The 109504-nt window shown below is 41.8% G+C and overlaps 6 protein-coding genes and 1 long non-coding RNA gene across 11 annotated transcripts; 2 read left to right on the top strand and 5 right to left on the bottom strand.

Moving 5' to 3' along the window:
* Positions 1 to 13666: 13666 nt before the first annotated feature.
* Positions 13667 to 75399, top strand: kat6b (K(lysine) acetyltransferase 6B). 3 transcript variants are annotated; one of them, XM_072455624.1, is made up of 17 exons: positions 13667 to 13844; positions 17270 to 18111; positions 38411 to 38519; positions 41130 to 41245; positions 42455 to 42536; positions 43936 to 44065; positions 45186 to 46093; positions 50988 to 51103; positions 52642 to 52751; positions 53626 to 53767; positions 54935 to 55096; positions 56301 to 56394; positions 61024 to 61255; positions 62331 to 62550; positions 65533 to 65811; positions 69230 to 69530; positions 69836 to 75399. In XM_072455624.1, exons 2-17 carry the CDS (start codon positions 17476 to 17478, stop codon positions 72676 to 72678), a joined length of 6480 nt encoding a protein of 2159 aa, XP_072311725.1. In that variant the 5' UTR covers positions 13667 to 13844; positions 17270 to 17475; the 3' UTR covers positions 72679 to 75399. The 3 variants fall into 3 exon arrangements, with proteins under 3 accessions (XP_072311725.1, XP_072311723.1, XP_072311726.1); XM_072455622.1 differs by lacking the exon at positions 13667 to 13844 and adding an exon at positions 15615 to 15825; XM_072455625.1 differs by lacking the exon at positions 13667 to 13844 and adding an exon at positions 15634 to 15825 and having other exon boundaries at positions 45186 to 45241.
* Positions 75400 to 78563: 3164 nt separating this feature from the next.
* dusp29 (dual specificity phosphatase 29) lies at positions 78564 to 85350 on the bottom strand. Its single transcript, XM_072455629.1, has 4 exons — positions 85265 to 85350; positions 84031 to 84232; positions 82934 to 83157; positions 78564 to 78840 (listed from the first exon to the last, which is right to left on the bottom strand). Exons 2-4 carry the CDS (start codon positions 84192 to 84194, stop codon positions 78611 to 78613), a joined length of 618 nt encoding a protein of 205 aa, XP_072311730.1. The 5' UTR covers positions 84195 to 84232; positions 85265 to 85350; the 3' UTR covers positions 78564 to 78610.
* Positions 81757 to 82712, top strand: LOC140368638 (uncharacterized). Of its 3 annotated transcripts, none has more exons than XR_011928185.1 (4): positions 81757 to 81928; positions 82073 to 82192; positions 82271 to 82357; positions 82436 to 82712. It is a non-coding gene; the product is annotated as an uncharacterized lncRNA (long non-coding RNA). The 3 variants fall into 3 exon arrangements; XR_011928184.1 differs by having other exon boundaries at positions 82403 to 82712; XR_011928186.1 differs by lacking the exon at positions 82271 to 82357 and having other exon boundaries at positions 81759 to 81928.
* Positions 85351 to 86377: 1027 nt separating the features above from the next.
* Positions 86378 to 90919, bottom strand: LOC140369019 (dual specificity protein phosphatase 13B-like). The gene is made up of 3 exons (XM_072456220.1): positions 90471 to 90919; positions 89072 to 89289; positions 86378 to 87859 (listed from the first exon to the last, which is right to left on the bottom strand). The coding sequence occupies exons 1-3, from the start codon at positions 90599 to 90601 to the stop codon at positions 87612 to 87614; spliced, it is 597 nt and encodes a 198-aa protein (XP_072312321.1). The 5' UTR covers positions 90602 to 90919; the 3' UTR covers positions 86378 to 87611.
* Positions 90920 to 91694: 775 nt separating this feature from the next.
* On the bottom strand, positions 91695 to 96023 carry LOC140369482 (dual specificity protein phosphatase 13B-like). The gene is made up of 3 exons (XM_072456827.1): positions 95872 to 96023; positions 94739 to 94959; positions 91695 to 92092 (listed from the first exon to the last, which is right to left on the bottom strand). The coding sequence occupies exons 1-3, from the start codon at positions 96021 to 96023 to the stop codon at positions 91695 to 91697; spliced, it is 771 nt and encodes a 256-aa protein (XP_072312928.1).
* A 995-nt stretch (positions 96024 to 97018) lies between these two features.
* LOC140368958 (dual specificity protein phosphatase 13A-like) lies at positions 97019 to 106343 on the bottom strand. The gene is made up of 3 exons (XM_072456131.1): positions 106007 to 106343; positions 103556 to 103773; positions 97019 to 99482 (listed from the first exon to the last, which is right to left on the bottom strand). The coding sequence occupies exons 1-3, from the start codon at positions 106129 to 106131 to the stop codon at positions 99262 to 99264; spliced, it is 564 nt and encodes a 187-aa protein (XP_072312232.1). The 5' UTR covers positions 106132 to 106343; the 3' UTR covers positions 97019 to 99261.
* Positions 106344 to 106563: 220 nt separating this feature from the next.
* LOC140368957 (dual specificity protein phosphatase 13A-like) lies at positions 106564 to 108827 on the bottom strand. The gene is made up of 3 exons (XM_072456129.1): positions 108680 to 108827; positions 107938 to 108155; positions 106564 to 107134 (listed from the first exon to the last, which is right to left on the bottom strand). The coding sequence occupies exons 1-3, from the start codon at positions 108802 to 108804 to the stop codon at positions 106908 to 106910; spliced, it is 570 nt and encodes a 189-aa protein (XP_072312230.1). The 5' UTR covers positions 108805 to 108827; the 3' UTR covers positions 106564 to 106907.
* Between the last annotated feature and the right edge of the window lie 677 nt (positions 108828 to 109504).

Raw genomic sequence — 109504 nt, 5'->3', positions numbered from 1 at the left:
ACTACTACTACTACTACTACTACTACTATTACTACTTCTACTACTACTACTACTACTACTTCTACTACTACTTCTACTACTACTACTACTTCTACTACTACTACTACTACTACTACTACTTCTACTACTAATGCTACTTCTACTACTAATGCTACTTCTACTACTACTTCTACTACTACTACTACTACTACTACTACTACTACTACTACTACTACTACTTCTACTACTACTACTACTACTACTACTACTACTTCTACTTCTACTACTTCTACTTCTACTTCTACTACTTCTACTACTTCTACTACTACTTCTACTACTACTACTACTACTACTACTATTACTACTTCTACTACTACTACTACTACTACTTCTACTACTACTTCTACTACTACTACTACTACTACTTCTACTACTACTACTACTACTACTACTACTACTACTACATACATTTCGAGATATTAGACCCTATATCTTCTATATCCTGTTCTACTTGTATAACCATGTTTCCAAAATTGAATATTATTATTATTTTTACTGTTAATTAGTGCATGTTCATAATCCAGCTTTAGTTTCATACTTTGTCCCAGTTCAGTGCTGTTTGTTTCTATAGTTGTAGAATCTAATTTACTTTGTCCGTTGTCCATCAACTGAGGTCATATAAAAGTCCAATACAGCCAAGAGTTGAAAATAGCAACTGCTAACTTATTTTTTGTATAAATAGTGGCATTAACAAGTGTTTGACCCTTGATTTATTTTCTTTTTTGGGCTTTTTTTTTTTGCATGTTCATCAGATCATCAAACTAATTTAAATATTAGGGTTAGAAGCACTGTAACCAAAGGACAACACAAGGAAACACAAAATGGAAGTGTTTATTTTGAAGGGGAAACCAAATCCAAAGCTACATGGCCCTGTGTGAATATTGTCTGCTCCTTCTGTTCAAACGTAACATAACTGTGGTTTATCGCACCTAAATTCAATGTCTGTAGCCACACCTAGGCCACACCTCTTCTCAATCAAGAAACCGCTTAAATAGGACCTAAAAGTGACCAAACCTTTTTCTAAAGCTTGTTCTCGCGCTGAGATCCAAAGAAATTCAGGAAGAAACTGAGAAAGAAAATAATCGAGAGCTGTCAGTCTGGAAAAGGTTATGAAGCTGTTTCTAAAGTGTTGGGAGTCCAGAGAACCACAGTGAGAACCACAGAGAGAACCACAGAGAGAACCACAGAGAGAACCACAGAGAGAACCACAGAGAGAACCACAGAGAGAACCACAGAGAGAACCACAGAGAGAACCACAGAGAGAATCACAGAGAGAACCACAGAGAGAACCACAGAGAGAACCACAGAGAGAATCACAGAGAGAACCACAGAGAGAACCACAGAGAGAACCACAGAGAGAACCACAGTGAGAACCACAGAGAGAACCACAGAGAGAACCACAGAGAGAACCACAGTGAGAACCACAGTGAGAACAACAGAGAGAACCACAGAGAGAACCACAGTGAGAACCACAGAGAGAACCACAGTGAGAACCACAGAGAGAACCACAGAGAGAACCACAGTGAGAACAACAGAGAGAACCACAGAGAGAACCACAGTGAGAACCACAGAGAGAACCACAGAGAGAACCACAGTGAGAACCACAGTGAGAACCACAGAGAGAATCACAGAGAGAACCACAGAGAGAACCACAGTGAGAACCACAGAGAGAACCACAGTGAGAACCACAGAGAGAACCACAGTGAGAACAACAGTGAGAACCACAGTGAGAACCACAGAGAGAACCACAGAGAGAACCACAGTGAGAACCACAGAGAGAACCACAGTGAGAACCACAGAGAGAACCACAGAGAGAACCACAGTGAGAACAACAGTGAGAACCACAGAGAGAACCACAGTGAGAACCACAGAGAGAACCACAGTGAGAACCACAGTGAGAACAACAGAGAGAACCACAGAGAGAACCACAGTGAGAACCACAGAGAGAACCACAGTGAGAACCACAGAGAGAACCACAGAGAGAACCACAGTGAGAACAACAGTGAGAACCACAGTGAGAACAACAGTGAGAACAACAGAGAGAACCACAGTGAGAACCACAGAGAGAACAACAGTGAGAACCACAGAGAGAACCACAGTGAGAACCACAGTGAGAACCACAGTGAGAACCACAGAGAGAACCACAGAGAGAACCACAGTGAGAACCACAGTGAGAACCACAGTGAGAACAACAGTGAGAACCACAGAGAGAACCACAGTGAGAACCACAGAGAGAACCACAGTGAGAACCACAGAGAGAACCACAGAGAGAACCACAGTGAGAACAACAGTGAGAACCACAGTGAGAACAACAGTGAGAACCACAGAGAGAACCACAGTGAGAACCACAGTGAGAACCACAGTGAGAACCACAGAGAGAACCACAGAGAGAACCACAGTGAGAACAACAGTGAGAACCACAGTGAGAACAACAGTGAGAACAACAGAGAGAACCACAGTGAGAACCACAGAGAGAACAACAGTGAGAACCACAGAGAGAACCACAGTGAGAACCACAGAGAGAACCACAGTGAGAACCACAGTGAGAACCACAGTGAGAACAACAGTGAGAACCACAGAGAGAACCACAGTGAGAACCACAGAGAGAACCACAGTGAGAACCACAGTGAGAACAACAGAGAGAACCACAGAGAGAACCACAGTGAGAACCACAGAGAGAACCACAGTGAGAACCACAGAGAGAACCACAGAGAGAACCACAGTGAGAACCACAGTGAGAACAACAGAGAGAACCACAGAGAGAACCACAGTGAGAACCACAGAGAGAACCACAGTGAGAACCACAGAGAGAACCACAGAGAGAACCACAGTGAGAACAACAGTGAGAACCACAGTGAGAACAACAGTGAGAACCACAGAGAGAACCACAGTGAGAACCACAGAGAGAACCAGTTCTGGGACTGTGATGATCTGGGACTGTGATGATCTGGGACTGTGATGATCTGGGACTGTGATGATCTGGGACTGTGATGATCTGGGACTGTGATGTTCTGGGACTGTGATGATCTGGGACTGTGATGTTCTGGGACTGTGATGATCTGGGACTGTGATGATCTGGGACTGTGATGATCTGGGACTGTGATGTTCTGGGACTGTGATGTTCTGGGACTGTTTTGCTGCTTCAGGACCTGGAAGACTCGCTGCGGTAAATGGAACTATGAATTCTGCTGTCCACCAAAAACACCTGAAGAAGAAGAATGTCCGGCCATCTGTTCGTGACCTCGAGCTGAAGCGAACTACTTGGGTTCTGCAGCAGGACAAAGACAATTAAGACTTTAGAGTGGTCTATGGTCTAAGTCCTGACCTGAGTCCTTTTGAGAAGCAGTGGCTTGACCTTAAAAAGGCGACTCTAATGCTCCAAAACCCTCCAATGTGATTACAAACGCTTGACTGCAGTTGTTGCTGCTAAGCGTGGCCCAAAGAGATACAGTATCACGTTTAGGGGGCCATTACTTTTTTAAAAACAGGGCCATGTAGGTTTGGATTTCCCTTTTAATAATAAAAAAAATCTTCATTTAAAAACTACATTTTGTGTTTCCTGGTGTTTAAATGTGTTTGATCTGAAACATTTAAATATGACAAACATGTAAAAACTCAGAAAAGTAGCTAAAACCTTTTCATTCCACTGTATACTGCACCATAAGTTCACCCCGTTGTAGTATTTCATTGATAAAATAGAAAACTGTAGTTCTTTAATGTTTGAATAAGGCAAAATTGTTATATTGAATAATATAGAAAGTATTTTGTTGTTTTTTGTCAAGGATTTTTGACATCAGCATCATCAAAGCAAGAAAGTATAACAGTAAAATTTGACAATATTTAACTTTTCAGCAGAATATTTGTCCAAATCCCGAGTAAGATGAAACAAAAGAGTGTGGGACAAACTTTAGTTGTTACTTTAGACAAATAATGTTCAGAACTCACTGATTTAGTTTGCAATCGCTAAGTTCTTAAGTTGAGTTTTGCGTCTGCCTCAGGATTAAACCCACATCACGCTCATCAGACGTGATTTGAGACACAAGATTGGGCTCCACGAGAATGAGAAAGATGAGATTTTGACATGATTAATAACAACTTCTCCGCAACTTTATTTTTCTATTCTATTACTTTGCTGTCATCGTAGAATCGCTGCTTTTTGAATCGTGAATCACCAGCGCTCTTCTTCCCATAGTGTGTTTTTGAGGCTCCGACAGTGGGGTCCACAGATGGGCAGCAGGGATGGGGTGAACTTGGCAGCGTTTTTTTTTTTGGGGGGGGGGGAGTTGTCTCGGCGAGGGTGAGGACGGGGGATGGGGCCGGGCAGATTGCAGGCAGTGGCTCCAATTCAAACCAACCCCGGACTAACTGGACACGAGCCGTAATTGACTGGACGACAAGACGGAAGGGACGGTATCAATTTGTAGAGCGAAATCCCACGGTCCAGACTGTGAGGTGCTGTATCCAGTGTTTAGAACCCCCAAATCCTCCAAAACATTCTTCAGGATGTAAATTCAGACACAAAGTACATGTTTTTCGATTCAAATTTGATTAAATGTCACCTTCTTTTGCAGGTTTTGTTCACACTGGCACACAAACCACGTCAGAACTGGAACTAAACTGAGTCTGAACGGGACCAAACCAGGACTAAATCGTACTGCTTAGCCTGGACTGTACCATCCGAATGGCATTAAAGTCATATCATTCATAAAAACATCAGTTTGAATAAATGCAAGGAGGATACATTTAATGCCCCACCATGGAACATGACAGGCAAAGCGTTTCTAATTCATAGGAAATCTCTTCCCAAAATCTGACTCTCTCTCTCTCTCTCTCCTTTTTTGTCTCTCTCTCCTCTCTCCCTCTCTCTCTCGCTCTGCTTTCTCTCTTTGCTTTCGCTCCCTCTCTCCCCCTCTTTCCCTCTTTCTCTCTCTCCTTTCTCTCACCCTCTTTCGCTCTCTTTGCTTTTGCCCCCTTTCTCTCTCCCCCTTTTTCCCTCTTTGTCGCTCTTGCTGTGCTTTCTCTCTTTGCTTTCGCTCCCTCTCTCCCCCTCTTTCCCTCTTTCTCTCTCTCCTTTCTCTCACCCTCTTTCGCTCTCTTTGCTTTTGCCCCCTTTCTCTCTCCCCCTTTTTCCCTCTTTGTCGCTCTTGCTGTGCTTTCTCTCTTTGCTTTCGCTCCCTCTCTCCCCCTCTTTCTCTCTCTCTTTCTCCCCCCTCTTTCTCTCTCTCTCTCTTTCTCTCTCACCCTCTAAAAAAGTGATATAATTTATTTCCAGAACAGGTGGAAATCCACTTTTTCCTCCAGAAAAGTGAAATAGTCTGAAGGTTTTTGGATGCATTTCTCTCCTGGAGGTCTGAAAGCTTCATCAAACACCCTTTTTAAGCAAAACAACATTCATATCATCTACAAAATGTGCTTGTTCTCCTCGTTCTACGTGTTTTTCTTTTGGGTTTTGTTGATTGTTGAAACCTAGAAATATGTGTTCCAGCTCTGTTCTCTGCTCTAGTCCTACTGACGGCCCCTGGACTCTCCATTCCCCCCTCCACAGGTTATACAGCATCTCTGCTCATAAAACACGGGTCAAATGCAGAGGACGGGTGCGTTTGTGTGTTTAATACGACAAAAACTCGACTCACATTTAAAGGAGACATATTATGCTTTTGTACATGTACTTAGTATTGGACTAAAACATAAGTAGATCGTCATGTTGTTCATGGTAAACTGCAATATTCATCTAAAATGGCTTAGTAATAGAAGTAAGCAGAACTGATAAGCCCCACCTCTTTATAGTAGTTTATACACATGTCACTGTAACAAGCAGCGGACTGTCATTTTTGTGTTGAGTACGTTTACATGCGCTCAAATAACCTGTTTATTACCTGTTTATTAGCAGTGTTCCAGTTATGACAGTATTCTGGATATGGTGACACAGGATACTCATCTCCCTGTATACATGCGGCATCTGAATATTCTGAATATCTGGAGTGGTGACTATGGCAACAATGGCACCGATATGGCAAAGAGCGAAACATATTAGCTTAACTCTTGTGGCTTTTTAGCACACGTTTTTAGCTCACATGGACGAGATACATTCAAATAAGAGCACGGTCCCAACTTCAGGTCACAGTCTCTAACAGTGTGAGAGCAACGCAGGCCGCCACAGAAGTTAATTTGCCGTTAAAGGATTTATGATGATAAAATAATACAAATAAAAAAGCCGTGGTTGAAGTTAGATGCTCCTGCCAAATGTGTGTGTTGAGTTTGCACATGCTCAGTACACCAGCGTTGGTGAGAAGTGAGGATACGGTGTTTACGTGCAATACTGACTTAACCATGTGCAATACCGTCATATTCATGTGCAATACTGACTTAACCATGTGCAATACCGTCATATTCATGCACAATACTGACTTAACCATGTGCAATACCGTCATATTCATGCGCAATACTGACTTAACCATGTGCAATACCGTCATATTCATGTGCAATACTGACTTAACCATGTGCAATACCGTCATATTCATGTGCAATACTGACTTAACAATGTGCAATACCGTCATATTCATGTGCAATACTGACTTAACCATGTGCAATACCGTCATATTCATGCGCAATACTGACTTAACCATGTGCAATACCGTCATATTCATGTGCAATACTGACTTAACCATGTGCAATACCGTCATATTCATGTGCAATACTGACTTAACCATGTGCAATACCGTCATATTCATGCGCAATACTAAGATAAGATAAGATAATCCTTTATTGTCCACACATGGGGAAATACTGACTTAACCATGTGCAATACCGTCATATTCATGTGCAATACTGACTTAACCATGTGCAATACCGTCATATTCATGTGCAATACTGACTTAACCATGTGCAATACCGTCATATTCATGTGCAATACTGACTTAACCATGTGCAATACCGTCATATTCATGTGCAATTACTGTCGTACTCACACACAATAATGTCACATTCATGTGCATATAACTGATGTAAATAGAGTGCTTATTTTATCATTATTATTAGTATTATCTTGTCTTACGCTAGCTGTTTTTATTTTATTTTATCTTTATTTATTTTTCCCCTCCATTCCTTATTAAGAAATCAGAGGTTTTGTCAATAGGAGTTTTGTTTATAAGAGTTTTTGTTTATAACAGTTCTCCTATTAAGTCCTTTTCCTCTATATCTACCTGTGTTGCAACAATGAAATTTCCCCTTGTGTGGACAATAAAGGCATAGCTTATCTTATCTTACATGCCACAGTATTCTGGAGTATCGGAATATCCCTGTGAGACTTACGGTACTCGGTTTCTCATGAACAGGATACAGTCGTCTCTAATCGGGATACGGTGTTTACATGGACACGCACAAAACCAGGATACTGAAAAACCCTGATCATAAACGGGTTAATCGTGCGCCTGTGACATTCTAGATCCTGTATCACTCAGCGTCTTCATTCTTCATTCAATCATAACGATGAACCGGGATGTGAGCGCACTTGAGCCTCAGTTACAGTTGTGGGTTTCCTCCGGGTGCTCTGGTTTCCCCTCCCGCTAAAAACATGTGCAATAGTGTGAAAGTGTCCGTGAATGCAGGACAACGGCGTCTTTCCATAATGTATTTCACGTCTGTTCATTAACGTGCACCGTCCCGATCAGTCTAAAGATGCTAAAAGATCATTAAAGTTGGTCGTGCATAGTATGTCTCCTTTAATTCTCTCTTTTTGTCATCTTTACATATTATTTGTATATAATTGTATGTACATATGTAACTTTTCTACCTGCTACTCCATGGAAATGATTCAGTGTTTCCCCAATACAACATTAAACTTGTGTATTGTATATGTTTTTATCGCTCGAAAACACCCTGGAAAACTTACATTCTTACAAAGTGGGGTCGCCTCTCCGCAGATCTGAGTCGTAACATCACCCGCTCGTCTCCATTGTGACGCATACTGTACGTTTAACGCCGCGATGGAAACAAACGAGTGGCTGCTCCGCCATTCAAACGAGAACGCACCTTTTAAACCGAATTCCTCACGACATCAGTGGCAATAAAGTAAGTATTTTACATCTGTATTTCCATAATTTGTGGTAATGAGCCAAGTAATCACAACTTTCATGCATTATAGATTAGTTGTTTGTCTAAAGTCGCGCGCGCTTAATGCCATGATTGATCGCTAATTGGTAAATCGTTACGGCGCAATCACACGGGAATTAGCCCCGATTTAAACGTTAAAAACAGTGGATCCGATTCTTCCATTTCCCATTCCTCCCGTGCATAAGTTCATAATCTGCCCCAATTATCTCTCTAATTACATCTGAGTTGGTGCATGAAAAATGAGGTTTCCAACGCGGCTAAAGACTTCAAATCTGCGAGCGCTCATGATCGACATAAGTAACACTGCTAACAATATGTTCTTCCTCCAGCGCGTTAATTAGCAGATTATGGAGTTAGTGTTCCTCGGCGCCCGGGGTGATCGGCCGATGCGAAGAGACCTGCCCTATTTTATTCAAATGTCAAAGTGAATCGCGTAGATACTGAGCTGAAATGTCCACAGGGAATCAATAGGACTTACAGTAAGAGCTTAAAATATCTGTAAATGCAGTATAAAGAGTGTCTTCTTGGAATTTATGGAGTAAGAATTGCGTTTTGGGCGTTTTTGTCCGGAACGCGACACTATTTTGAAGTATAAATAAGCATAAGCTGTGACATAATGACGCATAAAACCGTATTGTTTCTTTATCGTAAGCCGACAGGTAAGTTATGGTGTGTGTATGGGATGCTAATAAAGGCCTGGTGATAATATAGCAAGTAGCATTATAGCATTTTTTATTGCACTTTGCACCTGGTTTAATGTTCTAACGATGTTTTTTTTTACACGGCCATAAAAGGGCTTGGCGATGTGGCGGGAAAAAATAAATGGATTTCCCTGTTGATTTCACGCACATAAACAATACAGACTTTAAATCACGTCAGTACAACACAAAAAAATAGTCGTATTTATTCCGTATTTAGTCCAAATTCCACTCTGAAAAACAACCGACAGACGTTTAGCTTTAGCCCTCTCGCTTTGACAGTTGAAAATGACAAAAACCTTGATTAAAATGCTATTAATTGTCAAGCCCTTTGTGACGCAGGCGCCATTTTTAGACAATAATATCACATGCAAACGCCACTCGGAGACGCTCAAACCAGGACCTCCAGGCCGTGCGGCGAGAGCTTTGGGCTGCGGTCACTCTTGTTCTTTGCTTGGTCCAGTTAGGTCCAAATTTAGTTTAGTTTTAGTGTAGAGTCCATGCAAAAGTGTGAACGCGCCTCTAACCACTGCTCCAAGCAGTGTCATCCACATCTACATTATTTACATTGCACATTTTATAAACAGGCGGTTTCCAAAGTGCAGCAAGAACATAAAACAATTGAAAATGACAACAAAAGGTATAAAAAGTGCTGATTTTGAGCTAAATAGCTTTGTTTGTTCTGACAATAAGCAGGTGAAATGTGTTCTGTAAACTGTTGGTGCTGGTCATTATGTTATGGCTCATCAGGTTCTGTTACTGTTGAATTGTGACTATGATATATGTGGCGTGATCATAATAAAAGTGCTGTAGTAATGTACTTTGACAAATTAATGAATCTGCCCAATTAGCAAAAGCAGTGTCATTATTTTCGACCGCCAAAACAATACATCAGGTGCATTCATTTACAATATGAATGTGTTATAATTAATGAGGGACTGCTTCAGCACCACTGTCTGGACTGAGCTTTATGACCCACATGGGGAGGACATCAACACCATCACAGAGTGCATCACGGACTACATCAACTTCTGTTTTGAGAACATTGTTCCCTCCCGGACGGTGCGGTGTTTTCCAAACAACAAGCCATGGATTAACCGTGAACTGAAGGCTCTGCTGAAGGAGAAGAAGAGAGCCTTCAGGTCAGGGAACAAGGAGGAGCTGAGGACTGTGCAGAAGGAGCTGAGGAGGAAGATCAGGCAGGCTGAGGCCGGCTACAAGAGGAGGATGGAGGAGCAGCTGCAGCAAAAGAACATTCAGGGAGTGTGGAGGAGCCTGAAAACCATCTCGGGCTTCAAAATCCCCCCTGCCCAGACAGAGGGGGCTCTACAGTGGGTGAATGATTTAAATGCTCACTTCTTGAGGTTTGATCGGTCACCCGCCCCTCCCCCTGCACAGCTGCATGCTCCCTCTTCCACAGCTGGACAATGCCCTGCATCTGTTCCTCTTCGCTTATCTGCCCCGGACCATCAGCTCCCCACTTCACCTGGACTCACCCATCCCCCCAGCACACGGTCCCTCTGCCAACCACTGACTGTCACAGCAGCACAGGTGAGGAGTGAGCTGAAGAGGATTAAAGTGAGGAAGGCAGCAGGACCTGATGGCATCAGCCCCAGGCTCCTTAAGTCCTGCGCAGATGAACTGTGTGGAGTTGTGGAGCATGTCTTCAACATGAGCCTGAAGCTGAGGGTGGTACCACAGGTCTGGAAGACCTCCTGTCTGGTACCTGTGCCTAAGACACCGCGCCCCAAAGACCTCAACAGCTTCAGGCCAGTGGCTCTCACGTCCCACCTGATGAAGACACTGGAGCGGCTGGTCCTGGACCACCTCCGCTCCACCGTGAGCTCAGCCATGGACCCGCTGCAGTTTGCATATCGGTCTGGCATCGGAGTGGAGGACGCCGTCATCTCCCTGCTGCACCGCTCTCTCTCTCACCTGGAAAAGCCTGGCAGCTCTGTGAGGATCCTGTTCTTCGATCTTTCCAGCGCCTTCAACACCATCCAGCCGCTGCTCCTGAGGGACAAGCTGGAGACGGCTGGTGTGGAGTATGACCTGGCAGAGTGGATCCTGGACTACCTCACAGACCGACCCCAGTTTGTGAGAGCCCGGAACTGTGTGTCTGACACTCGGATCTGCAGTGTGGGGGCGCCCCAGGGCACTGTCCTCGTGCCCTTTCTCTTCACCCTTTACACTGCAGACTTCAGACATGACACGGACAGCTGTGTCCTGCAGAAGTTCTCTGACGACTCTGCCATCATCGGACTCATCACGGACGACGATGACGCGGAGTACAGAGGACTGGCGCAGGACTTTGTGGACTGGTGTCAGCGGAACCACCTCCTCATCAACGCGGGGAAGACCAAGGAGATGGTGGTGGATTTCTGCAGATGCCACCCCACTGCCCCCTCACCAGTGAACATCCAGGGACGGGACATTGAGAGAGTGGACTCTCCTACCTGGGTGTTCATCTGAACCACAAACTGGACTGGACTCATAACACAGACACACTGGAAGAGCCAGAGTCGGCTCTACCTCCTGAGGAGACTCAGGTCTTTTGGAGTGACAGGGCCACTCCTGAAGACCTTCTACGACTCTGTGGTGGCATCAGCCCTCCTGTAGGTGTGGCCTGCTGGAGCAGCAGCATCACAGAGAGGGAGAGGAGGAAGCTGGACAAAGCTCCGTCCTGGGCTGTGCTCTGGACTCGGTGCAGGAGGTGGGGGACAGGAGGGTCCTGGCTAGATTCACATCTATGCTGGACCATGAGTGTCACCCCCTGCAGGACACTCTGTCCGCTCTGGAGAGTAGCTTCAGTGAGAGACTGATCCACCCTCGATGTGTGAAGGAAAGGTTCCGTAGGTCTTTCCTTCCTGCTGCTGTCAGACTTTATAACAAAAACTGTTAGTACTGAACACTCGCAATACTGACCTAACCATGTGCAATTCTGTCATATGTGCAATTGCTGTTGGAATTCATGTGCAATTCATGTGCAATTACTATGAAATTCATGTGCAATCTATGTGCTGTCGTGATCACATGCAATGGTATTTATGTATTTATTTATTTATTTGTCTATGGGAGTTTTTATTTATTTATAGGAGATCTTCTACTGAAAGTGTTTTTCAGACTTCCTATAAGTGATCTGTTCTTCTGTATCTATCTCTGTATCTACCTGCGTTGCACCAATGAAATTTCCCCATGTGGGACAATAAAAGAATATCTTATCTTATCTTAATGCCATTTTAAATAGATAAGCCTATTAATGTCCAAATGGTGTGCTTTACGGATCGACAAACATAATTAAGTGGAAAAAATATGACATAATGCGTTAAGTCACGATATTATTTTTAAATGAAAAGGCAATTAAATATTCTTTACAATATGTGTACTTAGACAAACTTTATTGACCCACAGTAGCTCACACATTACAATACAATAATGACAAAGAGCAAAGAGATCGCAAAGATATTAAAAAAACACAATTAAACTAGAACAACAGACAACGCTACAACCAGGAAGCTGCTTTAGGGTTGAGTTTAATTCTTTTTTTGGACTTAATTGTTTGCCTGGATGTTTCAAAATCTTCACCGATTAATTAAAAATGCATGGTAATACGATTCAAAACACTTAAAGTAGTAGAATAAATGACCAAATACAGACTCGTGCATGTACCGGTATAAAATAAGACAATATATCTTGGTGATACAAGAGTTACAGTGCACAATAAGATAAACTTTATTTGTCCCACAATGGGGAAATTCTAATGTTGCAACACAGATTAGGCACATAAGTGTAATAATAAAAAACAGATAACTTATAAAAAAAAAGAAAAAAAACTCATATATTAAAAAAACTATATATATCATATATTTTTGATATATATTTGATATATATGATATATATATCAAAAAACTTATAAAACTCATAAATAAAAACTTTATAAAAAATGTATAAAAAACTTATTTAAAAAAAATATATATATATATATAAACGTCTTATAAAAAACTCTTATTATTAAAAAAAACTCTTATAAAAAAAACAACAACCTCTTGTCATTAAAAAAAAAACTTATAAAAACCCTCTCATCATAAAAAAAACCCCTCTTATAAATAAACCTCTTATACTCTTCATAAAAACAACACTCTTATTCACAGCTGTTACATGGACATTCCATCCAATAAGAACAGCTTCAACATGACACGAGCTCATCTCAACACCACAACAGTCAAAACCTTCTATTTTGACTCATTTCTTCCATTGGCCCAAAAAACGCCCTCAAAAACCCACCACGCGGCGCCCCAATCACAACCAACAATGATTCTGCCACAAAACCAACCACCAAATAATAACGTGTGTGTGTGAAACTCTGGGAGCCGTTAGCCCTCCCGGAGTACGTCCCGCCGCGCGTGTACAGTAATGCCAGGAGGAGAAGAAGAAGAGGAGGAGGTGAGGGGGGGAGAAACAGCACCGCCACCAAGCTCATCACCACCACCAGGCAGACTCGACTGCTGCTGGGCGCGCTGACGGAGGCGGGCGGGGAGCAACAAAAAAGTGAAATTGACAGCGGGAAAAGGGGGCGACGATCGGTCCGCTGCGCCCGCGCCTCAAGTACATGTCTGCGGCGCGCGCGAGCCGGGGCGACGGCGAAGGGGGAGGGTCCCACTTTGTCACAGGCTGCTATGTAGATTAACCTTTCAATTAGTAGTGATCGGTGCTCCGCGGCGCGTCCTCCCGTGCGTGTGCAAGGAAAACAGCGCCGCGTGCGAGGGACTCAACGCGATCGGGATACGCGTAAGAAGAGGAAGAAGAAGAAGAAGAAGAAGAAGAAGAAGAAGAAGAAGAAGAAGAAGAAGAAGAAGAAGAAGAAGAAGAAGAAAACACAGACACACGCGCGCACACATCCCCGGGAAGCGTTAAATCTACGCGGTGACGCTCCTTCTCTCTCCATCGACCATGATTACGACGAGCGGGGATCCGACGTGGGCAAACTTGAAGAAGGTAAACTACATATTTGCACTTGTCTTTTTCACGCCGCGTCGCTCGCATCCGACGCGGCGCACGTACACGGAGCGGTTTTATTTTTTATTGGGGGGGGGGGGGGGGGGGGGAGAACCGTCTGTCCGGTGCATGTGTGCGGGGGTGAAAAGCGTTCCGTTTGTGTGTGTGTGTGTGTGTGTCGTTTTGAGAGATTTCTGAGCAGCAAACTTGTATTCCCCCCTGAATCGCGTTTTCTTCGCCTCCGGGGGGGCTCGCCGTTTCACCCCTCCCCGCGCGCGCTGCCGCCGCCGCCGCCGTCACGGGAGATATTTGATAGTTAACGGTGATAAAGAGGTCATGCCATCGTTACGCGCGGAACATGACGTTAATAATGGACGCTGGTAAACACGCGCAGCCCACTTTTCATCGCTAACGCGGCTTTAATCGCTTTCGCGTACGACGAGTGCGTTTCGCGAGACAAGAGCGGACATGGAGGGGGGGAAATAAGGTGTTTTTTTTCCCCTTCTCCCCCCGTCCAGCTTGTGTTAAAACGCGCAACACCAAAAAAAAAAAAAGACGTGCGTGCAAAAAAAGACATAACGGCACGTCATTAATACACGGGGTGCACTTTGAAGTTGAGCCCCTCTTTGCAGGTTGCGCCGCACAAACCCCGACGATAGATTGAACAAACAGCCAATTAAAGTCTTAAAATGATCTAAATCACTTTCAAGTGTAACCAACTGTTTCGAGGAGGAATATGGATTAAGGTGGGACGGCGCTAAACGAGCCGCTGATGGGGGGTCATAAATTAGCGAGTGTAATTAATTCCGCGTTTGGTGTTTTTTAACGCGGTAATAAAGTGCCGTGGACGCGGGTTTAGGCGGTGTTTTGAGGGGACGCGATGTGGTTACGTACTGTCCCCCCCTCACCACACACACACACACACACACACACACACACACACACACACACACACACACACACACACACACGCACACGCGCGCGCGCTCACCCCCGCCCGCTCCCGAGCTAAGCGGTGTCAATTCATCTCCGTCGCCACCTTAAGAGGAGGGTCAATTGAGTGAAGTGACGGATGATACAGCCAATGGCGCGCCTCTCAGGGTGAGCTCATACATAAAGATTGACACGCGCTTTATCAAACCAGAAATCGGATCCTCGTCCCCGCAGCCAATATTGACGTAGCGGGGGAGGGCGCGCGGGCCGTCGGTGCCGCTTTAATGACACTCCATTGGATTGTAATAAGCGTCATGTCGGATTCGCGTAAACTGCAACATTGTTACAAAATGGCGACTGTTTAGGGTGACATCGGTAAAACGCGGGGCCGCCACCGCCGCCGCCGCTGCTGCTGCTGCTGGCAACGCTGTCACTTCACACACACACGCGCGCGCGCCGCGGCGGAAGGAGCGGAGAGAGCGCGCGCGGCAGGGGAAAAAAAGCAGGACGAAGGCGAGAAGAGGCTCCACTCGCGCGCGGGGTTAGTTGCGCAGTTATTACACGCGCTGTTGTCGTGGCGTTTGTTTCCCCCTCAAGAAGAAGAAGAAGAAGTAGACGCGTCACGTTGTTGGGCATTTTGTGTCGAGGGACCGGGAGCTGTCAAGAAAGAGAAAAAAGTGCGCACTGCCGCCGCGGGGGCCAAAGTTAAACGCGGCACCAGCAGGAGCATCTTTCACTTATTTAGCATTATTAGCTCGCGACTGCGCAGCCGGCGTGACACGCGATATTTCGGACAACTTCGCCGCGTGCGTGTGTGTCCCCCCCCCCCCAGATACAGGCTGAATTATTTAGCACGCACTGTCACTTTTTGTGTACACGCGGAGTCTGGAAGTTTCCACGCGTCTGCTAAAGCGACCTCTTTCCGGAGGAGAAGGAGAAGGAGAAGGAGAAGAAGAAGAAGAAGAAGAAGAAGAAGAAGAAGAAGAAGAAGAAGAAGAAGAAGAAGAAGAAGAAGAAGAAGAAGAAGAAGATCTGCGGGGTTTGGCCGGTACGAGCGCGCGGATTCATAAGTCGCTTTGATTTCTTTTTGCAGCCCCCCCTTTTTGACAGCCTCGCGCGTCTGTTTCAGGATCCGTGCCGCTTTTTCTGCGTCTTTTTTGCACGTCTTGTCTATTTTTTTTTTTTTCAACAGTCATAACTCCCGGCTCCTCCCACGGGCCAGAGCGCGTTCAAAGTGGGCCACGGGACGGAGGCATTCCTAGACTACCGTGGAATGCGCGGTGCAAAAACACTCGGTAGCTATATTACAAGTGTGTGCACGAGTCATTTGACCGTGATGTTGTGTCCAGGCCGGTGGAGAAATGGCTGCTGCAGGCAACACAAACGCCAGAAGTGCAATTATAGACTTGCTTTATATAGAGTTGTGGGTAATAGACTGGTTATTTATGTCTAATAAGAGTGACAGACGCTGTGTTTACTATCAACAACTTGACAGACACTGTGTTTACCTTCGCCAACTGCATTTGACATCCGCATTTCCTCTTTTTAAGTTACAATTGGCTTCTTAAAGTGTCAACAACACTTGTATCTTACAGGCATCCACTTCCACGCTCTCCATTATTGTCCTTTTTATCACTGGCTGTATCATGTCTGTCGTTGTCGCACTGACTGATGCTGTTTCCTCGGCGATGATGTGATATAACATTGTTCATTATTGCGTGTTATTGCTCGTGACCTAGAGACGACCCGAGCGTACCGGGAAGTGATGTGCTCAGGCCTTTGTCCACGCACTTCTGTGTTTGACTGCGTTCTGGCGACAGCACGAGCAGGAAATGGTCCATGTTGAGCTTTACTGTACTTAGCCAGTGTTACGTTTGACAGGTTTTTGATTCAGGACGGGGAACATATACAAACATATGCAAATTTGACATCCGAAATAGCCTCGACTGACCTCCTGTGAAGGGACTAGCCCAGTGTATTGCGATGTAAAGATGTCAAGATGCCAAGATGCACAATCAGGTTAAAGATAGTTCAGGGGTTGAATTATGTTTATGCTGAGTCACAAATCCACATTGTGTTTTTAAAAAAGAAACAAAGCAAAACCTAATAATGTTCATAGTTAAGAAGGTTTATAAATGGCTTTGAAAATGAGACAGTACTTCTAGAATTTGGTGTTTTGTATGTTTTTTTTGGATAATGTGGATATTATGGTCAGACAATATTTAAAAATGTATCATTATGTGCTTAAATGTCTTGGTTGAGGTTTAAGTATCGCTCAAAACATGACTGACTGCATTTAATGTTTTCAATCGTAGTCAATATACTTCTAATTTAGAGCAACAAAGTGATATTATACATTTTTTGTATGCTTTCTGACTATAATGTACCAATTCAATGTCATTTATGCGCCCATATTAAATAAATAAATGCTTGAAAATGTGTATTATCACCTTTATTATCTAACTTTTTTCAAATATTCTGTTTCTCCTCAGATTTGACCCCCTCAGCACCACCTTCAAACGACTTTAGTGGATTTTACCAGTGCCAACAGCTAAAGCGAACCCCCTGGATCGAGGTCATTGTGTGGACGTCACTTTGGAACCGTACCCTTTTGACCTTTCCGAAGGATGTGGATATATTCCCTGTTCTCTAGCTGTATGGATTACTTATCGTTATTATCGTTTGCAATCGTCTAACCATGGTCAAACTCGCCAACCCTCTGTACACGGAGTGGATTCTCGAGGCCATACAGAAAATCAAGCGGCAGAAGCAAAGGCCGTCGGAGGAGAGGATATGCCACGCCGTCGGCACGTCGCACGGACTCGACAAGAAAATCATCCTCGAGCAGTTGGGATTAAGCGTTCACGACGGGTGTATTCTCAAGGTCACCAATAAGGGGAGCACTTCCTACAAAGACCCCGGGAACGCCGGCAGAGTTGGGGCGCTCGCGCAGCCGGCCATCGCGGCCGCCGCGCCGGCAAAGGAATTTAAGTGGGATTCCCGAGACCTGCGCCACGTCGATTGGAATAAAATACTGAAGCGTGCGATCGAAGGGTTGGATGATACGCACGGTTCATCTCTGAAAAACATCGAGAGGTACCTGAGAAACCAGAGGGAATTGGGCAAGGTGGCCGTCAACCCCGCTTTCGGGCAGAGGTTGCGGCTCGCGGCCAAGCGTTCGGTGAGTAACGGGAGGCTGTTGAAAAACGGCCCGCGCTACAAGCTCGGCCCGCACGGGGGCGGCGTGGAGCAAGGCCGGGTGCACCCGCGCGGCACCAGCGCGTCCACGTTGCTGCTGACGACGGTGACGCTCCTCCCGCACGAACGTGACCAGGTAAGGGCGCGGTGTCATGGTAATAGGAACATGTTTTGTTGTAACTCAAAGAGGCCATTTTGACCACTCTGCTCTTATTGGTCGGTTTTTAAAAGCTGAAGTTCTTAAATTGTTTTGTCAATGGCGTCTTAGTTGACGAAGTTTTTTATTTGTCAAATCATTGTTTTATACGTTATAAGCACAACAACAGAAGGGAGTGAGCATGGCGTGAGTTAGCCAGCGTTTTGAGAGTGAATTGTGGGTTTATTCTGCCTTTTTACACATGAAGATGAAGTTCATTTGTACTACTCTATCTACAAAGTTGTTTTTGTGCGATATCCTAATGAATTGTGAGTTTTTCTCTGTTTAACTAGATTAATCCGTCTTGAATTGAACTAGATTAATCTGTCTTGAATTGATCTACAAGAAGCCACTTTCTAAACTAAAGATTTCCAGAAAGATGATGGCACAAGGTCTGAACCACAGAAAGTAAATGTTTTGTCCAGACCTTTCAGGTGTTAGAAGCTCGAAAATGTACAAAAATGAGCTTCACCAGTGACAACTAGCCAAATGTGTCTGCAGTGGGATTCAAACTTCCAACTGGTGGAATCCCGGTTCCTCCTGCGGGTACCGAGGGCCTTTTCAGAATCAGAACACGTCAAATTGTCAGAAGTTGCTGACGAGGAACTTGTTTTCGGCGATTGGCGCAACCTCCGTTTTGGTCCTGTGTCTTGGGTTACACACTTGTTTGCCACTCTATTCCAGTCCGTTTCTGAGTCCAGATTTAGTCTCGGCGATACCTGGAAGCCCGACGGTTTAATGAGGTGTTACTCGGTGTGGAAAGTCTGAGAACGTTCCGTGTGGCTGTTGCACGTTCTCCTCGAGTGTTTCTTGTTGAACGCTCCGGTTTCCACATCAATCTGACTCGAGAAGTGGAGATGGGTCTTTAAGTTCCTTCAGTTTGGCTCCTGACAGGTTTTCCCACACTGGCATTGAAGGTTGGGTCAAAAATAGAAGATAAATGTCCCCATGGAGATAAAGAAAGAACAGCCCAGTGTTTCCCATCAATAGAGGAGATCCTGAAGGGCCCATGAAGTCTAAAAACAACCTGGATTATACAAAACCACAACAAAATCACACTTTCTTCCTCTTTGTATTGTCTTTATGTAGAAATGTAGGTAATACTGTGAATGTTGTATTGAAGATGAGGCAAATTTGAATACCAAGTACGTCTTTAATCATAAAAAATAAATAAAAAAGCTACAAAAAGTGCTGATTATGTATGAAAATGAAGAAGAGTTATGTTGTAAACTTTCAAATAATTGTATACGGTAATGTTCCTGCACTTTTTTTGATTCATTTTACAGACATTCCACATTAGTCTGATAATTAAAGAGATGTTTTAGCACGTTTCTGTTGTCATAAAGATACTAGAAAGTATCTGTACTGTTAAAAAAAGACTGCTTGTATATGAAGTCTACGCAATATTTATGCTCCACAAACTGTTTTAGGGAAAATTATTGATATAAAAAATATGATGAATTGAATAATGCCTGAAGGAAATGTATGTGAAACACTTCAAAAACTCATATGTCGTGAATTAATCAGAGTCAGAATCAGAATTAGAAGTGTATTTCACAAACATAGGAACTTTCTTTGGTGATTAGGCGCAACATAAAACAATGATCAATGATAAAACAACCTATATAAAGTCAAAAATGGCACGCATTAAGGAAAAGCAATGTGCAGATGTAATAATTGTCCATGAGTTTGTTGTCAGATGATGAGATGGCACAACGCGACACGACCCGGGCCTCTATTTAACCACGTCACTGTTGGCAATGAAGCGGCTTCGCATCCGACTCCGTAGCACCCACTGGGAGACAAACGAGGAAACACATTTATCTCTTCGTTTGGAGATTTTCGCTCAAAAATTCCCAGTGTCGAACGTGGCAATCGCTTCTTTTCGAGTCGACATCGGATCCTTTCGTGAGGCCGTCTCTTCAGATGATCTAGTAGCAAAAACAAGAAATACTATAATTAAAACCATTGCTTTTCGTTTACTTGTCAATGGTAAACGATACTTGGACTAGGAATAATATGTATTTTCCATTAGTCTTGTTTGCTTTGTGGCACATGGACGGCGTTCATGACTAAGCAGAAGCACAAATACAGAACATGTTTCAGTATTTGTTCAAAGGGATGGTCCGGTTACACTGGTTCGCCGTTTAGTACAATGCGCCGTGTTTTTCCCCCTCGCCCAGGACCTAATGGGTGACACGGTCAACAGAGTCATAAGATCCAATTTGCAACGTCTTTGAATAGACCGTTATATTTTAGAAGTACTGCTTCAGGGCTTGTGTTGTACAAAATGTTCGCTCCAGACGTGGGTACATGTACTTTTCAAGCGATTGTACTTCCTGGAGTGACTTTTTGACACTGCACTTTTAGTCCCACTAGTGTAATATGTTGTAATGAAGTAATAGTACGCATATCTGAGTCAAGGTTTTGGTTCTACAAGTGACAAAAGCTTTAGTAAATTATTGTTTTTTTAAATTACGTTTGGGTTTCTTGCACCGCTTCTTCGGATATGATATCGTTTTTGTCTCTTTTGGCGTGGATCGTTTGAAAATGCCTGATTTTGAGCATTAATTGTATTTTGTTGCGTCCTTCCTGTCACATAAACGTTGAATTATAAACAAATATATATCAGATGTTCAGACGTCCAGACACCAACTCTTAAAGTTACTGTGTCTTAATAGTTTCCCCAAATACTTTTGTAACTCTTACTTCATTACGCCATTTCTTGGACCACTACTTTGTACTTTTACTTGAGCAATATTACTTTACAATTGTTGGATACCAGCTACTTTTGAGCGCCAGTTTTGTCCAGTTTTAGATTCAGTTTAGATCTCGACAGAAATGTCCTTGTACAACTTTTATGGGTTTATATTTCCGTCTTCTCTCGACGTTAAAGCTCCTGGAGTCGTTTATAATGCGTGCGCTCTACAGAATCACACTATTTATGCATGTAGTACAAATCTACGAGCAATCCTTCACAGTAAAATCACAATTCTTTATAAAATGATGCGTCTAAAGATGACGGAGGTGTTGCTGCGTCACGATACTGAAAGGAAACGGCTCAATACTGTTTTTTCGATGCCACAGTAAACGACAGAAACAACACAAAAGTACCGGTAGTACTTTCTTTATTATGCTTGTCTTGTACTAGTTCTAATAAAGCTCAAGATCGTTACAAAACTGTTGAAAGGTCACGTTTAGTCCTGCGCATGTGATTCTTTTTTGTATTGTAAAGCTGCACTGTATTGGAAAAGATAGCGATATGCATAGTTAGCGCTTTCCTTACGTTAGCGAAATATGAGATATGACTGTTAAATATCGCAACATTGACATATTTGGTACAATATTTTCAGTTGGATTGAAACTGAATTTTGACGTTACCAGTAATAAAACAGGAACAACCAGAATCCACTCTTTAACAGCGTTTAATAGAGCTAACCAGTACGTTTCTTTCAAAAACATTTTTCAACTCGCTAAAACATTTTTCAACTCGCTAAAACATTTTTCAACTCGCTAAAACATTTTTCCCAAGAACCACATGAACACAGCATTAATCAAGGCTTATTTGGGAACTAGCAAGGTAAAATCTGCCTTTTTCATCCCAAAAACAAAACAAAAAACAGTAAATTTATGGCAAATGGAGAACCTCTGTGTAACTGTGATGTGTTTGGTTTGTTATATAATATTGATCAGTGTATTATGTGGGTTATGTGGCATCACTTCTACGATGTATTGTGCAGTTTTAGCATTGATTGGTCTCTGTTTTTTGACCCTAGACCGAAGCCATTAGTTGGCGTTTGTTTAGATAAAGATATATTTCTCAGTTTTGCTTTGTCTGCATTATTTTAATCACATGTATTGAGACGGTAACTTACGCAAACAAACACAGATTTGCAGATTTACTTTAATTGCGAGGTGTTTATTTGTGATTCATGAACGTAGCACGAGTAGCTGAAGCCCTAAACGTCACTATTGCGAGACGGGGCCAGTTCCTTTTGCTCTTCTTGTGATTTTCGCTTACATTCTTCACCTTTTTACAATGTTTAAGCGAGTACAATGAATAATAAATCACTGTTTTGGACCACAGTGTTCGCCAAGGCTACGTGCATGGCTCTGTTTGTCTTTTGACCCATCGTGTACAAGCTATTGCAAGTTCAAAGCAACTTAAAATTCACCGGAATAAAAGATTTGATCAGATTAGACGTTTCCCAGAAGACACGTCCACTTTGTTTACATGAATAACTGTGGTTAAGAGACAAACACACACGTTATACACTATTTACACTACATACTTATACATAATTTGTCTAAAAATCAGTATAAAGACACTAACCAATACCAAAACTAACACTGAAACTAGATACTTAATTGGACAAATTAAATAATTGTAGATAATTTGCTCAAAAACTGATCTTTTCTGAATTGTTTTTAAAGACTACATGCTAATATTGAAGAAACTGCTTTTATTTTGTGTTGGAAATTATATTCTAGAGTTTTTTTTCTGTTTTGTTTTTGTTTTTTAACAAATTGAATGCAACTTTTCATTGTAAATATTAAACTACTATATTTTAGAATACAAAAAGGTGTAAAAAATTATTTAAAAAAATGTAATATTTGTATGATATTAAAACCGTAATTATTTGTTTTTAATATCATACAGGATACCCTTTCCTTAAGTATCGAAATCAAATTTGAATTTTTCATTTCATGACAACACCACTTTGCATCTCTGTCCTCTGGAGAAGTAGTTTTACATATATTAGCAGAACAAAAATGTAATCATTCAAATAGTTTAAGTCATTATTCATACGACATCGACTCAAAGCAAAGAGGGAGAGATAAAGGACTTCGGGGAATAGTGAGAAACAAGCGTAATTGTAGCTTTAGCGCGGGACGATTTCCGTGATTCTGGACCAAATCTGAGCTGAAAAACGATGAGGAAAGATGCATCTATTTGTTGGGCCGTATGAATAATTTAGTTTCAGCGCTCGCAGTCAGAAAGTCGATCCATTGATGCTACTTTTTCTCACAGAGATTGTGCGATGAAAACTGCGCTGCGAGCCACGAATACTTCACATTTCTAGCAATATCTGCCTTTGTTATTTTGGATAATTCACTTCTTTTGTGTTGTGTCGGGTTGAGTTACAGGCTAAATTCGCTGTTTCGACATATTTTAAATCCATTTGTCGGTGTCAATGTTGGGACTGAAAACATGTAACTGCAATTGTTAAAAAGCAGCAATTTTGTGCAAAGAAACGTCACAATTTAGCGATTATTTATGATTATTGGAAATCTTCCATTTTCTTTAATTCTAATACATCATCATTGTTCCATTAATACTATATGAAATCAGACTTTCTGAACGCAAAAGTAAGGTTATTGTGATATAAACTGCAAAATAAAACTCTCTTTTTGGGGTCCAGATTGAAATGACCTAATTTTTGCTTCTAAAATGGTCACGATTGTTAGTTTTCAGTTCTCACGATTATATTGTGGCCTGAAAAATCGCGATTATCGATTAACCGGTGATTCTCGACGTCCCCACTCGACTCGAAGTCGCCCGAAAACCTGAAGGTTCTATTCCTACTCGTCAATGTCAAAACTACACATTAATATGAATAATGCAAAATAAATACTAGAAACAGGACACAACTGGACCTTGTGTCAGAACTAGTCTTAAGACCGTATGGTAATAATAAAGAAACAACTGATATTTTGAGTTGAACTTGACATTGTATAGTCTAAAATGATCATTGTGTTGTGTTTGCATTATCAGGTATTCAGCCTTTGCCTTGGAATCAAAAGTTAAATAAAGAATGAATAATGTCCTATGAGAAGTAGTGAAAGATTTGAAGTATTAAAATGGCGACTTATTGACCAAAAATGTAGTTTAGATAAATATATTTTGAATTTTGCTTGAAATTTTATAAATGTTATCACAGAATAGCAAATTTATTTGATTTATACTTTCACTTCCTGTTTGTAATTGATGACATCACATTAGGAAATTACCCAGCAAACACTGGGCCAAATCTCCTCTAATGTCACACTCATTTTTATTTGATGAATAAAAATATATGAGAGCGACTTTATTTTGTTGAATTAATGTTTAAAGAGTCAAAAAAAGTTGTCTCTTTGTCTAAATCATATATTAACTTTGACTGGAGTGAGTGTCCCTGGTGGTGTGATGTCACTTCCTGTCATTTTCTACAGATTTTTTGTTGTTGTTTTCTCCACAAATACCTGCTCGATTGAAGTAAAACTATAATTTATATGTACAACAGGGACAAACACACCAAATAAAGTCAAAAATAGAAATTCATAAAAACTTGTCATAGGCACTTTAAGTAGTAGTAGTTCCTGTTGTTTCTTTTTGACAATTGTTTACTCCATCTTCTTTTTATGACATCCGGTACAAACTAAATATAGAGCAGAGTTGCAGACTTATACATTTATGACTAGATTCTTGCAGCTCTGTCTTATTTCAGCCGCGTTTCGAGCTAATTTCTCCCACGTTTCTTGCCACTCGCATCTAAAATCCCCAACGCCGTCAACGACCTCTGTTGAACGACGAGTCGACGGCCACCGTGCCAGGGCCCCCGGGTTTTTTGACCGCGAACAGGCACAACCGGTCCAGATCTTAGAAACTCTCCTTGATCCCGCCGGAGCCCGCCCTCTGCTCCCGGGCCGCTGGCCTCCCGAATATGAGCTGGGATAATCACAAAGTCATGCTGACGGCGCGCGGCGAGGCAGTGCGCTCGCCGGCTCCCCATCGCTTATGTAACTCAACCCTAACGACCTTAAAGGATCTGACTGGCCCCGTCTTGTGAGCCGCGCCGCGCTTCACCCAACAGAATAGCGATGTGCTGCTGCTAAGTTACTGTGCGAGGACAAAAAGTACCACTTTGTTTTGTGTGTCTGTGTGTGTTTATGTACTTGTGTGTGTGTCTGTGTGTGTGTCTGTGTGTCTGTGTGTGTGTCTGTGCGTGTGTGTTCGCTCATGTGCTGCGAGAAAAACAAGGAGGTGCAATATTTGCGGTTTCGAGCTCGGTTTTGGTGACCTTTTAAAAGAGGAAATAAAACGCCAGTGCACAGACGCGCTGCCAGTTCTGTCCTGTTCTGCCCTGGCGTCTCGGCAGGTTTTTTTTTGGGTACATTTAAGCCCCGGTGTGCGCGTCGAAACAGAGGGGCGTTTCAAAAGAGGTTTACGGCGGAGAAAGGGAGAATTATTAAGTGTGAGGAAGTGTGAATGTAGAACAGGGTTGAGTTTAGGTTTTCCAAGTCGCAGGGCTGTAAAAGTGTCTTTGTCGTTAGGTCGATTAATCGGTCGGTGGGGATTTTGACAACCACGTTTTTTATCAGTCAGTACGTTTTATTGGTATTATAAAGGATTTAAATGAGCAGAAGGAGAAAAGAGCAGGTTTAGAGTGAGTTAGCTGGAGTTTCATCTAAACAAATATTCAGTTTACTATCATACTTCTCATATTTCACAGGGATAATTCATGCTTTTGAGAGATTTTACCAGCGCCACGTGCCCTTTAGAGTATCCTGAGTCGACTACAGCCCTACAGAATATAAAAGTGCTCTCTTTGTGCTAGTCCCAAGCTCAGATATCGTGTCATCCGTCCGTACCATTGATGGAGTTTTACAAATAAAGTTTTACACCTGTCAGTGAGTACGTGCAGAATAGATAAGTTTAATGCCATACTGTGATGCATTGTAGGTGTCTCCATGGTGACGAGCAGGAGGTGGAGTCCCACAGGAAGTGCAATGATAGGGTTCGCTCAGGAAGGAAACCAATGTCCTTCTGTTTCTAGTCATTTCTAGTAAGAACTTTGTCATAACCAAATGTGATATCAAGTCACATTTACAGATCATATCATTTTATACAATTCACTCTGTACAATATTGACAAAAGGACAAGGTGAGACTCTGTTTTTGCCTTCTGCTTCCAATAGTCTGGGCCTGCTGCCACTATTGTCCAATCCAGAAACATTTATTCTGAGAAAATAAATGCTCTAAAGATTGGCTTTTCAGTGTTTTCTTAAACTGGGAGTGGACTTCCGTGCGGGCCATTGTGCTAAGCACTGGTTTGTTAGCGCTGTAAAAGGCCACTCTGTACAGGCCGTACATTAGCCCGGGGCAGTGTGTAACATTTCATGGCATTTTAAAGAGGAGTCTGTGGGAACTAGGTTGTTTAGACTCTGCACAGTCGGAGCAAAGTGAGCGGTCATTCTTCTAATGTTTGGCATATTTAGTTACTTCAGATGCCCTTCCTTCACCAGCTGCCCAGACCTGGTTTCGGTGCAAACTGATATTTAGAACAGTGAAAGTTTAGCGTTTATTTTAGGTGTTTAGTTTGCACATTCTAACTTTCTCATCTGGTGCAATAAAACAAGCAGAACCTTTGTGTGGTCGTGTGAACTCTGTGTCAGGTGTCGACCCATGTTCATTGTGACATCCGGATGATTTATTTTGACTCCATTCACAGTGCCATAGTAGATCGCTCTAGATTGTGGATCAACCTGACCATTCGAAGGCCTTTCTGCGTCGAGTTTGCGTGTTCTATCCGTGTTTCCGAGTACACAGAGGTTCAAATAAAATCTGAATTGATGCCAAGATTCCCCTGGCACTGGCAGATCATTTTGTGCACAAGGCCATAAAGACACGTCAGTCAGTTTGTGCAATTGTACTTGACACGGTGCGTATGTCAATAAGCCATATCTGCATTCCATTGTGTCGACATTACACCCACATTTATATTTGAAATTACAGCATTTATTGTAGTAATATTTTGAATTTATTTGCACAGGCGTCGGTCTAACAGTCAGTGCTCGGGCTGCACAGTAAATCGAACACTTTGACTGTCCTACCTGTAGTTTAGACCTTTACAAACATGTTCTTTTAATAGTTCATCAGTTCATATTTCAGTTTTCTCACTCTGAACGCGATCCTACTTTCCAGCAACAGAACATGGCAAATCTGATTGCTGCTTCGCTCTTCCGAAGCCGTGCAGCTCTAGTGCGTGAAAGTGTCCACACGGAGCCGTCGCCTCGCTCCCTCCAGTTTCATGGTGAATAATCAGGAAGTGACACCGCACCGTCACGCTGCAAGAAGAGGAAGAGAGACGCCAGGTCGTGGCTGCAGGAGGTCACGGCAAAGCTCAGTTCACCGCAGTTTGTCTGGTTTAAAGCTGCACACTTGCCTGCGCTGACTGTAATGTTCCACAGTATGGCGTTAAATACGTCTACACGTTCAGCCTACTTTGATAATGATCATTTTTGGATTACTACTACCTGTGTTTCTCCTTTTTTTCAAAGGCTTTCTAATGATATCGGTCTAATAAACGAAGGATTATTTTAGTAGTTGATATCGACTGGTCAAAACGATTATTTCTAATGAACATTGAGGCTTTTGAGATGCATTATTAACAAAATAAAAGTAGACATTTGTTAACTGAAGGCTTCTAGATTGATAAGATTTACGACTAAAGTGTAATGTGTAATATTGAGGAAAATCTGAATAATCTTTTTGACGTTTTGATTTAATAATGCCTCCGTCTTGGTTATAAAAAGCTCTTTTCGTGCATGTTTTAGAGTCTGTTTAGTCCAGATAACAGTCACGATGATCAAAATACAACTACAATCGCTTTTTATAGTCGACCAGCCACTATTTTAGTCAATTAATTGTTACAGCCTGGCTTTCTCGACCATCAAACATCACATTTTGCAGCACATTTGCCCCAAATCACATCTCTTGTAGATATTCTTTGTTTGCAGCAATCTGTATTTATCAAATGTCGCCCAATCAAGAAGATCCTCTAGCTTTACGTTGCTGTTTTGTGTATATAACAGTATGGAGCTGCATTTTAAGCTAGTGGTCGTAATGTTTTGGTCGATTTTTGTACATGGGAGAGAGTTTGACTGCTTCTATTTTAAGAGGAGAAATGCAGCGTTTTGAATAAACAAACTGACTTTATCTCTGTGTCATTGAGTACACAAGTTAATACTACACTCCTGTTCTGTTTATAGGATCGAATTGCCTTTCCCCCACTCGCAAGATTGGTTTGCGATAAATTTAGCTGTAGTTATTGATAGATGTGATAATCCGCCGTGGGAACGCGCCAACACGCCTGCACTTCCCCCTGGCGGCTGCGCTGCGTTCATGTATCACAATATTTTCAACAGCAATCAGTTGGGTCGTATCATTTATATATTTAATTTGCTTATTTTAAATGCACATTGCGTGTTTTTTGCATTGGAAGTTGTGTGAAATGTTTTCAGCTTTCCAGTTGTGCTATCATCGGTTGACATTGATTTGCGTGATCATAGCGTCACCTGCTTGTCTAAATATAATGCTACATCTCCATGGAGACGAGCGGGTGGCGTACCGTCCATTGGTAAAATGCAGCTTAAAACACACCAGTGGAAGACATTATTAGGATATTGTTTGAGTATAAATCTGTGGTTGTTTAGTCGATTAATCGGTTACTTATGCTGCGTTCCATTGGAGGTCGAAACTCAGACTTTAGAGCGACATTTTTCTTAGAATTTCAGAGTTTATGTACATTAACAACTCGACACAAGTAATACAAACCAGGAACGTTGGTACAGATATAAAGTAAAAGCAGCTCTCTGGGTCGGATTGAGACCGCTATGTGCTGATGGCGAAAGTGTTTTATTGTCCAAGAACCAGAAAGTGCGCTGTTAGAATGCTGTTGTTGCATTAGCACGACGGGCAAAACTCTGCTCTGGTGTCTGAACGTGGTGAAAAATGCTTTTAAACTCATGGCAGCGAATAATTAGGATACTTGGAATGAGTTAGGAAAGTGGGGAATAAGTTTATACCACAGCAAACAGTTTTTCATCATGTTTTAAGGCTACAGCGCCTTATTCACACTTATTCACACTTGCAGACGCATTCTTAGGGCCCTCTGCTGTTAAGTTTAGCATATTGATTTGTTGTCGGACCCTTTTTTGACTAGCTTATGTCATATTCACCTTAAGTAAGATCATTGTTTTCGCACCGTTAGCTCGGACGCATCGATAAAACCTTCTCGCTCGAAACCTTGATGTTACAATTTCTCAGTTTTAGCTCAATCCTACGAGCCTCTGAAGACCCTGGGAACGAACAAAGACTAAATTAAAAAGGAGGGATTTTTTTCCCCCTTCCCTTTCTGTCTCTGGTGTTATGCAACCACTTGAGCTGTGTCTGTAGCAGCAGCTAATGGGACCCCGCCCCCTCGCCGAGGACAGCGTGCTCTTTTGAAGCTGCATAATTTCCTGTAATGTACTTAATTTAGCCCTCCCCGAGTGCGCCGCCGACATCAGCGCTGTTTGTTTCTCCATTTCGCTCCTTTTGGGCTTTTTAATCACAGCCAGCGAGCGAATCAATGTTGGAGATTCATTTTCCTGGAGTCGGCGGAGACATTTGAGAAAAGGCCGGGATGAAAGAATTGCATTTCAAATAGTGTGCGAACCAGCGGAAAATAAATAATCTTTCAAATGCAATAAAGCTAACATTAAAAACACCGTGACTTGAAAAGCTAGTCAGTTAGCTTTCTTACTCTTGGTTTGGACCCACATTTGTTGCGATTTAGTCAGTAGTGCCACAACCTACAATTATTTACATTGAATTATTTATTTCTTTTAGTCGACTTGTCAAATGTTTATTTCTCTTGTACATGGAGACTTTTAAACGATTATTTCTAACGAACATTGAGGCTGTTGAGATACATTACATTACATTATTTCTGATTAAAATCAGAAATATTTTTGACATTTTGATTTAATAATGCCTCCTACAATTATTTTCATAGTCGACTGATGAATTTTTCTTTTAGTCGACTAGTCCAATGTTTATTTTGATTGTACATGGAGACTTTTTCAGATCTTATCAACCGAATAAAGGCTTCTAGAGAATATGTATATGAATAAAGTTGTTGAAAAGGTGCATTTACCGCCACCTACTGTAGTTGTACGTCTTCAAAGTATGTGTTTTACTCTATAAAAAGGAGAACGAGGGAGAAATCGAAACTGCCCTCCTTTATGAATAAAGTGTATTATTATGAAAATCTGTTTTATTTCCCTGCTTTTTTTTGTCATTTTCACTTAATAATCCAGCTGTCTCTGTTATAAAAATGACTTTTCGTATGTGTTTTAGATTCAGTCTAGTCCAAATACAGTATGTGACACCACCAGGTCAAGTTGGAAGAATGTAATGAGCTCCTTGTTGACCACTTGAAAGGGTACACGGTGCACCTTTAGGACCTTTAATTTGCTTTTGATAGTAGTAATATTCAAATCGATCAAGTCTGAGGCAAATCCGGACAGCAGCATTTGTTTTTCACAAATCTCATAAATCTTTTTTAAATTATTTGGTTTGGTCTTTTGTTTTGTGACATAATATTACAAAAACAACGTTGTTCCTTTGTTTCCCCCCCAGTTATTACAATCGCTGCTCTATATGTCTTGTATATGTATCTGTTGGGTCTGTATTTGTGTTTTAGACTTACTCATACTCCTTCAAGAGCCAGGAAATCTTCAAATGTTAAACTATGGGCCAATTCATTCGCTATTTCCATTTACATCAGTCATTTTACCCGCCCCGTTCCGTTAAATATTGTAGGGTTATATATTGTTGTGATGACAAGCTTACGTTAAGATTTGACGGAACACGACATAACCTTTACATGTTCCCGACAGACCACACACACAGGCCCTGAAAATCACCTCCGAGATATGTTTACCTTCATTTGGGAGATCAAACGGCCTTTCAGCTCGGGTCCAGGAAGTCGTAACTCAGGCCAAAATGAGAACATCGAGCACCCGACGTCTGTGAACCAGGACCAAACCTTAAAACGATTTCTTCAGTACTAATTCAAATCGGGTCTTGGTCTGACCATTTGTTTAGTCTGATTAATAAAACACTGGGGTTGTTCACGGGGCATTTCTACACTTTGTACAAATATGGTTCGGTTAGAGAGCCTTTATTCTGGTTTATTCCTGGTTTAGGTCCTGTTTTGACTTTATTCATTGGCCTTATTATTGGAATCTTATCTGGCAATTAATTACATCTGGTCTGGTAGATTTACTGTGCTTTCCTGGGTCTGATTCTAGTCTGTGTCCCTTTACTGTAGTCCTGCTTTATTCCTGATTTAGTCCTGCTTTAGTCCTTTACTGTAGTCCTGCTTTACTCCTGATTTAGTCCTGCTTTAGTCCTTTACTGTAGTCCTGCTTTACTCCTGATTTAGTCCTGCTTTAGTCCTTTACTGTAATCCTGGTTTAGTCCTGCTTTAGTCCTGGTTTAGTTCTGCTTTAGGCCTGCTTTAGTCCTGCTTTATTTAGTCCTTTCCTGTAGTCCGGTTTTATTCCTAATTTAGTCTTGCTTTAGTTCAGCTTTAGTAATTCTTTAGTCCTGCTTTAGTCCTGTTTTAGTCCTGCTTTAGACCTGCTTTAGTCCTGTTTTAGTCCTGCTTTAGACCTGCTTTAGTCCTGTTTTAGACCTGCTTTAGAACTGGCTTGGACCTTCTTTAGTCCTACTTTAGTCCTGCTTTACTCCTGCTTTAATCCTGTTTTAATCCTCCATGTTGCACTCACCAGCCTCTTGTATTTTTTGCCTAATGACTGGACACTGAGGTCACTCTCGGGACTCGACTCATGTTGTTTACACTTGGACAGATTATTTGACTACTTTATTTGTGTATGAACAATGTACTTTATTGTATGAACTATGTACTTTATATATTGTATAAACTATGCTCATGAAAAGACGCAAGTTTATAACATATACATGAATAAAAGTCTATTACAATTATTTTAAAAGCTCAACTTAAAAAACGTAATTGGTATGTGGATTTAGCATTTTTTATTTTCTGCCCGTTGTATTTTGTTGTTGTTGTTTGTGTTTGCTTTTGTGTGTGTGTTTTCTAAAGTGCCCTAAAAACCTGAAACTCTGAAATGTAGGACTTGGACACATTATTAAGTGCGACATATTCAATTAAGAATATTACAATAAATTATAATATTGCAGGTACGTGATGTCCATGTCACAATAACTTTAAATATACAATAGCATAAAAAACAAACATGAGCAATGAATAAAAAGCAGAAGGAAACACTTGGCATCTACAGTGTTACAACAACAAGCATAACAACACTTTCCCACACCATAAATACTGAGCCCCAAAAAATATGTTATTGATTGAAAGTAGTAGTACCGTATTTTCTGGACTATAAGTCGCACTGGAGTATAAGTCGCGCCAGCCCAAAAATGCATGATAGAGAAAGCTTCAGTTGTAGTCATCTGGACTCAACTGAAGCTTTTTCTACTATGGAACACGCCTGGACGAATGAGGGATTACACCGACGCATGATAGAGAAGAAAAAAACATATATAAGTCGCACTGGAGTATGAAACGCGGTTGCAAGTGTAAAAATATCAAATAATATCACATATAAGTCACTCCGGAGTATAAGTCCATCCATCCATCCATCCATTTTCTACCGCTTGTTCCCTTTCGGGGTCGCGGGTGACTGGAGCCTATCCCAGTGACTTTGGGCCTTAGGCAGGGTACACCCTGGACAGTGGCATAAGTATAAGTCGCACCCCGGCCAAAACTATGAAAAATAGTCCGTAAAATATGGTATACACACCGGAATACGATGAAGAATATTGTCCCAACGGTTATTTATTGAAAACCGATGTAGTATTTATTGTGACGTGCCAACGACCTTTGAATCTAAGGTCGTGATGCAGTCGTTTATAAGCCGGCGTTTTGGTCGCCGGCGCTCACGAAGCGGCCGATGCTCTCGGTGAGGCGGAGGCGAGCCCGGATTTGTGCGCCGTGTTGTGGACGCGCGTTTAAATTGGACCGAGGACGCGTCGCCAAAGTGCGTCAGAGAAAGAGTGGGGAAAGAAAACACACAAGACAAAACCAGGAGCTAATTACGGTCGTCCCTCGAGTCCCTTCAGCGCTCGGGTCGATGGCGGAGGCCGCGCTCCCTAAACTCATCATGAAGCCGTTAATTTACGCCGTATGGTTTTTGTTTTGGGTGTTGCGTGTCAAAAAAAATCGATGGCCAGATACAAAATTGTTTCTAAAATGAGTACGGACACTGGATCCACTCGTTTGAACGGGTGTTGATGCTGAAAAGGAACATTTAAATGCTTTAAAGATCACACAATTCCAATTAGTGTAAGACTGCGTAGCATTATTAAAGAAACTACTATTATTTTGTGTTGAAAATGATGTTCTTTTGTCTAAAAAAATGTTGCTCTTGAGTACTTTTTAGAACTTAACCAAGCACGCATGACTCTATACCTGCGAGCGCGGTCAGATTTTTTGTTAATACTCCATCATCAAAGGGACTAAGTAGCATGGGGAAGTAAACAAAAGCTAGCTTATCCCCGGCATTGAGTTGATCAGATGGCAGAAATGCTCAAAACGAGTCTGTTGATGATTTGTGGACTTCAAAACTGCTCGAATGATCTCGGAGTTCGACCTGTGACGTTTTAAAATTGTGAAATTTTGAATTTTTTGTGATTCGTGAGGCTCAGGAGACGATTTACCAAACAAGAGTCATCGAACAAGCGTCAATGAAGCGAAATATGACTCAAGATGAGGAACAATGTTGTTTCCTGTGTGCAATTTCCTTGATATTTATATGAAGTTTGGAAATAAATAGACCAGAATGTTTCACAATATGGCATTACACGCGTAACTGTCACCATAGAAACAAGACGGCGGTCAGATCCGTAGAGAGGTGACCCTGTTCTCACAGTAAAAATGTTTTCCAAGGTTTTTATTTTCACAGTAAAACAGTTTTAAAGTCACACAATGCACATTTTGAAACTGCTGCATATTTAAATACAAACGCTACTATTGAGTCTCGACCCCTTATTTTGAAAGGACCTCATCCCTTTTTGTACCCGGGCGTCGGGAACAGTAAACACGCAAACGTAACCCTTGTAGTCACGCGTCGTACAACTTCAGAGCCGCGCGTCGTGATAACATCTCCCAAGGATAAAAATAATTGTCCCTGCAGTTATTTTTACCCTCAGCGCCGCGTGTTTCTTTCCATCTCGTCGAGTTTCCGTAAAAAATAATGAAACTCGTGTGTCATCTGGTGAAACCGTGACATTTGGCCGTGCGTTTCTCAGAAGCCGATCCTAATCTCAGAGGTACTTTTCTTATTGAGTCAAAAACAAAACGGGCGGCGTGAAAAAGAGCATTCACCCACACGGCACTATTATTTTTCAGATGTTGCGTAACGTTGATATATGTACACAGCGTGGAAAGGAGGAAGCGTCGACTTGATTCAACCAGAAAAGACTGAAGTTGAGGTATAGACTGAAAGTATGTTTTCACAACACTTGTTTTGTCAGACGACCCATAGACGTGGCTAATTAACGTGTGCACGCGTGAATTAATAACACCTCGTTTCACAGCTCGTTCACAGTCCAGTAAACACGACGACCGTCGCTTTACAGTAGGCTTATGTCACAGCCACGTTTACCATGTTGTGGCAGCGTTTTCGTGGAAAAGTAATGTCAAAACAAGCACATTTACAACAGCGACCGCTCTGATACGACACAAATCTTCACAAATGCGACTGTTTTTAATCCAAACGATGGTCCGTGGTGAGAGTATAATCCAGCGTGTTGACGGCAGCGGTGCGTTTGTGTGCTCAAGGCGAGACGTTCACGCATCAATTTGAAACTTCTCCCGTAGTTTACTCAAATACATGTAAGGGACAAAAAGCGTTGCATGTTTTCATTTAGAAATAAGAAAATGTATGTAAAAAAAACGTCCAAAATTGCTCAGATTTGGAAGATTTAAATCAGAAAAAATGGATGGAGCCAGGTTTAAATACAAAGACACAAAAAGAGTCTTATTTACTTTTTGAGTAAACTAGATCTGACTTTGATTGACTTGGAATTGAAAAGATAGGTTTGTTTTGCAGTGTCTCGTATGTGTCAATAACTGCGTCGACGAGCGCGTTTAGATCCAGCGCACGAACAGCAGCGTCACATCTCAGACACACAAACTATGCGCAGATAAATATTGCGTAACATAAATCTGATCAAACTGATGTATTCCAGAGAGTCTGAGCTTTTATATCGGCCGTGGATGCAAGATTTGGGCCCTTATCAGTCAGTATCGGCCATCTGATACTGTATATTGGCGAGTATAAAGTAAATCGTGTCCTTTTGCAGCCAGCCGTCTATCTTTATTTACACTAATATCATGACGTGTACATGGAAAGGAAAAGGTCAGATCCTCGTATTTAGACTGTAGAATTGTATTTTCAACCCAAATAATATGGTTTATTTAGAAGCCCATTCTAGAACTATTCAGGAAAAGGCTCAATTTGGTCCTTTTTATGTGTTCTTCTTCTGTATCGACACCTGAGTTTCTTTTTATATGTTTTTTGACAAAGCTTTTAGGGCTGCACGCTATTGGAATTGATTGCAATAGGGCTGTAAAGCTGTCAATATTATGCTTTTTGACACGTTCATTTCAGTTGTATTAAAACACAAATGTCATGCGTGAATACATTAGTCACAACTGCCAAATAAAAAAGGACAAAACCAATACAAATTTAGATGGAATGAGGACAATTGTGAAGAAAAATCTGCCCTTTTTCCAACATATGAATTTTAAAAACTGTACATTTCTGTAAGAACGTGTTATAGTGACATGTTTCATTTGTTGCTGTATTGATTTTTGCCTGTATTGCAATATTGACACTTTTGCTGGTATATTTTGTACTGCCCTAAAACCTGTAGCATAATGTCCGTATATTCTCATCTCATATTCTCATAGTTGATTTATAACTACAACTCTCTTGCTTAAAGCGCCCCCTACAGGTCGGACGACTCATTGAACTAAAATGCAGTTAAAGATAAATATATTTAGAATTTTGCTAAAAAATTATAAAAATGTTATTACAGAATAGCACATTTTTTAGGTTTATAATTTCACTTCCTATTTGTAATTGATGACATAACACTCAGAAATTACCCAGCAAACACTGGGCAAAAACCCATCTAATGTAAAAAAAAAATATATTTGTCAAATTTAAAAATATATATATATACAACAAATATATGAAAACGACTTTGTTTTGTTGAATTCATGTTTAAAGAGTCAAAAAAGTTGTTTCGTTTGTGTAATTTATGCATTGACTGGAACGAGTGTCCCTAGTGTGATGTCACTTCCTGTAATTTTCTACAGATTTTTCAACGTTTTATCCACAAATACCTACTCGATTGTTGCAAAACTATAATTTATATGTACAACAGGTACAAATACACCAAATAAAGTCAAAATTACAAAATCTTAAAAACCTGTCATACGTCACTTTAAGTATAGTAAGACTTGTCCTCTTTTTGGGCACTCTTTCCATCCACAAGGGGTCAGTACTGATCACATTTTCACTGTTTGGAGACAGATTGCTCCTGGTTTAAGCACAGATTTGGCCTCTACATCTTCCAACGCTGCAAGATTGGCCTATTACCGCACCAAATGAGTCAGCTCAGTAATGTCTCTGGTCTCTTTGTAGCTCCTGGTTTGCTGCCTCCGTCGATGTTGAAATCCCGTTATCCCCGATCGTGAATTTTCCCCCCCGCGAACATCTAACACTAAGCGTTTCATTATTAATACAGAGGTGGCTTGATTACACGCCGCTTAATCCTTTCAGATGTGGACCCTCGCTGTAAGAATTGGATTAAACCGCGATTAACTAAGATCACTTACCCAGTCAGATCTATTGGACGTGAACGCCAGATTTGCACATTTAGCGCAACCGGGATCAGCCTTAACATTATGACCACGCAGACGGGTGAAGTGACCAACAGATGATGCCGTTTTTACTCACGATACTACATTACGGTGTCGACTTATCGGGGAAAGAAAGCGCTGTGTTTATCGTCAAAACATTTACAGTATTATTCGCAGTTAATCAGCATTTCAGCTGAGGAGGATCAAACTAAATAACATCTGCAGCTTATAAATGATAACTGTTTACCGTATTTTCCGGACTATATGGCGCACTGGATTATGAGGCGCACTGTCAATGAATGGTCTATTTTTGATAATTTTTCATATACAGTATAAGGCGCACTGGACGTTTTTTGAGAAAATTAAAGGCTTTTAAGTGCTTTTAAGTTCATACTATGTTATTTGTTGCAGCTAATGGTTTCATTCTTGTGTTAAAAAGTGGTTTACTGGGAATATCCTGCTTTATTGGGATTGTTTCTGTGGCATAAAGTAGCTTCGGTGTCACAGATTGTCTTCAAATCAAATCAAATCAATTTATTTTTGTAAGGCCCAAAATATTTTCTGTAGCAATATCACACTTCAAAAATACTTCAAAGTCCGTTATCGTGACGGACGTGCTTATCCCCACGGCGTTGTTACTGCTTTGCCTGTGACGTCCAAACTATGGAATTACACTTGTCTTATCTGGTTATTCATGGATTGGAGGCGTTTTTATGACAGAAATATCTGTAATGACGTACAGTCTTACTGTGAGCGGACGCGCCTCTTCACAGAGCAGAACAGGTTACACACTGCACCTTTTCATGGGTAAATGCTCTACGTTATTGTGCGTGTGAGGAAATCAGCCCTCTGCACTTGTTTTCGCTCTATAATTCAGTGCTGCTGGGGAAGAAACCGACACAGATACGGAAAGAACATGCAAATACTTGAAATACAAGGGGGAGGGAAACTACTGCGATAGTCGTGTCTCCTTTCGATATTATAATAGCGATGTAAATTTAGACATTTTTCGGTTTTAGCTATAAACATCAGAGTGATTATAAAGCTTCAGGACAGAGCCAATATTGTCCTTTATTGTTTCTTGCAGATTTTGTAGATTTAGTGTTGAGGTTTAAGTATTGAGATGTGGACTATAAATGTCTTTAAAATTAATTAAAAGTGTTGAATATCACTTTATGCACTTATTTGAAACGTTACAACACAAATAGATTTTTTTTTTTTTAATCAGCTCTTTTTGAGGCACCTTGAGACATTGTTTCATAATAAACTATATGTTTCCAATTTGATTCTAGTAGGCTAAATCCTCAAAATAACATTAACACTATCACAATACGCTCTTGTCTAGTTTTCGACCAATCAGAGCAGGGTCTGTGCCCGACAAAATGCACTTTAAGTATGTGTTATTAATTCACGGTGTATTTATGTAAATCTTTCTTTCTTTCTTGTTTCTTCCAGACGCGGGTCGACCCCATCCCAATATGCAGTTTCTGTCTCGGGACGAAGGAGTCGAACCGGGACAAGCGGCCGGAGGAATTGTTGTCCTGCGCAGACTGTGGCAGCAGCGGTGAGTCACTGATGCTGCTTTTGATTCACTTCAAGACACGAACATTAGCCTCAAGCTGTACCTGCAAATGAACTGTGTGGCCGTTACGTGGGCCTGGTTATGACGTGCTCTGGGCCTGGTTTTGACCTGGTTTTGACCTGGTTTTGACTTGGTCTGGGCCTGGTTTTGACCTGGGTTTGACCTGGGTTTGACCTGGTCTGGGCCTGGGTTTGACCTGAGTTTGACCTGGTTTAGTTCCAGTTTAGCCCTGGTTTAGACCCAGTTTAGACCTGCTTTTGTTCTGGTTTTGTTCTGGTTTTGTCCTTGTTATTTCCTAGTTTAGATCTGCTTTAGTCCCAGTTTAGCCCTGCTTTTGTTCTGGTTTTGTCCCAGTTTAGACCTGCTTTTGTTCTGGTTTTGTCCCAGTTTAGACTGCTTTAGCCCCAGTTTAGACCTGCTTTAGCCCCAGTTTAGACCTGCTTTGGCCCCAGTTTAGACCCGCTTTAGCCCCAGCTTAAACGTGCTTTAGCTCTAGTTTAGACCTGCTTTAGCCCCAGTTTAGACCTGCTTTAGCTCCAATTTAGCCCATGTTTTGTCCTAGTTGTGACCTGGTTTGGGCATGGTTTGGTTCTGGTTTTGTTGAGGTTTACTCCTTTTTTTTCCTGATTTAGACCTGCTGTAGACCCAGTTTAGAGCTGCTTTTGTCCCAGTTTAGTCCTGGTTTGGGAATGGTTTTGTTCTGGTTTTGTCCTGCTTTCGTCCTAGTTTAATCCTGGTTTAGTCCTGGTTTTGAACTGATCTTGACTTGGTTTATTGCAGACTGCGTCCTTGTTTAGAGTAGAACATGTTTATTCCTAGCTTTTTACCTTTTTATTGAATTGTTCGATTATCAAGTTGATTTTCCAATACTACCGAGTCGAGTATGTTTCATAAGCAACATTTTAAGCAAGACCATGGACTCTATACTTAGGACTCATTTAAATAAGCTGTAAATAAACCTTGACATTCTTGTTAGTTACGTAATATAGACCAGTTCTAGTCCATGTTGAGATATGTTCAGTCTCGATGTGGCGCGTTAATGCGACAGTATATTCAAAGCGTTTAGAATTCCTTGAGGATTTGTTCTGGCCGACATTTTTCCTCTCATATTTGACTAAAGCGTCGTCGCGGTGGTGGGTTTTATTAGCGTTGGGTGGCGCGCAGCTGTTTTACACGCGGGGTCCGTTGGGTGACGACTTCCAAACATAGAGCTGCTGTTTCTGCCTCATTAGCATCAAATTATCTGCAATTAGCGGCTCACGTGTTTGATCACTCTGCTCCTAGAGTCGGTGAAAACGGGTGGACACGAGTCTGTTTAGTTCAGGACGCTGCTTATTACAATAACGACAGAATTAAATGTTAATGTTTATGCCTTTTCCCACACTTTGTATTAAAATATGTTAAGCTGTAATACATGACATAAGGTTAAGCGTCTCAAAACGTAGAGAAAAAGCCCAAATAATCCATGATTATGTAATGCACTGGATTTTATTATTCGCGATTATTAACGTTACGACCAAATCTACAATAAAATCATATAAATTGTCTTTCCGTCTTGTTTTCTTAACACATTAGCGCTCCTCAGTATTTTACCTGCTTTAGGAAATCAAACTTTCTGAACGATCAATTTGACATAAACTGGAATATTAAAAAGGCACTTTAAATTTAGGTTTATTTTTGAGGAAAGGCTTAATTTGGTATTTTCACATTACTTTTATTTAAACCAAAAAATATATATTTTTTTTTAGTTGTTTATACATTTAACTAAACATAAATAGTCTTGTAAAAATGTCACAATTATAATTTTTCAGTCTTTATGATTATATTGCGAACATAAATAATCTCGATTATCGATTAACCTCATAATCGTGACATCCCTAGACCCGTATTTGCATTTCTATTGGTCATTTTTATTGTTTAAAGTTTGAATTAAAGCTTGTGATCTGTCTTTTTCGTGGCTAATGAGCTCTCTTGATATATGGGTCAAGGTTTGTTGGGCCGATTCTGATTATTTTACCATAAGAACGTTAGTACACTGTTCTGCGTGAGAAATAAATCGAGCAAAAAACAGCAATATTCAGTTTAGTCTTTGTAAGTGCTGCAGCTAATGATTATTTCATTTGTCGACTTGTCAAAGGATTATTTCTACTACACATTGAGACTTTTAGAATACAATATCAAACAATTAAAGGTCAAAATATGGTGACTGAAGCCATCTAGCTAGAGAATATCTATGAATAATGATGAAAATCTGTTTTATTCTTCTTTTTCTTCTTTGTTTTTCATTGATTTAATAACATTGATTGAAGTCTTTGCTATAAAAAGGTCATTAGACATGTGTTTTAGAGTCTGTATAGTTCAGATAACAATCACTATTAGTCGATTAGCCCTGGTCTCCACGGCACCAGCTGAACTCAAGCAAATTCTATAAACCAAATATAAACCTGCAACATTAAAGGTGCACTGTGCAACATTTTGGTGGAGGCTTGAGCAGTATCTGCTCCCCGTTGTTTGCGGCTCCATCCTTTCCACTCTGCTGTTGTTACGTATCAAAGCTGTTTCGCTAACGCTACATGCCTTCCTCCTCCTCAGGGCATCCGTCATGTCTGAAGTTCTCCCCGGATTTAACATGCAACGTGAAGCGACTCCGGTGGCAGTGTATCGAATGCAAAACGTGCAGCTCCTGCCGGATCCAGGGCAAAAACGCGGTGAGTTTCATGTTCCGCTGATGGTTTGGATGCCTCGGTGGGTTTCCCCGCTCGTTTTTTTTCTCCCCCCCTAACGGCTCTCCAGTGAACAATCGGGGTTTACTTTTCCTAAAGACTCGGGCCCCGTGGGGTTTGAGACGGCGTTCCTCCTTTCATATAAAGCGCACGCGTAAAAGCGGAGCTCTCGGGCACAATTTTCAGCAAGCTGCACATCAGAGAGTCGGCTCCCCCACGCGCCTGTTTGAATATGTAGGCTGAGGGGCTGCCCACCGAACCTCATTTAAGCAGGTCAGAAACACTGCCACTGCTATTAAAGGCTTTAACAAGTTAATTTAGCTCCCGCGCACACTGCATACGCTCGTTTACATTGCTGTGAAATTAAAATTAGCCGCCGCGGTTAAGTGGGTTGCGTTGGCTCGACTCGATGTTGACTTTTCTTGGATTTACGTCGAGCGCGCATGGGGAGTTGTAGTTTTAGTTGTGGTTGATACAGACCTTTCCGGTGTTTGCAAACCGAAAGCTTACGCAGTCAACTTAAAACCCAAAGGCGTGCCCTGCCGATCGATTAGTCAACTAAAGGGGACGTTGGCTGTGAAACTGGCAAAAGCTCTATGATCTGACCCAAACTGCGCCCACGAGACCGCGACAGCACATGGGATAGTACAAAAAATAAAAGCATTTATGTGTAAAAAAAGATCAATTAAACGTATTCTTTACTCCCTAAACTTCACTCGCGGTATTTCAAACTGCCGTCCCATGTAAATCCTTATAATCTGAATAATGTACTTGGTCGACTAGTATAAAATGCTGCCAACTATTGACCGATTAATCACCTAAACGACTTAAGTCCGACAGCTGTAACAAGCAAATAACACCAGAGCCTCTTTCATCAACATTGCCACGTTTTTGTGTACATTACTAATGGTGCACCAGAAATATAGCCACAGAAGTTTGACAATTGATTTTCAGTTTTATTTCATCGAGCGCCACGAATCCTGCAAACAGTGATCTTTAGAAGGTGGAGATGGAAATTAGATATTGATTGTTATTAGGCCACTTGTTGCTGGAATCTAAAGAACGACCACTTGTCTGCGCTGTCTACAAACGTCAACATTTATGTCTTTATTTCGACTTTCTCTGCCTTTTGTTCTCTGCGCTGTGTGTACATGACAAACAAAGTGACACCGACGTTTGCGTTGTTCGTTTCAGGACGAGATGCTTTTCTGCGATTCGTGCGACCGAGGTTTCCACATGGAGTGCTGCGACCCTCCTCTGTCTCGAATGCCAAAAGGTGAGCCGCCTTGGTTTTTAAATTCACTCGGATTGGGCAGCCTGACTCGCATTTTGTTTTCCCATCTGTGTGAATGAATTGCCTTGTGTATGAATTGTGCTCTACAAATAAACTTGCCTTGCCTTGGTTTTATACTTAATTAGAAGATGACATAAGACTTAAGACTGCACAATATATCATAGAATTAACACGAGTTGCGAGTTATCCATGTCATTAACATCAACTTTATATGTGTTCAATGCATATTATGTGTAGAAAAAGGCAAATTTTTGCACAGTTTGAATACTTAATTGTACTTTAAGTCTGTTGAAATTGCCGTGGTTAAATACATCCACAGTGTTTTCGCCACAATAAGAAACTTTAGTCATCAAATACTGTATTTTTCTCATGTTGCGCAACCCAATCGTTTACCATGTTGTCACGTGCCCGTGATGAAAACATTACAGTATTGCCATGACAACTGAGCATTTAAATGGACAGAAGTGCTCACAAACGGCATCCATAAATAGTAGAACGTATATTACACTCAAAACACAATGCTTCGCTCTGGGTTTGACCCGCTGGGGCCTCATTAGGGCCCGTTTCTGTGCATCGGACGACCCCGTGTCTCACTACCCATGTATCGCCCTGGTGGCCACAGAGGGGATTGCACGGCTCATACCCCGACGCCATGAAAGTCACATTGCGTCGCTCGACAAGTCCATCGAGCCCGTGTTTTTCTTATAGATTTTCACTTTGCGCCATGTAATTGATTGTCATTGTGAAGCGGCTACATGTCTCTTTCTCTTTCCCTCCTCTCCTCCCTAATCTGGACCTATTTAATTCCCTCTCTCCCTTCTCTTTCTTTCTCTTTTTACATCTATTACTTTCTCTCCTCTACCTCTTTCCTTCTCTCTCGTTGTCTCTCTGCTTCCCTCTCTCTTGCCCTCTTTTTTCTTTCTCTCTCTCCTCTGTCCTCTCCCCTCCCTTCTTCCTCTCTCTTCCTCTTTCCCCTCTCGCCTCCCTTCCGTTTCTCTCTTCCTCTTTCCTATCTTTCCCTTCGGTTTCTTCCTGTCTCTCCTCTGTCTTCCCCTCCCTTCATTTTCTCTCTTCCTCTTTCCCCTCTCGCCTCCCTGCCGTTTCTCTCTTCCTCTTTCCTCTCTTTCCTCTCTGTTTCTTTCTCACATCCTCTCTCTCCTCTCCCCCCTCACTGTCTCCTTCTCTCTGTTTCTATGTGGCTCTCTCTCCTCCCTCTTTACACACTTTCTCCCCCATTGTCTGTCTTTCCCCTTCTCCATTTTTCATCTCTCTCTCTCTCTCTCTCTCCCTCTCCCTCCTCCTCTGCACCTCTCTCTCTCCTCCTCCCTCCTCCTCGGTGTCCTCCTCTTCACTGTGTGTTGTGTTTCTGGCTGCCCTTCAGGGACATGGATCTGCCAAGTGTGCAGGCCCAAGGAGAACGGCAAGAAGCTGCTCCACCAGAAAGCCCACCAGATCAAGCGGCGGTATGCAAAGCCACTCGGACGTCCCAGGAACAAGCTGAAACAAAGATTGTGAGTCACACACGCCGTTTCTGCAATTTCAGTGACAGTTATTGTTTAAAGATAATGAGCACCAACATTCAGATGACGCTTTGTTCTGAAGGGATCAATCAAGGAGCAACCACTGACTTGTTCATGTCATAGCAGCGCGGTTACCAGTCCAAGTGCTTTAGCTTCCCGTACAATTAAAATCATGAGAAAAGCATCTGATGTGCTGCCGTGGCTGATAAGCGATATTTGCAGAGACCGATATTTTAATTTAAAATCCATCCCATCCATCCATCCATCCATCCATTTTCTACCGCTTGTTCCCTTTCGGGGTCGCGGGTGACTGGAGCCTATCCCAGTGACTTCGGGCCTTAGATCCCACAAAATGACAAATCAACTTTTCTCTTGTGTTTATCTGGAAAGTAAAATCATCTCTTGCATGATTGTGTATAAACATATTTGAGCTTAATCTCACTTCCATTTTTACTCTGTAGTCCAGACATGTCCAAACTATGGCCCGGGGGCCAAATGCGAGCCTCAAACCAATTTTTGTTGGCCCTCCGGCTTCCTGCTAAGTTGGTCCAAACAACAAAAAGTAGTACTTTTTACTGTCAAATTGGGAAAATTCAAGAATTTTGATGTTATACAAACCTAATATTAATTATGTTCCAAGTCTTATTAAAAGTGTGGAGGCATCGAAATAATGTTAAATGCAAAATGTTGAATAATTCACTTCATCATCATCGTTTGTGGCCCTCTGCTCTGTATAAGTTTCAAAATGCGGCTCTCGGTGAAAAAGGTTTGGACACTCCTGGTTTAGTCTGTTCAAAGAGGACAAACACACATCCCCAAAAAATATCGGCGCCAAATATCAGCTGATACCGATATCGGCTCAAAAAAGGTTTCTAGAACCGACATGTAATAACGCTTTACACAAGAGGTGGGATGAGGAGATACAATGCAAAGATGAAACAGTGACTTTTGACGTGATATAATGTTATGTATTTACCTATGGGTGAGTTGTACACATGTGTGGTGGGGTGTGATATGATATAATCGGGCATCGTTCAGACTTGCACTCAAACCTTTGTGTCGCCCTCAGCTCCCTCCCGTCCTCACAAAGCCCCGTGTCTCTGTGTTGCAGGTGTTTGAGTGGCGGTGGCAGCAGCTCGGCAGCACTGGCAGGCCGGGGGGCACCTGGTAGGGCTCAAAAGATTTCCGTCTGTTCCACAAATCCATCTGGTCATGCTGCATCTGTGACGGACACCAGGGGGCCTCGTTGTGCAGTCGAAATCACCTCCTCCTCCTCCTCTTCCTCCTCCTCCTCCTCCTCCTCCTCCTCCTCCTCCTCCTCCTCCTCCCCCCCCTCCCTTCCCCCCCTCACCTCCACCTCAGCCACACTCACCGTAAACAAGAAAACCAAAGGGCTAATCGACGGGCTTTCCAAATTCTTTACCCCTTCCCCCGTGGGACGCCGCACGCGAGCCGTCTCTTTAGACCGGCCCCCAAAACTGTCCGCGGAGCCGCTCACTCCGAGCCCGGATTCGACCCCCAAAACCCCGCCGTCTCTTCCAGTCCCGCCGCACTCGCTGCCGGGCCTTAGCCCAAGCGTGCACGTCTCCAGCAGCTCCACATCGGCTAACTCGCCCCAGAGTTCTTCCAGTCAGTCGAGCGTGCCGTCCCTGACTAGCTTGTGCACTAACAGCCACGTGAAAGGCCTGTTTGACGGACTCTCTCACATATTTACCACTCAGGGCCAGTCACGGAAAAAGAGGCTCCCTTGCTACGCGCCGCCCCGACGCCATAAAACCCAAGTCGAGTTCAAAGCGGGGCCCAAGCCACTCCCCAAGGCCGAGTTTAGCAATAGCAAGAGCAGGCTTCCAGGATGCTCCCGAGGATTTAAGCTGGTCAGTCATTTTAAGCGTAACCCCTTCCTAAAAAAGCACAGGACCCTAGGCAGGTTGCGGTATAGGGTGAGTCCACACAAGGGGGCGCTGTCTCCAGGAAAGGCAGACTTGAAAGATGGACAAGATAAAGCAGAGAATGTTCATGGTAAGCAAGGATTTACCTGCACCGCGTGTCCTTACCCTCTTACAGGCCTGTCACGATAACGCATTTTCATCTGCAATTTACTGCAACAGAAAAGAGCTAAATCAACAGTATTATGTAAACGACTATAATCCTAAAGTAAATTAAATGTACTATAATATTTAACAACATGAGCTGCAATAAGAATCAAACACTTAAAGGGGCACTATGTAGCTTTTCTGGTGGAGTGGCCGTCACCTGCTCGTCTCCGTGGAGGCAGGGGCGGTTCCAGAGAGTGGCCTCATCTCTGATTGGCCACGTCAGGTCCCACCCATATTGGGGTTGAACCACTTTTTTTGTAATTTAACTCGGAATTTTGTAACAATTTGATTTAAAAAGAATGAACAGACACAAATATTTGTAATTCTTAGTATCTATTTGCTAAAAATATAAAATGTAAGTGTTAAACTCTCAAAATTATTACTTAAAATCTGTTAAAAGTCTGGACACGCCCCTACATGGAAGTGCCTGGAATGTTTCACAGTATGCCCATTAAACTCGTATCTCCATGGAGACACGCAGGTCAGATCCGCGGAAAGGCGAGCCCGCACACGTGTAATACAAACACTAGACACGTTTAATGCCCTCTTGTGGTACACACGCAGCAGAAAAGTGACATAGTGCTCCTTTAAGTTGTATAATGAGTCCTGGACGTAACATGGAACCACCAACAGCTCAAATGTTACTGCACGACAAAACATAACGTTAAAGGAAAGTACAGAGGATAAATATATTTATGTAAAAGGCAAATAACACATGTAAGGATATGTTATAGTACTTATCGTGACAGGCCAACCCTCTTAAGCTTCTTTTTACTTTTGTTTTGGTTGATTTTCTTCGTAGACTACTAGAGCTAACCCAGCCTACTAATCCCCTCATTTCGTTTCCTAACCCCAGTTTCGTTGCGTTTTTTTAACTCTTTTTTTTTGGGCTGCGGGCTTTCCACGTAGCTTCTCATTCCTCCCGCCGCCCGGTCGCTTCTGTCGCTGTGCATGGCCCCCCCTCTGACCCCCCCGCGCCGCCACCAAAAGGACCGGGAACGCAGTGGACCCAGGATGAACTGAACGGATGGTGATCTGCACGTGCAGCGGGAGCGTCTATCTTTCGAAAGCAAAACCAATTCTAAAAGTGTCAAAATTATACAAGCGTTATCTATATTTGATTGCGAATAACTGACTTTATCTTCATTACAGACGAGCAGTTTTCAGATGACAAAAATTATGATTAAAATGATGATTTAAAAAGATGATTATAAAGCGCGGTTGGTAACACTGTCTAATCAATACTCAAAACAAACTAAAATAACACAGATTTATAGCTGTGGTGAAAGTACTAAACTTTGTTACTTAGGTAAAAACACAGATACAGACGTTTACTTTACTATTAAGTAAAAGTATCAGCTTAAAAAATGTACTTACAGTAAAAGTACCTCACTCTAATTTTGAGAGCTATTTAAGAGTTAAATGTAGCTTCTCATTTTTAATTATATATTTATGTTTCTTCAAAGGTGGGACCAAATCAAATGATAAAATACTACTTTTTAAGTCCAGTTGAATCTAGTGCATTACGGATCAAGTAAATTAAGGGTTAAGTAAAAAGGATCCACAGTTAAAGTTAACAAATTAAGTTCAGTTACCTAAACATTTTAGTACAACAAAAACACCTCACGTCTATTTTTGGCTGAAATAATACGCAGTGGGGCTTTAAATTAGGGCTGCAACAATTGATTGACTAATGACTATAAAAAATAACTGATAATTATTATTTGGACTCTACAAACTCTAAAACACACACAATTGGACATGGCATTATTAAATAAAAACAGCAAAAAAGTATTCACAATGTCTGTGGTTCACCACTAATACTCTTTGTTTGTAAATATTCTCTATGTAAAGGCCTTTAGTCGCGATGTTTTAGCCTTTATTTGGTGGATAACGTATTTAAAAAGTCTCACTAAACAATAGAAATAATCGTTTAAACTAAAATAGTCGTTAAAAACCGCCCTGTGCAGTTCTTTGTGACGTTCCACCACAGGTTTAGTCAAGTACACAAATACTAGAAAAGCAACTGCTCCATGTGGTTTATCGTGTGTGTGAGACGCTCAAATCGATAATCGTATTCCTGGTCGTCGTCGTGGTTCCTGGGTCCACTCGGTGCCCGTCTTTGTCCCGTCCTCCCGCTCGCTCCTTGACCCTGCCGTTGTGGGCGGGACAGCATTCACCCTCCCTCTGTCTCCTCCATGTCTCCTCCAGCGCTCCATCACTCCACACACACCTACACACACACACACACCTACACACACGCACATGCACACACACACACTCACACAATGACCTGACCCCCACACCACTCACTAGAAAGAACGCCGTGTCGCACTGATAAACGGGCACGTCGAGATCGTTCGGTTAATCGATTATCGTGAGAGCTTAAAAATAATAATTGTGACCATTTTATAAGCAAAATTTAGTCTTTTTTACTGCTTAGTTTAGTTAAAAACAGATCTATTGAGTTATTTCCCAGCACTTTACAATAGGCCAGCTTAGTAGATAGTTGCAATACACTGCAATATAATTGCAGAGTGTCATTGTGTTTAGTAGCAGTAGTAGTAAAAATATATATATATATACTTGATACTTTTGTCGAGTACTATAACTTGTACTTTAGTAATTTGTACTTGAGGTAACTGTATTTAGTTGAAAACAGATTTATTGAGTTGTTTTATAGCATCTAGATCTACAATAGTTTTTGTTTTTGTTTTTGTTTGGATGCCTCCCCTTCCTTATTTTATTTTATTTTTTACTTAATTTGTTCTCTGGTCTTGTCTTGTTTGTTTTTGTTGTTTTAAGTTTTAAATTAAATTAAAATAAATTCCTAAAATGAATGCATAAATAAAATAGGTAAAATAGGAAACAAAATTAAGAAATTAAATACAAATAAAAAATAAAATAAAATAAATAAAATAAATAAAATAAATAAAATAAATAAAATAAATAAAATAAATAAAATAAAATAAATAAAATAAATAAAATAAATAAAATAAATAAAATAAATAAAATAAATAAAATAAATAAAATAAAATATAATGATAATGATAATGATAATTTAACAAAATCAAAAATACAAGTAGATGTTTAAAAATCTACTTGTAAAAGTGCTAGTGAATGTGAGTATGTTGGCACGTATTGCTATCCCCAAAAAGATAATAAGTTAAAAAATTCAAGTTAGTAGTAGAAGTATTTTCAGCTCAGTTGATAGTTATAATTGCAGAGTTTGTAGTAGTTTGTTGCAATGGCTCTAGCTGTAGTAGTCAAAAGTAAATACATCTTCTGCTTGAGTAATTCTATCTTAGCAAAGTAGATGACTGATTCCTGAGCTTTTCCTTCACCTCGGCTTAAAATAGACGTTGTTTTGTGTCTGCGAACGATGAGGCATTGATGTCTGTACTTAAATTACTGCTGCTGCTGCTTTGAGAGCTGCTGCTTCCTGCTCTCTCCGGCGCCGCATCCGCTTTTGAAAACAAACTGTCTCGAGCGATGACTAAGCTCTTCAAAGCAGTTACGCAATTAGAGCGCTCTCGTTCCTCCTGCGTTACGCTTGGGATTTTTACACAAACGGGCAAAGAGGATACTTTACCTTTGAGATGCACGCGCTCTTTGCATTTGTGTAGAATAAGAATATTAATAATAATAATAATAGAGTTTGGCAATGTATACAGTTTTGTCTGTATGCAAGATAATATGTAAATTGGTGTAGAATTGATAGAAAATGGTAATATTGTGCACACTGGAATAAATAACACCTTTAGATAAGATAACTTGCAATAATGTATCTTTTTTGTATATTTGATTGTCTTAAAGTAAACTTAAAAAAATATCTTCTTTTACTTAAAATAAGAAAAAAGACGAGCCTTTTCTAACTTAAAATTAAAAAACTAAATGCTACTACACTAGAAACAACAACAAAACATGTTCTGTTGGCAAATTTTATTTTTAAAAAGTCAAAATGTACTTAGAATCAATCACTTAAAACTTATTAGCTCATTCAAATGGTAAATGTTTCCAGTGCGTAGACTATAAAAACAAGAAACATTGCTGTATTCTATGACGATGCCTCAAAACCTTATTTTAATTGCGAATTGTGGTAGAGTTGGGCAATATATATAATTTATTGCTAGATGATATTGAAATCGTTCTAAGGTACAGTTTATTTTTATTTTGCGGCTCAAATGTAATAAGAAAACTTTCGAGAAGTGCTGGTTACAAATTAAAGGACATAAACTTTCAATCAAACATTTTAACGAGGGTAAAAAATGAATTGTCAAATAATCCTTTTAAGTTTTCTGAATTATACACAGACAGACTCCAAAACAGGCCGTGCGCAAAGACAAGAGGTTTAATGACACAGACGGAGCAGTAATTAGCCTCAAATGTCACAAGAAACGGGGGGAAACAGTTTTGTTGTTGATATATTCTATGACGATGTTCTCAAGCAGTAACTCTGAAGCTTCATTTCAGTCAAATTGAGTAAAAATATCATATTCCCGAGCCTTTCACAATCCAAACAACAAATCAAAATACAAAGAATAAACACCATCAGATTACTTGGATCAGAATAAGTCAGTAAATATTCTGATAATACTTTTGCGTCAATATTGCCCACCTCTGCTTTTGTTAAAACCTCACACACCTTTTTTGCACATTTCTGATTAATTCCAACTACATCATCTGCTTAACGGCATGATCCAGTTTAAATATATACGCGGAGATACATTTTCGCCTGCCCCTCTTCGCGGAACACAGAGCGTGGACGTGCGCGTTATCGCCGTGTTATATCGTGTCGTGTGGTTGTGGTCAAACAGGACTGAACGGGGAGCTGAGGGTGAAGAAAGAGGCTGAAACGGCCGCCATGTCCCGGGAACACGTCAGCGAGGAGGACATCGAGACGTTCAGCAGAGTACAGGAGCTCGCTGCGCAGGTGAGGCGTGATCAAAGGTGCAAATGCATCGGTGTTTGTCTGATTTATCGACTTTTTCTGACTGTTTATGGTGGTCTTTTGTTTGACCCGCAGCAGCATTGGTGTAGTCCTGTTTTAGGCCTGGTTTGGACCGAGAATAGTCCTGTTTTAGACCTGGTTTGGACCAAGAATAGTTCTGTTTTAGACCTGGTTTGGACCAAGAATAGTCCTGTTTTAGGCCTGGTTTGGACCGAGAATAGTCCTGTTTTAGACCTGGTTTGAACCAAGAATAGTCCTGTTTTAGACCTAGTTTGGACCAAGAATAGTCCTGTTTTAGACCTGGTTTGTACCAAGAATAGTCCTGTTTTAGGCCTGGTTTGGACCTAGAATAGTCCTGTTTTAGACCTGGTTTGTACCAAGAATAGTCCTGTTTTAGGCCTGGTTTGGACCTAGAATAGTCCTGTTTTAAGCCTGGTTTCAACCAAGAATAGTCCTGTTTTAGACCTGGTTTGGACTAAGAATAGTCCTGTTTTAGGCCTGGTTTGGACCAAGAATAGTCCTGTTTTAGACCTGGTTTAGACCGAGAATAGTTCCGTTTTAGACCTGGTTTGGACCAAGAATAGTCCTGTTTTAGGCCTGGTTTGGACCGAGAATAGTCCTGTTTTAGACCTGGTTTAGATCTGGCGGTACTTGGAAGGTCACATATTTCCTCAGGTGGTATTTGATGTGAAAAGTTTGCCAAAAAACCTGGCGTATTTTGTCAATAATGGTCGCTTTTTGGCTCTATTGAATTGCACTGTAGATTCAGATGTTTGAACTCTGGTAGATCTTTCTTCAGCCTAGACATGGATTTCTGTTGTGCTGTGTTGAGTCTACACCTTATTTAATGCCAGGAAAAAATAAATACATTTTTAAAAGTAGAGCTAGACCAGTATATCGGTTGGCCAATTATATCAGGCCAATATTTGCACTTTTTAGTTTTGGCTATCGAGCTAAATCTCCAACATGGGCCGATATTTTGTTTGTTGGTTTGATTTCATACACTGCTCTCTTATTATACTTGTAAAAGGATCAATATAGGCTCTAAATATCGGACAGAAAACATTTTGCTTTGCGTCTAACGTTTTCTCTGGGTTCTAATAAATCAGTATTGACCAAAAAAAGCATATTTTTGTTGATCTTGATTAAAAAGATACAGTTAATTCAATAGTATAAGATGAAAAGACCTAGATATAGTGTTGTATTTGAGAGTTTCATGTACGTTTGACCAGTGCAGTGGCATATTTTGGTTAGTGCTTCAGCCTAAAAACAAGAAGGTTCTAAGTTTTAGTCCCATGACAGGGCGGGACTTGACTTTGTCCAGTTTGCATGTTCTCCCCGTGTTGGTGTAGGGATTTTCCGGGGGCTTCAGTTCATTCGAACACCAAAAACATGATAATAAAGTCTCCTCTGTGGCCTGGACTCTTGTGAAAATAAGATTCAAACCCGCAATAGATGATCCCAGTAAACAAAATACACGTGAATGAAGTGTATCACATTGTTGATGTTTTGTTCGACAGAGAACCGGTGTTCCGACCAGCGACTCGGCGCGATTTCCCTCCGTCATCGAATTCGGAAAGTACGAGATCCAGACGTGGTATTCGTCGCCGTATCCTCCTGAATATTCAAGGTAAACCCTCTCCCAGTTTCAAATAATATTCAACGTTTTTGTTCATCGTGAGGTTTTAAAGGATTAGGAGTGAGTACCGTTGTTTCCGGAGTATAAGTCGCACCAGCCAAAACAATAAATCATAGAGAATTAAAACATATATAAGTCGCATTTTGGGGGGAAATTTATTTGATAAAATCCAAGACCAAGAACAGACATTTCATCTTGAAATGCAATTTAAAATAATAACAGATGAGAGAACATGGTGAATAGGTGTACATATGCTAACGCTAACACCGTCAGCTACATGAGGCACAGACAGAACTGTGGTAAGTGTCTGGTATGTTAACGTAACATATTAACAGTTATTCAGATAACTATAGCATAAAGAACATGCTAACAAGTTTAGCAAAGCATCAGTTTTACCCCAAATCACTAAATCCATTGAATTCTTCTTCCTCTGTGTCACTTCTGAACAACTCCACAAACTCCAGAGGTAGAGGAAGTGCAGATTCTTCTTCTGCGTCACTTAGAGCCTAGAGCGCCCTCTTGTGGTTGCCATGTGAAATTCGGTTGCCAGTGTGAAAATAACAAATAATATCACGTATAAGTTGCTCCAGAGTATAAGTTGGCCAAAACTATGAAACAATCAGCAACTTATAGTCCAGAAAATACGGTATATCAGATCAACAGCTCGTGGCAGATGTTTTAGGGTTAAAGTTTCCAGATTCGGGCACGTACAGAGGAAGAATGATGAATGTATTTGTTGAACAATTCTTCGATTTATAGATGTAGTGAACGGTTACAAGACGTTAGCCGACTGTTTATTTATAATGTGTAAAATGTCCTCGATTAAAAAATGAATGCCTTCTTTCTCTTTTTGTCTCATCCGCAGACTACAAAAGCTTTATCTGTGCGAGTTCTGTCTGAAATACATGAGAAGCAAAAACATTCTCCAGAGGCACGCGAAAAAGTGCGGCTGGTTCCACCCGCCCGCCGACGAGATCTACCGCAAGGACGACCTCTCTGTGTTCGAGGTGAGACGGCGTTTGAGGGGAAAACTGCCATAACGTGACGGCGAAAAGTCTGTCACGACATCCACAATCAAAACTAGATATTAGAAGATACTGAATTCTGTTTTTGTGTGTGTTAAAATGTGTCCAAATTGTCCAAGTTTAGAAAAGGAGTCTAGAAATTACCACGTTTTCTTATTGTTCCTTTTAATTGAGCACTTGCCATATATTATTTCTTACAACCTAGTGTTAGTAAAGGTTGGATATGTATCAAAACATGCATAATATTGCATTTTTTGTTTAGGAGATATTCAGAATTAGAATATCGAGTATGTATTTATTAAAAAAACATTTAAAAAGGTTACAAAAAGAGCTAATTGTCAATAAAAACTAAAGAAACTTGCACTTTGATCTTCCAAACGAGCTAACAAGATGATGTTTTGCGCTTTTGTGGTAGATTTTGAACCTCAGCTTAGACTTTTCCTTGCACGTTTTAGCACAATTTTGATCGACAGCCTAATATTGTCTAAATAGTGGCATCAGGACAAGCCAAAAAATATGATATATTAATTTATGTCGATATTGCCCATATCTAAAAATGTTCCCAACCAAATATGTACGATAGAGACCACATCTTTAAGTGTTTGTCTTAGTTTACACAAATTTTGCCAGGTTTCAATTCACACCTGGTTTAGTCCTGGTTTAGGCCTGGTTTAGACCTGGTTTAGTCCTGGTTTATTCCTGGTTTAGTTCTGGTTTAGACATGGTTTAGTCCTGGTTTAGTCCTGGCTTAGTCCTGGTTTAGTCCTGATTTAGTCCTAGTTTAGTCCTGGTTTAGTCCTGGTTTAGTCCTGGTCTCGTTTTTGCTTATTTCTGCTGCATTCAAAGTTTTAAATCTTTAACTTCAAGTCCTCAAGCGATCCCGATTGAATCCAACTTCAGGCTCACATTACCCATTAAAAGTGTAACCGAGACGCCGTATTTTGAAAATTTCACGTAAAAATTGATCTTTAGAGTTACAGCTTTTGAAAATCAATGCTCGTTTTATTTCAAACTTTGGAAAAAACCTCGTCAGCGCACCCCCCCTCCCCCAAACCATTCATCATAAAGTGCCATTCTGCTGCGATCTCTCGTTTTTCCAGATCTGGTTTTGAGCACTCGCTAAACCGCTCTTCTTTTTTCTTTTTCTAGGTTGATGGAAATGTCAGTAAACTCTTCTGCCAAAACCTCTGCCTCTTGGCCAAGCTGTTCTTGGATCACAAAACCCTGTATTACGACGTGGAGCCGTTCCTGTTCTACATCCTCACCCAGAACGACGAGAAGGGCTGTCATCTGGTGGGATACTTCTCCAAGGTACACGCAACCTTATCTGTCTGTTTGTTTGTTTGTTTGTTTGTTTGTTTTGTTGGCGTGCTCATTTATGAAAGAAAGGGCAAGAATCAAAAATAGTTAGAATTAATCAAATGTTTAATCCCTGTCATGTACAATTCTAATACAGAAACAGAGCGCTTACCATCTGACTCTATTGAATGTGTCGGCGACTTACACGGGCTTTCCGGATCGCGCCCTTTCCCCGTGGGTTCAAACACTTTGTAAAGATCTGTTTGTTCAAAGACATTGAGCTGATTTGTATAGAAGCAGGAAAAAAAGCAATAGTAATGGTCAGTAATAGTCAACTTCTTCCAATAAGACAAATAATATTACAAGCTGTATGCTTATTTACCTGTTATTGATATGAAAATGCAAAAAAGAAGACAAAATTAATCTTATGAACATGATCGTAACCAGTGATTGATTGTTCATGTCTTTTATTTTAAGCTAAAGATGAAAAACAATTCAACTAAACTAGGACAAAGTAGAAGTGTGTTCAAAACCACTATATTAAAGACAATATTTTAGGTGTTGTTTTAAAATAACTGCTACTAACTTTGATTAGCCTTAATGAAGCACAAACAAAGACTTTAGAGGTTTAGTATTGCCTTAATTAAGGGGTTAGAAGTTATTAATTAAGCAGTTATTAAGCCTGGATCATTCTTAAAGAGTATTTTTCTGTCAAATGATTCATTTTTCATGATACTGTACTTAAGTAAAGGTTTGTTTTGGGGGATTGTCCTTATTTATGTAGGTTTATTGTGTCACTTTGTGTGTTATCATGACAGGCTTGAACAAACGTAGATCCTCATTTGACTTTTTGTTCATTGTAAACCGCAGTATTGATCCAAAACGGCTTAGTATTTCTACTTCCTGTTCCTCTTCACAGTGACATTTCTCCTTAACAAGCATTTTTAACAAACTTTTTTTACTGCTACATGTGTCACTCATTTTAAGTCAGTACAGGGGATGTGGGCGGGGATAGGTGGTAGGTGAACACAGGGAGGTCACTCAGGCGCGCATGAATCGGTCAAAAAACAACTTTTGAAAGCAGATTAAAAGCTCGTTGACGTCTCTAGTTTTAAAGGCGTGATTTGTAAGACTGTAGTGAAATGCTAAATCGCGGCACATGTTATTAGCCGGTGCAGAGCTCTGACCCGGTGTTTTGGTGTCTTTGTTCCCGCAGGAGAAGCTTTGCCAGCAGAAGTACAACGTGTCGTGCATCATGATCCTGCCTCAGCACCAACGCCGCGGCTTCGGACGCTTCCTCATCGATTTCAGTAAGTTCCCCCGAGCCGCCGTTTTGTCCCGTTTGTGCGAGATCCATGGAAACGGGTTTAGATACTTACAAAATAGCTTGAAATGAGCTTCAAATTGGTGGTTCGATCCCGTAACGCTGTTGTGTTCACCTGCTTATTGTGTTTGACTGCGGTTGGCGAGGGTTTTATTATATATATATATATATTATGTTTTTTTATTACAGTAACTTGATTAAAATATAAAAAAGATTTGTTTACATTTGAAATAGATTTGGGTAATGATTGAATATTGTCTACAATCTAAAACCTGTTTAAACTGATAGTAAAGGAATGAAATGTGTTATATAATGTTTCAAACAAAAGCATATGGTAATATTTCTGTACTTTTCGTGACCATCAAAAATAATCGTAGTCGTATTTTAATCATCGTAATTGTTATCTGGACTGGACTACAGACTCTAAAAGATCTTTTGTAACCATAAGACAGCAGCATTATTTCTAATTTTCCGCTCCACGATACACATTTAATCATGAATATTTTTTATTTAAAAGCCTTCAGTCAGCATATTAAAACATTTATTTGGTTAAAAACAAATTTAAAACCTCTTTGACAGTCAAAAAGGATGAATTTAATTTTGTCTACTAAAATATTTTCATCTGTCATAGTTTTGCTGACGAAAATTGTATTTAAAATGAAACTATGACTGGAAGTAGATATTTTTAAGCGTTAATACATTTAGTCAAATAATAAAAACTAAACATAAATGTATCAAAGGGACACGTTCCACTTTTCAGTCCCAGAGAAACAAATTTCTTTCTAGAAACAGGTCTGAACACATTCAGGAAACGGATCATAGTTAAAAACATATCATATCATATAAAACATATCTTTTCTGGTTGACTAAAACAATGATGGACTATATTTAAATTTACATGTGACATTTTTGTTGATTTGTTTAAAACTAGACTATAACAAAAATAATCTAGACGAAAACTAAACTCAAAAGCAACTGAAATAATTTGTTAGTTCCTTTATTTTAACAGTCCTTCTTCTTTTGTGTGACATTCAAACTCCACCCACAGTATTTACAGTACATTTACAGTACATTTCCAGTACATTTCCACACATTGTCTCGGGGAAAAGTACTTTAGCCGTGAATTTCAGGTCAAAGTATCTAGTTTCTTTCTACCTCTTTCTCTGTTCGGGCGCTGCTGCTGCTGTTGTTGTTGTTGTGAAGCGTTTCGGTGACAATGACGGGGGAGGGACGAGTGGCAGGGCGTTTGCTAATGGAGCGTTTGATTTCCTCTTCAGTTCAGGGGGGCGGAGATGGCTCGAGGAGGTTGTTTCGTAACGAGGGTCCGATATCGCTTTATTTGTCTCTTTTTCGGCCCGCGCCAGTATTTGATGTTCGTCTTGCTGTTTGTTATTGTTGTCAAGATGTTAAACGCAAGACTCGCCGTTAGGGTTAAAGGTGGTTAAGTTCAGACATTAAAGTGACCCTTCAAGTCGGACGACTCATTGAACTAAAATGCAGTTAAAATATATTTATTTAGAATTTTGCCAAAAATTATTTAAAAAAATATTACACAATAGCTTATTTTTTAGGTTTATAATTTCACTGTTTTTGAATTGATGACATCACACTATCAAGCAACTTTATTTCATTGAATTGATGTTTAGAATGTCAAAAAAGTACTTTCTTTGTGTAAATACTGCATAAACTTTGACAGGAATGAGTGTGATGTCACTTCCTGTCCTTTTTTACAGATCTTTTTACATTTCTACAAAAATACCTGCTCGATTCGTATAAAACTACCATTTATAAACGGGTATAAATACACCAAATAACGTAAAAATTAGAAACTCTTAAAAACCTTTCATACGCACTTTAACTTTTCTCTTTTGTAAAAACAATCGGGCTGTTTTAGAGTCGACTGAAGAGATTCAAAGTCGGCAGAATAGCTCAAAACTATTCAATATCTCTATGATCAGACCCCGTTTTCAGTCCCAAACTGCACAGGCGAGACCACACATATTTATACAGAAAACTACTACTAAAACAGTGTTTTTAACTGCAAAAATAAGGTTCAGATTAAAGTCATAATTCACTCCCAAGTCTCAAAAAATAAACCAAGCGTTCACCTTTCTGCTGTCGTCCAAATAAATCCATATAATTCCAAGAAAATAATTGTTGGTCAACCATTATTTTAGTATTCGACTATTCTAAAGATTATTTCGATTGTACATTGAGACTTTTAAAATGCATTATCAACCAAATAAAAGTGGAAATATGATGACTGAAGGGTTCTAGATAGACAGTACTGTACAAAAATACAGTGTATTATTGGTGAAAATCAGAAATAGTTTATTCTTTTTTAGATTCAGCACAGTCCAGATGACAATTTTGATGATCATCATGCGACTTAATTGACAAAAAAATCATTTAAAAGTGTTTTTTTGTATAAAATAGAATGCAATTTGATGTCTGAATGTCTTTTATCTGTTTTATGTGAACATTGTGGCCAGTCCTTCCACTTTTGTCTGAACAAGTGTGCATTTTACCTCTTTAAGTCCCACTATACTCCTGGACAGCGCTAGCCGCCCACAGAAGAGAGTGAAAAATCGTCTTTCAGATCATTTTTCAAAGCCGCCGCTCCTTTGTCTCCCTTTCACTAATGCAAATTCCCAATGCAAAACGACAAAGTGAATTATGACTTTTCCCAATTAATTTATTTGAATATTCTGCTGTAAGTGTTTGTTATCGCCGTCTGCTCCTCTCCGCGCGCTTAAACGAATATGCGGTGATTACTGTAACATTAGCCGCGCCGTGTTTGGTGATTAGATTTGCTTGTTTGGGCGCGCTGGTTGCGGGTGCACATTAAAAAGCATTAATTAATTTCACGCAGTCTCGTAATGGATGACCCTCGACAAAGCGGCGCATAAAACGAATCACACACATTAAGTTTGTGTGCTTTTTTTTTCCTCTCCTCGTTCGTTATCTCTGCAAAGTACAGTCTCCAGAGAGAAGAGAAGTCAATTTTCTTATTAAGTGCTATCTCTAAAACTAATGATACAATGGCGTCTGGTTGGGAAAAAAATATTGATATCCAATAAAACTCCAAAACGGAACTAGATATTTATTTAAGCACTTACTGTTACTGAAGGAAAAAATACATAAATAATACAACGTTGGGCTTTTCTTGAATAGATTAAGAATTGTCTTTAACAATTCCAGGACAAGGATAAGAGCACACGTATTTGAAGTTTAAAAGTTTTAAAATACTACTATCATTATGTGTTGGAAAATTCAAATGTATTTTTTATTTATTTTATTTATTTTATTTATTTTATTTATTTTATTTATTTTATTTATTTTATTTATTTTATTTATTTTATTTGTTTGATGATATTATTATTTATTGTGTATTTATTTTTTTATAAAGTAAAACAAACACAAAACAAACAAAAACAGACAGAACAGGGCCAGAGAAAAACAAATTGAGTAAAATTTATGATAAGAATTTTGGAAAATAGGGCATTTAAAGAAAAGAAAGGTTCAGCACACAAAAGGTCCAAAATAAACATCCCATTTATTCCAATTTCTGTCAAATTTGTCCATTTCCAAGAATCCATATGTGATTTCTTTACATCATTTATGGTGTTAGTCCTTTATCGTCATCCTTTTCTCTGTGATGGCCTTTTCCCCAGCCGCCATCAGTATGTTCCAAAGCAATCCATTTATGTTACACAAATGGTACATTATTTTTTCACTCAGAGTTGAGCACATTCATACACAGAACGATCAGAAATTCGAAAATACAACTACTGTATTTTCCGGACTATAAGTCGCACCAGCCAAAAAATGCATAATAGAGAAGAAAAAAACATATATAAGTCGCTCTGAAGTATAAGTCGCACACCGGCCAAAACTATGAAAAAAGGTGCAACCTATAGTCCAGAAAATACGGTAGTAGTAGAAGCTATAAGGGCTGAAAACGATTGGAAAAATATCACATTATGAGGTTTCTAACTAGCATTACAATTGCAATTGTAATTTGATCGTTGATTCCGTATTTAAATTGCATTTTAAACACGTCCAGGAGCATAAAAGAAATGAGTGGAGACTGAAATATGATCTGATAAACTAATACAAGAATCTCATGCATTTCAGGGCTTGTTTGTCTCATCTAAACTACAGGAGTCTGCAGAGGAAGCTTCAGAGCTGCCAGATTAATCATAATTGAACCTTGATTGTATTTATCTCATTTCTGTGTTGCGTAATGCACAAAGGCTGCAAACCCTGTAGTTTAGAGATCTACAAACCTGTTCTGATCAGTTTAGCCGCTCGTGTTTCAGTCGTATACCAAATGCGAACGCTTCTGGAGGTGTTTAAAAAGTGCACTGCGAGCGGAATCCTGATTTGAAAACGCTGTAAATCGCAATGCCGATCAGAGATTCCGTTATACAGACATGTTTACTCTTTACATTTGTTGTGTGTATAATTGATAACTGGCATTCAAACAAAGAAACAAAACTAGAACGATGAAAGCGATCTGTGTTTGTATCGGTCGGTCAATATCGGAAACTGTTAAGTCTCTGTTTGTGTTTTGTCTGAACTGTCTTATTTTTGCGCCGCTCTTTTTTTTTAGGTTACCTGCTCACAAGGCGCGAAGGACAGGCCGGTTCCCCCGAGAAGCCCCTGTCCGACCTGGGCCGCCTATCGTACTCGGCCTATTGGAAAAGTGTCATCTTGGAGTATCTGGCTAAGCACCGCGAGAAGCACATCAGCGTCAGGGGCATCAGCCGCGCCTCCGGGATGTGCCCGCACGACGTGGCCTCCACCCTGCAGCAGCTGGGCATGATCGACAGGCGCGACGGCAGGTCAGTGCCACACCCGAGCCAGAGCCGCTCTGGATCCCCGTTATTGCTGGGGTCCCTTTTTTAGAGCTCTTAGATATCTTGTAAGAGCTGGTTTTGACCCCTGTTTAAGGCTAGAGCTGGTTTAGATGTGGGTTAGACCTGGTTTGGGTCCGTCTGGTTTTGTGCTGGTTTAGTCCTGTTTTACACCTGGTTTAGTCCTGTTTTACACCTGATTTAGTTCTGTTTTATACCTGGTTTACACCTGGTTTATTCCTTTTTTACACCTGGTTTAGTCCTGTTTTACACCTAGTTTAGTCCTGTTTTACACCTTGTTTAGTTCTGGTTTAGTCCTGCTTACACCTGGTTAGTCCTGTTTTACACCTGGTTTAGTACTGTTTTATACCCGTTTTAGTCCTGTTTTACACCCGTTTTAGTTCCGTTTTACACCTGGTTTTGTCCTGTTTTACAGCTAGTTTAGTCCTGTTTTACACCTGTTTTAGTCCTGTTTTATACCCGTTTTAGTTCCGTTTTACACCTGGTTTTGTCCTGTTTTACAGCTAGTTTAGTCCTGTTTTACACCTGTTTTAGTCCTGTTTTATACCCGTTTTAGTTCCGTTTTACACCTGGTTTTGTCCTGTTTTACAGCTAGTTTAGTCCTGTTTTACACCTGTTTTAGTCCTGTTTTATACCCGTTTTAGTCCCGTTTTACACCTGGTTTATACTTGTTTTACACCTGGTTTAGTCCTGTTTTACACCTGGTTCAGTCCTCACACTCTGCTGCAGATGATTGACAGGTGTATGGCAGGTCAGCCCGCCTCCTTCAGCTCCGCCTGTGACTTATCCAGGACACTGTGTATTTTTAACTGCATATCCATTTAATGCGGCCCAATATTGACAGAAGTAAGTCAGGTTAAGCACCCCAAGGACGCCATGTGTCTGTGTACACCTGTCGGCCCACCTGTGCTCTCTACTGTTACTACTGCTACTGTTACTACTGCAATTACTACTACTACTACTACTACTACTACTACTACTACTACTACCACTGTTGCCCCGCCTCTGTTGTTCAAAACCCCGTCACGTTTCCCTCCCGCAGAATCGTGTTGGTTCGGCGAGAGCGCGTGATCCAGAGGCACGTGCAGCGTCAGAGGGAGCGGCCCGGACGGCGAGAGGTGGAACCCAGCGCCTTGCGGTGGACGCCCCCGAAAAACCACAACGCGCCCACGACGTCGGACGAGGAAGGAGACGAGGACGAGGAGGACGAGGACGAGGATGATGATGAAGAGGAGGAGGAGGATGAGGATGAAGAGGAGGAGGTAGGCTGTTGATACTGCGGAAAGTGCTTGATACTTAATACCAACACAAAATTTATTTTTAGATAAGCAAATGTAATTTTCAATCTAAATATTAGTGTAAAAAATAACAAAAAATAATGGCTCTCGCTGATAATTTAAAACCCCTTTATTATTTATGGCATGTTTTAAAGGGGCTGTATTGTATTTTTACTGTTTTACTTTAAAATGCTCTATAATTAGCTGCAAATAAAGCGCTGTGGTCTCATTTCACCCAAATAGATGCTTTTACAATACATCTGTACTGGGACAAAACAGATTTACTTCATTACGTGCTAAGAATCAGGTTCATGAACTAGTTTTTCATGTTTTTCACGTTTAAAAACAGTAAAAAATCAGGTACAGTGCCTTTAATGGACCATACTGAGCCCTTTAACATGCCAGAACTAATAAAGTTATTTCCAATGATAAGAGAGCGCCTTGCTTTGTTTATTTTTTTATACATTGGTCACTGCCTGGAGGTCCATGAAGCGTTCCTCTTTACCTTTAGTTTAAAACACATATTAGTAGTTTGTTTCATATCACTTGGGGTCTAACTGGTCAGATTTTGTCCAATTTATGTCATACTTGTTGAAATGTCACAAATATCACTATGTTTTAGACTAAAAGAGGACGCACAGGTTTTTCAGAATAAGGTCGAAACTACAAGGCTTGCAGGTTTTATACATAATAAAACCTCATTGAGTACATTTATAATTACAAATACAATGAACATGAAGTACTCGCCATGATTGGTCTTTGTTTATGCAGCTATATTGCAGTTGTAGTTATTAGTGCTGCAAGATTAGGTGCGGTTTGAATGGTCACAGTTAGCAAAACGCGACGGCTGCTCTTTCGGGGCGTACTTTATGTCAAAATATCTTGTTTCTGTTGTAAAAACCTGCCAACAAAGTAGTTAAGACCTCTACAAACGCGCTCTGAAATACATGCGATTCCTTTATTTGTTCCGTTACAATTTCTTCTCTTTCTTCTCTCAAAAGCAATTTATTTTTCTTTTTTCCCCCCAAGTTAATCGCAACCGCAGTTCTTAACAATTTGAGATTTTACCATAAGCGTTCAGTCTTTCGTTTTGTCTAAATTGTCTCGGCTCCAGTTCCTCTTTCACATTTGTCCTAAAATGTCTTCGCCGCTATCGTCCCAAACTTCAAAGTGACACAGATACACGTATAAACAGTGCTAGGCCTGGTACAGCGGGTACTTTGAGCTAAAATTAGTGTATTTCTCAATGGGGTTTGGTGACTTCAGCCGTCCTTTGAAAAGCCCTGACTCACGGCAAATTAGCAGCGAACACTTTAACAGGCATCTCGTTACTGTTCTCACAAACCGCCGCGTAAATTCATGCTGTACGAGGGAAATAAATGTTTTTTATTGGCAGAAGATTGTTTAGTAAGGATCTGTAGAAGTTAAAAAAGAGAGAAACTTAGAAATCGTAAGTAAGAACGTAACAAACAAAGAAAATAATACTTTCTGCTGCTTTTACGACTTCAATAACCACTGTTTCTACCCTTAATAATATTATAAATTCTGCTATTGTTAGAACTACCACTTTTACTATGATCTGACATAAGTACTGTAAATATATGAATGAATCCGTTGTATACATTTAAAAAAAAAAAAAATTAACGCTCATTTTTATAGATATTATGAATAAAAACCATTCAATTCTTAGTGTCTTCCATTAGTAATCCAACACCACCAATTTTAATGAACTAAACTCAGTCTAATTTAAAAATCTATTCTTTTACTATAAGACTGTAGTTGAGTTTCATGTTATACAAGACAATATCTGGTATTATTCACAAGAAGACAATGCCCAAAAGCAGTCGGCAGTAGATAATACTTCAAAACGCCTACCTCCATTACAGCTAACATCTGTTGTAGCAGCTGTTTAAACTGTTGTCATATTTCAATAGTTTTATTTCTATCTTGTCATATTTTTTTTATCTCATGCACAATTGACTTTTTTTTGCACTTTTAACCTTGTCATATTGTTGCCTCCTCATCAAACACGTACCAGTCGTTTTGCTTCATTCACACGTTTTCATTAATGCTGTTTCGAGGTGGTTCAGAAATCACACTTTTTCAGTTTTCCCCTGAATACACAGATCAGAGACCCCAAAATCCCCCGTGCAGATTTTAAGTCCATAAACCGTCACCGGACTCTTCATTTCCGATGTCATGTCCGCAACCAACGCATTGCTGTAGTAACATAGCGGTCACATTGCCTAAGGGCCTCATTTATTTCTTGTTGTTTATGTTTTCTATTAATTCTCAGTACTGACAGCAGAGGGCAATGCCTAAATAGCAAAAAAAAAAAATATTTTTAAGTTGAAAAATGTGAATACTGATGTGACTAAAATCATGTTTAAAATGACATTTAAGTGCCGACGACTAAAATGCAGTTAAGATAAATATATAACAAAAATTGCTAAAGAATTATATACATTTCATCATTTACATCCCAGAATAGCTATTTTTTTGTTTAGGTTTATAGTTTTACTTCCTGGTTGTAATTGATGATAACACACTAGGAAATTACCCAGCAACCACTGGGCCAAAACTCATCTATTGTCACAATTATAATTTTTTGACAAATAAATATATATAAGAGCACATTTATTATGTTGAATTCGTGTTTAGAGGGTCAAAAAAGTCGTTTAGAGGGTCAAAAAAGTTGTTTCTTTTGCGTAAATTGTGCGTAAACTTTGGATGATGTAACAAGTGTCTCTAGTGTGATGTCACTTCCTGTCATTTTTCAACTTTTCTCCACAAATACCTGCTTGATTGGTGTAAAACTATCATTTGTATCTACTACTGGTACAAATACACCAAATAAAATTTAAATTAGCCCATCGTAAAATCCTGTCATGGACACTTTAAAGCCACAAGTACGCATTATGTGTCCCCTTTAAATCAGACCGATCATTCATTGGCGTTTGGTTTCAGATGGAGCGGCTGAAGGATCGGTCAAGCCGATGGGAGAAAGACGACCTCTTCTCGCCGTCCTCGCACAGCGGCCGTCCCACCCTCACCAAAGTCCACTGCAAGGTCCCGTACCGAACCTACGAGCGCCGCGCCATGTCGTCGTGGAGCCGCCGTATCCAGGGGGCGGAGGAGCGGAGCCACGACGACGAGGAGGCCGACGACGACGACGACGATGAAGATTCGGACAGCTCGCCGCCCGTCCTCACCAAAGCCCACGTCATGCTTTCCACCAAAAGAAAGGTGAAGGCGTTATTGGTTTGCGTAGTAAAAGCTGTCCTGGTTTAGTCCTGCTCTAGACCTGGTTTAAGTCCTGGTTTAGTCCTGGTTTAATCCTGGTTTAGTCCTGTTTTTTAAGTCGATACCTTGTTGTTTCTAAATATTACTGTAGTTAAGCAATATAAGAATTTACTTCTACTTCTACTACTCCACCAACCTTGTTTTAAAGGATTACCCTATATTTGGAGTATAAGTCGCACCAGCCAAAAAATGCATAATAGAGATGAAAAAACATATATAAGTCGCATTTTTGGGGGGAAATGTATTTTAAATCCAAGACCAAGAACAGTTTAAAATAATAACAGATGAGAGAACATGGTGAATAGGTGTACGTATGCTAACGCTAACACCTTCAGCTACATGATGCACAGACAGAACTGTGGTAAGTGTCTGGCATGTTAACGTAACATATGAACAGTTATTCAGATAACTATAGCATAAAGAACATGCTAACAAGTTTACCAAAGCATCAGTTTTACCCCAAATCACTAAATCCATTGAATTCTTCTTCCTCTGTGTCACTTCTAAACAACTCCACAAACTCCAGAGGAAGAGGAAGTGCAGATTCTTCTTCTGCGTCGCTTAGAGCCTAGAGCGCCCTCTTGTGGTTGCCATGTGAAATGCGGTTGCCTGTGTGAAAATAACAAACAAAATGATAGAATAATGTGTTAATAATGATATATTTGGCACCCCGGCCAAAACTATTTTGTGATTTTGTTTAGCAATAAAATTAAAAGGAAAAAAAAAATTGTTTTCAAGACCTCATTTTGGAATGTCATGTTTTTACGTCTAAAATGTGTCAACAAAAATAGTAAAGTTTTCTCAATTATGCTGCTACATGCACAATTACTGCAACCACAGATACAACGTTACCACTACTACTGCTTTGTGTACTGCCAAAAGTGAGCCGTGTTGGCCACTCAGCTGCTTCCTGTTATGATTCTACGAGAAGAAGAAGAATGTGTCTTCTCTTGGAGGCAGTTGTTCAATAGAGACGTGCTCAGGACTTCAATATTGTCATTGTTTTCTGTTCAGAGACAGAGAGAGCAAAGCCAGGAGTCTATTCGCTTTATTTCCACTTACTGTAAGCTTTTAAACTTTTCTTCAGCTGCAGATGTTTAGCTCAAAAACCCTTGAAGAACATATAACTTTGCCTAGTTGCGTCACCTTTTTGACTCCTTGGGAATAGATGAGGTTAAGGTGCATGTGAAGTTTTCATGTTTTTCTTATTATGACTTAGTTTGGTGGATCAGAACAAGAGGTGAATACCGTATTTTCCGGACTATAAGTCGCAACTGAGTATAAGTATAAATAAGTATAAGTCGCACCAGCCAAAAAATGCATAATAGAGAAGAAAAAAACATATATAAGTCGCACTGGAGTATGAAATGCGGTTGCAAGTGTGAAAATAACAAATAATATCGCTCCAGAGTATAAGTATATAAGTATAAATATAAGTATAAGTCGCACCCAGGCCAAAACTATGAAAAAAGGTGCGACTTATAGTCCCGGAAAATACGGTACTCATCATAGTTTTACATCAGTCAAGTGGCAGTTTGTGAAGATTAAATTGAAATTGAAAATTACAGGAAGTAGATCTTAGTTCTGAAACAATCCATCTATGATGTCATCAATAAGAGATGTTCCATTGAAAATACAGGGACAATTTACAACTGGCGCGATGTTCAGAGTAACCAAAACAAAGGTGTTATCAAGTATTATTGGTTTTCAAATCATAATTATGGTTTAAGACAAGTTTAGGCCATTGTTTACATTTTGGTTGCTAGGTAACTATTGTGGAATTACCTCTAACTATGTCACATCTGCTGCTCTTGTCCAACCAGGAAGTAACACTGTAAATTTCACAAAAATGTTCAAACGAGGGAAAAATATGCAAGATTTGAAGTAAATGTTAAATATAATGATGTTAATTATGTTTTAATGAAGCGTGTCACATGCACTTTAATGCCGTACTGTGAAACATTCCAGGCAAAGTGGCAGATGGTCTCTTGGATTGTGTTATTGCAAGTATTGTAAGGTATACTGTATTGATCTCCATTTGAAAATGTGTCCCCTTCATTGTAATAGTAGTAGTAGTAGTGGTAGTAGTGGTAGTAGTAGTAGTAGTAGTGGTGGTTGTTGTAGTAGTAGTAGTAGTAGTAGTATTAGTAGTAGTAGTAGTAGTAGTAGTAGTAGTAGTAGTAGTAGTAGTAGTAGTAGTGGTGGTTGTTGTAGTGGTGGTTGTAGTAGTAGTAGTAGTAGTAGTAGTAGTAGTAGTAGTAGTAGTAGTAGTAGTAGTAGTAGTAGTAGTAGTAGTAGTAGTAGTAGTAGTAGTAGTGATGGTGGTGGTCGTAGTAGTAGTTTTAGAAGTGGGAATAATACACGGTTGGTCCTTTTTTAATCCAGGAGATAATTGTTGACTCTTGCGGCGTTGTTGTGGTTTGTGTTTGGTTTTCTCTTGGCACAAAGCACAGCTGAGTGTTTATCGTTATTTGTTTCCCTTCATTAGCCGCCGTGTTGCGCTCGTGTGCGGCGGGAACTTTGATAAATATTCATGGACCGGAGTGGAAGCGGCGTAGAGCTCGCAGCTGTGGATAATAGATGTGTTTTTAGGGCCGCTGTCTAAACCATGTACCATTGTCAGCTTCATGGTTAATTTACTGGTCCGCCAGCCTCTGATCCGCTCTGTTAATGTGACGCTGCTGCCCTCTTGTGGACATGGAGATAAAAACACTGACAACGGCCTATCGGAATGGCTTACATCACTGTTTTCTGGGGCTGCAAGTCACAATTATTTTTATCAGTCGACTTTAGAAGCAATTATTTTTGATAACTTCTATTGTACAATGACAGTTTAATATCAAATGTAGCTAAATAAGGGTTGAAATATGGTGATTGATGGCATCTACGTTTACGAATAAAATGTATTATTGTTGAAAATTTGTAATTGGACTTGTCCTTTCTATCAGATTCAGTATAATTTTAGTCTATTAAAACTGGCGCCAATATTTTCTGAGGTGGTACATGTCGTCAATATGTTTGTGAATAATCGTAGTATTCATATATTCGTTATTATAGGAGTTGGAAGTTGTCTAAGGTATTGATGATCAGCCATATTCAAGTATTGTCAATCTGAACAGGAATATTTCATACGAAAAGGACTTAAGTGTGTAAAACAATATGAAAATCTGTTCATGAAGCTATAAAAAATATAAAGCTATAAAAAAAAATATTAATGAGTTATTATGAGTTATATTAATGAATCACAGTCAATACTAAGTGTGGACGTTATCTTTTATCCCATTTTCTGAGTTTGTTTATAATCAATTGACTTGATCGGTAATAGTTGGTAACATCATGAACTTGTGTTTTGGTTTTGCAGAGGTCTGTTGTGCTGAAGAAGCGCGGGCGAAAGAGGAAGAGAGTCAACAGCAGCGTCACCACGGAGACCATCTCTGAGACGACAGAGGTGTTGAATGAGCCGTTCGATCACTCGGAGGACGAGCGGCCCATGCCCCTCCTGAAGCGGACGTCCCGGGCGGGTGAGCTGGACGATGAGGAGGAGGAGGAGGAAGAAGAGGAAGAGAGAGGAAAGAGGCACATCGCGCCCATGAAGAGGAGGAGAGGACGACCACGGCTAGAGAAAAACATTCAGAAAGACAATCGTGAACTCTGGAGCGAAGGTTGGTCTTGAATGACATCTCTACAAGCATTTGAATCAAATTAATACAAATATTGGGTGATTTATTTATTTTTTTTGTCTAAATTTTGACTGAGATCTATGGAAATCCAAGCTTAAGTATTTAGAATATTGTTATAAATGAGTCAAACGCGGTATAGTAAATCTTAGTGTTCATATACTTTTGACAGTACAGTATGCTTTACTTTACTTTTATTGGTTAAAGATGTTTAATGTAGGTTAGGGCTTTCTTGGATGTTTTTCCTCTCCTCCGCAGACCGTACAATATTTCTGTTCTCTCTTTTACAGGAGCAGATTTTCTCTGTAAAAGACCCAGTCCTCGTCCACTGAAGCGGAAGAAAGGCTGGCCCAAAGGCGTGAAGCGCGGCCCTCCCAAATGGAGAACCAAGAACGAGAGAAAGATGGGCTTCAAGCTGAATCTGTACACGCCCCCTGAGACGCCCCTGGAGGCGGAGCACCACATGCACTCGGAGGAGGCGGACCGGGGCGGCGCCAGCGCTGATGAGGGCAGCCGAGCGGGGCGAGAGCCAGACAGTCCTGATGTAACGCTGGAGGAGCCGCAGTCCCAGCCTCACAGCCCCAACGATCCAGAGTCCCATAAGTCCAGCTCAGGCGAGGACTCTCCGGTCTGCTCCCCCGCACCGTACCGCTCAGAGGAGCAGGACGACTCCCCCGAAGCCCCACCAGAGCCTCAGGACAGTGAGCCCGACTCTCCCAAAGACCCAGACCCAGACGAGCCCAGAGCAGAAACGACTCGAGACCGGGAGGAAGAGGAGGAGCCGAGCAAAGCGGACCAGGGCGAGGAGGAGGAGGAGCAGACGTCAGCCGAGCCCGAGGCCACAACAGAGGAGCCAGAGCCCAGTGTGCCGGATGCTCCTGAACGCACCACATATTTTTTGGCTCCAAACGAGTGTGAGACGGGACAGCTGGTTTCCATGGCAACAGAAGAGACTGAAAAGAGTTTTGAAGCCATAGAGGAGGCAAAAGCTTTAACAGAACCAGAGCCGGGCCCTGTCCCGGAGGCTGCAGAGGACTCTGGAAACGCCTCAGAGGAGGAGGTGGCCCCCAGTCCCTGTCAGGACCGGCCCCCTTCTGTCCCGCCAGAGAAACCTGTGAGCCCCTGTGCCCCGAGAGAGGAGCCCCTGTGCCCCGAGCTGGACTCTGAGACGGTGCAGGCTGTGCAGTCGCTCACACAGGACGCTGTGTTCCAGGACTGTGTGGAGCCTCAGGAGCCCTGTCCCTCGGTGCAGCCCTACGCCCCCGTCCCGCCCAGCCCTGTGCCTGTGCCAGAGGACTGTCCCCAGTCCGATCACAGCAGCCCCCTGTCCTCCGCCCCGTCCCACCCGAGTCAGTCTGTGCGCTCAGTGAACAGCCCTGCAGTGTCTCTGCTGGAGAGCGGCTACACCCAGATCAGCCCCGAGCACGGGGCCATGGTGCTGCACAACAACCTGGAGACCAGCCCTGTGATGGACGTGCCCTCGGTGTCGGACCACGGGCAACAAGTGGTGGACAGTGGCTTCAGCGACTTGGGCAGCATCGAGAGCACCACAGAGCCCTACGAGAACCCGAGCAGCTACGACTCGTCTCTGGGCTACGGCAGCGCTCTGTCCCAGGGCAGCTGCGTCGTGGGCCAACCAATGGTGGGCCCCGGCTGCACTCTGATGGCCCAGAACCTGAGCTCGCCCCAGCACTGCAACGTCAAGTCCCCGCAGGGCTGTGTGGTCGAACGGTCTCCGAGCAACGGGCGCCACGGGCAACACAATCAGCACAATCAAATCAGCCACAATCAACACCAACACGGGCCTCACAATCTGAACCAGCCGCACAATCAGCCCCACTCCCACAATGCACCTCACCCTCCCCATTCCCACAATGCACCTCACCCGCCTCACTCCCTTAATGCGCCGCACCCTTCGCTCTCGCACTCCCATAATGCTCCGCACTCGCATAATGCACCACACCCGGCCCACTCCCACAATGTACCCCATCCGGCCCACTCCCACAATGCACCTCACCCGACACATTCGCACTCCCACAATGCACCTCACCCTACACACTCCCTCAATGCACCTCACCCTCACGCCCAACTCGCTATGCACAATCAGCCCTTGTCCCACAACCACACTCCGCACCACGCTTCACACGGGCGGCATAACTCAACCCAACCCCAACATAACCCCGCCCACTCCCAACATAACTCCGCCCTCTCCCAACACAACCCTGCCCCCAGTCAGCATAACCCCGCCCACAGCCAGACCCTTATCCATAGCTCCTCCCACGCGCACAACGCCGCCCACAGCCACAACCAAATGAGCCACAATCACAGCCTGCACCACAATCAACTGCCACAGCACGGTCTCCACGGGCAACAGCACGCCGTGCCCCAGTGCGCCCTGCCGCCCAGCTTCGCCCAGGCCGTGCCGCTGTCCGACCTGCCCGAGTCCAGCCCCAACTTCTTGTACGAGCGCCTGAACTCGCAGGGCGAGTACGGGGCGCACTACACGCAGCCGTCGGGCCTGAGCCTGGCCAAGCTGCAGCAGTTCACCAACTCGTTCATGGAGCACCCGTTCAGCCACACGCCCTCGCACCCCATCACGTCCTACGCCAACACGCCCAACCTGCCCCAGACGACGCACCGGGTCGCCGCGCCGCCGCAGACCGCCATGACGCCGCCGCCGCCCAGCCTCGCCTCGCCCTCGCACATGATGCTCCAGCGCAACCTCCAGTCGCAACGCGTCCAGTCGCAGATCGCCTCCAAGAGCCACGCCACAGCGCGCTCCAAAACGCTCCACGCGCACCAGCAGCAGATGTACGCGCCGCGCACCGTGCCGAGGGTCAGCCTGATGCCCGCCGCGCCCGCCTACAACTCCATGAACATGCCCGCGCTCAACGGCTACGGCATGAGCCACGCCACCATGAACAGCGGCTACCACGGCAACCACGGCTACATGAACCAGTCGCCCCAGTACTCTATGCAGATGGGCATGATGGGAACTCAGCCGTACGGCCAGCAGACCATGCAGGCCCCGCCCCACGGCAACATCGTGTACTCCTCGACGGGACACCACACGTACGTGAACGCCGGGATGTCCAAGCCGCCGCTGAAGGGGCCGGGCTTCATGCGACGGTAACGCAGGGTCCGGCGGCGGCGTTTAAACGAAATGCACTAATTTGGCCTTGTTTCTTTCTCTGTGTCTTTTTTGTTACCTAAAACCAGCAGCACTTGGAAAGATGCAAAAATGTCCATCAGAGTTAAAACTTTGAGTCTAATATTGAAGATATTTTTGTTGCGCAGATGGGAAGCCTTACTTCATTATGACGAGAATCTATTTAAGTAGTCTTAGTGTTTTCGGGTATGTCCACACTAATGCTGTTCAGTCTACTCTTCTACAGTCCCGGGGGCGGATCTTTTAATGTCATCGTTAAAGGAAATTAAAGGAATGTAACCAATAGTGTTAGCTTAGACCATAGCTTTATATTGTAACTATCGCGGTCGTGTCTGCAGTGTTGTCGTTCATGCCTAAGCGCCACATTAGGCAGCTCATGCTAAGCTCATGCTAAGCTCAGCTCACGCTAATCGTTCTTAATCAGAGAATGAAGGAAAACATATCTTTGTACCAAGATAATGTGTATATCAGTAATCATTTGTTGACTCAGAAGCCTTTTTTTTTCTTTTTGCGTTCGAGATTGCCCTTTCCCCAGGTAGAGATTTTTGTTTTGTTTTTTATCGCCGGATGCACCGCGTTCTCACTAAACGATGATGTCACAAACAGGAAGTGAGGGATTTGACATGAATTTCACAGTCAGTTCAACAACGTGCAGCGTCCGGACGATGCGACGGCCGCGTGACAATCTCTGCGCTCAACGTGCTCAGCTAAAAAGTACATTTCCCATTCATTTGTCACGATCAATAACAGTTTGAACGTTTGCTAGGGGCTAATTACAATCCGCGGTGTGTTCAAAATGTGTTTCTGAAACTATGAACTGCCAAGTATCGAAACATTCAGTTTAAGTTTGTGGTCATGGACATCAGTTTTCTGGCTAGCCTCCGTCGTGCCTTTTGAACTCTCGTTTTTCGAAAAGTGTATGTGACAAAATGAACGGGAAATTTGCTTATTTTACTACTTTACGACTACTACTACTTACTGTGCGCCGCAGGAGTGTTCAAGGTGGCTCTCGTACACCGCCGCGCATCCATTTCTAACACGTACGTACCTGGAAATCCTTGTACAGCGCACAAAAGCGACAGCATTTTCAATCACGCTCGTAGGGACGTGACAATATCAAATGTCACCGTTACAATGACTTTGTTATTGTTGTGATCAAGCGACAGTGAAATGACAACTTCTTCTCGTTTTAGCTTAAAAGTAGCGACAATATAAACGGAAAGTAAAAAAAGTACTTCCCGTGTATTTTGACTTCTTTTGGAGAGTAGATTTCACTGAAAATTGCACCTCGTCGCCGCCTACGATTCTCACAATTATGATTTTTTTTCCCGCTCTTACGATTGTATTGTGTCCCGACTAATCACGCTCCATCGATCGCCTTGGCGTAACCGCGCAACACGAAGTATCAACGAAAGTATTCCGCCATCCTTTTTTGTTCGTTTCGCAGCGCAGTTTGTCCGTTTCCCGCCCATTCTGTCAGCGTACTTACGTCGCGTCGAAGTACAGTGTGAAATTAATGAAGTATTCTCTACCATCTCTACCAATCTTTTTCTTTATTTTATTCCATTTTTCATCATCCAACGTCGAGGGGAAATCGAGCTTTATCAATCATTTTTATCCGCAATCGTGTGATCAAAGTGCAATATATTGACAACCCAGAATTTTTTCCAATCAAAACTGAAAAAAATGAAAAAAAATGAGAAAAAAATGAGGGAAAAAAAAGGTTTATTTTTGTAAGTGTAAAGGTTCATTAGTGTGGACATAGCCATAGAGGGTTCAGTAGCAGCCTGTGATGAAGCCATGAAATGTGCCTGGTCCAGCGGCTGTGCGACCCCCCGACCCCGCCCCCTTCTGTCCCAACAGTGCTGACAGTTTGTACTATACTCATGCCTTTGTATATTTAAATTATTGTACTTATTTTGTAAAGTGACGACTCGCATGCTTCGGTCTCTCGTTAGTGGCAGTGCATTTGAGTAATACTGTACAAGTGTCGTGCTAATAGCAAGCCATTTTAAAGAGTATCTGGCCTTTTATTAGGTTCTCCCTGTCGCGCGGGGGGGGCGAAAGATTAAACTATATTTTGTTAATTCTAATAATGTATAAAATGTAAACTTAGTCCTGTTTTGTTCAATTCGAGAGGTTTTATCGCTATGTGTATAAAACTGAAGTCTTTTTGTAAACAGAGGCAGCTTCCCGTTGAATAAATATGTCAAAAGCATATCGCAGTGTTTGTACTCTTAAAAAAAACAAAAACTCACGGACGAGTGTGGCAGAATTTAAAAAGTATATGATATAAATTTAGCCCAAAGTCGATATTTTACATAACGCCTTCAAAAGCTACGTTTTCATTCCATCTGTAGATTTGTTTTCTATCTTTATAAAATGTTTATATTTTACCGAAGAGTAGAGGACTAGCGCCTGTGAATAGACCAAACTTAAGCTAACGGATTTGCATGTAAAAAAAAAAAAACGCCGGCTTTGTCCCTGTGTTTTTTTCTGTTTCTGATTCAAGACTCCCGCTCTTTTGTAGCCTTTGTACTTGTACAGAGCGCGGCGGACAGGAGGCGGGAACGACCTGGCTTTGTGCACACGCAGAACGAACTTGTATTTATGACTTTTTCCTCCTTTTGTCAGTCACATAAATGCTGTACATTTTAGCATAAGAATAAATTATGATTGACCATGGGCTGGGTTCCTTTCGTTGTTGTTTTTTTGTTTGGATTACAGCGATGTACGCGAGTCGGTCGTGTATGTGCATTATTACCGTATTTTCCGGAGTATAAGTCGCACCAGCCAAAAAATGCATAATAGATAAGAAAAAACTATATATAAGTCGCACTGGAGTGTGAAATGCAGTTGCAAGTGTGAAAATAACAAATAATATCACATATAAGTCGCTCCGGAGTATGAGTATATAAGTATAAGTTCCATCCCAGCCAAAACTATGAAAAAAAGTGTGACTTATAGTCCAGAAAATACGGTATTTATTTATTTTTACATTTTTAAAAGGATAAACATAAAACACTGAGCAGAACACGACCAGAGAGCGAAAATTAAAATAATGTATGTGCGTATTTTTATTTTTATTCATTTTTTAAAACATTTTTAAAAGAATAAACATAAAACGCAGAGCAGAACACAAATAAGAACACAATAGGCGTCAACTAAATGGCAAAAGAAACACAATCACAATTAAAATAAAGTACCACCACTGCCACTACTACTACTACTACAGTTAAGTAAAAGCACCTGGTTATCGATTCACACCCATCATTTTCCATTTAAATATTACAATACAAAACAATATATAGAATAGGATCTGTTTCTATTTTAGTAGTATTTAGCTGCATTTCAACTATATTTACTTTTCAAAAATCACAATGTGCTGGGTTAGTGAGAAAATGAGAAAGAATTGCTCTTTTCCTTCTTCATAGTGAGAAATAAATGCATAACAAACGATGCAACAAACAGTTTTTACTTTAGTGTTGGGTTTTCATACACTATGATAAAGTGAAAGTATTCAGTATACAATACTCTTGATACACGTTACAAAATATATTTAATGCAGGTATTCAGTTTTCTGTAAGTATTTTCACAACACTTTAGTGATTACGTGTTCTCATTGAAATGACATATACAGATTTCTGCAGTACAATAAGTACCAAATAAATGTTTCAGAATGAACTGTATCTTACGAGTAGTTTTCCAACAGTATTCTTATTAAATGACCAGAATGTATAAGTGTATCTCATCGTTTCCTCTTCACAGGCATTTTATTTGCAGACTTCAAATGTCAATATCAACTCGACCTAAGATGGGTGGAAAATGTATTTAAAAAAAAATACATACAAATGTATTTATTTATATAAATACAATAGTGGATTCAATGAAATAATAAAAAGTCTTTTAGGTGCAAAATAAAAAAGGAGAAAATTGGTATAATATTTTGGGCAGTAACGGATAATAATAAAAGTACAAATATTGGCCGTGTGTTTGCAAAGTTAATGATGCAGCTTCAAGAGAAAGAAGAATACGAGTTAAGTATAACTAAGTATATATAAGTACGTAAACTCACTTTGCACAGCGATCACTGTTTCACATAAACCTGTTGAATCAGAACTAGTCCTACAAACAACGATCGCTTCATTAATCGATTGGCCCGCCGATCATTCTTTCGATTAATCAGCTGTTTAGAACGCAAAAGTCACACGAGGAAATGTTTTTAACTAAATCTGACCCAGATCAAGCAGAAGTGAAGCCGCTCGAGGATCCAGTGTCGTGTTTTCATCGATTACACTGAATTTACACGTTTTCCGCGTAATTTTCCTGGAATCACGCCTCAATTTCAGTCACAAAACGTCTTTCCTCAGCCTCCTGACGTGCGTGGGAACCTTCGCATGGACAAGTTGGCGATTAGTCGACTATTATTATTATCGATTAGCTGCGATCGGAGCTAGCGTTAGCATCTCCAGTCATTTGAACTACAAGCACGTGCCGCTTGCTTTTCCTTTTTCTAGCTCGCTCTCGGAACGTTCCACAAGCGCTGCAACTTTGGAGATGATCCGTCCCCGAGCAGCCACCGCAATCAGGAAAAACCACACACATATTTAACTAAATGTTTTACTTTCTCCCCCGTTTATTCCCCTGTTTACTCCCCCGTTTATTCCCCTGTTTACTCCCCCATTTACTCTCCTGTTCCCCCGTTTACTCCCCCGTTTACTCCTCTGCTCTACTCCCCTGTTTACTCCCCCGTTTACTCTCCTGTTTACTCCCCTGTTCCCCCGTTTACTCCCCTGTTTACTCCCCCGTTTACTCCCCCGTTTACTCTCCCGTTTACTCCCCCGTTTACTCCCCCGTTCACCCGTTTACTCCCCCGTTTACTCTCCTGTTTACTCCCCCGTTCACTCCCCTGTTTACTCCCCCGTTTACTCTCCTGTTTACTCCCCCGTTCACTCCCCTGTTTACTCCCCCGTTTACTCCCCCGTTCACTCCCCTGTTTACTCCCCCGTTTACTCTCCTGTTTACTCCCCCGTTCACTCCCCTGTTTACTCCCCCGTTTACTCTCCTGTTTACTCCCCCGTTTACTCTCCTGTTTACTCTCCCGTTTACTCCCCGTTTACTCTCCTGTTTACTCCCCCGTTCACTCCCCTGTTTACTCCCCCGTTTACTCTCCTGTTTACTCCCCCGTTTACTCCCCCGTTTACTCCCCTGTTTACTCCCTCGTTTACTCCCCTGTTCCCCTGTTTACTCCCCCGTTTACTCCCCTGTTTACTCCCTCGTTTACTCCCCTGTTCCCCTGTTTACTCCCCTGTTTACTCCCCCGTTTACTCCCCTGTTTACTCCCCTGTTTACTCCCCTGTTCCCCTGTTTACTCTCCTGTTTACTCCCCCGTTCACTCCCCTGTTCCCCTGTTTACTCCCCCGTTTACTCCCCTGTTTACTCCCTCGTTTACTCCCCTGTTCCCCTGTTTACTCCCCTGTTTACTCCCCCGTTTACTCCCCTGTTTACTCCCCTGTTTACTCCCCTGTTCCCCTGTTTACTCTCCTGTTTACTCCCCCGTTTACTCCCCTGTTCCCCTGTTTACTCCCCCGTTTACTCCCCTGTTTACTCCCTCGTTTACTCCCCTGTTCCCCTGTTTACTCCCCTGTTTACTCCCCCGTTTACTCCCCTGTTTACTCCCCTGTTTACTCCCCTGTTCCCCTGTTTACTCTCCTGTTTACTCCCCCGTTTACTCCCCTGTTCCCCTGTTTACTCCCCCGTTTACTCCCCTGTTTACTCCCTCGTTTACTCCCCTGTTCCCCTGTTTACTCCCCTGTTTACTCCCCCGTTTACTCCCCTGTTTACTCCCCTGTTTACTCCCCTGTTCCCCTGTTTACTCTCCTGTTTACTCCCCTGTTTACTCCCCTGTGCAGTGTTTGCCCTGCGCTTCGTCCAGTCTCCTCTCTTGCAAGCGCATGTCCAGTTCCCGCAGCTGCTTGAGGAAGCCCCAGTTGGGAACGATGCGTCTTCGCTTTTTCACGCTTTCCACGGCGTCGACGACCGTCATGTTTCTGCAGATCATGAGGTAGGCCAAGAACAGTGTGGCCGACCTGCTCCGGCCCATCACGCAGTGCACCAGCAGCTTATCTGGACACAACAACAAAAACTGATGACGGGGGAATGTCGCATGAGCGTTAAGACGAGTTTGTGTTGTTTAATGTGTTTTATAGACGAGGATGTGGTTTCTGGACCTCAACTCTGTCGGTTTTTTGTCTGAACTTGGGAGAAGTAGTGATAGAAACAATAGTATGAGAATAAGAATGACAAACGTTTTCTAGATGGGCCAAAATAAGATTCAAATGTGGCCCTCAGACCAATTTTTATGGCAAATTTAAAGACCGTTCACCCTCAAAACCTCAAAAACAAACATTTTGGTGTGAGACAAACAGGATAGGTGTGGGGGCCCTGATCAAACCTCTGCTAAATGCAACCGTTTCAATGATTTTACTGTATTTTAATTTGTTTTTATACATTGGCCTCGATGAAAAACACGCGGACACTCCAGAACTGACACGTCACAATATACTTAAATAAAAATGTACTTAAATTCCAGACTATTACGCTCAGGGCCGGCCCAGCCTATAAGCGAACTAAGCAGCCGCGTAGGGCCCCGAGGCTTTAATAGGGCCCCCAATCTGGCAACCCGTCGTATGCGAAGTGCAAGCGCAGCGTGCGCCACTAGTAGCGCTGCTGGCGCGGCAGCGCACACAGCGGTAACATATAACGCACAAACTGCATTTATTTGTAATGACAATCTGGCAACCAAGACACCAAACCTGCGCTGATTGGTCAACTTCATCGTGCGCGAGGAGCTCGAGAGCAAAACATAAACACAACACAACGTGGTCCCTGCGTGGTCCTCATGTCCAGAGGAATATATCTCCTGGTGCCAAAAAACGAAAGAAGAAACTTCTTGACGATGTAAAGAAACTGCAAACTCAACAACACTCTCCAGGTATTGAACTTCTCTTACAAAGAGACGGTTAATGCTGCTGTTTGAAACAACACGATTCTGTCACGTTAGTTCGCTCAGGCTGGAGGCGACGAGAGCTCTGCCCCGCGCACAATAATATGTCTGAATGAAAGATAATAAGCTTCACATTTACACCAGCCCGGGAGTGTTAGCTGCAGGTGAGGCCGGGGAGGGGCGTCTATGGCCCGGGTCACTAAGAGGCGGAGATCCGGTCCGGACGAGCGCCGTCTCGTCCAGAACCTCTGACGTGAGACTTTGGAGTGAACAGTGTGCGGCCCCTGTCCCGGGCCCCTGTCCCGGGCCCCTGTGCAGCCTCAGTCAGAGATGAGCGGGTTTGAGTTTGCGTCCCTCTCTCTCACATCACCATGTGTGAGATCAATCGTGACTCGTGATGTCTGTTTTACTTTGACTTCTTAAAGTGGATTGAGAGGAACGTAAAGGTTTATGCACGTAAGGTCCATCAGCCAATCACATCGCAGCATTGTTTCACACAGAGTCCAGTGTGTGATGTTCTGATCAGAACAAACATCTATATTGTAATTAACTTTTAATAGAGCAAGAAAACATTTAAATTTATTTAAAAAGCATCATTAGACTATTTGTTATAAATTGATAGTGAAAAATAACCAGACATATTAAAATTACGTCTGTTATAGAATAATACTATATATTTTTATACAAAAGTGGCAAAGTTGCAGAAACGCAGTCTCTTCACAATAGCGAGGTTTGGACCTTCACTTCTAGTTCTGTTCATTCTCTGGGAATAACATGTTTGCACTGTGTAGCTTTATGAGTGTTATCAAGCAATGCTTATGCCATTTGTTTAATTTAATATAACTTGTTTTGTCACTTTGGCAAGAAGGAACAGTTGGGAGCTGTAAAAGATAAATTAGTAAGGATAACTATTACTTTTACATTTTCAGTTAAAATGAATCAATTTGACCATAATTATTTTTCATAGCCAATATTGTATTGAGTAATTAAGTACACTAATGTATTAATAACTGGCTTTAGTCATTTTCTCCTGGCACAGTTTCATCACATCATCATTTTATAACATTACAACCTCAACATTTTACTCTTACTTTAACGGCTGGACCACATTAAAATGCACCAGAAGACCCAAAAAAGGTCTGAAAATTTCTGGGGGAGAGCCCCCAGACCCCCCCTTAATTTAAACTAATGTGCTAATGTGGCTGTCGACCCTTAACGCCCACAAATACGCCCAAAAACATATCTGGGACGTGTGTTATTTGTACAGGGAGTAGAGGTGATGTCAGCGGAATACCAAGTTGCATTGTGGGATTTAAGTTATCAATATTTGAGCTTGCGAGGTTCTGAGAATAAACTAACTGGCAAACGGATGCCCTGGAGTTTTTGTGCGCTTTGTTTGCGTTGAAGAAAGTTCCCATATGTGAATTGTTTACTGACAATGGCAATAAAACTGATTCTGATGACGTGGTGAGGGGCCCCCAAAAATGTTTTCGCTTAGGGCCCCCTGAAGGCTTGGGCCGGCCCTGATTACGCTGCACAAGCTCTTTGTAGAGATGTAAATGTCAAACGCGGAGTGCAGAAAACAACAGAACCTTTGCATTACATCCCTCATATACATAACTTGTGTCATAGAAACATTACCTTTTGATATCTTTTGTAACAATAAGTTGTGGGTGATATGGACCTGATTTGGACCTGGTTTAGTCTTCAATTGGACCTGGTTTGGACCTAAAACCCTGGCTGATCAACTTAAATTAATCTGCATTACTTTCGCATTGCTGCCAAAATTGCCAAATAAATTGAATTAATAACACAAAATTATAAATATTAAACCAAGAAATCACAAATAATGATATGCCTTGATGAGGACTAGGTTTGGTTCTGGTCTGGTCCTGGTTTAGTCCTGGTCTGGTCCTGGTTTAGTCCTGGTTTAGTCCTGGTCTAGCTCTGGTTTAGTCCTGGTCTAGCTCTGGTTTAGTCCTGGTCTAGTCCTGGTTTAGTCCTGGGCTAGTCCTGCTCTAGTCCTGGTTTAGTCCTGGTCTAGTCCTGGTCTCGTCCTGGTCTAGCTCTGGTTTAGTCCTGGTCTAGCTCTGGTTTAGTCCTGGTTTAGTACTGGTCTAGTCCTGGTTTAGTCCTGGTCTAGTCCTGGTCTAGCTCTGGTTTAGTCCTGGTCTAGTCCTGGTTTAGTCCTGGTCTAGCCCTGGTTTAGTCCTGGTTTAGTCCTGGTTTAGTACTGGTCTAGTCCTGGTTTAGTCCTGGTCTAGTCCTGGTTTAGTCCTGGTCTAGCTCTGGTTTAGTCCTGGTTTAGTACTGGTCTAGTCCTGGTTTAGTCCTGGTCTAGTCCTGGTCTAGCTCTGGTTTAGTCCTGGTCTCGTCCTGGTCTAGCTCTGGTTTAGTCCTGGTCTAGTCCTGGTCTAGCCCTGGTCTAGTCCTGGTCTAGTCCTGGTCTAGTCCTGGTCTAGTCCTGGTCTGGTCCTGGTTTAGTCCTGGGCTAGTCCTGGTCTAGTCCTGGTCTAGTCCTGGTCTAGTCCTGGTCTGGTCCTGGTTTAGTCCTGGGCTAGTCCTGGTCTAGTCCTGGTCTAGTCCTGGTCTAGTCCTGGTTTAGTCCTGGTCTAGTCCTGGTCTAGCTCTGGTTTAGTCCTGGTCTAGCTCTGGTTTAGTCCTGATTTAGTCCTGGTCTAGTCCTGGTCTAGCTCTGGTTTAGTCCTGGTCTAGCTCTGGTTTAGTCCTGGTCTCGTCCTGGTCTAGCTCTGGTTTAGTCCTGGTCTAGTCCTGGTTTAGTCCTGGTCTAGCCCTGGTTTAGCCCTGGTCTAGTCCTGGTTTAGGCCTGGTTTAGTCCTGGTCTGGTCCTGGTTTAGTCCTGGTCTAGTCCTGGTCTAGTCCTGGTCTAGTCCTGGTCTAGTCCTGGTCTAGTCCTGGTTTAGTCCTGGTCTAGTCCTGGTTTAGTCCTGGTTTAGCCCTGGTTTAGTCCTGGTTTAGTCCTGGTTTAGCCCTGGTTAAGTACTGGTTAAGTCCTGGTTTAGTCCTGGTCTAGTCCTGGTTTAGCCCTGGTTTAGTCCTGGTTTAGCCCTGGTTTAGCCCTGGTTAAGTCCTGGTTAAGTCCTGGTTTAGTCCTGGTCTAGTCCTGGTTTAGTCCTGGTTTAGCCCTGGTTTAGCCCTGGTTAAGTCCTGGTTAAGTCCTGGTTTAGTCCCGAGTGTCGTTTGTCTCCTCACTTTGCGGGTCGCTCAGAGTTTTGTGGATGAATCCGGCCGCTGAGTGGAAGTACTGGCTCAGGTCAAAGGTCGTGGTGTCCTCGGCGACCACACCGTAGTAAACCATGTCCATGTCGCTATAGTAACCGGCCTCCGTGTCCACGCTGTTCCACGTCCCCTCGGCCGCGTTCAAGACGTGCGTGATCCCGAGCTCCTTCAGCTTGTGCTTGTCCCTCGCCGTCTCCCTGGAAACGCTTGTATCTGTCAGCTCGCCACAGTCATCCACACACATGACACAATGGTAATAATACACAAAAACACCTTTAGTTTGGTAAATAAAAGCTTAAATTGCCTTTGACAGTTTGGACTCATTGAGCTAAAATGCAGTTAAGATAAATATATTTAAAATTTTGCTAAAAGTTATAAACATTTCATCATAGAATAGCTCATTTTTTAGGTTTATAATTTCACTTCCTGTTTGTAATTGATGACATCACACTAGGAAATGACCCAGCAAACACTGGGCAAAAACTTATGTGAATGTTTGACAAATAAAAATAGATGAGAGCGACTTTTATTTGTTGAATTAATGTTTAGAGGGTCAAAAAGTAGTTCATTTTGTGTAAATCGTGCATAAACTTTGACTGGAATGAGTGTCCCTTGTGTGATGTCACTTCCTGTCATTTTCTTCAGATTTTTCAACGTTTTCTCCACAAATACCTGTTCGATTCATGTAAAACTAGGTATAAACACACCAAATAATGTCAAAATTAGAAAATCGTAAAAACTTTCATACGCACTTTAAGGAATGTGAGTAAATTGTCGCTTATTGATGACATCACAGAGGGATTCGGCTCTACTTCCTTAATTTTTATTTTTTCTATTTTTCTTCACAAACTGCAACTCGACTGATGTAAAACGGTGATAAATAGTTACCACAGGTTCTATCCCTCCCAAAAAAGTAATAATTAGAAAAAAAAACATGAAAACCTGTCACTTTAAGACAAACCAAAAAAATTATGCTTTTACTGTCATTACCTGTAGAATTAGACTTTTGTGCCATTGATAGTTATTATTTACAGATTGCACGTGTCATATAGAGTGGTCCGGACACTCACTCGTCCCCGATGTAAACGTTGTCCCAGACCTGGTTGACGTGAGTGTAGGTCACACTGCCGCGGTTCAGGATCTTCTCCAGCTCGTATCCTCCGGGGGTCACGTACTCGTCCTCTGAAGCCTCAGGAGTCGCTTTAGACCCCAACTTTGACTTTTTCACAGACATTTTCACTCTTTGACCTTCTTTCAGTCGTGGTTTGTTTCCTGACAAAGCAATAAGAAATACCAGGCAAGGCAAGGGCATTGATAAATACTATTACAACAAGTATTTCAGACTTTATCTCCTATTTTACACACATACATATATTTTTAAGTTAAGTATTAGATGCAGGTACAAAAACACTGCATTGTATCATATAGTATGGGTTAGGGGCAGGGGTGGGCAATTATTTTCCTCCGAGGGCCATATTCAAATCCAGGCAAGTAGCGGAGGGCCGGCCCACGATCATTGGTGTGAAAAAAAATCAAAAAAATTAAATGTCAAATAAAATATCACTTTTATGTCAAATATAAGCTATTGAATCTATTATTTAATTAATTTCACGTCATATTTAGTAAGGATACGAGTGCAGACAAATGCCTGAGGGCAAAAAAAGAAAACATTTTATTTTTTTAAATATTACTTGGTGGGCCGGATTATAACGACAAACGGGCCACATGTGTCCGTAGTTTGCCCACCCCTGGGTTAGGGTTATAGAAATATACATATATACACAATTCTACACTGAACAATACTAAAATTGGAACTGAAAGCAGATATTGATACTGAAAATGAAATTACCTTAAAGTTACAGTAGAAAAGTTACAGTTATAAATAAATAAATTGTGTGAATTATCTTATTATTTTGTACTTAAAATTACCTTCTGCTGTGTAAAAATGTGCGTTTTATATTGTGGGTGTGAGTCTTTCCTTTAGTATTTAAATCAATATATTGCATTTTTGTGACATTACACTAAGGCTCAAGAGCTGACAATGTATTAAAATATGAATAAAAGATAAAAATACTGCTACATAACTATTGACATTTAAAGGTAACTCAATCAAGCATTTACCCCTGGACTATTCAGTCAGCTTCCTGTTTATAGGCAACATTTTGAGCACATTTCACTATAACAGGATGTAATATTTGTTAATTTCCATGGCAACAATGGATAAAACCTCACATTCTAGTCATTATTCGAGGTGTTCTAGGTGTAGATTTCATCCTTCGTGTTACGTTCACGTGCAGGACTCACCCGTGGGTCACATCTCTTCATCTTCGTTTGTGTTTGTGGATTTCTAAAGTCTGGACACGGCTGGACTTTAGCCCTGGCTGTGTCCGGGACAGGAATAATATCAGCGGCTCTTGAAGTGCGGGGGGTATTTTTAGTTCCCCCTCGTATTTCCCTCGCCCTCCTCGGCCCCAGTCGGCCCTGTCCGCCGCCTTCAGGGGACACAGTACAGGACGGACCCCCCCAGGGAGGCGATCGCTTTGCCCGGAATGTTCCATAGTATTGCATTAAACGTATCTGCAAAGCTTCATTACAGGTGTTTTTTTTAGTTTATTGCGTTATTATCAACAAAGCCTTGAAAAACATGCGTTCTGACAGTGAGTGGTGTGTTCTCCACAGATCTGAGAATTTACTTAGATATTCTTGACCTTCAAAACTCAAATCTGATGTGCATTGCTGCTAAAATTGCCAAATAAATTGAATTAATAACACAAAATTATGAATATTAAACCAAGAAATAACTTAGGATATGCCTTGATGAGGACTAGGTCTAGTCCTGGTTTAGTCCTAGTTTAGTCCTGGTTCAGGCCTGGTTTAGTCCTGTTTTAGTCCTGGTTTAGTCCTGGTTCAGTCCTGGTTCAGGCCTGGTTTAGTCCTGTTTTAGTCCTGGTTCAGGCCTGGTTCAGGCCTGGTTTAGTCCTGTTTTAGTCCTGGTTCAGGCCTGGTTCAGGCCTGGTTTAGTCCTGTTTTAGTCCTGGTTTAGTCCTGGTTCAGGCCTGGTTTAGTCCTGTTTTAGTCCTGGTTCAGGCCTGGTTCAGTCCTCTTTTAGTCCTGGTCTCATCCTGGTTTAGTACTCGTTTAGTCCTGGTTTAGTCCTAGTTAGTCCTGTCACTGGCTCGTCTCCATGGAGATTGATTCGTTTTAACGCAGTATTTATTTGCCATTAACAGCAATTTCCGACAAATACTTCCCGTACGAGTTTTAAGAACAGCTGCAGTGTCATTATCTGTGAAGGAGCCGGACTCATTGTGCGATTCGCCGTTTCCGACATTAAAGGAGACGTAGTGGGATTGTTTTCAGGTTCTTTGTATTGAACTGTAACATGAGCAGATCATTTCACATTTTGTTCACTGTAAAACCACAATATTGATCTAAAACAGCTCAGTATTAGAAACGGCTTCATTCACTTCCTGCAAAAAACAACTGCAGAACTGATAAGCCCCGCCTCCTCACAGTGACATTTCCCCGTAACAAGCAGCACATTGTCATTTGAATTGAATTAGAAAAGTGCCTATGTGACATTTCAGAACCATATATGCATTTAAATGTTTTAGATCATCGCAATTACAAAGTACAAGGAGGCGGGGAAAGGGGGTGAGTGAAAACAGAAATTTTCTGCGGCTAAATTACGGGACAAAACAGGATTACTGATCACTAAGAGTACACTAATGATGAGGAAAGACTGTTGTACAAAAGTGTCAAAACATCATTAAAGTTCACCCTGGAACTTGAACTTGAAGTGTGATACATTCGAGACACTTCGCCTGAAATGTTCCGCAGTTCGGCTTTAAACTGATCTACGTTGCATTTTATTGGTCATTCAAGTTTTTATTGCTTAAAAAATACAGTATGAGGCGTCACCTGCTCGTCACCATGGAGATAGAATTATGGAGACGTTTTATGACGTTCTGTGAAACTTCTTCTTCTTCTTCTTTGGTGTTTTATGGCAGTTGAAATCCATAAAGTGTCACATTACTGCCCCTTACTGTTGTACGTCTTCAAAGTGCATGTGAGAGAGAGAAGAGAGAATAAAAAAGCGTATTGTGAAGCATTCCAGGCAAAGTGTTTACATCTCCATGGCAACAATGGTGAATAAGTGTGCTGAAGACATTATGAAAAAAGATTATATTCGCTTTAGTTTGTTTGTGCAGTGAGAGAAGCTGGCGTTAAACTTTATACCAGTTTTTCTTCCATATGGCGAGACTGGACAGAGGTATAAACCATAAACCAGGACAAAACAGCTGCTAAAAACAGGCTCAAATATGTTCATCCTCAGACGGCGCCTTTTCCAACCTCTTTTTCTCACATTCTTTGCAGCTTCACAGGTGAAATATAGCTGGTTTTCACAGGTTTTCACAGGTTTTTCGCACATTTCTCCGGCCCGCGCTTGTCAGATGCTGCGAGGCGTCATCAGAATGTTCACAATAACAGACCGGAGAGGGCTAAAGTCGACCGTAAACCATACGATCGGATCTAAAAACAAATGATTTTAAGTGTTTATGACAAAAAGAAGCAACAATTTAGAATATTTAGGTCCGTTTTCATCAGCTTTTCCTCTGCAACTGACTGAAGAATGCCATTTTCTAGTTGTTTAGTGTCTAATTGGAGAATGTTGATTGACCTGGCGTTGCCCCCTGGACTCCTCTGCCCCGCAGCGATGCAGTGCGGTGTCCAGTTCCCGGAGCTGGTGGAGGAAGCCCAGGTTCGGGAGGATGTTTCTGTGCGTTCGGACCGTCTCCACCGCCTCCATCAGAGAGAGTCCACGTTTGATCATGAGGAAAGCCAGGACCAGAGCGGCGGAGCGGCTGACCCCACGAGCGCAGTGGACCAGCACCACACCTGCAACACCGTGAAACACTGTGAAAACACTCAAAAGGGATTTAAACCTTCATAAGACTAACAGGCTTTTTAAAACTCTTGCTGTAATAATGTGCGTTTTCCTCATCAAATGCGTTGTGTTGTGTGCGTTCATCCTAAATTATTATAGTATGTCATGTTAAAAGATGAATAATATTGAAAAATTTACAATATTGCAGTTGTTGTTCAGAGATATTCAAAATCAGAATCATGAGTATAATATCTACACTTAAAACTATTCAAAATAACAGCGAAAAGAGCTGAAAATAAACAGAAACAGAAACGTCTTGTGTAATATTCCACACAATCTACATAAAGTGATATTTCCACAATTTTTTGCTTACGTTTATTTAGGGTCCATTTATTTTGTTTTCCAAACCCACAAATTAAAAAAAATATCCTAAAATTAAAATGAATATGTACGCATCCCCCTGTTTTTTTGTTTTTTTTAAACTTTGTCATTTTATTTATCATATTTTTTGTAAAACTAGATTCAGTTTTTAAAGAGGAATTGTGAGTCAATGGTGAGTGTCAATCAAACCATCCTCCAACAGCAGCTTTGCTCCGCCTTATATTTACCAAAGAAACAAGAAGTATTTAGAACTCCAAAGAATTGATAAATAAATGGGGGAAAAATGACATTAAGACTTAATTTTGAAATGGACAAATTTGACCGACTTTGGACCAAATTTAAATGAGTGCTATTTTAATGTTGTTATTGTCTCGTTCATGTTTATTTGTATTTTATTTTATTTTGCTCTCTGACCGTGCTCTGTGTCTTTTATGTTTTATATATTTTTTAAAAACTTTAAAAACAAAATATAAAAAAACAGCTTCAAATTGAAATGGAGCTCATTTTTATCGTTAACATTTGTAGAACTTTTCCTTTGACACTGAACGTTTCTTTACAATTTTGCGCATTTTTTTCATTCACCGCACTTTATTTTAGTTTTTTTGCAACTTAATCCTTTTTGCTTATTTCAGTGTCAAAATGTCTCTTGGAACTTTTAGAAGTTATTCTGGTTTGTTTACATCGTCGTTTTTAAGGTTTTACTGTTCACTCTGAGCTTTTTGTTTCACGTTATTTCAACCAAACCGACTTTAAGACAACTATAAACTAAAGCGATTCAAGAGACAAAAGTGATTCAACGTTAAACTACATAAAAGTCAGAATAATGCATCATATTTTCGTACCGTGTTGCGTCAGTGCAGAGTGAACAAACTCCGCCGTCTCTCGGAAGAAGGCGCCGATGTCGAAGTCTTTGCGGTCGTCGGCCTCAACGCCCAGGTACGCCACGCCCGCGTCGCCGTAGTAACCTGGTCCGGTGTCGATCCGCCGCCGGCCGTGTGCGGCGTTCACCACGTGGGTCACGCCCAAATCCTGCAGCAGCGCTTTGTCCCTGGCACAAGACCTGCCACAAACGGCACAGAAAGATGCATCTGTTTGTGACGTTTGGAGGATAAATACCATTGTTTTATTTAAGTGCAGGTTTGTGATCAATTAACTTTCTCTGCAAATTTGCGGCTGCTTTTTTTTATTTATTTACTTATTTTCCCCAATGTATTAATAAACAGAACAAACACAAAGAACAGGAACATGACCAGAGAAAAGAGAAAAGAGGAATCAAGATATACGGAGCCCAAAGAAAACGTTCCATTTAGTTGTGGCTGCATTTAACCTTTAACCTTTTTAAATCCAGGCTTAAAACGTATTTATTCAAACTGGCTTTTAACACTCTGTAATGTAGTGACACTTTATTTTGTACGGTTTGTTTTTACTTGTTTTGTTTTGCTTTGATTTTTATTGTGAAGCACTAGATTGATTGATAGATTTAACTTCTTCTACTCTATTCATACAAAAAAGTGCTTATCTGTTGGTTAAAAGGTCATAATAGAGGAACTTTTCTGTTTGTTCACCAGTAGGATTTATAGATATAAGTCTGTGTAATGTCGGTCGTTCAAGTGTAGGATTCAGGGACAAAAAAGGGACAAAAAGGTTTAAGAGTGAATACAATTTGCCACTCGTGCAGCTTGTTTTGTGATGGTTCTGGTGAGTCACTGCCTTCTACAGTGAAACTAACACTATAGCTGTTTACAGTGAGACGAATCTGTTCGTTAAGTCTGTTGAACGACCCATTAGTCATATTTTGCACGATAGTAGAACATTCTAGAGTCTTTGCTTTGGAGATGTGACTCGGGTCCAATGAAGCTCTCCATTCTCGTAAAGCGTGGCATTTATTTCATTTATTGCAGTGTTTTGTGATTTCTGTCTTGTCCGTGTGATTTTAATGCATTTTTTGTCCTGTTTGAATTGCCTTGTGTGTGAATAAACTTGCCTCGCCTGCCTTACTGCTCACTAAACACTGTTTTGTGGACAGTGAAGTTCAGGTCCTGGCAAAGGAGAAGAGGTGGAGAGACCAGAAACAACCCTGTCTCACCTCCACCCTCAGAACTGAACCGAAACAAAGAAAACAGCAGCGCAAATGCGAGCACGCTACAGTTAGACGGAGCCATAAGATTGTGTTAAATATGTCTTCAAGAGTAAATAAACTCTGGGGCTTTTATTGTGACGGGATCGAGAAAAGCATCTCACGCGTTGCTGAGGTAGAGTCGGGGCCAGACCAGGTTCACGGCTCCGGTGTCGCGTCTCTTCTTCAGCAGGACGTCCAGCAGAGCGCTGATGGGCGGGGCCTCGTATGATCCCTCCTCCTCCTCTCCCCGCATGACCCGAATGTCGTATTGTCTTTATGACGCGTCTGCAAAAGCTGCTTTTGGTCTAAACCTGTCGGACAGAACTAGTTTGTGCTGCAGATGGACGTTTGTTTAAAAAATACAACCAAAAAAACCATCACAATGTGTAAAGTTGTCTTCTCTTTGTGCCGGTTCAAAGCCAGGATAAATGGGGAGATGTTTAACCTATTTAAAATTCTATTAAAAACACACACAAAAACATAATTTACCACAAACAAACAAAAAAATTTGCTTTGAAAAGTAGTTGATAATAATCCGAGCACGTTATCGTCCTCATCACTTGTGTTGACTCAAGCGTGCGGTGGCCATTTTGTTTCACTTGCAGGAGAGAAACAGCTGAAGAGGCCAGAGCGGGTCATGTGACCAAGACATGTTTATTCTGGGCGACAGAAGCCGAGTCGGCTCAACTCACACACTCACACACACTCTGTACGTCAGTGTCAATGGTGTGTCTAAAAACATCTAATTTGACATAAATTGCCCAAAAAATATATTTTGAAATGTACATTCTGACTTTAGGTTTCAAACCGGAGAAATTGTCAGCCAAATCTAGTTTAAAGCAATGAATTATGAATAAAATAATATAAATCAATCAATCTAAAACCTCTGTATTTTGTTGTATCATCAGCAAAATGAACCTTACTCCTGCTCAATAACCAATATTCAGATTGACGTACCAGAAATACAAACTTATTTTTAACATATTTTTACTCAAAATCACACACAAAAAAGTGAGAACACCAAAAGAGAGCAGCAAAGTGCAGCTCTTTTTGCCGTTTTGAGCAAACAAAAAAGCAATTTGATTTGACATTTTAATGATGGGGTGAAATTTTCAGCTAATTTCACGACATTAAGCTTTTATTGTACAGAAGAAAATCGTGGTGTGAAATGCGGACGGAACAAAATCACAAACTGGGAACTCTCTTTGGTGAGAAATGCAACATAAAACAAGAGTAAAATCACAACATCAGGCGAGCGTTTCAGTTCAAAATGCTCGCCTCGGGGTCCAAATGTGTCTTCGATTGGAATGCTAATGCTGATTCTTTGCCCGCTCTTTTCCCCGCTGTTAACTGTGCCCGCTCAGCCCGGGTAGCGCCCCGCTCGGCCCGGGTAACGCCCCGCTCGGCCTGGGTAGCGCCCCGCTCGGCCCGGGTAGCGCCCCGCTCGGCCCGGGTAGCGCCCCGGGTAGTGCCCCGCTCGGCCCGGGTAGCGCCCCGCTCGGCCCGGGTAGTGCCCCGCTCGGCCCGGGTAGCGCCCCGCTCGGCCCGGGTAGCGCCCCGCAGCGCAGCCTGGAGTCCAGGCTCCTGAGCTGCTCCAGGAAGCCGCGGTTGGGGCAGACGTTCCGGTGCTCGCTCACGGCCTTCAGCGCCTGCGCCAGCGTCAGGCCCTCGTGGATCATCAGGTACCCCAGGACCAGCGAGGACGAGCGGCTCAGGCCCATCGCGCAGTGGACCAACACCTTTCCTGGAAACACACGGGCGACGGACAACGGGGTCAAAGGTAGAAAAAACGGCCACCCGGTCCGGGAAAGTGCATTCGGTCTGCTGCGGGAATTGCTTAACGTTAAATGTGCCGTACCTGATTATTTTTTACTGCTTTTAAACTGTTTACGGCAGTTCAAACTTATCGTTCACCGACCTAATGCCTTCTGAGCATCTTACCGTATTTTCTGGACTATATGTCGCACCGGAGTATAAGTTGCACCAGCCAAAAAATGCATAATAGAGAAGAAAAAACATATATAAGTCACACTGGAGTATGAAATGCAGTTGCAAGTGTGAAAATAACAAATAATAGCACATATAAGTCGCTCCAGAGTATAAGTATATAAGTATAAATATAAGTTGTACCCCAGCCAAAACTATGAAAAAAGGTGCAACTTATAGTCCGGAAAATACGGTAAATATCCACCGCAATGAGTTTAGAAGCGCTTTTCACAACGTTCAGACAGAGCCCAGAGCAGAGTGTACCGACGCTAAAGCTAACAACTTTAGCATGCTAACGCCGCACTTCCTGCTTGGAGAATACCACGCTCTATGATTGGACGCCGACAGCACACAGTGGTCTCGATTTCACCCCAAGAGCTGCGTTTACAACATCTGCACTGTAACAAAACAGATTTTATTATTTTCATTTTTAAAAAGCCCCTTCAAAATAAGATGAATACGGCACGTTTATGGAGTCGATCCCTGAAAAAAAAGATTAGAACGTGACTCGAAAGACGTGGATTTAGCGCATGTATCGCAGGACCTTTAATTTAATCCAATAACCACCATCATATTAGTGATTTCGTTCGTCACGAGTCTCCAAACTGCCGGTATACGACGCAATTCAATTAAATGTGTAGTATGTTATTTTACAAACGAAGTAACATCATCCACATATGAAGCATTTGTGATTAAGCTCATTCCGATTCCACCATCGTAATTCTGTGCCAGTTTTCGCCAACAAACCCATTCGACCATATTTCCCTCCAAGAAACAAGCGCAAAACGATTCGCCGTCCAATTCTAATGATGTAATAGAACATGCAAATTAATCAACGGACATCCAATTATGCTAATATCTATCCCCTCTGCGAACCGCCTCCTGCTCCGCCAATTCATACCGGAAAAAATTGAGTTTAAATGGATTGTCTTGGCAATTTGTAAGCAACACTTTTATTGGACGTGGGAATTACCCCGCCACGTTTGACAACTCGTTATGCAAAGCAGCAGTGCCACAGTGCGAGCGCTAATCCCGCACGGAAACGCAGGCAATTATTTGGCCTCCTGCTCCCAAAACCGCGCCGCGATAAGGAAACCAGGGATTAGAATGTGTAGAAATATATGCTGATCTTCACAAACACTCCCGGTAACTCGTGGCGGTTTTTAATCCCCGAACAAGCGACAAATTAGATGTTTTGAGGAGAAATGGACGACTAAACCGCCAGGTGTAAATGAGGCTTACTTTGGGAATTATAAGCTACTAAACGCACACACAATAATGGGCGCTTGAGTGATTGTCAGACTACTACGGCAACAAAACCATCACCGGCTCCTCCTTTAAACGCCATAGTTCAAGTTCATACACCTTCACCTTGTACTCTTATTCATGTCAGCGCTCAACTTGGCGCCTGCCATTGTTTTAATTTAAAATGCTCCCTGTCACGCGCTGTTAATGAATAAATAAAGCTGAAAAAAATACATTGTTTTATCTTGATACAAACGACTTTAAAATGAGGATTTGAAGGCTACAGGAAGTGAACAGAAAACAGCAGATAAGCGATCTTTAAAGGTGCATAATGTCACTTTAAAGGTGCACAATGTCACTTTAAGGGTGCATAATGTCACTTTAAAGGTGCACAATGTCAATTTAAAGGTGCACAATGTCACTTTAAAGGTGCACAATGTCACTTTAAGGGTGCATAATGTCACTTTAAAGGTGCACAATGTCAATTTAAAGGTGCACAATGTCACTTTAAAGGTGCACAATGTCACTTTAAAGGTGCACAATGTCACTTTAAAGGTGCACATTGTCACTTTAAAGGTGCACAATGTCACTTTAAAGGTGCATAATGTCACTTTAAAGGTGCACAATGTCACTTTAAAGGTGCATAATGTCACTTTAAAGGTGCACAATGTCACTTTAAAGGTGCATAATGTCACTTTAAAGGTGCACAATGTCACTTTAAAGGTCTTCTGCCTGCTCGTCTCCATGGGGATAGTATGATATTATTACTTTGCCTGGAATGTTCCACCATATTCACTCATTCATCTAGATTTCCCTCAATTGCACGTGCGGTAAAAAAGAAAAACTTGAAAAACATGCATTCCACGTTGAGTACCTGTAACGTTGATAACCTGATAGCGTCACTTTGCCAGGTTTAATGCCGTACTGCGGAACATTCTACGCAAAACATATCCACGGAGACAAGCTGGTGGCGGACACTCCAAGACAAACTACACAGAGCGCCTGAAAATCAAAGTTTTTGGGGTTGAATCTGCGTAAAAACGAAATAATTCTTTAATAATTTTTTTGCTGATTGAGACGAGATCGAGCCACGTGCCAATCTCTGTTTCATGCACACTGGGTCAGCGACTGCGCGTTTGCGTACGGACGGCAAACAAACCGGTGGGCGAGCCGAGCGCACTCTTGATGAAGTCGGCGGCCGGGTAGAAGAAGGGGCTGATGTCGAAGCCGGGCATGTCGAAGGCCTCCACTCCGTAATACGTGATGCGCATGTCTCTATAGAAACCGGCGCCCGTGTTCACGTTGAATTTGCCGTCGGCTGCGTTCAGGACGTGCGTGATGAGGCGAGCACGCAGCGACCGCTTGTCCTTGGCCGCGTACCTGGACACGAGCGAGAGGGTTAGACCAGCAAGCGCGTTTCGACTTCGCAATTTAATCTATCGTAATTTCTGGACTATAAATTGCACCTTTTTTCATCGTTTTGGCCGGGGTGCGACTTATACTTGTGTTTGTACTTATATATTTATACTCCGGAGCGACTTATATGTGATATTATTTGTTATTTTCACACTTGCAACTTATATATGTTTTTTCTTCTCTATTATGCATTTTTTAGCTGGTGCAACTTATAGTCCTGAAAATACGGTAAATTAGCAGATCGGAAAGACTTTCATCAATTTAAAGGTGCATTATGTAACTTTTCCTGGTAATATGTACGCCACATTTAAATGTTTTGCCAACATATTTCCACAGTATGGCATCAAACATATCTTTTTACAGGTCGAAATGACTTTGTCGTGCCGTGTCACCTGCTTGTTTCCATGGAGATGGATTAAGATTAAGTTTAATAATAGATTGAGAGGTTTAATGCCGTACTGTGGGTCGTTCCAGGCAAAGAAGTAATACATCCACCAGGAAAGTTACATAGTTTTCTCTGCAAACTACAACATGTATCTAATAGTGTATAAAAATCTGTCCGTTTTGTTGTTTATTCCTCTTAAATCTTTATTATATTATCATATCCCAGTCGCTAATGCTCCTGGACGTCTTGGAAATGTAAAATTTGAACTGAATCCTACTATTAAAACTCAAACACTGAAATTAGGAACTGATTGCGATCCATAGAAATTGGCGTGATTTGTTGTGGTGCTGTTTATAGTTCAAATGAGACAAAATCATATCTTTCTTTGAGTTCTGCCTCTTCTTTTTGAGTGTTTTTTATTCACTCTCCAAACCACAGACTTTCTAATCATTTCATAATCGTCATCGTCACGATCGCGTCCCCCCTCTTACATGTCCCCGATGTAAATCCGCGGGTAAACTTGGTCCAGGTGGTTGTTGCTGCCGCCCTTTTTGGTCCACGTGAGCCGCTGTAGTTCCGAGGCGGGCGGGGTCTCGTGGCGTCCGCTCGTCCCGCCGCAGGACGTCCCACCGCCGCGAGGCATCTCCGTCCTGTCACCAACAACGTTAAGATCGAACGCTTCTCTTTGACGAATTCACCGTGTTCAACCTTTCAGCTGTTCTCGGGTTCAGCTTTATAATATTTGGATTGAAGTTGTTAATCGCTATAGCAACGGCTCTAATTTCCCAAAATGACACTATTAAAGGCTTTTGTGATGTTGGGTCCGCCACCTGCTGGTCTCCATCAAGAAGGTTTCACTGTGTGGCATTAATTAAACTCATATCTCCATGGTTACGGGTGGCACATGGAGGATAATTACCGGTAGGCAACAATTAGAAGGTTTTTAACGTACTTTTGAGTGATAAAACATCCGCAATTAAACAAATTATTCATATTTATAATGTTAATATCACAAATAAGTTAAAAAAGTTTAAAATATTGTCTAATTTCACTTTGTTAAACGTGAAAGAAACGATAATCGAGACACAAACATCATTTTTCTGCCTGTTTCATAAAAGCTGTTTACTTTCTAAGCCAGACTCAAAGGGCCAAGTCTGACTGACTTTGTTGCTATGGCAACATTAAACTGGTCTGGAGCAGGATGAGACGTAACTTCATCATCTGAACGCTGATCATTCATAAACAACCAAACCTGAGCAGCACATTAGTGAGTTTTAATATATAAGTCGCACCTTTTTTCATAGTTTTGGCCGGGGTGTGACTTATACTTATATTTATACTTATATACTTATACTCCGGAGCGACGTATATGTGATCTTATTTGTTATTTTCACACTTGCAACCGCATTTCATACTCCAGTGCGACTTATATGTGTTTTTTTCTTCTCTATTATGCATTTTTTGACTGGTGCGACTTATACTCCGGTGCGACTTATAGTCCAGAAAATACGGTAATTATACATCAGAGTTGGTACTGTATTGACTATTTGAAATTCTTTAAGAGAATACAGAACAACAAACACACTGGCACTGCTGTGTAAGAGTTTATTTACAGTACACCAAAAAAAAAACGTTTCAACATAGAATAAATAAGAGATTTGTTCTTTCTTGTGCTAAATCTACAATAAACGAGGATGATATTTGGTCCATACACTTTGAACGAGGTGAGAAGTTAAATGTACGTGTAAAAGAACTAAACGAAACATGATAAAACATACAAATGAAATGAACGTTTTTGAGACGTTTTGACGGATAAAGATAGTTTGAAAAAGAAGTGAAGGAGAAATAAACCAGTTGTGAGGTAGAGGCTGGCGGAGAACAATAGAGTAGAACGACTCATGGGCGGGGTCAAAGGGTATTCAGGGGTACTACTCTTTCCTGTAACTTCTCACTCAGCTGTGTTAATGATTCTAGCATCTCTGACCTGTACCTTCAGATTGAAAATGCCTTCTTCATCTACTTCTGCCGATCGCACATATAGAGGTCATTCACGTGACGTCACATGACCGCCCCCCCAAGCCCCCCCAGGCCCTTTTGGCCATGATGTCCGTCCTCAGTGCGTGTCCCTATACAAGCCCATTCAATACTGCCATCTGTCTGCTTCGATTTACGACGAAACACGGTTCGAAGAGGCCCAAAACTTCATTAATGATATTGCACGCTTTACAATAATCAAAATGGTGAAGGTTTATGTGGCAGTTGATGCAGCAACCGGGAAGATAAACGGAGAGAAGTTCTATCCGATACCGAGAAACCCGGAAATAAGGGCGCGCATCAGTTTAGTATACACTTTGTTGATCTGAAGTTCTATCGGTTGCCACACGGACGGAGCGGCTCGCGGCACAGGGAGCTGACAGCTGTTCAGCCCGGTGTAGGTGACCGAACCCCGGGCATGCAGCCTCACGCTGGAGCTCCGGAGAATAAACGCTGTAAAATTAAGATCAGTTTTATTCAGGCGCAGACCCTTTGTTCAAATTTTTTCAAAATTGTTCAAAATTGTGACTTGTGAACCATGGGACCAGTGGGCTTGGAGATATCTGGAGGAGTCGGTGATTTAGGCATAACATATGGATCTGAGTTGATTGATTGCAGCTTTTCTAAATATCGTCCTCTGTGTAGCTCATCCAAGGAGTTTGTGGATTCTGAAAGCACTGGGGCCTCCATAATTATCGTTTGAGATCACTTTCCACGCTCTATCAGTGCAAAGGAACGCAACAAGTGACGGCCAAGGGGCGGCAACGTATGACAATCACGTGGTTTTGTGACGCCGGTGAATGAGCTCTATAGAACCACAACACCACCGAGGATTGTGACTGGATGATGGCCCACTGCGTCATATTAAAGGTGCACTATGTAGCTTTCAGGCTCTCTGCCCGTCTCTTGCTTTGCCCGGAATGTTCCGCAGTGTGGCATTTAACTATCTGTCCCTTTGAAAGCATGCATTCTCACCGCGAGCAGGATCACCGCCACACAGAGCCGACCGGTAACTTGGCTTTGGCTGCGTTTATTTCCATACTGTGGCATATTCCAGGCAAAGCAGTTACATCTCCATGGAGACGAGCAGGTTAGCAGAGCCTCCATAGTGCATAGACTTCCACATCAAGTAGATATCTATGAATTGATATTATTCATGTTTGATACTATTATTTTATTCACAATGGCTATGTATTTTAAGTATCAAAACGTATGTAGTACATGCGTTTGCGGTGACGTCATACAGCCGGGACTTCCCCATAGCGGCCATTTTGAAAGGGGCACGCGATATAATAAAAACCAACACGACTGCATCCTTTTCTACGGCATAATGAGCTACGAATACTTTGATTCTTTAGAGGATAACGGCAAAACTAAGGCACACAACAAAGCTCTCATTTCTTTGTCAGTCAACAGAGCAATGTCCTGACAGATTAAGCAGTTTTTTGCTGTTTTGGCCTCATATTTCCTGGATTTCGTATGTAGTAGACATGTTGTTGTGCCCCTTTCAAAATGGCGGACTCGGTTGCCGCTGCACAAGTTCCCGGATGTGTGAACGCATGTATACCTGAACTTCTCAGATTTTCACCAGACACACAGGAAAGAAAGAAAACGGGGTGAAATAAATAGATAAAGTCAGGAGTTGGGACATTGAGGAGACAAGTTTGGAGCACCTTTCAGCTGCATCACATCTACATTTTTACTCCTCAGTTTCTTTATTCCAAAGTTGTAAATCCAGCCCACTGAGGAGAGCGATCCAGAGACAAATCCAGGTTAATTCAAAAGACCCTGAGCGATAAATGAGTCAAGGAGCGACAGAAACGGCCCCGGTTTAGATCCCGGTTCCATCAGAGAATGGCACACGTTCTCCTCTTCCTCCTCTTCTTCATGAGCTGCAGGTCCAGGTCCAGCAGCAGAGCCAGGAAGTTTCTGTTGGGGTAGATCGCCCTCTTCTGGACCACGCAGTGCAGTGCCTGCTTCAGCGACATGTGCTCGTGGATCATGAGGTAGGCCAAGACCAGAGCGGAAGAGCGGCTCATCCCCATAATGCAATGCACCAACACCTTACCTGGAAGTGGAAAGCAACAGACTGTCACTCAACTTTGCACTGATCTTAAGTCGTCTGGATTGAGTTATTTTTCTGGTTATTTTTTACCAGTTTTGTTTTTGTTCCTTGTTTTATTTTTATTTTAGTGTTCATTTGCTAAACAAGGACTTGAACAGGACTAAACAAGGACTAGAACAGGACTAAACAAGGACTAGAACAGGACTAAACAAGGACTAGAACAGGGCTAAACGAGGACTAGAACAGGACTAAACAAGGACTAGAACAGGACTAAACAAGGACCAGAACAGGGCTAAACAAGGACTAGAACAGAACTAAACGAGGACTAGAACAGGACTAAACAAGGACTAGACCAGGGCTAAACGAGGACTAGAACAGGACTAAACAAGGACTAGAACAGAACTAAACGAGGACTAGAACAGGACTAAACAAGGACTAGAACAGAACTAAACGAGGACTAGAACAGGACTAAACAAGGACTAGAACAGGGCTAAACAAGGACTAGAACAGAACTAAACGAGGACTAGAACAGGACTAAACAAGGACTAGAACAGGACTAAACAAGGACTAGAACAGGACTAAACAAGGACTAGAACAGGGCTAAACGAGGACTAGAACAGGACTAAACAAGGACTAGAACAGGACTAAACAAGGACCAGACCAGGACTAAACAAGGACTAGAACAGGGCTAAACGAGGACTAGAACAGGACTAAACAAGGACTAGAACAGGACTAAACAAGGACCAGAACAGGGCTAAACAAGGACTAGAACAGAACTAAACGAGGACTAGAACAGGACTAAACAAGGACTAGACCAGGGCTAAACGAGGACTAGAACAGGACTAAACAAGGACTAGAACAGGGCTAAACAAGGACTAGAACAGAACTAAACGAGGACTAGAACAGGACTAAACAAGGACTAGAACAGGACTAAACAAGGACTAGAACAGGGCTAAACAAGGACTAGAACAGGGCTAAACGAGGACTAGAACAGGACTAAATAAGGACTAGAACAGGACTAAACAAGGACTAGAACAGGACTAAACAAGGACTAGAACAGGGCTAAACAAGGACTAGAACAGGACTAAACAAGGACTAGAACAGGACTAAACAAGGACCAGAACAGGACTAAACAAGGACCAGAACAGGACTAAACGAGGACCAGAACAGGACTAAACAAGGACTAGAATAGGGCTAAACAAGGACAAGAACAGGACTAAACAAAGACAAGAACAGGACTAAACAAGGACTAGAACAGGACTAAACAGGGACTAGAATAGGGCTAAACAAGGACTAGAACAGGACTAAACAAGGACTAGAACAGGACTAAACAAGGACAAGAACAGGACTAAACAAGGACTAGAACAGGACTAAACAGGGACTAGAATAGGGCTAAACAAGGACTAGAACAGGACAAAACAAGGACTAGAAAAGGACTAAACAAGGACTAGATCAGGGCTGAACAAGGACTAGAACAGGACTAAACAAGGACTAGAACAGGACTAAACAAGGACCAGAATAGAACTAAATGAGGACTAGAACAGGACTAAACAAGGACCAGAACAGGACTAAACAAGGACTAGACCAGGACTAAACAAGGACCAAAACAGGACTAAATAAGCACTAGAACAGGACTAAATAAGCACTAGAACAGGACTAAACAAGGACCAGAAGAGGACTAAACAAGGACTAGACCAGGACTAAACAAGGACCAAAACAGGACTAAATAAGCACTAGAACAGGACTAAATAAGCACTAGAACAGGACTAAACAAGGACCAGAAGAGGACTAAACAAGGACTAGAACAGGACTAAACAAGGACCAGAACAGGACTAAACAAAGACAAGAACAGGACTAAACAAGGACTAGAACAGGACTAAACAGGGACTAGAATAGGGCTAAACAAGGACTAGAACAGGACTAAACAAGGACTAGAACAGGACTAAACAAGGACAAGAACAGGACTAAACAAGGACTAGAACAGGACTAAACAGGGACTAGAATAGGGCTAAACAAGGACTAGAACAGGACAAAACAAGGACTAGAACAGGACTAAACAAGGACTAGATCAGGGCTGAACAAGGACTAGAACAGGACTAAACAAGGACTAGAACAGGACTAAACAAGGACCAGAATAGGACTAAATGAGGACTAGAACAGGACTAAACAAGGACCAGAAGAGGACTAAACAAGGACTAGAACAGGACTAAACAAGGACCAGAACAGGACTAAACAAGGACTAGACCAGGACTAAACAAGGACCAGAACAGGACTAAATAAGCACTAGAACAGGACTAAATAAGCACTAGAACAGGACTAAACAAGGACCAGAAGAGGACTAAACAAGGACTAGAACAGGACTAAACAAGGACCAGAACAGGACTAAACAAGGACTAGACCAGGACTAAACAAGGACCAGAACATGACTAAACAAGGACCAGAACATGACTAAACAAGGACCAGAACAGGACTAAACAAGGACCAGAACAGGACTAAACAATGACTAGAACAGGACTAAAGGAGGACTAGACCAGGACTAAACAAGGACCAGAACATGACTAAACAAGGACCAGAACATGACTAAACAAGGACCAGAACAGGACTAAACAAGGACCAGAACAGGACTAAACAATGACTAGAACAGGACTAAAGGAGGACTAGAACAGGACTAAACAAGGACTAGAACAGGACTCAACAAGGACTAGAACAGGACTAAACAAGGACCAGAACAGGACTAAACAAGGACTAGAACAGAACTAAAGGAGGACTAGAACAGGACTAAACAAGGACCAGAATAGGACTAAACAAGGACCAGAACAGGACTAAACAAGGACTAGAACAGAACTAAAGGAGGACTAGAACAGAACTAAAGGAGGACTAGAACAGAACTAAAGGAGGACTAGAACAGGACTAAACAAGGACTAGAACAGGACTCAACAAGGACTAGAACAGGACTAAAGGAGGACTAGAATAGGACTAAACAAGCACTAGAACAGGACTAAAGGAGGACTAGAACAGGACTAAAACAAGTTCACATAGACTTTTTTCTGCACATCACAATGTTTCCCTTGAAGTAATGATCAAATAGTCAATATATTGACTTATCTAACACAAACTTGTAAAGGATCTATCTTTTCCAGCTCACACTGTGTTACAAAAGCCTGAATCCTCACAGTACAATTCACCAAGACCATCTCTGCAGAGGATTAGCCTTTTTAATATCATACTTGACTGACTCAGGGCTAAAAATAGTACCCACAATTCTCTGCTTCGGTTGGTATTTGCCTTCTACTCTACTACATTCCGTCTGTTTCTGAACAAAAAGTAAGGATGTTGCCAAAACATTATCACAATTATCACGATCATAAAAATAATCATTATCATAAAAGTCTGTCTCTGATCCCAAACTCAAGTCTAAGTCAAAGGATTGAAACTATAAAAATGAATGTTTTGCCCAGATTTCTCTATTTTTTCCAGACTCTTCCACTTCCATTCCCAACCGGCTGTTTTAATGGAATAAAACAATCTCAAGATGTATATGTCACGGTAAAAATCCTTGTATCCAATTCAAAACTCTCCAATGATCAAAAGAAAAAGGAGGTTGGAGTTTATCTGGTCTAAGCTCAAATCAGAGCGTTGCTGTTCTGCTGTGACCCAGAATATGAAGCTCAGTGGAAACATGTTGTGCCTGAGGTTCCTGTACAGGCTTTACTGGCAGATGACAAACGGTTGTGTCATTTGGAGGAAATGAAGAATTCCTGAGTAAAATCTGTGCTTTCGTTCTGGAAGGAGTTTGATAAAAGATACAAACTAAACAAAAAAATTAAAATCTCATCTGGCTGTAAGTAAAAAATGAATCACGTTAATAATAAAAAAACAAAGATGTCCCTAAAGCGCAGGAGGTGGAGCATTTAACGACCAAGCTCCTGTGTTACCAGCTCCCGCTCCACATTCATTCATTTGATCTGATTTAGTCCTGATTTGGTCCCGGTTTGATCCCGTCTTTGTCCTGATTGTCCCGGTTTAGTTCTGGTTTAGTCCTGGTTTCATCCTCTTTTGCTCCTGCTTAATCTCACCGTCCGGAGACTTGACCGCCCGGCGTATGAAGTCGGCCGCGAGCCTGAAGTACTGGTCCAGGTCGAAATAAGTCGAGTCGTCCGCCGGGATCCCGAGGTACACAAAGTCGTTGCCGTAGAAACACTGGTTGCCGATGCTGCCCTGCTTGGTGTGGGCGGCGTTCAGGACGTGAGTGATGCCCAGCCTCACCAGGGCCGTCTTGTTCTGAGCCACTGCACTGGCAACACAGCCACACAGCCACTTTATCACATTAGAGAGGGAAACTGAACTGTAACTATGAGGAATGGAAGGTTTTCATGTTTGAGGTCATAATCTTAGATGGTGGGCACGGGTTTGTGGGAGATTTATTGTTTTTAAAAGAAAAATCTAAATAAGAAATACATAAATCATTATTTGTTCGGTGTGGCACTTACTATTTGGTTTGCAGTGATTAAGAAACATTCATTATACATGCACACAATATAAAAACAGACATAATGGATTCATAAATTGATTAATTATGCCGAGTGATCTTGTTTAAGAGAAATCATGTCTTTAAAGTTGAATAATGGCACCACTTTCTGAAGCTATTGTGAAAAGAAATGTCACTTTAGTTTATTTATGCTGAAAGCTTTGAGGGCGTGTCCGCTGCAGAGGGCGTGTCCCCTTCAGAGGGCGTGTGTCCGCTGCAGAGGGCGTGTCCGCTGCAGAGGGCGTGTCTCTGCTGCAGAGGGCGTGTGTCCGCTGCAGAGGGCGTGTCCGCTGCAGAGGGCGTGTCCGCTGCAGAGGGCGTGTGTCCGCTGCAGAGGGCGTGTCCGCTGCAGAGGGCGTGTCCGCTGCAGAGGGCGTGTCTCCGCTGCAGGGGGCGTGTGTCCGCTGCAGAGGGCGTGTCCGCTGCAGAGGCCGTGTCCGCTGCAGAGGGCGTGTCTCCGCTGCAGAGGGCGTGTCCGCTGCAGAGGGCGTGTGTCCGCTGCAGAGGGCGTGTCCGCTGCAGAGGCCGTGTCTCCGCTGCAGAGGGCGTGTGTCCGCTGCAGAGGGCGTGTGTCCGCTGCAGAGGGCGTGTCCGCTGCAGGGGGTGTGTCGCCGCTGCAGAGGGCGTGTCTCCGCTGCAGAGGGCGTGTCCGCTGCAGAGGGCGTGTCCGCTGCAGAGGGCGTGTGTCCGCTGCAGAGGGCGTGTCCGCTGCAGAGGGCGTGTCTCCGCTGCAGAGGGCGTGTCCGCTGCAGAGGGCGTGTGTCCGCTGCAGAGGGCGTGTCCGCTGCAGAGGGCGTGTCTCCGCTGCAGAGGGCGTGTCCGCTGCAGAGGGCATGTCTCCGCTGCAGAGGGCGTGTCCGATGCAGAGGGCGTGTCCGCTGCAGGGGCGTGTCCGCTGCAGAGGGCGTGTCTCCGCTGCAGAGGGCGTGTCCGCTGCAGAGGGCGTGTCTCCGCTGCAGAGGGCGTGTCCGCTGCAGAGGGCGTGTGTCCGCTGCAGAGGGCGTGTCCGCTGCAGAGGGCGTGTCTCCGCTGCAGAGGGCGTGTCCGCTGCAGAGGGCATGTCTCCGCTGCAGAGGGCGTGTCCGATGCAGAGGGCGTGTCCGCTGCAGGGGCGTGTCCGCTGCAGAGGGCGTGTCTCCGCTGCAGAGGGCGTGTCCGATGCAGAGGGCGTGTCCGCTGCAGGGGCGTGTCCGCTGCAGAGGGCGTGTCTCCGCTGCAGAGGGCGTGTCCGATGCAGAGGGCGTGTCCGCTGCAGGGGCGTGTCCGCTGCAGAGGGCGTGTCCGCTGCAGGGGGCGTGTGAGGAAGTGTTTACTCACCGCTCACAGCGTCTTGCTCCTTGTTTTTGGGGGTTTTATGGGTGACACACAATTTAAAAATAATTTAGCGCATATATTAGTTACTTTTACTAAAGTAATTGGTATCTTATCGATATTAGTGGCCCTCAGTATCGATCATTATCGGTCATGGGCAACGGTTCTCAAACTTTGCACCAAAACATTAAGATTTGTCTTACAATTAAACAAATAGGCAACTAGTAACATTAGAGTATAGTAGCATGCAAGAGCCAAAAAATACTCAAGTAAAAGTATCATCCTAAGTTTTTAAATACTCCCTAGAAAATGAAATTTAAAAATAAAAAGTAAAAGTAATTAATAGATTTTGAGAATTGTTAAATCGCCAAATTGTGATCTTAAGTAGCAATTTAGCAGGTCATTTCTATCTGCATAACTTAACTAACTCCATAAGCCTGATTATCAAATAAACCCCTCAGTCAGGTCAAGTTCAGTCAAGTTCAAACATGTAGTGGAGTAGAAAGTACAGTTACCTGCTCTTGAATGTAGTTAAGTTTAAACGTTTACTTAAAGTTAAGTACAGACACTTTTTGTACTTTGCACCAGTAACAAAGAATACATGGCCAAGTATGTAATGACGCTCTTAGAATCTTGTAAAATATGTAATAACATTGAATACTACACTGTTTCTTGGTAAAGTACTTACATATTTCCTATGTAGATATTGGGCCACACTTCGTCGATCTGTCCCAGATGTAACTTGCAGGAGTCCAGCATTTTCTGCAGATCCTTCACAGTGAGGTACTCCTTCCTCTTCCTTCTGTGGGACATTTTGGATTCCGGATAAAGCTGTGTTTTGGACAGGGTTCAGGGCCAAACGGGCGGGGGCAGCGAGCGCCTGCAGAGGGACGATGTCTGCAAACAGGTGCTTCTCTGACACAGAACTAGGCCCACATTTAGAACGGGACATTGAGGCTAGTCTTACAAAACACGCCGCTGTTCACCCTGGGACAGGATCGTTTTAATGTAATGGAATAGTCTGTATGTTTGAATAATCCACTTTGATTACTCTGATCTTGTGCTTGTAGCTATCAAGGTCATCGGATTAATCAATAATCGTTATTTTTCAGGTCAAAAGGAGAGTATGCAGATTTAAAATTAACCATAAACTTGACTTCTCTGTGTCTCCAGAAACAAGATAAACATGTTCACATCAAATAGTTTCACTGAGATTAATTGTAAATACAAAAACATTGGACATGATATTAATGTTGGTGTTTCTTAAGACGATTAGAAATAATAATCTTCCTTCTGGTGGTATTTTACATTGGGCTGTCGATCTCAATAGCAAAGACACCGATACAAAGCCGTTTTCAGGGAATCAGTGCATTGTTGACTTGGTGCAAATGAACATTGAACCTTTTACTCAAATAAATCTACTTTATAGGAGACTTTCCTCTAGTTCTCCACATTTTTAACTTCTCAGACGGAAGTTTCATAGCAACAGAAGCTCTGATCTGTAGCAAAAAGAGACAAAAGTGGGTGTGGCCCCTTGTGTTTGGTCCGTCCATGCACTGACCAGGCCCAAATCTGCTTAGCTCCGAACATCAGACGTTATTGGGCAGTGACATGGTGGCATGGCCTGTCTGAGTGCGTAGTTTGACGTCCAGAATCTTGAGCTGCTTAAGGAAGCCTTTGTTTGGGAAAATCCACCTGTGCTGCTTCACTCTGAGCACAGCGTCCAGCAGGGGGAGCCGCTGGTGCAACATGAGAAACGACAGGACCAGTGTGGCCGATCTGCTCACGCCAACGGCACAGTGCACCAACACACGACCTCAGGGAGAACGAGGAGAGAGGGGGTTAGTCCTGGTTTACCTGGTTTACCTGGTTTACCTGGTTTACCTGGTTTAGTCCCGGTTTAGTCCCGGTTTAGTCCCGGTTTAATCCTGGTTTAGTCCTGGTTTAATCCTGGTTTAGTCCTGGTTTAGTCCTGGTTTAGTCCTGGTTTAGTCCTGGTTTAGTCCTGATTTAGTCCTGGTTTAATCCTGGTTTAGTCCTGGTTTAGTCCCTGTTTAATCCTGGTTTAGTCCTGGTTTAGTCCTGGTTTTGTCCTGGTTTTGTCCTGGTTTTGTCCTGGTTTTGTCCCGGTTTAGTCCTGGATTAGTCCTGGTTTTGTCCTGGTTTACTCCTGGATTTGTCCTGGTTTAGTCCTGGTTTAGTCCTGGATTAGTCCTGGTTTAGTCCTGGTCTTTTCCTGGTTTAGTCCTGGTTTGGTTGTGGTTTTTTACCAACATTTATCAGCCATTCTCTGTCTGTAGCCAGTGGCCACTCACACCAGTCTGTACCATTTGCACAATCAGAAGCTGGAACTAAACCAGGACTAAACCAGGACTAAACCAGGACTAAACCAGGACTAAACCAGGACTAAACCAGGACTAAACCAGGACCGAACCATGAGACCAAACCTGCAGAAGTTAGTCACAACAACAGAGAGCAATGCCAGAACCAGGAACTAAACTGTCAATCTTTGGGTTAGTGGGCAAACCTGAGCCACAGCTGTTTAGTCATTATTTAGATGTATAGTCTTTAGTTCCAATTTAGTTTAATCTGTTTTTTGATTTTTGCCTGTTCTCATACCTCCCTCTACTTCCAGTGCATTGTGAATGAATCCGGCTGAAGAGCAGAAGTATTTGGAGAGGTCAAAGGTCGGCGAGTCGTCAGCGGGAACCCCATGATACTCCACCGCGGGCCCATAGAAGTCCGCACTGCCCTCGCTGTGGGGCCGGCCGTGTGCTGCGTTCAAGACGTGCGTGATTCCCAGTTTCCAAACGCTGTAGCGGTCGTTGGCCACTGTCCTGTGCAGAGAAATGACATCATGTTTAATTAGTCTTGGTTTAATTAGTCTTGGTTTAATTAAGGATCTTGAAGGCTTCAGGATAATAGATGGGCCGGTGTGAGTCTGATAGATTATTTAAATTGTTGCACTGACGCCATGAAATGTAAAATGAAATTGTCAAATAATGAAATATGTATTTTTTATTTATAATTATTTATTGGTACTTTATTATTTTATACAAAGAAATGTTGAAACAAGTATTTAAATAGTTATTGACAAATCTGATTATTTCATATGTCCTTCAATTAATGAATTTAGATAATTAACTTTCTATTTTAATATGTTATGTTAGTTATTTTATGAATATTTTGCTAATTATTGGAATTGTGTACGCATTTATTTATTTAATTTTGGAACAATGAACCCTCCACACCAGGACGATACCAAACTGTGGAACATTGTAGCAGTGGACGGATCCTCCATTAGAAAAGTTACACGGTGTACCTTTAACTCAAATTAACTTACAAATGACACAAGACTCACATGTCACCCAGGAACAGACGGGGCCAGACTTCATCCACATGGTTCCCAAAGCGTTTCCCGCCGTACAAGATCTTCAGCAGCTCTTTAACAGAGGGAGTGTTCGCTTTAGCGTCGGTATTTTCCATGTACCAGCTGTAAGTGAGAACCATGACACTCTGGTACGAGCTGTGTTTTGGGTGAGCCTTTACTCCCTACACAGTGGTACTAATACTATTACTGCTTTACCACAAGTGCCCTCCAAATTCAAAGTACAAAACAACAATATCAATATTTGAGTCGTTGTTTCAATATAATGAATGCTGTGCACTTCATAACATTGTTAATTATATGTTTGGGGGGTTTTCGATCAAAAGGTCTGCAGACAATCCTCTATGAAATATACAGTCTGATTCTGATCATTTTTTTGTCTTATTTATGTATTTATTTATTAGCGTTTAGCTAGAAAAAATCAAATACAATTGACAATGATTATCTAGCATATGAGGACAAATTATTTTGGCATATTAACCAGCCATTCAATACTCTATTTTATTTATTTTTTATTTTATTGTATTTATTATTAATGTATTATTAATTTAATTTAATTAAATTTAATTAAATTTAATTAAATGTATCATTTTATTTTATTATTAATTGTATTGTATTTTATTTTATAATATTGACAAGATTTAGTATTTGGAGTGGCCAACACAGGTTATTTTTGATTACTGGCGTATTAATCATTTACTTCACCTGGAATTTAAAGGCTTATCTTATCTTCATGTAAATAACTACAAGATAAAATTATGAGAACTAACCCAATAATGAAAATGTCATGTTTAGGCA

This window comes from Eucyclogobius newberryi, unplaced genomic scaffold, assembly GCF_026437365.1.
Source record: "Eucyclogobius newberryi isolate DKJ021-1_F unplaced genomic scaffold, fEucNew1.0.hap1 SCAF_20, whole genome shotgun sequence".
NCBI lineage: Eukaryota > Metazoa > Chordata > Actinopteri > Gobiiformes > Gobiidae > Eucyclogobius > Eucyclogobius newberryi.
Note: the sequence above shows the minus strand (reverse complement) of the source record. Positions and strands in the feature narration are given on the sequence as shown.

What these genes read in the sequence shown, in the direction of transcription:
- kat6b (XM_072455624.1), top strand. Translation starts at nt 17,476, where the DNA reads ATGGTCAAACTCGCCAACCCTCTGTACACGGAGTGGATTCTCGAGGCC. An exon ending in CGCAGACTGTGGCAGCAGCG is followed by an intron (nt 38,520 to 41,129) that starts GTGAGTCACTGA and finishes CCTCCTCCTCAG; the next exon opens with GGCATCCGTCATGTCTGAAG. An exon ending in TGGTGGGATACTTCTCCAAG is followed by an intron (nt 55,097 to 56,300) that starts GTACACGCAACC and finishes TTGTTCCCGCAG; the next exon opens with GAGAAGCTTTGCCAGCAGAA.
- dusp29 (XM_072455629.1), bottom strand. Translation starts at nt 84,194, where the DNA reads ATGTCTGTGAAAAAGTCAAAGTTGGGGTCTAAAGCGACTCCTGAGGCT. An exon ending in AACGTTTACATCGGGGACGA is followed by an intron (nt 83,158 to 84,030) that starts GTGAGTGTCCGG and finishes AAGCGTTTCCAG; the next exon opens with GGAGACGGCGAGGGACAAGC. An exon ending in AACTCTGAGCGACCCGCAAA is followed by an intron (nt 78,841 to 82,933) that starts GTGAGGAGACAA and finishes TGTTGTGTCCAG; the next exon opens with ATAAGCTGCTGGTGCACTGC.
- LOC140369019 (XM_072456220.1), bottom strand. Translation starts at nt 90,601, where the DNA reads ATGCGGGGAGAGGAGGAGGAGGGATCATACGAGGCCCCGCCCATCAGC. An exon ending in CGACTCTACCTCAGCAACGC is followed by an intron (nt 89,290 to 90,470) that starts GTGAGATGCTTT and finishes CGTTTGTGGCAG; the next exon opens with GTCTTGTGCCAGGGACAAAG. An exon ending in CTCTGCACTGACGCAACACG is followed by an intron (nt 87,860 to 89,071) that starts GTACGAAAATAT and finishes ACGGTGTTGCAG; the next exon opens with GTGTGGTGCTGGTCCACTGC.
- LOC140369482 (XM_072456827.1), bottom strand. Translation starts at nt 96,023, where the DNA reads ATGCCTCGCGGCGGTGGGACGTCCTGCGGCGGGACGAGCGGACGCCAC. An exon ending in CGGATTTACATCGGGGACAT is followed by an intron (nt 94,960 to 95,871) that starts GTAAGAGGGGGG and finishes GCTCGTGTCCAG; the next exon opens with GTACGCGGCCAAGGACAAGC. An exon ending in TGCGCTCGGCTCGCCCACCG is followed by an intron (nt 92,093 to 94,738) that starts GTTTGTTTGCCG and finishes GTGTGTTTCCAG; the next exon opens with GAAAGGTGTTGGTCCACTGC.
- LOC140368958 (XM_072456131.1), bottom strand. Translation starts at nt 106,131, where the DNA reads ATGTCCCACAGAAGGAAGAGGAAGGAGTACCTCACTGTGAAGGATCTG. An exon ending in AATATCTACATAGGAAATAT is followed by an intron (nt 103,774 to 106,006) that starts GTAAGTACTTTA and finishes CTGTGTTGCCAG; the next exon opens with TGCAGTGGCTCAGAACAAGA. An exon ending in GGCGGTCAAGTCTCCGGACG is followed by an intron (nt 99,483 to 103,555) that starts GTGAGATTAAGC and finishes TTCCACTTCCAG; the next exon opens with GTAAGGTGTTGGTGCATTGC.
- LOC140368957 (XM_072456129.1), bottom strand. Translation starts at nt 108,804, where the DNA reads ATGGAAAATACCGACGCTAAAGCGAACACTCCCTCTGTTAAAGAGCTG. An exon ending in CGTCTGTTCCTGGGTGACAT is followed by an intron (nt 108,156 to 108,679) that starts GTGAGTCTTGTG and finishes TTCTCTGCACAG; the next exon opens with GACAGTGGCCAACGACCGCT. An exon ending in TGCACTGGAAGTAGAGGGAG is followed by an intron (nt 107,135 to 107,937) that starts GTATGAGAACAG and finishes GTTCTCCCTGAG; the next exon opens with GTCGTGTGTTGGTGCACTGT.